At 48.5% G+C, this 113,338-nt stretch overlaps 6 protein-coding genes and 1 long non-coding RNA gene across 11 annotated transcripts; 3 read left to right on the forward strand and 4 right to left on the reverse strand.

Moving 5' to 3' along the window:
* Positions 1-6,379: 6,379 nt before the first annotated feature.
* On the reverse strand, positions 6,380-16,883 carry LOC122367280 (ammonium transporter Rh type A-like). The gene is made up of 10 exons (XM_043340245.1): positions 16,267-16,883; positions 14,040-14,223; positions 13,020-13,122; positions 12,679-12,726; positions 11,729-11,870; positions 11,202-11,365; positions 10,594-10,731; positions 8,014-8,147; positions 7,517-7,695; positions 6,380-7,071 (listed from the first exon to the last, which is right to left on the reverse strand). Exons 1-10 carry the CDS (start codon positions 16,478-16,480, stop codon positions 6,929-6,931), a joined length of 1,449 nt encoding a protein of 482 aa, XP_043196180.1. The 5' UTR covers positions 16,481-16,883; the 3' UTR covers positions 6,380-6,928.
* A 12,732-nt stretch (positions 16,884-29,615) lies between these two features.
* On the forward strand, positions 29,616-60,572 carry LOC122367281. The gene is made up of 8 exons (XM_043340246.1): positions 29,616-30,252; positions 40,979-41,139; positions 41,567-41,768; positions 53,438-53,567; positions 54,553-54,725; positions 55,324-55,383; positions 57,405-57,428; positions 59,279-60,572. Exons 1-8 carry the CDS (start codon positions 30,180-30,182, stop codon positions 59,377-59,379), a joined length of 924 nt encoding a protein of 307 aa, XP_043196181.1. The 5' UTR covers positions 29,616-30,179; the 3' UTR covers positions 59,380-60,572.
* On the forward strand, positions 44,522-50,739 carry LOC122367282. Its single transcript, XR_006254032.1, has 2 exons — positions 44,522-44,645; positions 49,479-50,739. It is a non-coding gene; the product is annotated as an uncharacterized LOC122367282 (long non-coding RNA).
* Positions 60,573-68,470: 7,898 nt separating the features above from the next.
* LOC122367283 (4-coumarate--CoA ligase 5-like) lies at positions 68,471-93,821 on the reverse strand. 4 transcript variants are annotated; one of them, XM_043340249.1, is made up of 10 exons: positions 93,590-93,749; positions 92,756-92,916; positions 86,209-86,403; positions 84,284-84,491; positions 72,485-72,829; positions 72,132-72,280; positions 71,732-71,903; positions 71,428-71,603; positions 70,975-71,130; positions 68,471-70,775 (listed from the first exon to the last, which is right to left on the reverse strand). In XM_043340249.1, the coding sequence occupies exons 3-10, from the start codon at positions 86,359-86,361 to the stop codon at positions 70,461-70,463; spliced, it is 1,674 nt and encodes a 557-aa protein (XP_043196184.1). In that variant the 5' UTR covers positions 86,362-86,403; positions 92,756-92,916; positions 93,590-93,749; the 3' UTR covers positions 68,471-70,460. The 4 variants fall into 4 exon arrangements, with proteins under 4 accessions (XP_043196184.1, XP_043196186.1, XP_043196182.1 ...); XM_043340251.1 differs by lacking the exon at positions 92,756-92,916 and having other exon boundaries at positions 93,669-93,821; XM_043340247.1 differs by lacking the exon at positions 92,756-92,916 and having other exon boundaries at positions 93,590-93,779.
* A 3,080-nt stretch (positions 93,822-96,901) lies between these two features.
* LOC122367284 (sec1 family domain-containing protein 1-like) lies at positions 96,902-104,212 on the reverse strand. Of its 2 annotated transcripts, none has more exons than XM_043340253.1 (13): positions 103,800-104,212; positions 103,057-103,216; positions 102,723-102,936; positions 102,294-102,381; positions 102,113-102,202; positions 101,587-101,807; positions 101,122-101,264; positions 99,652-99,878; positions 98,956-99,220; positions 98,470-98,608; positions 98,013-98,225; positions 97,629-97,706; positions 96,902-97,397 (listed from the first exon to the last, which is right to left on the reverse strand). In XM_043340253.1, exons 1-13 carry the CDS (start codon positions 103,828-103,830, stop codon positions 97,368-97,370), a joined length of 1,899 nt encoding a protein of 632 aa, XP_043196188.1. In that variant the 5' UTR covers positions 103,831-104,212; the 3' UTR covers positions 96,902-97,367. The 2 variants fall into 2 exon arrangements, with proteins under 2 accessions (XP_043196188.1, XP_043196187.1); XM_043340252.1 differs by having other exon boundaries at positions 104,079-104,180.
* On the forward strand, positions 104,154-106,447 carry LOC122367286 (ubiquitin-fold modifier-conjugating enzyme 1). Its single transcript, XM_043340255.1, has 5 exons — positions 104,154-104,210; positions 104,813-104,954; positions 105,247-105,378; positions 105,655-105,822; positions 106,252-106,447. The coding sequence occupies exons 2-5, from the start codon at positions 104,832-104,834 to the stop codon at positions 106,342-106,344; spliced, it is 516 nt and encodes a 171-aa protein (XP_043196190.1). The 5' UTR covers positions 104,154-104,210; positions 104,813-104,831; the 3' UTR covers positions 106,345-106,447.
* Positions 106,448-106,609: 162 nt separating this feature from the next.
* On the reverse strand, positions 106,610-110,244 carry LOC122367285 (transmembrane protein 147-like). The gene is made up of 5 exons (XM_043340254.1): positions 110,080-110,244; positions 109,394-109,532; positions 108,784-108,870; positions 108,265-108,399; positions 106,610-107,863 (listed from the first exon to the last, which is right to left on the reverse strand). Exons 1-5 carry the CDS (start codon positions 110,154-110,156, stop codon positions 107,621-107,623), a joined length of 681 nt encoding a protein of 226 aa, XP_043196189.1. The 5' UTR covers positions 110,157-110,244; the 3' UTR covers positions 106,610-107,620.
* Between the last annotated feature and the right edge of the window lie 3,094 nt (positions 110,245-113,338).

Genomic DNA, 113,338 nt, shown 5'->3' on the forward strand with positions numbered 1-113,338 from the left:
AATATCTCTGATTTTCCCGAGCTCTGGTTTCATAAATAGGAGTTCAACCATTCATTTAAAGGTATAAGTGTAAACTTTTTACGCAATTTTTCTTATTCTGAAGCAGAATTGTACTGTTTTTAATTTTGTGACTGGTGATTTTCAAATAGGTCAAAGTTGATTATTATACCTAAGATATTATGGCAAAAAAAAAATTACAGCGACTGACATTTCACATATTGCCTAGTGAGCGATATTCCTATCTTTATTATTCATTTCATGCTTGTATTGAGGAAATATGCCACCCAGTCTAAAATTAAATCCTATAGGTATCATGCTTAGCGTAGTGATTAATCCTAAATGCAAATATGTTCAGGTTTAAAAGCTGCGTGTAAATGACAAAGTGCATACTTCGTCAGGACATTTGAGCGAGTGCAGAAATATTCTGCAGTGCTTTATGAAGAGCAGATGCAGGGCTATTTACTGTCGTCATAACAAAGCGCAAAAGTATAATGTACTGACGACCCCGAGGCTACTTCGCTGCCAGTGTGACAGGTCACGCACCTCAGCTGAGCCGGTCGGGTCACGTGAGCGTTGTTTGTGATACATTTCGTGATCATAGGATGGTGGCTGCTTGTGTGTGTGTTTTTTTTTTTGCGGGCAGCACTGATTATTAATTAACTTGAGAAACAAACTATACATGCATTGCATGCCCTAAAATGTCTTGTGTAGTGATTACCCAGTATGGGGGTCGTATATAATTGTTATCACCGAGTATATCACTGATCACTGATGATATTATATACGAGTGCGACACATCTATGCTTATCAAGTATCAACACCACAACAGTGTCTGAAACATTACCCTTTTGAAAAGATACCGTATAACTCTGCCCTGAACGGTTTTGGTAACGCAGCCGGTGCAACGATTATGTGTGAATACCTATTACATACCTAATCATTTCTTGAATGTTTCAGCTTTTTTATTTGCGTTGACTTTAATTGTGGAAGATGAGGAGGACTGCTGGTTCCTAATACCTAAGTGTGAACAGTAAACTCGGTCTGCCATGCCTCTGAAGTTAGTGCAAGCATAGGCATTGAAACGGGCATGCACTATAGTGCATGCACGTTTCAATGCACTATGCAGCTTATACGCCTGCATATAACTACGCCTACGTAAGTGCAGAGGCATGACAGGCTGTGGTGCTTCGGGACGTGTGGAATAGGCAAAAACATCAGTACCGAAGCTACTAAGGGAAAATTTGCTAATGAAGCGAATTTTGATGTTTATTCAAACCTAATTTTATTTGTAAGAGGTATGTGTGACGACGGCACAAATCAGGAGTTATTGCTTTGACGTATTGAAAGCAATATCTAGAAGCAATCCCAACAGAACTCGAGCACTTCCCTAGTATTGCGATCTACATTGAAAGATTGCTCAACTTTGCCTCTGAGAAGTAAAGATGAAGAATGCCTGCTCCCATGTTCTTTATTGCGTTCTTCTCAGTGTTCGGTACATACGTCATACATAGTACAATACCTATATACCTGCGGAGAGGCAAGCGACCGGTTCTTCGATTGCTTCGCTCTTTTTCATCATTGCAACACGTATGTAGATAAGGAGCAGAGGCTACCCGGAAACCAGCAAATTTCATCACCTGGCCTATATCACATACTTTCCTCTTTTTAGGGCCGTATTAAAAGCTAGGGAAGTTAGGAGCATGGCAGTTCATTACACTGAGTTCAATGTTTTTAACTAACAGTTAAAAATGTGGCGCCTCACGCCATGTACATCGATACAGTGATTCGACTCATCCAAACTCAGGAGGAAATTTTCACGCCCCCTCTATCTCGTACCCTAGGTCAATTAGCGACAAGCACTAAATGGCGTTTGGAGGGTCATTAAAATCGTGAAAAGAGTAGCACTTTGGTTAGTGGTTTACATAGGTCAGGCCAAATGTCAGGCCACCACATGTAATTGATGTTCTATTCTTTCATTGTGCACGCATAGAAATTAAAGGGACCCTCCCACCTTCAAAAAAGTTTATGAATTGGCATGAAAGTGATGTCGCTCGGTTCAGAAAGAGCGAAAACGAATTTCTACCAAATTTCACCGAAAAATATTCACCGGTTTTCAAGATATTAGACTTTTACTTTTGTTTACTTTTGGGATCTCCGCTGTTCCTAGCGACTTTATTTGGAAGTAATAGTTTGGCAGCTGAAAGTGCGGCACTTGTTGCGCGCAAAGCAGCAATATACCACCGCGTGCTACAAAACGTTTTAGTCAAACTTTTAAAAATCGTTAGATATCTGCGCTGACGTCACACATTCAGAGGGGTATTCCTATGCATTAGCCCCTCTGAATCAAAATGCTGCAATTTTGAAATTCAATATTTCCGATTTAAGGCATTTCTCGATGTTGTGAGTGCCGAAACCGGTAATTGTGAGCCAGGGACCCCATTTTGGCTATCTCAACTCAAATCTAATGTTAAGGTGGGAGGGTCCCTTTAATTCGGTTTTAAAACTCACAGCGCTACAACATGGGAGAAAGTTGATCGATAATTTTTCCTGCCATTCTTAGCCATCAATATTTACAACATTGAAAACAAAATCGTTCAGTCCGTGCGTATAGCAAGGGTTAATGTGTATTTTCTCGTTATTTGGCGTGGTCATAACATGAGGCTAAAACCTGCGGAAAACCCTGTTTTGCAAAGTCATACAAAAACAATCGCCCACCATGGCACGGACAAAGTTAATTTTTTAGCGCAAATTGCGTGATAACTCAAATGTGTGAAACAACAAGGTAGGATGCCTTGGTTAGGTATATGCCTACGAAGAAAGATGACATTATGCAACCAAGACTGCATCGCAATGCTTTCAGATAAAGGTCATATGGGTAACAGTGTGTCATAGCGAAGGCTGATGTAATGCCGTTCCAAAGGTGTTGGCGTCGAGGAATGGAGGTTCGCAGCAGGGCTGTGGAGTCGATGGATTTTCGGCGACTCCGACTCCGACTCCGACTCCGACTTTCAAAAACCAGCTCCGACTCCGACTCCGACTCCGGGCAGAATTGTCGACTCCGACCGACTCCAACTCCCGACTCCGACTCCGCAGACCTAGCAGGGCTGCGGAGTCGCCAGATTTTCGGTGACTCCGACTCCGACTCCGGCTCAGGTTTCTAAAATCGACTCCGACTCCAACTCCGACTCCGGTCACAACTGTCGACTCCGACCGACTCCGACTCCGACTCCGACTCCGACTCCGCAGCCCTGGTTCGCAGTAACTCATTACTCGATGCACTCGATGGAACTTTACTTCTCGTAACACTCGTTTTAAGAATGGTTATCCCTCGGGATTATATAAAGTGTACGTTACCAATTAGCGGCGAATTTTCCTTAGGCGCTGCCACCCAATTCCCAGCCCAGAGTGGATGGATGTGTAGCTCTCGATATCGCACGATGCTCATGCTGGCTAAGCACCTCCACGAAGTGGTCTGTTCATTATCCGATTCTGAGTCTGATCAGCGGGGTGAGAAACCCAGTGGTGACGCTCAGCCCTGGATCAGCTGGTGACTGGAGACTGGAGACTGGAGACTGTCTGGAGACTGGAGACTTCTCTCGATCCTGCTGTAGACGCTCCTGGACACTGAGCTACGAGTGACACCCAGAAAATCTACAGCAGTCTACTAGACCATGGTGTCCGTCTCACACATTAATTGAATGGCCACGAATTACACGCACAAACACGGCACGTTTAGATATTTTCAGTTGAATTTAGAATATTTTATTCCACAGGCTCTCAGAGTTGAGATAGCTATTTGAATCAATGAAAATCGTCTCATGAATTGCCTAGTTTAAATGCCGGACACGTCTCCTTGACGGGATCTGTTCGTTCTACAGCGACTGTAGATACAGTTTCATCAGTCCGAGCTGCACATGAATATTCGAAGCGGCGATTCGCGAGAGGGACTAGTTTAAAAATGCATGGTTCTCTAATAGGGCCATGCTGTTCACAATTAGCGAGGCTGAGGAAAAGATAAATGCAATAAAGGAGCCGAGCTGACGACACATATGTAGATAACATGCTATACCTAGTTGTTTCAGGTCGTTATAGCAAAGCCAAAGGTAGCACCTACCTACTAAAATATGCGTGCTACATTTGATTACAGTCGACAGTCGCCCTTTCGCGTCCGGAACCAGAGTAGAAGGTTGTGGGTTTAAATGTCTATTGGCTATAATGTAACACAATATTGCAAATGCCCGACGACAAATGTAATGCTCAGCCCCGGTCTCTCACCCCTGACCTTTCAACACACTATTAAATCGGTGTTACGTTTTACATCGCCCAGCCCACCGCTGTGCTGTAAAGCCCTCTGAGAGCGCCACTCTCCAGGCTCGGCCGTTCTCGCTGTAAACCCCTCGGAGAGCGCCACTCTCCAGTCTCGGCCGTTCTCGGCTCGAGTCGGGGCTGTCTGGGTCCGTGTCACAGCCGTTTGCCGGACCGTCACCGAGCCCCTGGGCGGCACACCGACCGGGATAAAGTAGCTCCGCTTTGGGGCGCCGCCCGTCAGCGGGCAGATCAATACTGAACCGGCAGCCACCTCAGCTGCGACGTCGGAATCGCCGCGGCACGTAGTCGCATGTGACGGCTTTGCTTACGACTTCGCCACAGTTCATTACCATTCCATACTATATACTATACACCGCAGCTACCATAGATAGCTGCGGTGGAGCCGTCGGCGCCGGAAGCGCATTGTTTCCTGTAGAGAACGTCGGCTGTTCGTCTCCGCCTTCCGCCTGAGAGGAGAGGAGGCTGACAAGAGAGAAGAGAGGAGGAGAGAGGAGCGGAGGAAGATAGAGGAGCGGAGGGACAGAGAGGAGAGTGGTCGCTTTGCCGCCCGTCGGTGCACCTGCGGCCCGGTGACCGAGTGCCGCCGCTGCGGCCTGACAATTGAGCCGACTGTATTCTGACCCGGAGCGTTCGGAGCCGGGATCAGCAATGAACAGTTGGTCCAAGGAGCATGGTTTACAGCCAGGTGAGCGCGCAATGTAGCGCACATCTCACTAGCTGCTGTTGGGAAATGTAAAAGTCATTAGCAGGTAATGAACACTACGTGAAGCACCCGACAGAGTTGAACGTATACGGCTGAAGTCGCCATCGCTTGTCTAACTGCTCCAGTACTTACACATAGTTGAAACAATGTCTCGACGAAAATGATGAAAGAGCTAATGCCATGCCTTGCCTTGCCTGAAAGGGACCCTCCCACCTTAACATAAGTTTTGAGTTGAGATAGCCAAAATGGGGTCCCTGGCTCACAATTACCGGTTTCGGCACTCACAACATCGAGAAATGCCTTAAATCGGAAATATTGAATTTCAAAATTGCAGCGTTTTGATTCAGAGGGGCTAATGCATAGGAATACCCCTCTGAATGTGTGACGTCAGCGCAGATATCTAGCGATTTTTAAATGTTTGACTAAAACGTTTTGTAGCACGCGGTGGTATACGCTGCTTTCCGCGCAACAAGTGCCGCACTTTCAAATAAAGTCGCTAGAAAGAGCGGAGATCCCAAAAAGTAAACAAAAGTAAAAGTCTAATATCTTGAAAACCGGTGCATATTTTTCGGTGAAGTTTGGTAGATATTCGTTTTCGCTCTTTCTGAACCGAGCGACATCACTTTCATGCCAATTCATAAACTTTTTTGAAGGTGGGAGGGTCCCTTGAAGGAATATTTTGTTCAGTGCTCGGTATGGCTCCTACGAGCATTGCTAGAGATGTCGTCGGCAAAGGTTGACTTTCGAAATCTGCAATTAGTGTAATTATTTTCGTTCTGTGGTATTTGCAGGAAGATTAACATGTTCTATTTTCTCTCAGAAATATTCAAAAGGACAGCAGCGTGATTCGTGAAGTGAATTTGCTAGTCGCATCCCTCTGAAGTCACGTTGGAGACACAATCTCAAATGAATCCGGCCCAGAGGTGCCGTACCGCTCATTTCTAATTTGGCAGTTCCAGGAATTATGCTCTATTTTAGTGTAAATGTGACAATTACTGCGGGGATGACGCTCGCCATTTCCGACTGACCTTACGTTGATTGCATTAACGTCTCGGAAATATACCAAACTCAGGGATGATGTGCAGAGGTACAACGACAGGAGAACTAGAGGGTAATTATATAGACGGGAGGAGACGGGGAGAGGTAGAAATATTGGAGCTCTTGCAATAACGACAATTGACATATCATCAATGCCCCGCAAACGCGGTCTACCGAAGCCATACGCACATATTTATCGGATGTAGTGATGTTGAATTACGAACACGCAAGAGAAGCGGTTTAATCGTTTTAATAAAGATATGCGCTGCAGTGTGCTTACAATAATTAATCATTATAGGTAAACAGCATGTTTTATGAAGGTTACCAATGTATTCAATGGATACATGCACAAACACAATATTTGCATGCTACCAATATGCATGTGCATCTAGAGGACACTTTGATGTGCATCTTGTTACCCTGCCGACACCGATCGCTATTTTGTAACAACTTACTACTTATTCAATGGAGCCTGAGCTCAGCGCTTGCACCTAAACTCTGTCGCTGCCAGCAGAAACTCGCGAAAACATGTCAACGTCAGTGCAACTAAGCATGCCGATACCTCATCGTCAATCTGAATAACTCACTTTGCCAGTCGTGCCCACTTCTCTCTCTCTCTCTCTCTCTCTCTCTCTCTCTCTCTCTCTCTCTCTCTCTCTCTCTCTCTCTCTCTCTCTCTCTCTCTCTCTCTCTCTCTCTCTCTCTCTCTCTCTCTCTCTCTCTCTCTCTCTCGCCCTCCCTCAATCCACTAGCCAAAGTAGTCTCCTGAGACTCCATCATTTCTCCATACATCCGTCGCCGGTCGTTTGCTGTCAGCGGGGCAGAGTACCTAACCGTCCACCGCCGACCATCAGTTTCTCACAGCCTCGTATCGGGCTCCTCGGTGTGACCTGAGCGGGGGACCTCCGGTTCGTCCTCACAGTGCACCACGAAGAAGCGGCGGTCACTGAAGAGATCCTCAGTCTGCAGCTGGTCCCAACACTTCAGCCGCATTATCAGTCCTGTTGAAAGAGGGAGGGAGGGAGAGAGAGAGAGAGAGAGAGAGAGAGAGAGAGAGAGAGAGAGAGAGAGAGAGAGAGAGAGAGAGAGAGAGAGAGAGAGAGAGAGAGAGAGAGAGAGAGAGAGAGAGAGAGAGACGGTTGTCAGCCTCATGATTAGATTACAAAGTCAAGAGCAACAAACACTGAATCTGAATAGCAATACCTATACCGCAGCTTCAGATTGCGTTTCTAATGAGGGTCAAAATTAGATTAAGGATGCTAATTAATCAGTCTAAGGTCGGCCACCGAACCCTTTCCCGACCCTCAGGGAAGTCCACATACATGGCACCGCCGACTCGAGCTTCAGGGGCTTTGCTAGCCTGGAGGCGGGGATTTGACCAGCGGTAGGGATCTGGCCGGTGGAAGTTCCACTGATCTGTCAGCGACAGATGACAGTTCCACTGACCTGTCAGCGCGCCGCCCAGAACGCCGATGATGAGTGAGATGACCAGGGCGAGCATCTGCATACCGCCCTGGGCCGCAGCCGACCGACCGGAGCCGGCAGCCACGCCCCACTCCGGCGGCAACTGCTCCCAGCTGGAGCTGTTGGAGGCAGGAGCCATCGCCGGAAACAGCACGTACAAACTGCCGAACAGCGGGTCAGGGTCAGGTCAGGGTCAGGTCAGGGTCAGGTCAGGTGGGGACCGGGTCAGGGTCACGTCAGGGTCAAGTCAAGGTCACACCATGACCAGGTCTTTTCGGGATCAAAGTACCTAATCACATCTATGTATACCATACATTTACCAATTTCGCGGTGTATCAAAGCAAATGAAAAACAAACAAAAAACAAACACAGAAGACAGAGTGGTCGGGAGACGGATCACTCCTCCTGTCATTCGGTGAATCCAATTACGGCCGGGACAGAGCGCGTATTGATCACAGGTGATCCGGACTTTCGCTGACCTGGAGTGGTACTGCTCCTCAGTGGCCAGCGCCGCCAGCACGGCGCCCACCACGCCGGCCAGCACGCCCGGCAGGCCGTGCAGGTTGTGCACGCCGCACGTGTCGTGCACGCGGCAGTGCTTGGCCAGCGCCGGCTGTGTGCACAGGCACAGGGTCAGTATACGGGAACGGCTGTGTGGGCTGGATCAGTATACGGGAACGGCTGTGTGGGCAGGGTCAGTATACAGAAACGGCTTTGTGCATGGTGTCAGTATACAGAAACGGCTTTCTGCACGGTGTCACTGAAGTGACAGCAGTGTGCCGTTGTTAAAGGTAGTGTGCCACCTTTGAAAGATTTCCCATTTTATTTTTCCTAGGATAAGAAGCTTCTGTTTTTACCTAATATCGCAAAAAAAAATCAAAAATGGGCCTGGAATAGTGCCTTTTTCGCCTAAAAGTTTTTCGGTTTTTAGATATGTACAACAACTGTAGTGGGCTCACCTGCAAACAGGCGTCGGGCAACAATCGCGAATGCGGCGCACTTGTGACAATAAGCAAAGGTCATTATAGTGTTACGACCATACGACGTACGGGAATGAGTTATCAGCTGTCTAATCGTAGACAACACAATGTCGAGCCTTAAACTGTAAGCCCGTATTGGTATTGTTTCTTTTATTTGGCTGTCGAACATTATTTATGGTTTGAAATATGATTTTATGTAAAATAATTGATATGAAAAAGCCGTCTTATAAGTTATGACCCCATTTCACCACAAGCAAGTGGCAGAAATGACAATGATCAGCTGACGCATTTTTCTTGGCCGAAGTCAGAGCGCGCGGCCCGACGCACCACGCGTATTTGGAAATTCCGACCTCGACGAGCATCAGAAGCCACCTAACAGGCGTGTTCGAAACCGCAGGAGCTGATGATGAACGGGTTTATCGAAACTTGATTGGATGAGCATATCGGTAATAGCGATTTCAGTGTGTGCATTTATTGTTCATAGTGGTGTGAAATGTGGTTGGGGTACGACCGACAACCCGTCGGGGCGAATTTCGCACTGGGGTACTCAAAATTTGAAGAATTTAAGACGTTTCCATGAGTTTTAAAGGTATGGATAAGTTCTAAAAATCCGGTTCTCCTTATCTGGGCCATTAACCCGCGCCCCGCTGGGGGGGGGGGGGCAGAATCTGCCCCCCTCCCGTTTTTTGCCAATAACTTCCAAACGCGTTACGCCAGCGACGTCAAACTTTCAGTACCTTATCATACATCAATTTGACACGTTCCCTGAAAATTTGAGCGAAATCCGTCGGAAACTTTTGAGAAATTGACGTTTTAGTGACGTCATGTTCGCCATTTTCGCCTCAAAAACGGCAAAATTTCAAACGCCGCTAACATCTTCATTTTTGAACGAATCAAGACGTAACAAAAAAGGTTATACGTGATTCTACTTTGTCTATCAAATGGCTATCTCGGTTTTTTGAAAATTTTGGATTTTGACCCAAATTTTTTCAAAAAACGGGCTTTTTTTGGAAAATAATCATAAAATCAAAAATTTTGAGTGTATCGAAAAAACCGGAATATATGTCAGAGACGTGGTCTATGTGCACCTACATACCAATTTTTAGAAGAATCGGTTCAAAAATGTGGGAGTTATTCAAAATTTTATGACGTCATGACAAACAAAAATTTTGAAAAATGATTTTTTTTTTGGAAGTTCTAGACCTCGTACGGAAATAAAAATAGCACCATTCGATTCGCCGTGAAAGACTGCATCAGATAGACACCTTTTTAGGCCTTAAAAACCAACTTCAAAATTTGACCTCACTTGACCTGACCTTGACCTGACCTCGACCTGAAATTCATCCAGAGGTGGTCCATATCACCTATTGAGTGTGCCTATTGAATTCTATGAGTAAAATGACCCATAAAACATGTGTCGCATATGCCCTTTTCTATATTTTGGTTTTGGTGACCTGACCTGACCTGACCTGACCTTGACCTTGACCTTTGAATGACATTGTATGTAACGAATATTGTCTTGGTAGTCTAAGAACACGTTTTGGGCAATCAGTCGCAGTCCATTCTTCGGCAACTACGGTGCAAGGCCGATACTGTAGAAACTTGCATTTTGTACCCTTGACCTGACCTTGACCTGACCTCTGACCTACTTAAGCAAAAAAACTTGGGTTCTTTAGATCCGCCTCGTTGAGAGCTTTCGATTGCCGTTTTCCCCGTCTTTCTACGACCATCGGTTCGGAAGTTAGACAGGGGGGGCAGAATCTGCCCCCCCCCCCAGCAGGGCGCGTATGGCTGAATAGCCCAGCGGGGCGCGGGTTAACTCCATACGGTCCAAGAAAGCTGGCACACTACCTTTAACCGTGTGGCTGGTCATCAGATGAACAAAGAAACAGGAGCTTTTCTCATTAGTTTTCCCAGCCGCTATCTCCTGCTGTTGCTAAGTGCTTAGCAGCACTGCCTTATACTGACTTCCAACATTATCTTAGAGAAACATTACATCTTTTGTCTGTTAATTCTGTCTGAAACATTCATATCAAGGCCTTTATCCTACTGATGTCCATTCACTGCGCTTTTTCTGACCGTGATTTTTTCGAAGCCGACGACTGAGATGGCTCCGGCTATGGTGCCGACGATCAGAGCCCCGACCGGCTGGACTGCCATGTCTGCCGCTGTGCCGATCGCCACTCCGCCAGCCAGCGTGGCGTTCTGCACGTGCTCCTAAGTGGAGAGGGGTGAACGGTTTGGGGTGTCAGTGATACCTTTTGCCACAGTCGTGTTCTGGACGTGCTCTGGCTTTTGCCTTTTTTCTTTTCACCAGTACAGTCTCACTATTGTACCTAAGCCAAAGAGGTGCACTTTGGAATGGGCTTGGAAGCTATTCCCTTCCTTTAGCTGTTGCGATCGAAGCCTCAAAGGCCATAGCAGCATGCACGAATGGTGGTCCGTTATGGTGTCTAGACACATTATTCAGCGGCGGAAAAGCACATTCGCGCTAGCACGGTCCATCGGTAGTGACACACAGGCGGCTCCAGTTTTGATGGAAGCAAGACACGCGGATAGGTCGTGCATATTTGGTGATAATATCGACGGCTTTTGCCCGCCGTCAGTCAACACAAAGCGTCATCAGCAGGTCCGCTGTATCAAGTAGTCTAATTAAATCGCAATATCCCAATTTTAACCTCACTAACCATTGTGAACTTCCCCTGCCTGTGGAAGAGCGCCGACACGGCGAAGGTGGTGACACAGCTGGCCGCCAGCGACAGGTAGGTGTTGATGACAGCTCGGTGCTGGTCATCCCCGACCGCCAGCGCGGAGTTAAAGCTCGGCCAGAAACACCACAGGAACAGCGTGCCTGACGATAGGAGATTTTGTGTTCGTGCTTTATTTGCTATAAGCCACCTACAAATATGCACGAATTACAGGTTTCGAGTATTGCATTTCATATTCACTGCAACAGCCAACACAAAAAGAGCAAGCGTTCCGTCTAGGGTCTGTTTGGCTCTAGCCATCCTTTGGTGCTGTATTGATCGCATTACGGTTTCACCGAAGGTCCGATGCGATGGATTGCACTGACGAAAATGCTCGACGCTATTGATCTCATTGGTCATTGCCAATGTCACTGGGTATACCTAGCAACATGTACTCAGGACGACCCGTTACATCGGGTACTAACATCGTTTGATATGGCCGATCAAGGCTCGACCCGAATACCCACCGATCATTGAGAACAGGTCCGAGTTACTGCTGGAGCCGGCGTTGTCGCTATCGCTGTCCTTTCTGTACAGCACGAAGCTGACAGCCAGGCCGAAATAGGCGCCGAACGCGTGCACAAACATGGAGTCCCCCATGTCGGTGACCTGGAGGTGGGGAGGTCAGGGTCGGGAGGTCAGGGTCGGGAGGTCAGGGCACCGCCAGCTCACCGGCCGGCCGGCCGATGCAGCAGGTATTGATGTGAGTCGCAGCCAGTCCCGGCAGACCGGCCGGTGCCAGCACAAATCAATGACCGCCTGGGTGACTCGGATCCGATGGCCACCAGTAATGAAACAAGTTGTCAGCGGTCCTTCCCACAACATCCGCCCGGAGATATGATGCATGTCGTCATTAGCTATATAACCCCATGGGGACCCCGCCATAGGTGGGCTGACAACATTGCTCATTAGGAGCCATTTCTCCTGCTGGGAGAAACATATACCTGACATTTCTTTCATCGCTAGCAAATGTTTGGGATAGCCGCTCAAATACATCGCACACAGCGAAATAAAAACCAAGAAGTTATTTTTTCCGCCAATCTACAATTTTACTTCAACTTACTTACTTCTCTGTACGGTAGGCAGTCCATTGATCGGCAATAACGTATTTAATTAATATATTAACTTATTAGATGCCTAATTATTAATTAAACAAAAGTAGACAACTACTTTACGACACTAATTGTAACATGAAAGCGTTCGCTTTCATTCAATCACCGCAAAAAAATGAATGATCATGATACTTGTAGGTATTATGCATATGATAACAGGAAATATTTACTCATGTCCAGTTTCCGACAAAAATAAACTGTCATGCAATGCAAGATACCAATGCTACTCTTTTCAATTTACCGGTAACACTCCGCTCATTTTGACGTATCGAAAATCGTCAAAGCATGTTCTCATAAGCACTTACCATCAGGTATTTTCGTCCAATCACTTCGTTGATGACGAAAATCGGAACCTGCAAGAAAGTTGAATTAGTTGAAGAACTGATAGAAAGTTGAAAACTGATAGCTTCATCGCCATCAGTACATCAAATTTTGTTTTATATATGGAATAACACAATGCTTGGCTTCTTTATTTTCCGTCAAGATTCATGAGATAAAACTATGATCGACATAATCGGCAGACAATGCATTACGAGTTATAACATTAATTCTCAGCACATCCAGGGGAACGTAGGACGCCCAAGTACCGCCCATGTAGGATTCATCTGGACGGGAACTGTGTCACCGTCTCCAATTGATATGTTACCTCGAGAAGGGCCATGACGATCAGCTGAGAAGGGGAGGTCTTGCCGAGGACGACTCCAAACGAAATCAGAACCGCTGCCGCCGTGAAGTCCGCCCCAAGAAGACTGAAAGATAAAAAGACGACATGCATATGCACGGAATGAGCACAAAAACTATGCAACGAAATACCTACTTGACGTCTTGTATACATATTTTGCCAGTTCATATGCACAGAATAATGGATCGAAATCAGCATTGCGAAACGGTCACCACCAGCGCACTAAATGAAGCTGAAAAGGAATATCATAGTGAATATTATGAAAAGAATGTCATAAATCATAATATCATATCGTAAAATACCATATAAAAGGAATATCACCGTGTAAACATAAAATATATTGATATAGGATAAACATGCCGTACATAAGACTAAAAGACAGGCTTTCGCTGACGAGTATAATACGCAGTGCGTATTATACTCGTCAGCGAAAGCCTGTCTTTTAGTCTTAACTCTTATGTACGGCATGTTTATCCTATATCAATATATTTTATGTTTACATTACGCAGGATGAACCGAGGTGCCGGAGCCGAGGTGAACGGACGGCAGCTCGAACGGCTGTTATCTAGCACCGTGGCCTGATTGCCAGAGGCTGCGTGAGCGCAATATAGATCGCAGCAGCCGTTCGCAAAGTGGGTATATGGCTGGCCTGAGGCTCAGGTCAACGGCTATAGGCGTCCAGAGGTAATAAAAGACGAGAAGGAGAGGCTATTACCGGTTTATTTGCCATATAAGGTCAGAGAACGGGCTTGAACCTAAAATACCAGGGTACACATACCTATATCAATTATTAATTTTTAAGACAGAATAGAAAGAACATAATTTCGAGGAAAAAACAAGCAAATAAAGCACGGCGGTGCCTTTCATGGCGTAACGTGGCCTCAGGTGCAAGAGCCATGTATCACTCATTTGTGTATCTTTCATTTATTATTGTTTTAGCAATAACTCATCTTCAACCCTACCTTCACCCTACCCATACCTCACCTGTTGGCATCCACCTGGATTTTGCCGTGGTGCAGGTGGAAGAGCCCGTTGACGAGGATGGCCCACTCCAGCACCAGGCCGGCCACCAGGAAGTTGACGCTGACCGAGCTCAGACCGTAGCGCTTCAGAAACGTCATCAGAAAACCGAAACCGATGAAAATCATCACGTGGACGTCTTGGAACACTGTAACGGAGCAAAAAGCTGGACTCAGCCAACGCCAGAGCCGAATGCTCTTACTAAAGTCGAGAAACTTTTTTTGATTGAGCCACACACAGAAAAATATTAACACCGTTAGCGGTGTAATTGCACAGTACATATCTGAGCACTTGAGGAAAGTTATTTTAGTCCCTTCCCCGCTTAAATTACTCGCGCTTCCAAATGAACACCAGGAAGAAGGTAATAGAACACTGTTAGGAGGGTTGGGTGTTTTGCTACATGTAGTAAAACACCCAACCCTCCTAACAGTGTTCTATTACCTTCTTCCTGGTGTTCATTTGGAAGCGCGAGTAATTTAAGCGGGGAAGGGACTAAATTAACTTTCCTCAAGTGCTCAGATATGTACTGTGCAATTACACCGCTAACGGTGTCAATATTTTTCTGTGTGCATTAGCATCTCAAAATAATTCCCCCATAAAAAATCAAATACTTACTGAACATCTTTGAGTCGAGATGCTGATTCATAATGCATAAGTGCGAGAGCATACTTTTAGTTGCGATATAACACAGATTAGTGTTTTGTGTGCACTGTTTTCTCAGTACAGCCCACCGCTGAAGTAATGTTCGATTTTACCAATCTCAACGGACTGACGATTTTTAAATACGGAGTGATCCAGGAGTAGATACATGATAAACTTGCAGCTGCAAGGATGACGATACATGCAAGCTACATTCCAAGTGTCATTTTAGTCTGGCAAGTCGTTCCTAAGATACAGAAGGAAAGCATAACCACGACTGAAACCGCACATTACTTCTGCGGTGGACTGTACCTACTTCAGGGTGCGGGCTGTTATATTGTGAAAGTTAAAATGAATCAGAGTGTCCTACATATATGTATTATGTAAGGCATAGTTTGGGCATTGGCATTGGTTTGGTATTTCAAAGTTACGATGTCTCTGTGTTACCACTCCAGCCACAAACAAGTGATCATCTGCCTTCGCATTCATGCATGCACGCACACACACAGCTCCCTACGCGTGCAAAGGTATATGTTAATAAATCAGCTTGACGTTGACGTGATTTAATTAATTATGGGACATCCGGTTGAAGAAATAAGTGTATCCGTAGCTGCGATAAACTCCAAGACAGCCCCCTAATTAATTAGTACGAACGAAAGATCCGTGTGCGAAGAGCAATCCCCGTCAGCGTCGGTTGTTCCCAGTATTTTTCCGGTTCAATAGGGAGATGCTCATGCTGTCGTCAGAATTTAATTGCCTTTAATGCGCATCCAGCGGGCATCTCTACAAAAAAATCTCTTAGGATAATGAATTGAGCGTGTTCGCATTAACCGGCCCATATTTAATGCATACCAATTACATATGCAGGATATAGGTATATCGCCATTGAGTTGTTTCCAGCGGGAAGCTTTATGCTAAACTTTATGCTAAACTTTATGGGTGTCAACCGCATAAGTGTGAATTGCAAATGTTAACAATCTTGTATGATATGTGCGAACGGTGCGAGGCTGTGTTATCTGTGCTTTTGCCAGTTCCCGTTGTAATGCCCACTTGTTTGTGGTTGTTGGGTGAACCGAAAAATAAAATAATAAATAAATAAATAAATAAACCTTTGAGTCAAATATGCCATGAGACACAAACCTTCGCTCCAGCAAAATGTTACAGGCCGTAAAAACGTAAAACCGTCCACCGAGAAATGCCAGAGTCGTAAGCATCGCAAGAACTCGTATGAATGTTGTACTGTAGTTCTATACACTGCTCATTTATCTGATGAATGGACTGTCATTTATCCTTGTTTATAGGTAACGATCCCCGAAAAGCAATGGGTAGGGTGTTTGTTGCAAGCATTGTGATAACACCAAAAGTTCAAAACATTCTGTAATAATTGTAACTTTTCATGACTCCATATCAGGAAAAGCAGCAATGTAGTTAATTAAAAATCCCATTCGAATCGTAGTTCCTATCTCGACCAGTCCGAATGTGTTCTCGATTTACGTGCCCTCTGATGACGCTCCACCCAGTTTCCCCGCGCGTTCCATTCCTCTCCACTCACTGGGGTAGATCCTCGAGTGGGCCGCGCCGTCCGACGTGGTCTCATGGTCTCCGTGACCTGTCCGAGTCTCATCAGCGTCCGGGTGGTAGACGGTCCGAGTCTCATCGGCGTCCGGGTGGTAGACGGCCAGAGCCGCGAACAGCCCGATAAACACCAACTGCAGCAGGCAGAGCAGCAGGCCGTGCCGCGACCGCAGCGCCACCGACGCCCCCATCACAACCGGGACGGAGATGGGACAGGATGGGATGAGATAGGAAGAAGGAAACGGTGTAGAGAAACGGGATGGAGACGGGACGGAGACGGAACGGAGAGAAACGGAGACGGGACGGAGACGGGACAGAGACGTTTAGGAATGTGGTTGAGACGGCAGACTGGTAGCCGAAACGAATTAAGTTTGCGAAAAGGACTGCGGTAGGCGGTTAGCTCACTGGAGATGCGAACAGAAAATGACACAGAGACTAGCTCCTTGGCATCACAACTGAGCGGACGCGTCTCGGGAGCCAGAAGGAGGCGTCGCCGTCAGTGCCAGCGGGCATCAGGGGCGGAGGCACGGCGCCAGTGCGGAGGCTCGTCTTGACCCGCCCACCGTCTGCTGCCGCTGACTTCGGGTCTGCCCACCGAGCCACCAAATAGATCGGTCCTACCCCACCCGGCCTCTCCCGGTGCTGCGGTCATCTTCAAGGGCATCTGGGAGGCTCGACCCGTGGGCTTGTCCCGTCTCAAGGTCAGCTTTTTACGTTTTGGTTCCATGTCTCTCATTTATCTTGTTCTTGTTCGTTCGCTCCACATGAGCTCCTCGCGTGAACTGAAAAGGTCGCCATGGAATATGTTGGCGGCGCGCCTGAAGGCTGAATAAACCTTGATTTGATGAGACTGTTTTATTTTGTCTGTAGTTTATTTATTTATTTTCTGTCATTTTGCGGTGAGGTTAGTTTATCTACAGATTCAGGGTTCAAGGCTTACATATTTAGAGAAGTGCTGGAAACGGTACTAATATTTTCCGATAAACGGTAACCATGTAATAACAGTGTATCCAGTAGCATCCTGTATAGGTATTATTGGTGCCGCATTATGAAGTGACCAGAATGTCGGTGATCGTCCCATATCGTCGCGGCTGCTCCGCGCCGGTATCATCCAGCGGCGGCGCCCGCCGCCCGGAGCGACAAAAACAAATAACTCCACACCTGCCAGAGCTAGCCTATAACGCATTCCTGCGCGTGACTGGAAAATGCAATCAACGCGCGACTTTGTGCTTATTGGCATTGTTGACGTCTGACGACACATTTTTGGAATAAGGAACGAAACTAGTTGAATGCAATTATTTGTGAAGACTCTACGGGGGTCCTGGTATATATGACATAGGTTCCTATAATAACCTGTTATGCTCAGAAAGGTAAACCCGCGCCCTGGTGGGGTCTAATTATAATGTGACCGGTGGGGGAGGCTATCCCCCCTCGTATCTCCGACAGTTCGATACTGACCGGATTTACAAAACTCACATGACGATCGATAGCTTTGTAAAACCATCCAGGGAAAATTAACTTCATCGACCACTGGGCCACCGATGACGTCACAGGTCAGGTCAAAGCTTGCATTTTTAACCGTTTACGACTTTCTTGGGAATGCGTTATGACATCGAGTAAAAGGCATGTTGTCGAAAATCATCGATAAAGCGTCGTTTGCTTATAGATATGCTGCTTGAAGAAGTCACTGCTACTAGGTCAGGTTACAGAGGTCAGGTCACTAAGGGTCACTAAAGATTACGTGACAAAAGATCGTAAGACAAAAGATCTTATGGAAAAAGATCGTCGGAAAATGATCGTAAGATAAATATCATATGTTGTAAAAGATCGTAAGACAAAAGCTCGTAAACATAAGATCGTAAAGAAAATGGACTTATGTAAGGAGATCGTAGGAAAATGATCGTAAGATAAAGATCGTATGTTGCAAAGAGTTGCAGAGATGCTTATATACCTCATTTTCTCAAACGATCAGATACCTATTATTTTGGACTAAATCACTGAAAGAAATTCATGATATGAAGATCTTTGTTGTGAAAGAGATTTGGTGCAGACTTGATCAAATTTATAGGTGCATTCGCCGGATAGCCCGTCGTGAAAACGGCTGATAATGACGGGCATGTGAGCTGTTATAGACCCAAGCCCAACGACTGATACCCGCTGCTAAGGTTTCAGGGCAACAACAGACCTCTGAGGTCTTTAAGTGTCTCACGATAACTAGGTGTTCGTTTTTCTTTATAAACACCTTCGGCAAAAGTGTTAGCATACAAGCGATTTTGGCGCCATCGTGTTTATCATGCTTACATGCGCTAGATAATGTACCTTTTATTTTGGGACGATCAGCATTTGTGTTGCTTAGGCCATTGGAGTCCAACGAGACCATTCAAGGGCCGCGGGATCTAAAGAATTAGAGGGTGACATTGGTCTGGACTAGGTACTCTGGACGGCTAACATGGTGCGCCGCCGGGGCTGAGGTCGCCTCAGACAGCCGCCCTTACATCCCCGTCACCACACCCTCTAAGCCTGCTCCCGAGGAGTTGCTCAATGCTCATGTCGGATTTGACCGTCTTGGCTTGAACAGGGTTTTCGGGGTTCCAGGAGAGGGACAGGTGCTTCCTGAGGATATGTGAAAAAGATCGGAACCTTAGGCTGGAGCGTCTGCTCCCTGTCTGTCTGCAGTACCTTGGCTCCTGCCGCGCTGCGTTTTCGTCGGCTTCCTGCGAGCTCTGGCGTCCTCTATCCACTGGCCGTGGTGCCTCCGACCACCCGAGGGCGAGCTTGCCTGCCAGATGGCGCCTCTGTCGTCGTAAATGCATCACAATAGGGAGTCTGAGAGGGGTTACGGACAAAAGTACGTATCGCTAAAGTACGTAGGACAAAAGTACGTAAGCAAAAGTACGTAGGATTAAAGTACGTATCGCAGAAGTACGTACAGCATAAAGTACGTATGGACAAAAGTACGTCAGGGACAAAAGTACGTATCGCAGAAGTACGTACAATATAAAGTACGTATGGACAAAAGTACGTCAAGGACAAAAGTACGTATCGCAGAAGTACGTACAGTATAAAGTACGTATGGACAAAAGTGCGTCAGGGACAAAAGTACGTATCGCAGAAGTACGTACTGTATAAAGTACGTATGGACAAAAGTACGTCAGGGACAAAAGTACGTATCGCAGAAGTACGTAGGGTATAAAGTAAGTATGGACAAAAGTACGTCACGGACAAAAGTACGTATAGCTAATGTACGTAGGGTAAAAAGTACGTATGGACAAAAGTACGTCACGGACAAAAGTACGTATCGCAGAAGTACGTAGGGTATAAAGTACGTATGGACAAAAGTACGTCACGTACAAAAGCCTACGTATAGCAAATGTACGTAGGGTATAAAGTAGGGTAGCCTTGGGCAAAACGCCCCAGATAATTTATTTCGCTACATAGGTACCTACTTTTGTCTCACATCACCTGGAAGGCCAAATTTGTGCCCAATGTGTTCTTTGGACATTTTACTTTAAATTCCATCCCTCAAATTCATTCACTTATGATCGAACTCCCAGCTAGGAAGTGCTTTGTGAAGCAACTGCAAATGGGGCAATTTGCCCCAACCCCAGGGCAAAACGCCCCACGGCCTGAGGCAAGAAGCCCCATACACTAGATTAACCCTCGCGGGCCCGGGGGGGGCGTTTTTCGCCCCCCTCCTGGCGAATATTTCCGATAGCTCCCGAACGCTTAGGGATAGGAAAGCGAAATTTTCAGTACCTTTTCTTCCATCAATTTGGCATCTTCTGAAATAAAAAAAATTGGACCTAGCCCCATTGATGACGTCACAGAGTCGATTTTTCTAGACCCCTGCACGGCAAACTTCGGTGTCACAGACGCGAACTTCAAATAGCTGCTAAAAATAGAGTTTTAAAGATAAAGACAAATTACGAGCACGGTTGTGTAGCATTTGACCTAGACAAAAATACAAAAATAGTTTTAGTGACCTGCGATCAGAGGTCAGGTCAACGACCCCGAGCTGTGGTTTTAGTTTTTCGCAAATAACTTCGACAAAAATGGTCCTAGAGCTACGGCAGTGGTACCATCGCATTTGTCTTGTCAAGCCGCGTCGAATGATATATATTTTGTTTGGAAAAGGGCAAGTTTTATGTTGACCTCATGTGACCTCAAATGACCTTTGGTTGACCTTGACACATCAAAAGTCGTTTATGATGGATTCGTACCCGCTGATCACGAATCTGGCATCTATTTTCCTCTAAGCCTTTATTTAGAGCCTCCGGATGGCAAAATTGTCTTATTTATTATTACTAACTTGAATCAGTGAAATAGTCTCTAGCAAGGACTCTCTTCGATGACCTTGACCTTTGAGCAGCCTTGTATCGTAAGATGAACCACAAATAGGGACCTGATAAGTGATAAGCCTCAAAACATTTCAAAACATCTTGGAAGTTGACACACAAGATGTACGAAAAAGTGTAAGTTTGAGGTCAATTTTGAGCATGACCTTGACCTTGACGTTTGATGTTGAGCACATTTTCGGAATTCTCAGATTCTCTTCTTTTGTTTGACACCCAATTTTACCGGTTTTATGCATCCTGCCGTCCTCTAGAACGCTCACTTTGAGATCACTACACATGTGCCGGTTTTTGCCTTTGACCTTGACCTCGAAAATTGACCCGAGGTCAACAATTTTGGGTGCTTTAGAAGCGTCTCGTAAGGACCTTTCGTTTGGTATTGCTTTTGTTTGCGTAGCTCTCTTAATCTACGGAGTTAGACAGGGGGGCGAAAAACATCCCTCCCCGGGCTGCGGTGGTTGGAATTACCCCCGGGCCCGGCCGGGTTAACAGAAGAGAGGATCTTTCCCCAGAACCCTGCCAGTTCCGAGAAACATCGGTGAGGCGTTTTACCTCGGCGGGGAGACTTGCCCCGGTCTACCCTACGTGTGGACAAAAGTACGTCACGGACAAAAGTACGTATAGCAAATGCACGTAGGGTATTAAGTACGTACCCCACCCTTGGGTTAAGTTGATCAATGTGTAATACCTTTCTTATTCTTTATTTAATGAGCATTTGTTACAAAGCATGGCAAAATTTCTCGATGAGTAAATGGGCGAAATGGACAAAGCTATATTATTTGGTATATGAATTTATCATGAGTTCCCTGTAGTATGGCAACAGAGCAGCAATAAAGAAAAAGTGGCTCAACTTACACTACTATACCCTACTTCTAGCATACGTTCTTTATACACTACGTACTTTGGCATACGAACCGTACGCACTTTTGGCATACGTACTTTTTACACTACGTACTTTTGCATACGAACTTTTGCGTACGAACATTTGCGTACGTACTTTTGGTATACGTACTTTATACACTACGTACTTTTGCAAACGTACTTTTGCGTACGAACATTTGCGTACGTACTTTTGGCATACGTACTTTATACACTATGTACTTTTGCATACGAACTTTTTCGTACGAACATTTGCGTACGTACTTTTTTCATACGTACATTTTACACTACGTACTTTTGCATACGTACTTTTGCGTACGAACATTTGCGTACGTACTTTTAGCATACGTACTTTATGCACTACGTACTTTTTCATACGTACTTTTGCGTACGAATATTTGCGTACGTACTTTTGACATACGTACTTTATGCACTACGTACTTTTGCATACGTACTTTTGCGTACGAACATTTGCGTACGTACTTTTGGCATACGAACTTTATCGCCTACGTATATTTGCGTACGAACATTTGCATACGTACTTTTGTCCTACGTACTTTAGCGATACGTACTTTAGTCCTAAAATCGTCTGAGAGAGCTTCTTACTGATCAATTTAACTGAACTTATCTACCCATTCGATTGTTTTGTGAAAGCTTATGCTATCGTCAATGTAAGGTGCTGACTTGAATGGGGCGGCTTTTTTTAGTTTGTTGTTAAGCTTGTTGTTTTTTATATGAGGCTTTATGAGTTATGAAGAAAGTGTACCTACTTACATTCAGGAAAATGGTCAATTATGTACATAAATAAAAACACTTTCATCAAACGCTTAAACCGATGTTATACCTATAAATTTACAGAGACCCGGCCGGCGGCCATGCCAAAGACCGGCCTCTGTCGTTCGAACCGAAAAATTCGGTAAACGAGATAGTGTTCAGCCAGTTAACAAGATTGCGGGACAAGTTAGCGATCAGGTTCAACATGCCCACATAGATAGACGCCTAATTGCAGATCCCGCCTCTCTTTATACCAGCCTGGCCTTTTCATGAGGTTCAATGCACTGTGCCTACTATCATTGACCACTGAAATGAAACAGTGGCCATTCCATGCTAACTCCGTTTTCAGTTCCTTCAGTTCATTTCTCCAGAGGTAAGCAAGCACATAACGGACACTCAAACGGCTTTATCCGTATTGCTGCCATCGCTTATGATTTTGTAAGAAACAAATAATAATCTTCACCGATCAGCGTTGGCGTGAAATTGGGCTAAATCATATGTATTTTATACCAACTATGTTTTTTCCAAAACTGGGAGATCATTTAAAACGAGCTGAGCTTATGTGTCCAGCCTTTTCACTTTCACACAAAGGCGGATGACATCCGCGTACCGGGGCCCCGGGGCTGCTTTCGTCTGTATAATGACGTGCTCCCGGGCTCTGAAAAGCAGTTATTCAGCGGGATTTCTTTGATCGCAGTTGTTGCGAGCTAAAAACGCGGCGGCTGGGCTGCGTTTTCGTCACGTTCGATTTGTCGTCGGTCTGAAGTTGGCGGCGGTTCGTGACCGCGGCGCAAACCCCCACCTCAGTCGAGAATTAGCGTCCCGCGCCAGCCCGGCGGAGCGACCTGGTGCCACCTCTCAATACGGCTACGGGGCTAGTCGAAGTGAATAGCAGCTGTTTAGATTTTGCCTACGAAACAAGAAAATTTTGGCCTCGTTCGGTATGGTAACATGGGTAATAACTCTGGACATGAATGCAACGCTGTTTCATTATCTCATTTCATTCAGTATTATTTCACCCTAACAATAGGTATGGTTTTTTCATGCACAACGCTAGACAAAAAAAAAATATTTTTCTAACCAATATGTGATTCGGTGACCGCCTTTGACTGAGACAGTGATTCGCAGTGTCGCTAAATGTCTCTCTCTCTCTCTCTCTCTCTCTCTCTCTCTCTCTCTCTCTCTCTCTCTCTCTCTCTCTCTCTCTCTCTCTCTCTCTCTCTCTCTCTCTCTCTCTCTCTCTCTCTCTCTCTCTCTCTCTCTCTCTCTCTCTCTCTCTCTCTCTCTCTCTCTCTCTCTCTCTCTCTCTCTCTCTCTCTCTCTCTCTCTCTCTCTCTCTCTTCTCTCTCTCTCTCTCTCTCTCTCTCTCTTTCTCTCTCTCTCTCTCTTTCTCTCTTTCTCTCTCTTTCTTTTTCCTGTTTGTTTGTCTGTCTGTCTGTCTGTCTGTCTGTCTGTCTGTCTGTCTGTCTGTCTGTCTGTCTGTCTGTCTGTCTGTCTGGTCTGTCTGTCTGTCTGGTCTGTTTGTCTGTATGTCTGTCTGTCTGTCTGTCTGTCTGTCTGTCTGTCTGTCTCTCTCTCTCTCTCTCGCTCTCTTTCTTTCTTTCTTTCTTTCTTTCTTTCTTTCTTTCTTTCTTCTTCCGAGCTCTATCACGAAAGACATTATGTGTCATGAAAAATGCTACAATAAACGCCACCTTGAACACCGTACTTAAAATTCCTAATACCTTAATGCCTCCACTATCTTCACAGCAGCTTGCATACAAATGCCTCCTTGGGGATTAGGTTACACATACATATACACCATCGCTGCGAACTGGTACGGGTATTGTGATTAGTAATGGGCATCCCTCCCCCTCCCATCGCATGCGAGTCCCCCATACGTCTGTTCTGTGTGTCCGCGGGTGCAGCACGGTGGATCGGTGGGGGGTTCGGCCGGTGGCCATTTCATCAGTCCTGTCGACTGGCCGGGGCAGCGCGGCTGACATCGGCGACCGCTCCCCGGGGACCGGGGCAGGGCGGGGGAGACTGGACAGCCAGTCTCGGCCGGCACCGAGAACGCCTGATTGATTGAGGTGATTAAAGTGAGGGCAGGGGTGGAGCCACTCGGTCAGCGTGGTGATGTAGATGGACCGTTCTGGTGTCGTAAAAAGGGATGTACCGACACTTACCGACACTATACGATGTAGCCAAGCGAAAGTTCAGTGAAAGTTCACCTGCTTGCTACTTTTACCGTAGCAAATGTTGCATGCATTATTAAATGCCTACATTATTGTACTACATGCATAATGAGTGCATGAAAACATTATATAGCACTCTTCATGATTGTTGTTCCATTGCATGGAAGATGTTTATAAAGATTTGTTGATAAAACTAGGCCAGCCTAAACAAAACATTTTTTACAAGATGATAAAAAGGCGTGACAGCAAGTGTAAAAATCATTCAGTGCATCATTACCCCGGACCATCTGTTCATAGTGGCTCAACCCCTGCATAACATCAAATCAAATGGGCGATATGTCTTACTATCTGAGACCGGCGCCTAGTAATTCGTCCCCGGAGTATACTGTCCAGGGGTATGGAGATAAATGGCAAGACAAACACGTTTGGTAAGCCTGATCCATCAGTTCAGGTGGTGTGAGGGGCCGGCGCGGTCTCGGCCTGCTGTGTTTCAATGAGGCGCCCGGGCGCACCGCAGAGGCGGCGGTGTACCGATAACACTGCAGCCGACCGGCCCGGGAGTCGACACAGGAGCTGTGCCCACTCACCGGTGAAGAGAAGCCGTCAGATATGAGCTGCTGGACTGGATATAAACCAACTGTATCCATCGATAAACTTTGTATGTGCATAACTTAAGTATATTTAAGTACCTAAGTGCAGTACATGCATAAAATGCCTATACTTTTGGGCACTTCCGAAAAAAAATGTGTTGCCCTTATGCGGTACAGCCAGTCAGAACCGTGAAAGAAAAACTCACAACTAACTACAAAAAAGACGTTCGTTATAATTAACGAACGTTGATGCTTATAATCTAGTCAGGGAAACTCGTATGATATGCATCAAGTTTTACTGGGACGAGTCTTTATTTCGAAATTTGGCACCAGCGTGCATTTGGCGCATCTGCATTGACCGCTAGTCCGGCGCACTGGTCGACACCGGCGACCAAAATAGCGTTATGGGTGCAGCGGGACACTAAAGTGGCCCCAAGCTTCAACGTGTTCTTGGCAAGTACTGGCTCAACTTTGATATATAAGAGTCTTACGACCCAACGCTACAAGATTGTCTAGAAAAGATTTTAGCGACGTTTTTGTAGAATCAGCATGAAATTTAGCCATAGGTAATGTAAATTCAACTCATAATGAAAATGGAAACATAGTGAGGTAATGAAATTTAAAATAGGAATGGAAACATAGCGAGGTAATAAAATATAAAATTAGGAATAATCTTATCGTGTTTTGAAAAAAAAATATGCAAATTACAATGGTGTAATTGATATGAAAATTCGAGTAGTACTCACAAAACACAACACACCAAAAGCTCACAAGCAGGTGCATCGAGGTTGGTCGTGTGTTTGTCGGGTTCTGCTGGCTCTGGCATACTGCCTTTAATGCTGCCATTATAGGAGGTGGCTTATAAGTTTTTAATGACTCTGAAAGACTTAGGACCGTGTGCTATTTTCTAACATAAAAGGTCAGCTAATATAGACGTCAACCCGTCAACGACATCTAAAAAAGAAGGAAGATAGGCGAGAAATTTACAGTTTGACTATCGAAATTCGAATAGGGCGTAGTCGGTATGTAAAAATGTGTCCTTATCAAATCCACGTTTCATTGCTGAGCTTCGACATGCTCTAAAATCGATCAAACCGAGCCAAATCAATAATGTAATTGGATGTGTCAGAATTACGTTTTTCACAACGAGACGAGCACATGCTACACGCAAAAGCACATCTTGAGACGGATTACAATACTATTCCCCGTTTTCCCATCGACTAGATCTCGTTGTCAGGAAGCGAGGCTACGAGATGCGGCTTGAGCTGCACTGATTTGGTACTCGGAAGGCATTTCTCTTCTGCGCGGCCTGCGTCGGGGCGGCTGTCGGACTGAGCAGCTCCACCGATCCGCCGTTAGGAGCCGCTGATTGCACGCGCTCCGTACCAGGTCCGACTGGGGCGCCGCGCCGACGGCTCCCGGCTCACATTTAAGGCTGCCAATTCCGGCATCATTCTGTTTTCCCGTCGGATTTTTCCTCTCAGGAATTCTTGACAATGGCTCTTGTTGCGTCGTCAGTTGTAAATTATTCGCCGGCGGCAGCGGGGCCTCACTGAAGCGGCCCCATAGTGAAGCCATTCTGTCAACGGGGAATGGGAAGAGACGGGGCCGCCAGGAGACGAGGAAGGTGAGCCCGGAGGGCGCCGCTTGCGGTTTTTGAGATGCTCAATAGAAAAATCCAGCACATGAGAACACTGCTGATGATGATGCACGTTTAGGTCACACACTTCCACATACCTCAATAACATGTCTTTTTGTGTGCATTTAAACTAGGCTTGGCTTTAAATTTCCGACGTAACATCACGCATATCAACAGCAGATGTTTTCTTTGGTTTTCTTGTCCCATCACGCCTGTTTTGAGCGCCAGATTGACGTCATTCGGAGGTCAGTCGTGCATAAAATAGAATGCAGAGTGCTGGTGGCTGACGCGGTGGTGACTTTAATATGGGTGGCACGGCATGCAGCGGTGGGCGTTGAGCGGTGGGTGGTGAGTGGTGGGCGGTGGGCGGTGGGTGGTGGGCGGTAGGCGGTGGGAGGCAGGCGGTGAGCGGTGGGCGGTGGGCGGTGGGAGGCAGGTGGATGCCTCTGCAGACGCCGGGCGCGGCGCCGGACGGCGGTGGGGGCGGTGTCGGCGCCGGCGGTGGTGCCGGGCGCGGCGCGTGTCGGTCCCAGACCACTGGCGACACGCTAATGGAGACGGATGGCGGTGCGGCCGTGTCGGGGATTAGCGGCGCCGCCGGGACCGGCGCCGGGTCCACTGTCGCCGCCGGCGGCCCGTGAGGCTCCTCTGTCGCGGCTGATACCCGCGGGAGGCCGCCCTTCATCGGGCGCGTAATGGCGCCGACGGGTGACACGACACCGCCGCCGGAGACGGCCGTCGTCCCTCCCACCGAGCAGAGCCGCCACTTAGGGACAGAGTGAGTTTTTATCAGAGAGTAGAACTGGCAGCACAAGGAAAGGAAGGCTGAGGAATAAAGATTTCAAGACTTGCGAATACTTTTAAGTAGGCTTAATTGTCCACAGTGGATCCCTTAAAAAAGGTGTGCAAAGCAAGAAGAAAGGTAAGGTAGGCCTAGATAGATGTGATCCTTGGTTTGTCCAAAAAGGTGGTATCGGACGCTGCAGAGTGCGTACTGCATATACTTTGTAAAAAGTTCTCCAAATTCCATAAAAAATACTCGACGGATTTTGCTTCCTGTGGATCGCTGCGCACGTAATAAAAAACAACTGTTTTCTAACAAAAGTTGCTTAATTTTCTATCTACGCCGGCAATGACAAACTTTCATCAACTTTGGGCGCTGCGGGAGGGACATGCCTATGTCACGAATGCCTCCTCCCCGCTGGATCCCTCAGAGCTGCTGATCCGACGAAAGTGTAATCAATTGGGAAAGCCCGTTGTTCTACCGCTCCCTGTTGGCAATAACTCTACCAATGCCGAGTTCTGATCCATTTGTGTCCGCATTCCGACAGACACTAATGATGCTTAAATGACCAGTTGAGCTCCCAGCGGTCAGCTATGTCTGACAGCGTGCATGTTGCTAGAGTGTTTCCATATTGCAACATGTCACTTTCATGACGTCTATAAAATATGGCGATTGAACGGCCTATGGCGCTGGGGGCGATTTCGAACGATTTACATGTGATGAGATCGGGTGTTCCAGTTATGATGGACGATAATGTGTTAGTTCGGCGGATGGGCGCGCCCTATGCAGCCGCGACCCAACGTCTATGGTCCGTGTTGGCGGGGGAAAATATTTCACAGCAAAGTAATAGAAACGCACTGTAAAGGTCTTCGCCAGCCTCTGCGAAGGACATCTACTTCCAAAACAGATACGCCGCAAATCACATTTCGGAAGAGTGCAAAAACGAGTACATAGATATTAGTGTTCATGCATCTTTATGCAATTGTTTATTTTCCGAAATTCAATCGTAAATATGTATATCAGTTAACATTGATGTCGGACCTTTACATTATTCGCATTGTATGTATCACCAGTATCCCTAATAAATTGGATGTAACTGCAACAATATAACCTCGTTCAGACGGTATTAGTGTGCACTGTACTGCATAACGTATATGGATTATGCAGGTTTTTATGAAACATTTTGAATGAACAAAGATGATAATTGTTGATGACTTCTTGTCATTGCATTGCTAATTAAAACAATGTTTCTATCAATTCGAACGGCCGGCCGGCGTGCGTTCAACGCTACCAATGCATAGGTGCCATGCGGGTTGCCTACGCTGCAGGGGACTACGGCTGGTGCATTGCGGGCTAGCATGCCTCTCAGGCAGCCGCTGCTGTTGGCTCGGTGCCTGTCTGCTAGTGGTCGCAGCCGTGGGGCTGAGCAGTCAACAATGAACAAGAAGCCCGTCTAACATAAAAGTAAAAACATTGGAAACTTTTTAACCTAATCCAACCTTTTGACCAATAAGTTTGGCCTCAACCGACTTTCATCCTGACTAATTACATTTGTCGAGCTTAACGCTTTGATCAGATGATTCTCTAGCCGTCATGAGGTGTCGACAACCAGCTTATCTTGTAATGACCGATCGACATGGGATGAAAGAGATTTGTGAAAGAAATAAACTTTCCCTGACAGTGCACTACATCACGGATGGCCGTCCCACGCAATATCGCTTGTAAGACCACACTGGTTCAGTCTCAGCCCGGCTCACCTTCTCCAAACTATAACGGCCCCTGTTTCTACTTGGGAAATATCGTGAAATTCTACCACACTACAGCACACACTAAAAATACGAACATAAAACCCTTGTTGTTGTTGGAAATCTTTGGTCGCTGCAATCCTTCCGTAAATTAATGCCTCAATCGCAGTGGTCTGCAGTTTAAACTATCGCTGACGCTCGGTATCGGCGACGGTGACGGGTTTCCAATAGGGTGGACAGGTCGGCGCAGTGGTCGGCGACGGCGAGCATTTCATTGCATTAGCCGCCCCCCTCTCCCCGCCCCGCCCCTAGTTTCGTCGGCACCGTCGCGCCGTCTGGCCCCGGTGCGGCCCGCGGCCGTCAGTCGGTCCGTGGTGGACGAGGGGGGCGCGTCGCAGGAGCTCACTCCGTGGTCGCTGCGCGCCGGAGGACCGCGGCGGGACTGGGGCGTGTGCAGTGAGGACTGAGACGCAGTGGAACATACGGGACAAGAGTGCGTAGTGAGGGTCGTGCATTCAGATTGCAGAAGTGGCTGAATGCTTGAGAGAAAACAAGCGAGGAACAACTTCCCTGTGTTCTGAATGTTCTATCGTCTTGATATGCGCTAAGTGGCAGCCTGATAATGCACTTTCCAAACTAGTCACATTATGTTGCAACGCTGAAATTCAGGCTTAATTGCCAAGTCATAAAGATCAAGTTTCGCTACTGATACCAAATTTATTTAACGGTGCTATTGTTATTACAAGATCATCTCTTCTGTGGGCCAGACATTGTCAGACGCTGCAAAGTAGACCAGACTTTGTCAGTCTACCTCGAATTTCCGTATTGCACTGCGTGCTCCACGACCCTCTGGCCGCGGGCGCCGACGGCGGTCCTTCATGCGGCGTGCCGCCTGTCTGGTGGTCTGCCCCCGCGTCTGGTGACCGGGCTGGGTCTCTGCCGGTGTCGCCATGGCAGTGCTGCGGAGACGCTGCACCTGGCCACAGCTGGCTCTGCTGGCCGTCCGAGTCATATCCTTAGTGGGTAAGTGAGTCCACTCCCCGTAATGAGAGTGCGTGATTAGAGGCCCTTTACGTGTCCGACCGAAAACCTCCATCGTGGCACATCGTGCTCAGTTTCGACGTTAATAACCATCAGCGTTACTGACACATTGCATTTATCATTCCGGTGAGCCTCGGGGCAGGAACAAGAGTTTGATATCTACATTATTGGTTCCGTGCCGCTTTCATCCTTTCAGCGGGACAGTGTAAGGCGGGCCCGCGCGCGGACAACCGTGGACAGTGGACACCAGATTTATATTGCAGCTTTTCAATTTACAGATGGGCACGTTTGAGCCACGTTTTTACCTTCAATATGATATTTTCTTGCGTACAAGCTGCATTGAAATTCCAGTCTTCTGTTGACTACATGCGTTGGGTAAACGTTGTTGCTGTATTTTTGCTCTCATCCAGTCGCGACATTTCGTTTTATTTACTTTCATTCCCTTTTGCTGCCTCTGCAACTCGTTCTGTGCAGTCCCGAGAGGAAGAGAGGCATTCACTGAGTGTCATTCAACGTGAGCGTAAATACGAAGCGATAAAGCTCCGGATGCTCGCTAATTTAGACGGGAGCTGACGTAGAAGCATTCGCTGTGCCACCACATTGACACGTTGGTATAAATCCAAGGGCAGCGGCACACATATCGCCGCCGCCGAGGATGCCGTGCGCTCTGGCCATAGACATTGCTGTCACGGCGGCCAGAAACGGCAGCGGATGGCTCGGAAAGGCCCCTCGGCAGCCATCCGGACATCCCGGCAGTGCGCGTGTTTAGCGCCAGCCAACTCTGCTCGTTCATTTCAGCGGTAGACTGCCGCATTAGCAGGCGGCGCACTCACAGGAGGCAGACAGACACAAACACAAACACAAACACACAGCCTAAACTGGGAAACGTGTCTTATAATCGGAGTATATAATGCACCGAAAGATAATGCTGCGATAACACTGGCTTTTAGATTCCGTTGATGTATTGTGAAGTAAGCACAATTTCAGCTTCCCTCTCTACAGGATAAAAAGGTCAGCCACTCCAGAGTCGCATTCAGTACTCGCCGGTAGCTATAAAATCCGTCCCGATACAGGTGGCATTTGCATTTGCTCTGTTCCGGATGGGGTCAGCCGGGCCGATTGAATCTGCAGAGCCAGCCGAAGTAAAGCAGCACAGGTCGCTCGGTAGAATGCATGGCAGGATGCAGCGGGGTGTGGAAGGGTGCAGTGGGTGCGGCGGGGATACCTCGATGTAGCTGACCGGTGCACGGGCTAAAGGTCGGTAATATTGCAGGGCGCTGCAGTAAGCGCTATTATGGCTGCAGGTAAAGGTGAGGTGCGCCGCTCCGCCGTCCACCGCCCACCGCCCACCGCCCACCGCCCACCGTCCACCGTCCACTGTCCACCGTCCACCGTCCACCATCCACCGTCCACCGTCCACCGTCCACTGTCCACCGTCCACTGTCCACTGTCCACCGCCCACCGTCCACCGCTCGCCGCCCACCGTCCACCGTCCGCCGTCCACCGCTTACCGCCCACCGTCCACCGTCCATTGTCCACCGTCCACCGTCCACCATCCACCGTCCACCGTCTGCCGTCCGCCGTCTGCCGCCCGGGGCTAGTCTGGCTGCCAGCGCCAGCCGCTTCCCGCCGGCCGCTCCGCCGCTGAAGCTGGCGTGTCCCCGCGTGTACGTACTTACCTATCCCGGGCGCGGTGCGGGGGCGCAGCCCGATTGGTGGCACCATTCAGCCGTGCCGAGGTTGTGCCGCTGCCCCGGGCCGGATATTGGCGGCCGGGGCGCCGCTCACCCGTGATCGAGCGCCCGTGCCGCCTCCACTCACCAGTACCCGGTGACCCTCAATCCATTGCCCTGTGACCCCGAAGAAAATCTCAGAATCCAGTATCCAGTACCCAGTAAGGTGCTCCCCCCTAATGAGTATCCGGTGGCGGTGACCATTAACTCATTACCCAGTGACCCTTAGAACAAATCCCAAAATCAGTACCCAGTATCTAATGCCATGTTCCTTACAAATCAGTGCCCGGTGCCACCCAGCCCAATACCCAGTGACCCCCCCCCCCCTAGAAAAACTCCCGAATCAAGTGTCCACTGCTCAGTACCGTGTTTCCACTAAAACCAGTGCCTGATGACCCTCATTTCATTACCCCTGGACCCTAGATCAAGCACCAGAACCTGGTCCGTGCAAAGTGTCCCACCAACCATTGCCCAGTGAACCCCACACCATTATCCCAGAGACCGGTATATGGTGCGAACCTGCAGAACCCAGTGCAGTGATCCTAGAAACCAGAACTCCATGCACGGAGTTTTCCTCATCCTAGAGCCTTCTGGAAGATAGCATGGTACTCGTGCACTCCATATTTCGTGCACTCGCTCCTTTGCAATCCCACTAATGATTAACTCACGCTCGTGCAGCTCCACTCCTTAGAAAGCCGCACGCCGCAGCCCACTCTCTCCACTAATTCACATCCCGCTGCGACCCCGCAACTCGTTTCTTGTCACCTGCACCCCCGCGATGTCGAGCAGCTCGACCCTGCTGGGGAACCCGCTCCCCGCCGCGCCGTACCGCGCACCATTGTTCCAAGCCAGTCGCCTTCTGACTTAACGGCCACCAAACATAACACGCTCATAATTCTGCTCGACCGGCACGTCAGCGAAGATAGTGGGCTAGATCGATCATCGCTTTAATGTTTTCATGACGTCATATGCGTCATAACTCAGCGCGCCCCTATGTACGGGTAATGCAACATATTGATAGATCGACAACAGAAATGAAAACATAAATCTCGCGAATCGCTTGCATTGCGCTCAAAGCTTGTGCAAAGTATGTAATTACGGCCATATCAATTTTAAGTTGCATGTCAAAGACAAGACGTTAAAGGCATGGTGGGAAAGGAACTGAAATGAAAGTGCTGGGTGTGTGTTTACAAAATGCCAAGCAATAATCTGAGACAAGTCATTCGAACGCATATAGCAAAGAAAGTTCCTTGCACCTGTTCCGATCCACTTGCTAATAATGGCTTAGGTTATGGCATGTTAGCTACTTACTATCTTAGCTGTAGGTAGGTAAATAAATACGAGCACTACGCTGTATTTTGAAATAGGTAGGCATATGACTTTATCAACTTTGACTCCATGTTCCGTTGCAGTAGGTAGTGTTTATATATAAAATTATAATATTGGAAAATAAAGAATGAAGTGGTATGCTCCTTGACAAGCATGCATGATTGGACTATTACATTCGACATCATGATCCATAAACCGAATATGAATACGCCAGAAGTCTTACATGCAAACATGTGTGCGTGTACCAACCAACTAAACTAAACGTTGCCACCTTTGCAATTACCATCTAATAAAAGGTAAAATGATTGACATTGCTAACAACCCAAGCCCATTCTTAGCGCAGTCATATATAACAAGTCTTATTCTATTTTCAATCAGCAACAAGTTTGTCAAAATATGTAAGCAATCACTTTAAGCATTCTCTGCTTCAAAAAAGTATGGTTTTTCAACCGAACGTCTGTTACTATGTTGTGAAAAGAGTAGCCCAAAAATGACTTCGGCGGTCCATCTATTAACCCTAGAACGCCTAGGGGGGGGGGGTTGTATCAACCCCCCCCCCCCCTGAGGTTTTTTCGAAGTGCACGCTAAACGACTTGTCGTAGCGGGCTGAAATTTTCCATACCCTCTGGGGCAACCTTTGCGCATCTTTTGCCGAAAAAAAATTGATCGGGTCATGTCAGGTCACGGAGTTATGACGTCATAAGAGGTACAGCCTCCGGCCGGATTTTCACAAACTGAGTGCCAACGCCCGAGGTTTCCTGCCGGTGGTACGGACATCGGTTGATGGATCGTGATGAAACTTCCCATGCATGTTGGGGCAAGTATTGGCTATCATATGGTATAAGAAATTTGACCGGGTCAGGTCAGGTCACGGAGCTATGACGTCACAAGAGGAACAGCGTCCGGTACTATTTTTGAAAAGCGCCCGAACCACTATTTTGCTAATTCTTGTCACCTCAATGGGAATATGCAGCAATATTAGCTTCTACAGGGAGCAAATGGACCTCCCAAATCCAAAAATACAATCAGATTTCAAAAATTTAAATTTTGATTTTTCGAATTTCTGCCGCCGACTGTGACCTGCCGACTTCCGGCGCTCCCAACGCGCCATTTTTAGAGCTAGGGAAACGAAATACATACCAAACGATAGAGAATTGATCAAGGAACACGATAGTGAAGGTTTCAAGTCGATATTTCCCACTGTTTTGCCGCAATCGTCGCTGAAAGTTGAAAAAAGTCTATTTTTCCGAAAATTTGACCTTTGACCAGTCAAAAGTAGGTCAAATGTTGACCTAGGACCAAAAAATATACCACCAATCGCGAGATCTCGTTGAGAGCAATCCGTTGGTTTTTTCCGCTAAGCTCTACGACCTTCCGTTTCGAAACGCCAAGGGGGGGGTCGTAACAACCCCCCCCCCCTGGTCGTTCGTGTTATGAGAAATGGCCTGGTCGTGCGAGGGTTAATTCCAATAAAGTCTAATCACTTCTAAGGTTTTATTTAAGACGTGTTATGCTAATGTGAGTTCTAATGACAGTTCTAGTCTTCTATAATTACAGTTATATATCCCGAAAAAGTGTTCTAATGACAAATTCTCTGTCGTGATGCTTAATAAATTTGGCCACAATTGGCCTCGATAAGGAGGTAACATGCATGCAGAGGAAACCAATTAAGTCACGCACTTTGTTAGGCTGTTTGTTTCCCAATTCCTCGTGTCGGTTGCGGCGTGAAAGATAAGCATCAACTGTTTTTGTGACGAATTGGGTCCTATGGCTGGCGGTGAAGTAAGTGACTAAGTAGCCAGTACCTTTAAATATTTTATATGTGGTTCTGGTGTAACGATCTTTTTCAGCGTAGTTTTTTTTTCCTATAGTCGCGGACAACAAGGCTGATTAAGTTGTCTACAGATTATACCCCTTTACCAACGAAATTCGTGTTTAGGGCTATTGACGTCTAACGACCGGTATGTCCCGCGTACCTCAGCTTGCTTTTTCGAACACCGACGATGGATAACTACGAGGCACATTGCTGGTTCTTCTAGACCACAAACATCGGATCACCGATTGCATGATTGTCCACCTCCGGTGCCCTGGAATGTGATTGCACTGCGAGAAATCGAACCATCATTTTCCAGCTGTCACCCAGTCTAATAACGCTCCGGCGGAGGCCGCTACCGGACGGCGTTATACTGTCCGGTACCAGTTGCATGGACGCGAACATACCACATTGTGCCTGCGGTTACAGCCCATGAACGGTCGAAAGGTCGTTCTGTCAGCTGAATCACCCTTTAGCGAAACGATGCATGTTCAAGAGCGGCTGACATGACATATGATGCGTGCGCGCTGCGACTTACAGTTCTGGGTAAATTCATGTCGATGACAGCACGACAGACCGTCGATTTATGGAACCATGGTGCTACAAAGAAGACAAAGCTGCGGCATTAGCCCAGGGTTTGCGCCTTCGCGTTTCCTGTGTGGCGTCACGCGAGCGGCGGATTTGTCACTAACTCCAGTTTCGGCGAAACAGCGCCACCAGCGTCAATCGCGGCGTGACTTTAACATCCGCCTAACGGCTGAGCGAGCTCGTTGGCCGTCTGTGAGGGCGCCGCGGAGCCGCTGACCCGGCGGCGGCCTGGCCGCGACGGCAGCGCGCCGGCATCCCGGCGGCGGTCTATCATCATTCCGGAGTGGATTGGGCTCGTCTTGTTGAGTTTGAGTAGCGCCACAGCCGGCAGTAAAGGTGCGCGCGGCTCCTAAAGCGGGGCGAGGCTGGCCGGCGCGCCCCGCTGACCTGTCGTCATCGCCCGCGGCACGGTCACAGGACGGTGCCGGCGGCCGTCCCTCATGACCGGCCCTCTCCCGGCCGCCGCGCCGCCGGGAGAGGGCGGCGGTCCGCACATGGCGCCGCACAGTAGGGCGTCGTGTCCGGCTTATAGGAAAGGTTCCCTAGGGTTGAAGGGGGGGAGCAAGGATGACGAGGAAGGTTCGAAAGGGTTATGATAGAACAGGATTGACGGGAGCACTCTCGCTTTCTCAGAACGACCACTGGCAAAGAACGAAGAGGACAAGCATCTGTTACGGTTACACGACTCCAGGAGCCATTTCAGGCACACATGCTCGAAGCTGTCACGTATAAAGCACGTACTTACATTCACAAAAGACCAGTATGTTCCTCAAAGCCAGCGGTCCAGCGGCTGTCCAGGGCCTAAGGAAGGCATGGCTCAATAGAGACCTCAGATATAGCAAACGGGCAGCTGTCCCATGAGAGCCATCAGTCCGGCGGCTGTCCTGGAACCAGTGCAGCAGTCCGGCAGCAGGCTTTGACTCTATGTAACCTCTAACGCAGACGCGCCCCCGTGCCGGTTTCTTGCGATTGATTATTCGAGCCCAGTGAGATATTGGGTCCGATTTAGACAGAGCTGGCTCATCCCGGTTTTCTTCGAATCAGAGCAGCTGGCGCGGCCGGCGACGCTGCGGCCCGATCCCTGGGGTCGCCATTGATTGAGACTGGGCTGGCCTGCGTGAATGATGAAAGGGCTCGCCGCTCCACGTATAAAAGGAAACACTTTCGGACCGTTTTATTTTTAACTTGAGCTCTTAGGTCTAGTGGAGATATGTCCAAATATTTGTTGAGGAGAGAAAACTGGAGCTTCCGCTGATAAGCAATGCATGGGAAATGCAAGGATATTGCATATGAAATTGCACAGCTATCTCATATCTGTCACCTAAAGGCAAGAAAACAACATTTAAGGGCCCCCAAACGATTCCATCAAGTATACTCAAGTTTCAAAAATGCTATCGAAGGTAAAGAGTTTTTTAGTTTGCTCGTCTTCGAAAGCAAGTTGTACCGCCGGCCGCGCCAGCTGCTCTGGTAACTAACATCCTTTTCGAAGAAATGCTGCTGTTTGGCTGGTTCCTTTTCTACGTTAGACAGATGTCGGTATTTTACCGTAAAAGGAAAACCATGACTGTTCAAAAAAGAGACATATGAACGCTGGACAGCCCACATTAAATTGGATGACACCACCTCTCGGAGCGTAGCGGAGCCCATTAGACTGTTTTACTTCCTTGAGTCAATAACATTAGCCGGGGCGGCGCACCGCCGGGCCCGGCTGTTTGCCCTTCGGCCGAGTGATACAGGCCGAGTCGACGACCTATGCATATCCAACCGGGCGTTCATAACCGAGCCACCAATGCAGGCCACATTAGCTTGAGCGGGCTGACGCCGCGTCGGCCGGCCGCTCGGCCCGTCACGCCGGCCCGTCGGGGCGCCAAACACAGCCGTGAAATATTCACACCCAAACCGCCGCGGTCACTCATCACGACACCGCAGCACGGGCGGGGACGGGGGCGGCGGCGGCGGCGGGGGCGGCGCCGGCCGTTTGGCGCAGTGCCGGTCGGAAATGGCTCCGCACGGACCGCCGGCTGGTGGCCAGTCCTGAGTGGCCACATTACTCAGGTCGCCGCGCCACGCTGCTAACAGCTGCACAGGCTGTGTGCGGAAACTACACACCGTACCTTGCTCATATAGCAGCGGCGAACATCATTAGAGGTAAGGTATGCCGTGAAACAGGTGTGGACTAATAACACCAGGTAATTTGTCAAGTAAGTTCCTCAAGATGAAGTGGCGCTGGGTTCGTATGTAGGGGCTGGTTAACCGGGTATATGAAGACGCGCCCTCACATGGATACACCAGCCAGTTAGGCGCCGGCAGCTTACACTCTCCTACCCCCGCTACGGACTCGGACTGGCAGGGCGCGCAGCTCCGCCCCCCCCCCCTCCCCCGCCCTACTGCAGCCGTACGCACTCCATCGCAGCGGGCCGAGCCGACGTGTCTGCGTTAAGCAGCCGGAACGGCGTCGGAGCCGCCGCAGTCGTCTGTACCGCGCCGTAACAGTCACCGATATGTGCGTCGCACGTCGCAACGGTCGGCGTCGGCCCAGGGCTGCGCCGTCGCTCCGATGAATAATAGGTTGGGCGTAATACCCGGGGGCAGTCTCCGGCAGCGGTGCCGTGTGCCTCGGCGGCTGGCATTTAGGGCGCAGGCCCCGGGGGCCACAGGCGAGATATCCGTCCACCGGCCCCGCAGTGGACGGCGGCGAGCGGGCCGAGGGTGGCGGAGCGAGGACACAGCGAGGACAGAGGGAGGACAGAGGAGGACAGAGTGAGGACAGAGGGAGACAGAGGAGGACAGAGGCCGGAGAGCAAGGACAAAGGTGGGACGAACTGGTGAACAGCGGTAGTAAATGATGACATGGAACGGTGTACCGGAACAAAGGCCTGGACAGGCAGGAGACAGATTGAGAACAAATTGAAAACAGCGTGACCAAGGAGAGGGAAAGAGGGACAGAGGGAGTGAAGGGAGAGAGTCAGAGCGGGGGAGGACAAAGGACGGCCCGCCATGACCACGTTGCGTGTTACCGGCGGGGGCGGGGGCGGCGGCCGGCGCCGCGCGCCCGCCACCAATTACACCATGCTGTGAATAAACAAGGTGTGACGGAGCGCGGGGCCGGCTGGTGCACGGCCGAGGAGGGCAGCTCGGACAGCCGCCGGACGCGCCAGGTCACCGGGGCAGTCACCATCAGCTAATGGACGCCGGCCGGACTCCGGATAGGCGCGTAGCCAGCAGGATTGGCGGGGAGGGGACGGGAGGTGCCTGGGGACTGGGGTCGGCGGGACAGACCTCTGGGACGGACCGGCTCTGAAGATTGGCGGCGGCGGGGGACAGACCTTTGGGGCAGACCGGCTCTGAAGATTGGTGTCGGTAGGGGCTGACCTCTGGGCCATACGAGCACTGAAGACTGGTCTCGGCTGAGACAGACTGTTGGGGCAGACGAGGTCGGGGCCGTTAAGGGTTTATGCCGTGCTATTTGTGGGCTTGTGATGGGCCGTCACGTAGCCTCATAGTGACTGTGTTGAAAGACAAGAGTGTTATCTCATGATTTATTGCAGGCATATGTTTTCTATGGCTTTCCACAATAAGCTTTCATGGCGGAATTATCTGCCCAGAATATCTGCATATTTGGCTAATGCATATGCCTCCACTCACATTTACGTTTCCAGCTTCTTTGTGACAGTTTTATTCACGATGCGCTGAGCGTGTGCTTATCACACGCTCATACACTCAAATGTGTGGGGGTCAAAGCCCAGACTTACGTCCTGCATTAGTGTCATGTGTATCCTACTGGTAACGTCTGATAATTGTGGCCATCTTGTGGTATAGCTCAGTTGTGTAACTTATATTGAAACACGTATACACAAAATGTCTGCATGGCAGGATATATGTGGCGATGGTTTACCATTCCCTGAACAAAGTGATAAGCCGTTATTAGGATAGTGTGACATGTTAACAAGTCTTGCCGATAATGGGGTTTGAATAACTCATCCGGAAAACAGAGAGCTGCAATCCATAGAACTCCACCCGACCTTGTAATGACTCCTGAGACATCGCTGCCCGGGGGATAGGAGAATGTGACACGTCTAGCTTGAAGTATAACAGGGCCTCATCATGGTTAACATGCTAAGATCTGCCAGGTCATCAGTTGTAACTGTCTGTTCAATACTTTGTTATATAGAGCACTGTATACATTCTCAGTATCTTGAAGCAAAGGCATATACAAAGTCAATTCATGAGCTGACCTAGAACATCCTACCTGCCAGTCGCCTGCAGGTTGTCCATATACACTCGATCGACACATGCTTACGCTCGCCACGATACGGGGGATCCGCCGCCGGCGAGATCGGCGTGCTGATGAGGCCAATATGGCCCAGTGTCGCGGCCAGCTGCGACCCGTGACCGCGCCAGCGCCGCGCCGCGCCGACCGCCTGCCGCCGACGGGCCGTAGGCCGTGCTCTCAGAGCGGTATACGGCGCCGCCACGGCACAACGACGGCACACGACCGAGCTCGTTATAAATTCCGACTCTGTCGCAGACAGCGTCATCCGCCCGATGACGTTTTGAATTAATCATCGAGAGAGCGGCAGGGGGAGCGTGTTTAGGCATAAATTGACTGGCTCGGCCCGTATTGGCTTAATGCCGTGACATTGCGGTCTGCGACAGCCTGTCACGCGCTACAATAGATCCGCGACAGTGTGCGAAATTGAAACTGTTTCTGGGAGATATCTGAAAAGAGTCAAGGGCTTTATTATTCTTTCTTTTTTTTCTTCAGCGTTATCGTTACCGCCGGAATATGGCGAGCAGAAAAGCCAGGATGTCTTGCGGCACAGTCTACCGCTCCAGTATTCTGGACTACGCTACCTTGCGGTACAGTCTAACATTCCAGTGTTCTGTAAAGGCGCGCTACCTCACCGGCATTGGTGGTGGGGCCCAATGCATCACAAATACATGGCTTATTTGCTGTGTTGGAACGGGATCATAACACGAAATGTTATATATTCATTGATGTGTACTGTGAACATATGTACACTGTACATTCGTTGTCTAGAGTTTCATTTTACACCTGGCCTGTAAACAATAGAAAGAGTTCGCTATTTTATGGTGTAAAGTAGCGCTGTTCAAAGCGTTTTATCAGCCCGTTTGACACTGAATTGCTGTTTTTACCCATACACTAGCTAAACCATCAACACTAGAACCAAGCTCTGTCACACACCCCAGCGTGCAGTGACACCCATCCCCTTTCTGTACGCAGGCGGCAGCGAGCACCCGTCACTGCTGGACCCGCCGATTGTGGTGCGAAACGGCACCAACGCGTCGGTGGTGCTCGACTGCGCCTACACACTTCCGCCCGACGACACGCTACTGCACGTCAAGTGGTTTCACATCCGCAGTGCCTACACCCTCGTCTTCCAGGTAAGACGAGGAGCCACACATCAGTCTTACCTCGTCTTCCAGGTAAGACTGATTGGTCTGTCGGTCTGTGAAGGACGCCTTACAGCTGCAGTGGTTAAGTTGGATGTTGAAGTGGTGTGCTGAAGTGCTGCGCATTAACGTTGAAATAAGAGATAGCAGTGATACTTTGGTTGAAACAGCGAATGTCTGTTTTTCAAGCGACTTTTTGTATCGCCACTTCTTGGATAATTGAAAATCCGAAGTAGCTCAGACTCCACGAGTTCGATCAATTTCACTTTGGTCCTCTAGTCATCAAGCAATCTCACTTGTGCATGGATGCCATAAACTGCATCAGCCAATCACTACATACAGCGCTTACATACACTACATACAGCGCTCAGTAAGGAGCAGATTATGTTATCGTTCATGTTTCACTTTCCGTTCACAGTGGATCCACGGCCAGCGACCGCAGGCGCTGGGTCCTCTCCGTCACAGGGTTAACCTCAGTTTCACGGCCTCGGAGACGGCCAACGAGCGGTACCGGGCGATGCAGATCCTCCGGCCGACCGTGGAGCTGAGTGGTCGCTACATGTGCAAGGTGACGTCCACTCGGCACGACTTCACCCGCCACAAGCGACTGGTGGTCTACAGTGAGTATTGGTGACGGTGGAAAGCTGATTCAGTGCATGAGGACTTTATTTATTGCATTGGGTCTTGATTCGTTGCATGTTGAGATTAAAATGCAAAGAAAATGAGGACATATGAGTGGTAGAACGTTGACGGATGCTTGAATGACAGAAGAATGCTTCATCAATAATAGATATAGAGAGGGTTGCGAGAGGAAAATTCGATTCTCAAACTAACTTTGCTCATTAGTGGCGTACAGTTTCCAAATCAGTCTGCAATTAGGACAGAAATCATTTATCTAACTTTTGAGTTGACTGCAAGTCGCGTGATTAATTATTGAGCAATAGTGAAATGAATTGTGATAGTATACTAATATGCATAGACACTGATGCGCCCGGACTTATTACTTGATTTTTTTGTATGAATTTTGTGAGAAATTTGCAAGACTTTGTTTGTTAGAAACCCAATCAATCGTGTTTTAAACGTGATTTTTCGGCAGGTACGTAGCTACAACCGATTGATACCCGTTCGTTCCCAAATTTGGCGGTAAAGCCAATTTGCTAGTGAGATTTGGCAGAGCCCAGTCGTTACGGAGCGAGCGAAGCGAGCGTAGTCTTTCCTTAGATTAACGGAAATTTCTGAGTATGAGCGGCCGGCCGGCCGGCCGGCCGTGGTCACGCTTTTGCGAGGCTTATATCTCAGCAACCACTTGACCGATTTACACGCGGTAATTTTTGTAGGGTAGCTTCATTCCTTCTACCAAGTATTGGACTATTCCCGATGCATGTGGGTGACCCCTTATGCACGTGCCACGTGCAAAACGAAGAGGTGTCAGTTTTGTAATTGTTGCAATATCTCGGTAACTACTTGGCCGATTGCGCTGAAAGTTGGCATGTAGGTAGGCACCCACTAGGCACTGCATATACATGTGCCAGAGTTGGGGTGCTGCTGCACGTGCGCACGTGCAGGGGTCGTTTCCAGATCTCGGGAACGGCTGGACCGATTGCGCTCAAATTTGGTACACGGTTAGGGACCGGTTAGTAGGGTGCCGTGCACAAGTCAGTTGGGACCCATTTTGCACGTGCGCACGTGCAGGGTGCCGCTTCCAGATCTCGAGAACGGCTGGGCCGATTGTGCCCAAATTTGGCACATTGCTAGAGACCAGTTAGTAGGGTGTCATGCACAAGTCAGTTGGAGGTACCCCCTCGCAATTTCGCACGTGCAAGGCCCACCCTCTCGCTCGCTCCGTTAGTCGCCCCAAAAGGCGTTATACTGGTAGTATTTCGTGTCGTTCACTGATTTTTACCGAGGCCCGGGATCCTGTAGAGATTGCCTCTGCTGAGACGGGGCTGGTGATTGATGCCTTTGATCAGCAGTTCCAGTTAAACCACCTTGGATGGCGTTTTATATCGTCAGCTTATTAGAATCTTGAAAGGCCCAGATGGGATTTTTGTGCCTGATCAACCCTGGTTGATTTAATGTGACTGGCACTGAAAGGAATGACACGTATGGTTTTGGATGGCCGAACATGGCTGTAAATCCCTAGGAGATTTTGCCCATTTAGATTGTTTCATTGCATAATATCGAAATGTCTGGCGTTGATTGTAACTTATAGCTTTTCTTTATGTGAAATTTAACTGTTGATGCAGGTTTAACCCTCGCCGGCCGAGGGGGGGGGGGGCGGGTGCCGCCCCCCCATAGGGTTTTTTCGCGATAGCTCCGAACACGCTGGCGATAGAAAGCTGAAACTTGGCATACCTGACCTTTGATCCAAGCCGCATCTTTTGACACCAACCGCATTTTTGGGTCAGGTCAGGTCACTGACCTATGACGTCATAAGTGAACCTCTGCACGGTCTTCAGATGTCGCAACTTCGCAACGCCCTCACTGCCAGAGGAGATGTCACAGGGAAATGAAACTTGCAGGATCTAGTATCCATCATGAGTCCCACAACTTGTATATCTCGGATTTTTCCTAAAGGTCATATGAGGTCAGGTCATTTTCGTGACCTCACCATTATAAGTCAATCGGGAAAAATGAAAACTGCTATTCTGGCGCCGGGAACGATCTCCAACTATCTCAAGCACACAGAATCGTGATTTTATGCACTCCTTGCAAGGTTAGATGCGTCACTTTGCAATGTTGACCTTGCGTGACGTCATTTATGACGTCATCAAGGTCATTTTAGTTTTTCGTCAATAACTCTTGATCAAATTGAGCTAGCGAGTCGGAAAAGCCACCAATGGACTCAGGAAGACCTGCCGAATCGAATGATATGCGACATGACCCCTTTCGACCAACTTCGTGACCTGGGGGTGCTGACCTGACCTTGACCTGAGGTCAACACCCCAAGTTGACCTGACCCGGACAAAAAGTATATCATTCGACGCGCCTGAGCGAGACGAACACGATGCTGCCAAAATCGGCGCTCTGCGGCCGTTTTTTGCGAAGTTATTCACCAAAAATCTTGGAATCATCAAGGATCTTGATCCTTGATCCTTGATCTGGGTTGGGTCGCTGTGTGGAGCTCCTGCTTTCCGTGCCTATTTCCTCCCTTTCCCAGGGTAAGTGATTATCGAATGGCCACTTGTTGTCTTTATTAGGCGTTGCTGATTTATATTAATCAAAAGCTCACCATATATTGTTCTAATTGCCTCTCTACAGGCGGTAAGATATCCTATACTCAAATCTGGCGCGCCTCCAAGGACGTTTGTTTACGTTTGCGCTGCGTCTCCGTGAGCGATCAGCTGGAACTACGAATCAGCTGACTGAATGCGACTAGTCTCGTAAACTCTCGCGGTCTAACGCCAATTCGCGAAACTTGGCCGGCCGCCGGCCGCGCCGGCCGCGCCTTCGCCCAGCACAAAGGCGCTGGATAGATACAGTTGCAATTTTTGCAGGTGAGACCATAATATGATTTCCTGGTGAGCACTCTCCAGGCTGGTTATGTGCATCCTGATTAAGTTGAATTTATAAAACGAGATAGCCACTAGATAGGCTGCTGAGTCAATTGTGACGCACTCCTAGAAGATCTTTTCCAATATTTTCCACCTTGGTCTATTCCTGACCCAATTCGATCAGTGTACAGGCAATTACTAGCGGGCTTTCAGGTTTGCTTAAAAACAACCCTAAAATGGGGCCTACCCAGAAGGAGCAGATTGAGCGACTTTCTGCTGAAAACGCTGACCTCAAAGAGAAAGTGAGTAGTTTGACTGAGACAGTGGGCCAACTCAAGGCTGCACTTGACCTACTTAGTGTTGAGCATGGGGAAACTGCTGTCAGGGTAGAAGCAGTTGAGGACAATCTTTGCCAGGTTAGAACTGAACAGAGGGAGTTGGAGCGAGATCTGACGTCCACTATGCTGCGCCTGGAAGGTCAACAGATGTATAGTAGGAAGCAGACTCTGTTACTCACAGGTGCTGCAGTTGAGATGCCTACCAGGGGTGAGGATACAAGGGATGTGGTGCTGAAGTTGCTCTCAACTTACCTTGGGATTGCTGACATCAATAAGTCTGACATCAGTGCATGTCACAGGCTGAAAAATCCCAAGGTAATCTTGGTGCGATTCATCCATCTTGACAACACTGATCGAGTCTATAGGGCTAGGACCAAGCCCAAGAGACGGGGCCTCCTGGTCTTCGAGTCGTTGACCACTGAACGTCTGTCTGTCATTGAGATGATCAAGGCTCTCAAAGATGACCCAAGGTCATCTGTACTTTCATATTTTACCCAGGCGGGAAAAATATTTGTTAGGACATCAGAGAGCAGGGATATCAAACCAATTGAGATCCCCTTTGGATGTGGACTTGAGCAGATCCGTGAGCTTTGTGAGGGCAAAAAAGTTGCTCCCTCTGACTCAGTCATACGAGACCAATTTCGAGCCATCCATGCTCGCACACCAGTTGCCGATCGTGTCCGTGCCCAGACTGGATCTGGCTCCGGGACTGGCCAGTGGGTTGATGTTCAGCGCAATCGCAAGAAAAACAGAAACCAGAGGATGCCTCCTGTGTCTGAGAGGACCCCTCAACCTCAGGGGCAGGTGGCAAGTGGGCTGCCTGGTGGCTCTGGTGCTGAACAGAGGCCCACTGGTCAGTCTGAACATGGGGCCCATGCTGGGACTGCTCAGAATGGTGCACAAGCTGACTCACAGCCTGGGCCTGGAGTGGGTGGGGGGCCTGGAGAAAGTGGAGGGCCATCTGTCCCATTACCCTCTGATGCATAGAATGCCAATTTGATCTGACAGCTCTGATATGAGTACCATGGATGTACTGACCGGCTATTCCTAGTGTTACTTGTCTTTTGATTTTTTTTTTCTTTCATCTGTTGTTTTTCTTCTTTTGTTTTTTTCCCAACATAAGTATTACTGCTACTGGAGCTTACTTTGTTAAGGATGAGGGTGAACTGCTTCGGTTTCTTCCCAATGATACCCCAATCGTTGGTCATGTTCAATTAGATGTTCCCAACCTTCTGGCTGTTGCAAACAATTGTTCAACTTTCCTTCCATCGCAGTCAGCCAGCTTGTTTGAACAAGGCAATATCACTTTCCTTCACATTAATGCTAGGTCATTGCACCAAAGCCACAATGAGGTTGTTACTTTGGTGCATGGAGCAAAACAAAATGCCGATTTCATCCTCATTTCAGAAACCTGGCTTGACCCGAGCCTAATCATTCATTATGGAATACCCGGATATGAACTGTTTCACTCCATACCTGATGCTTGCATCACTGGCAAAGGTTGTGCAATATATGTAAAAAGAGAGTTATTTCCCTTTTGCAAAATCCAAGATAGCCTGTGTGCTCAAGAGATTGAGTTCCAATCCATATTCTTGCTGGTCTCAGTGCCACACAAACCATCGTTCCTTGTTGCCACAGTGTACAGGTCTCCTTCGTACCCTGTGAAGCTATTCATGGAGTATGTTGAAGATACCCTGACTAAAGTCATTCACTTTAACAGACCTTGTTTCTGGGGAGGCGATTGGAACATAAATTTATTCAATTACAATGAGGAGACTGATTCCAAGTTATTCCTGGACTGCCTTAATTCATTTGGATTTTATCCCACTATCACTGTTCCAACTCGCATTGCAACTGTGCCACCTTATAAGGCCTCATTGATTGACAATATTTTTACCAACGCTCTTGGTACCATTACAAACAGTGGTACATTATGTTGTGGTATAGCAGACCATCAAGCTATTCTTTGCTCCTCGAATTTGATATCAAACAAAAGGTTAGAAACAATTCGTCCTTCTACCCAGCCTAAGTTTAATTACGATAGGATAGATGACTTGAGGGCCGCCATTACGGAACGCCTGGTTGGATACTACGCTATTGATGACCCAGAGATAGCTGCAGAGAGGCTGGTCTCAATTGTAACTATAGAGACAGACAAGTTTACTTTGCCTTGCTCTTCAAGGCGTTTTTCTCCTATCCAACCATGGATGACTCCTGGTCTCTTGAGGTCTATCGAGGTGAGAAACAGGCTTCTAAAGCAATTTCTTAGAGAGCGTTCATCTGAAAATAAAAACAAGTTCACAAAATATCGAAATACCCTTAGGCTGGCTATTCGGCATGCAAAGAAGTCATACTTTAGGGCTCAGTTTCACAAGAATCAGCAGAATCCTAAACGTTTGTGGGCAGACCTGTTGGAAGCCCTAGGGACCAAACAAAGACACCCTGACCTACCAGACAGATTTCAAATTGGGGAGACGGAAGTCGAAAACCCCAGTTTAATAGCTGATTCATTTAACCAATACTATGGCCAAGTTGCGCCCTCTCTTGACTCGGCCCTTGGCCCCAGTGACAGGGACCCTATGTCTTACCTTATCCATTTTGATGTACCCCATGTGTTGACTTTCTGCCCTGTTACCCAAAACCATGTTCTCACTACTGTTCAATTGTTAAAGGATGCAAGTGCTGGGCTTGATGGCATTAGCACAAAACTTGTCAAAGCCATCCTTCCAACTATCTTACCAGCTTTAACCCATATGCTCAATTTATGCCTATCCAAAAGCATCTTTCCCAATGTTTTTAAAACTGCTCTTATCACACCTGTCTATAAGGCAGGATCTCGAATGCAATTTGGTAATTATAGACCAATTTCAGTCTTGCCAGTGTTCTCAAAGATTCTTGAGACAATCATTCATCATCAGATTGCAGCGTTCATTTCGGAGAATAACCTTATCTACGATCTCCAATTTGGGTTTCGAGCAAAACACTCTACTTACATGCCCATTGCACTGTTACACAACTATGTCACCTCAAAACTTGCTGAGGGACATGTCTCAGCCTGTATCTATCTTGATTTGGCCCGAGCTTTTGATACTGTAAACATAACTATTCTGTTGAAAAAACTCTCTAAATATGGTATTACCGGCGAAGCATTGAATCTACTTACATCTTATCTTTCAAACAGAAAGCATCAGCTAAAATATAAAGGCATCATTTCGGATGCACATGATGTCACATGCGGGGTCCCACAAGGATCCGTGCTCGGTCCTTTGCGGCTACTATCTCTGAGTCATTCCCAAAAGTAACAGCATGGCTACATGCAAATAGGCTGTCACTTTCAGTATCTAAAACGTTCTACCAAATCTACTCTCCTCAAAGTATTTCTGTTATAGCAACAGAATAGCAATGACCTTGCTATAACAGTCAATGGTGTCAAGCTGAAACGGACTTTTACTGTCAAATATCTTGGAATTTTAATTGACGAGGACCTTAGATTTAAGTCACACATTAGGAAGGTTTCAGGAATTGTGAGTAGAAATCTAGGGATTATAAGCAGGGCCAGATACATGTTTGACAGAGAGCTCCTACTTCTCCTGTATAATGCCCTCATATTGCCATATCTCACCTATTGCCTTGTCATCTGGGGATCAAACTATGAGTCGGCTATACATCCCATCGTTATCGTACAAAAACGGGCTATTCGAATTATTTCTGGAACGGGACGTATTTCGCATACTTCTCCTTGGTTTAGACAACTAAAAGTTCTTAAGATCGCTGACCTACTGTCTTATCAGTTGCTGCTTATATTGCACGACTTTTTGTTTGGTCAACTTCCCCGCCCCATTGCTGATAAGTTTAAGATCCACCACTCAAGCAGAAATACGAGGGTAAACCAACACTTTTGCGAGCTGGTCCGGTCCAGTGATAGTGAGGTGCTGCCAAATTACCGTCACTTCAACTATCTCTTATTTAGTTTATTTTACCAAGCTCCCAGGGTTTGGAATAAAATCTTGGTACAACGTATACCAAACATGAATGATATCCCTGCTAGTAAATGCCTGTTTAAAAAGTGTCTTAAGCTAATCTTTACAGAATCCTATTAACAAGACTTCATTGCTTCGTTCCCCTCACCTCCATTTGTCATAACTCCTCTACGTATGTGCGTTTTCTTTTCTTTTAGGATAAGCTATTCCGCAGTCGACCCGCTGCTTAGTTATTGCAACACCTGATTTTTGCACAGCACGGTAGGCCTCAGGAAACTCTGCGCCCTTTACCCTGCCGTGTTGTTGCCCCTAATTAAATTGTGCATATCTATTTTCTACACTGCACTTGCTCTCAGACGTCATTAATTGGCAATCAGCGAGCTTATTATGATTTCCAAATTCTTTTATAGCTTACTATCGGTGGCCATTTGATTCTCGCGCCCAAAACCTATCTTCCCGACCTATGTTGTGACTGACCATCAGCCTAACGTCCTCTCGCCATTTGTCCCGATCCACAGCCGGGCTGCTGCGCTTCTGACCGCGGTTCGGTCGGGCGTTGCGGCCGCCTGCTGGGGGCCACCCGACTGCTGGGGGCGACCCGAGCGATGAGCACTCGCCAACCGAGGACTGGCGACCTACAACGGGGCCTGTGGCTGCCCTCGGACGTGGGCCGTGGGAGGCGGCGTGGAGGAGCCGAGGAGGTGCGGCTGCCGGCGCTCGGGGGCCGCTGCGGCTCACAGATGCGATGCGGCTCCCCCTGGATGGCGTCCTACTCCTGGGGGCCGCTCGGCTGTTGGCGGCGGCGGGCCTCTACTCGCTGACTGTCAGTAGCGATGGGCGCCCACCTGCTGAGGACTGACGACCTTCAACGGGGCCTGTGGCTGCCCTCGGACGTGGGCCGTGGGAGGCGGCGTGGAGGAGGTGCGGCTGCCGGCGCTCGGGGGCCGCTGCGGCTGGCAGATGCGATGCGGCTCCCCCTGGATGGCGTCCTACTCTTGGGGGCCGCTCGGCTGTCGGCGGCGGCATCCTGACCCCGGCTGCTCGACTGCCAGCGGCGGCGGGCCTCTGCCTGCTGGGGAGTGCGGCGGCCTAGGACACACTACCCGTGGCCTGGATGGTATGCGACTACCGGCCCCCTGGTGCCGCTACGAGGAACAATGACGTTGCGCCTCTCAAACTAGGATTGGCCTGGGCCGGGCGTGACGGCCGGTCGAGTTCGGTGTCCGGTCGGCTGCGCCCGACCGGACCATTTGACTGTCGACGACGGGCCTACGCCGTCAGGGATAACATCGGGACTGGGCTATTGCGCCTGGACGTTGAACCGCTGGCCGCGGCCAGGATGGCGTGTGGTTGCGGGCGCTCATGGGCCACAATGATGGAATTTGTGTTGCGGCTGTCTCTGGTCCTGGACACGGGCCGATAACGGGTGTGATATCTGGTGCGTTCGGCTGTCTGAGGTGGTGGGCCTCGGCCTGTTGGGGGCTGAGATAGCCTTGTGGCGGGCCGAGCGATGGCGCCCAGATGTGGACCACTGACTGCGCTGGATGTCATATTGATTGATTGATTGGCACCGTCAAGCATTCCCTCACAAACCTTTAACACTAACTGTCCTCACTCTAACAATACTAACTTGCGAATCCTTTTCCAGCCATTCCTGCTTGGCGGTGCCACCGATCGGTGTATACCTACACGTGTGTTTGTATATGCACTATCAGTTATCCGATGATTACCTAATACAATACCGGTGACTCCGGACATGCAAAAAAAAAAAAAACTAAACCGTACCTTGGGGCACTTGACCTGACCTCAGAGGTCACCGGTTGACCTAGGACCTTAAAATCGGGTACCAATCTCTGCGTCTCGTAACGGCGCACACGCTCGTTTTTTCCGCGACGCGCTAGCTCCACCAGGGGCGAAACGGCGAGGGGGGGGGGTGTCGTACCCGCCCCCCCCTCGGCCGGCGTGTATGTAGAAAACCAATAGGTCCGGCGAGGGTTAAGGTGAATCCTAGATCAAGAAGTGACCAGTTGCAATAGTTATATTGGGGGCATGGCGGCAATTTACGGTGCACTTTATTTCATTGATGAAACCCAGAAGCATTGTCGAAGGACGTGATTGTGACCTCTGTGACAGCTTTGTGTGTGCTTGCATTTTTGCATCACGAACAAGATTTGGACCTTTCTACACTTGGTCAGCCCGGTGGTGTAAATACATACGTATTTACAAAAGGTCTATGGTCAGTGTAAACTGTAGGTATCAATATGCCTAGTTGCCTAAAAATGATATGTTTATCTTCAATCATGTGACTGACATGTGAGACTCCATGAAATTATAACTGTGGTAGCACTGTATGTAGATTGTAGAACGAAACTGGCTTTAAACCTGCTGAAACTGCGTGACTTAACTTACTGGCTAGAGTCATTCACCTATCGATCAGTGGAACACAAAGACTGACCGACACTCCAGAACCTATAACGCAGTGACGTAGGTCGTTGATCCCGCCTCCCGGCAGTTGCTGAATGAAACTCACAGTCCGTCACTTCTCAAAAGGAGGCACAGCTAGCCATGTCAGAGCTAAAGCGAGCGAACTGAGATGGCGATCAGCTGTCGCCATGAAAACGAATGGATTGGTTCGGAGCTAGTGGCAGTGATGCCTTCCGTCGCTAGATGGCACTGGTAGTCGACGCCTGGACGCTATGCTGTGCCGCAGTTGTCGGAGTTATTCCTTCAGTCGCTAGATGGCACTAGTGATAGACGCCTGGAAGTTAGGCTGTGCCGCACGACCGATGGAACGAGGCGGGATGGACCGAGCGGCTCCGGCGCTGCGGAAAACCCGAATAAAGCGGCCTTAGAAGATAGCTAATCCTTCTAATTCATGTGAACCGGCACTAACAAGAACTTGTTTGAAGTTTGCGTTCCTCTGGTTTAAAAGTGACTTTCTGTCCGAGCTTCAGAGGGATTTTGCGGTAATATGGTTGCTTAGATATGGTTCGTGTTTCAGGAGTGAGGGATTGTTAGGGGATGTTCTGCACCTCTTGGCTATCAGTACCTAAGTCGGGGATCAGACGTTCTACACTAAGACTTACTACACAGTACCTTCACATTGAGTCGTCTGCAATATCAAGTGCAATCAGCACAAGTCACTTCGACAGCTATGTGTGAGCATTTGCATAGCTATGAGGTATGCAAACGCACAAGAATTCACTGATTTAGGTAAAGCTCTCAGGGCCTTACTACGCTCTTCTATGGAAGGCACGGATAACTCTATGCATCAGGTCCGTGCACCGTCAAACTCGAAAACATTTTTTTTACTGAATCATATTCTTGATGACGAACAAATAGCAACACTTTCCCGACAAAATAAACATTTTTGTGGGTCCCTCAGGCGTAGCGTACTATATTTAGGGGAGAGCGGGGAGAGTTGTATCATGTCCAAGTTGTATCAGGGCTAATTGTGTCAAACTTATCCAATGGATGGCGCTCGTGATACGACCAGCCGACGAGGTTTTCCGGGCGCCATCTTTCCCTGTTCTGTCGTGTGGCTGGGTGGACGCGTCTCGAGGTGAGAGCCGATTTTATGTTTTTTTAATGTCATTCTAAAAAAATAAGTTGTAAGAAAATGTGTGTTTTGGGCATTTAGATGTGCACGAATTTGAAAGATCTCCGTAGCGGTGGTGAGGGTAGGTTCTAAGGCTGCGTGAGTGAAAATGGATTTCTCCAGCTGTCCGCTGTTTTTGAGCACGAGGATGTTTTTCCAAGATGGCGGCGAGGTACATGTTGTATCAGAGCCGGGTGGGGTATGTTGTAACATGTATGTATGTATGTATGCATGGGTATGTTGCTTTTGATCGCAAAAGCTAAGCCCTGGCTCGCGTTTGTAGGTAGCTAGTCAATACTCGTTCCATTTCGGCACAATGTGTTGGCTTCTTTGCTCTTAACGGGCCACTTTTGCGTCTAGTCTGTTGATGTTTCGTTCGTTTCGATGTTTCGTTCGGATTGACCTAAGTTTGGTCTAATAAAAGTGAAGCCTTTGAGCATATACATTGTATTAGCCCCATTTAATGTTGTTGTTATGTTCAAAACCAGTAGCAAGCACACTCCCTGAAACGTGAAATAGTGATACAAATTACCCCACCATGTGATACAACTCACCCAAGCCATGGGGCAGGTTGTATCAAAAACATTGTTCTATTCGGCAGACCGTAAAAGAAAAACTGGTTGAGGTAGCGGAAAAGTTACTTCGCACAAAAAAGCAGAAGAATCAAGGAAGGAGATAGTATGGAAATAATGAGTTAATCACGGATAGTTACGAGGTTATGGGTCTCGGAGTAAAAACTGATACAACCCACCCCACTCTCCCCTATTTAAAATTCCCAGACTTGAGACCACTGCAAATGCACTAGAGCAAATATCCCTCAACACCGTAAACGAGAAAGTATTACAGATATCACTTCTAAACACCTTTATTTGTCGGCAGCCTCGCCGCGTGAGATGTCGATATCGGAGGTCCAGCCGGGTGACAATCTGGTCAACATCACTTGCCACGTGTCGGGCATGTATCCGGAGCCTCGCGTGGAGCTGTACCGTGGCGCCAACAGCAGAACCATGTGAGCGGGGGGAGGGGGTACCGGGACGGGACGGGAAGGGACGGGACGGGACAGGACGGGACTTGGCGGGATGGTGCAGGACGGCACGGGCTGGATGGAGCGGACGGGATAGGAGAGGAAGACGGGACGGGATGAGACAGACGCTAGACGCCATTAGACGTGACAGACGGGAAGAGAAAAATATGACGAGGCAACATGGAACGAGGGAGATGAGTCAGGTTTTGGGGCAGAACCTGACTGGGCGGACCAGGGCCGAGTCGGCGGACGGGGAAGGACGGATAAGACGGGACCCGACAGGACGTTGCGTGACGGGACAGGCCGGGACTGGGTGGGACGCGGCGGGTCGGGGTGTGTCTGTTGACGCTCACGGCAGACGCCCGGCCGCGTAACTTGGCACACCACCCGGCTGCCGTGACAGCCCGCCAGGGATCCGCAACTTTGGATCGGGCTGTTGCGTGTCGTGAGAAATCGAAAACAAGGCGGCTCTCTCAGACGGCAGCTGTCTTTCCGGTGTTCTAGTTTCTTATGAGGCCAGGAGGTGATCTAGCTAAAATTGAAATCACCTCGGTGTGCTGACCTATGTAATTTTAGGTCTCGATTTACATGCCCCATGCTGGCTTCATTTGTAAATGTTCAATAATGTTGGATGGCTTCTGTTGGCGCGCGAATCCAATTTGGTGTTGTGGGCTCACCCGCAGCCGTCTGATTGGTCCTGACATTCGCAGTTCAATATTAAGTTCGCTGCATAATGTAAAATATCGCCCTACCGATAACCCATTTATAAAGTTTGAATGAAATTCGGCCGGCTACATTGATGAAGTTGTACTATTCCTGCTTGTGAACCATAAACCAGGATAGCAGGTGTTCAGGCTATACTTATCACCTATTTCTGCCATCGAAGGTGAAAAACTTTTGAAATAAATCATACCTAACAAGCACATAAATTACACAACCAAACCACGTCACTCACTTTCCGTTTGTGCAGGGTTCCGATCGAGGGTCTCAACAAGTACGTCTCGTGGCGTGACGGTCTATATGACGTCACGGCCTTCTGGGTGACGCGTCACGAGCTGCTACAAGACCACACCCTCTTCGAGTGCATCATGCGAATATCAGATACCAACTATATGGAGCGAAGAGAGATCTCCTACTCGTCAGGTGAGCGATGTGACTCTGCAAAAATTGAGCGAGCGAGCGAGAGAGAGAGAGAGAGAGAGAGAGAGAGAGAGAGAGAGAGAGAGAGAGAGAGAGAGAGAGAGAGAGAGAGAGAGAGAGAGAGAGAGAGAGAGAGAGAGAGAGAGAGAGAGAGAGAGAGAGAGAGAGAGAGAGAGAGAGAGAGAGAGAGAGAGAGAGAGAGAGAGAGAGAGAGAGAGAGAGAGAGAGAGACAGACAGACAGACAGAGAGACAGAGAGAGTGAGGAGAGTGTGAGTGAGTGAGAGTGAGATGGGATGAACTACTTTCAGTCTCTGGGCCGGGCCACTTAGAGCCGGCTCAATGCGGGTGCAGCTTGCAACTCTCCCAGACAACACATTTCCATTAGCCGAATCCACCGGTATAAATGTTTCAATGTGTTTTGGCCGGTCGCACGTTTGAACTAGAGTTTCCAGAAACATTTCAGCAGCTGCGCCGCCGGTGGAGTTAAACCTAGTTTCCCGCAGGGACTGGTATACTAAAGTCCCGACATTCCATTTAAGTTGCCCTCTGCGTGAAATCCTCTTAGTCGCCAGTCTGACAAATTTAATTAAATTTCCACAGAGTACGCACTGTCTCCGGACCCACCTACAATCGTGATCTCGGGACCGTCCATCGCCAGAGGTAGGTGTGCTTGTGCTAGCCGCAGGCCGTCAGTCGGCCCGGTTCTTTATCGGTATTAGCTTGGCCCGTTCCCTCCACTGGCGGCCACAATGCCGGTGTTTGTATTCGGCGGCGGCGCCGGCGTTGCGCCGGCGGAGCGGCGGGGGTGCTGTTGCCTGTGGGCTGCCCTGATAGCATCGGAGCCCGCGCGGTGGGGCCGGCCGCGGTCGAGACGCGAGCGACGGCGAGGAGCCGGCTGGCCGCCCCGCGCCCAGCGCTCCCCTCTTGGTCGCGGCGGCGTTTGCGCTGAGAGTGCGATTCGACTTCATTTGAATATCGGATAACGCTTTGGCCGGAGGAAAGAGGAAACGAGCGGTGAACACAGTTGTGCGTTGAAAGCTGGGCAAATGAGGACGACTAGCAGTTTATGGGCGCAAATATAGCACGCCTGCCAAGCGAGTGGCCGTTAGGGCCTGCGTCACTCAGCACGGCGATCCAATTCCAGATTTGCCGGTGCGCTTATCATTACACAAACCATTCTCGACAATAATCCTTGGCTATGATCAATACGCGGTGGCACTGTCGGGTGATGCAGTGAAGTCGTTACTGGGTATCACCGAGCGGAGCGCGGCCGAGTGCTCCCCTCGGCCATCATAAAGCGTCCGTTATAGCCTGCCACAGTTAGCCGACGGCGGATTAGCATTGGCCGCCACCACTCCCCTTCTGTGTCCGACTGGGGACGAGCGCGGCGGCCGGCGGCGCACGCGCCGCGCCGCGCCGCGCCGCCATGTGACGCCGACAGGGGACTCCTATTCTGTCGGCGGCAGGTTTAATCAGAGCTCGGGCCAGAGGTCACCGCCCCAGCCATGTGCTCCGCAACTGGCTCTGAAGGCGGCTGAAACGGGAACAAAGCCAGGGGTAGCGGACTAGAAGGAGAGGAAGGTGTCTCAAAAGGTGACTTTGTTCCATGGTAATGATCTCGAATATTAACAGAAGTGAGGTCATAGTTTGGAAGTCCAATTAGAAAACCATAAATTACGTCTCAGGGTAACACCAACCATAGATACCCGTATGTATTGAAACATTCATTTCAGGGAGCCAAACGGCAGCAAAAAGAGACCGGAGTTGCCTTGACATTTTCGCCTTGAATTAAGGATGGGTAGTGATTGCTGCGAACAACTGCCCTTTGTCCAGTGCAGGCCTCTCCTATTCAAGAGGTATTGACGGATATTGAATGCCCTGACAGGCTTTTAAACTGCCCGTGTTTTAGCCCAACAGCTCACCAACTCGGCCAGACGAGGCCAATAGCACAGTGGTGCTCCCTTTCTTTGAAAATTGATTTCACGACCACGACCACAACTATCTAACAATGTGCATACCCTGCGGGCGCGCGTGCCGTTGGCGGGGCCAGTTCCGCCGGTCCCGCAGTGCCGTGCCCGTGACCAGCGCAGGTCGATGGCCGTTCGTGACCAGGACAGAGGCGTGCTGCCTCAGGCCGTATCGGCCCGCTGCAATGGTGTTGCTACTGGTCATGGCCGGGTGATTTTCCGCCCAGCTGCGGTGGTGTATTGGTTACAGCGGTCAGGGAATTACATTAGAGGTTAGGCTATGGCCAATTAAGCTGATGTGGGGGTCCAGGTCCGTGGCCAAGTTTGTGTACAATGAATACGCGGCTCATCAGCTAGCCGAGATAAAGTTGACCGAGCAGTAGAAAATATATTGATACCAAATGTAAATAACTACGTGTTCCCCACTTCAATCAACGTAGGTATTGGCTTTAAGATTAGGTTTAAACCAAGCATCCCACCAAATCATATTTAATCGGTTCATTTTTAGGTGACAGTAAAATGTCAGGTAACTCGCTTTTGTAGCGTTCATGTCATCGTAGAATACAAAGAAAAATGCTTTAAAAATTGTCATTTTTATGTGTTCATCAGCTTAGCGGTGATTTTATTTAGCATATGCCCAATACGTTCAACGTGAAGACTGCACTTAGTATGAGGTGCAAATGTCCATTTTATCAGCGACGTTTTCTGTTTCAGGTGGACTGCGTGCGTCGAACGCTGGTAAGCGTGGGCTGAACCATCCCCCATGGCCATCGCCCTGTATATAGCACTAATCGATGCAGCACAGCGTCTCAATGGCCTGGGTTCCCGCAGTATATCTTCAATGATTACCCCACTCCTCGTTCGCCTTTGTTGTCGAAAGCGAGAATGGCAAAACTGTCCCCCATAATTCTATATAGACCAGATATCTGCCACGATCTGTAACGGCACTGCAACGGTACCAAAACGATTTCAAAGCGGCGAAAACGGTGTTCGTCTTCCCATCATCTCGCGTGTGTCTGTCTGAGCACTTTTGCAGCCTATGCTGAAACATCATTGGCGTTTCGTAACAGTGCAGAAAGGTGACACAGAGAGCTGCAGTTGGGTTGTTGTCTCGGCTTATGGTGTATATTTGCTCGGATTTATTTACGCATTCTACCACAATTAAAAGGAGACCAAGCTATTATTTGAGATACCAATCATAAACAACACAAAATTAATTAACCTTTGTTAGCCCATCTATCAATTTAACCAATCTTCTTCCTGGTATTTCAAGCCACACTAAGGGAGAGTGCATCGCTTAACATTTACTTTCAATGACCGACTTAAGAAGTTCTCTGCGTCATGGATCCTAGCCTACTTGAATTTCAATGTCAATATTGCTTCCTCCAGTATTTTAGACTGGAGCTGATGGATCCCATTCGGCCATTCTTCATCAGCATGGCATGCATACAAACCGACGCCCAAGAGTAGTTTACCGCGGACGCTTCTCAACAGACAGTAGGTACCTAGTGCATAGACCGTCTGCATCATGTTATGCAGATGTGTGCAACAGGCTTACGATAATCTTTCTCTCGGGTAAAATGCAGTTATTTCAATTTATTTAGGAGCAGTTTTCGAAATGGGTTCTTAAAATTAGTTTGTTTAAAATTGTTGGATCAAGTGAGATTTAGCTGTATGAAGGCAATAACTGTAACTTAGCTTACCCTTGGTCGTGGCAGGAAAAGTTCAGGGAACGCGCTTACGGCTGATCACATTCGTCAGTTTTCAATCATAATTCAAAGCCCATGCTACCTTCTTGTTTGTTCCGTCGTAAACGAATGATGTGTGCAAGTTGATGTGACGTAAAGCCGTATTCAGCAGTTCCAAGCTGAGGCCTCTTGCACCAAAATCCTCTTGCACCAATGCTTGGATTATTTTGCATCGTATACCCAGTCCAAGTCTCAAATGTAACAATTTGCATGCAAAATTTTGCAAGCACATGTAGGATTATGTATTGGGCTATTGCAAACAAATTTACCACCGTTAGATTAGCTTATTCTGAAACCGGTTTTTCGATTTTACCTAGCTAGGTAGTTTGGTGCAAGAGGCCTCTGATGTCTATTTAAACGTGCCTGTTTGATAGTCTTCCTGACAGTCGATATTATATGAGCATTTTCACACAAATAGCGAACGCATCGAGTGAGAGCGGATTGGGGAGATACCTAGATGGCGGAATATAAAAATAAATGTTGGTAATATAGCAAATGAATTGAGGAGACACTATTATTGGGAAGTCATTTCCTATGTCCCGGTAGCTCCCAGGGCATTACCATACCATGACATTCTTTATCGATGCATCCGTTCGGCTATTATTCGTGCAGCTCATAGTCTAGGTTGCTTCGATACTGAACCACCCGCAAATGGCAAATATCAGATCTATTGTTGTCTTCTGCGCTTATGCTTACTATTATATGCTTACTATAATGCTTTATGCTTTATGATAGGGCTTTATGATAATGTGTGCTTTGTTGTGATTAGACATTTCGAAGCTGGCAAGCCTCGTTTGATATTCTATCCTTTCTGACCTTTCGCCGTTCTGTGCTCCCCAGGTTGCCAGCGTTCAGCCCTGCTGGCCTTGCTGGCTCTTTGTCTGTGTATGGTCCCACTCGCCAATCAACGACTCCGGGCGGACCTGCACCGGTACCACTGATGACGTCACTGATGACCGCCAGTACCCCTGACTACGTCACTGGTGTACGCTGCTGGCTCACTGCATACAGCCGGCTACCGAAACCTCATGCACCTAGCGATAGCGCTCGAGTCAAATGAGCGCTATCGTTATACCGATGGTGAAAATCATCCGTAAGTGCTACCTGTTGTGGCGCTTACAAACGACAAGGACTCGTCTTATGACGTCAGCAGTCACGGCGCTGGCTAATGCCAACTAATGACGTCAACCTAACGCCCGGTTTCACCCTATCATGACAATCCCTCGGGAGTTCACTAAGTGTGTAAAGTGCTGAACAAGATGGCGGAAAGATCGATACAGCTTCATGTCAGAACAATCGTAATCGCTGTGTGACAGTGCGACAAGATACTTTGGGGATCTGCTCTGTGGTCTGCAGCGATAATTGCGAGAAATGCGAGCCATCCGAGCGAGTCGACAGCCGCCGAGGTCACCTGTCGTCGCGATGTGCCGCCGAGAGAGCGTGAACCGATACGGGGGAAACGCATGAGCGGTTCGCAAGACGGTAAGTTGGTCTGTCAACTTTAATTAGTTGGCCAGAGTGTTTAATGTCATTTGTTAACTGGGACAGATTGCAATGAATTGCCAACGATGGTTGCTGGTCGCTGGTGAATTTCAAGACGGTGAACTTACGCAACGAACACGTTTGCGCATATTATGTGCACGTCTCCGCATTATGAACATTGGAGTTGCGGGAGCTGCAAATGAGATGCGGAACGTGGGCCCATCTTGCTTATTTCCATGTGATTGCATGGCATGAGCCAGTTCTATGTGCAAATGCAATGGCATTTAGGAAAACTTTGGCGAACACTGCACTCGTGGCGCATATGCCTTGCTGTACTTATGTGTAATTTGTAATGTGTATGTATGGTATATGGATTATGAGAAGACTTTACCTTTTTGTGCTGGTGTATGCGACATATGGGTGTTTTCTACGCATCTCTACATATCGAATTGCGTAATTTGCTTATTTAATGTGGTCATTGATCGATTGCGCTTTAAGTTCATCTACGTGACTGCCTGGACTCCTTTATAGGTGACCCAACAGCCGTTGTAAGTAGCTTCATCATTGTTCGGTACTGTCTACTGACTCGAGAAGTGTAAACTGGATGCATGGACATAATTATCATTATTATAATACAAAAAATCAGCGCATCGAAGCTTGTTTGATATTCCGTTTTTGATATTATACTCCTTGTTAGATATGAGGTAATCGGTTTGAAGGAGTGTGGTACTCACATGCCTATATTAGTTGTCCTTCGTCATTTGATTCATTTGAGGCTTGGGCCAATCAGAATGTGCTGAAATCCATCCGGAATTAGGTACCGCTCATTCACAACGCTTTATGTAGGATTGTGAAATAATAAATCTCGTTATGTGTCAAACATACAACCGAACCTAAGTAGTTACTTTTCAAACGTCTTTTACTTTGTTTCCATAACTTTCACTCGTTTACATGTTTACCAAATGTCATTTAACCCTCGCCGGACCTATTGGTTTTCTACATACGCGCCGGCCGAGGGGGGGGGGGGGCGGGTACGACCCCCCCCTCGCCGTTTCGCCCCTGGTGGAGCTAGCGCGTCGCGGAAAAAACGAGCGTGTGCGCCGTTACGAGACGCAGAGATTGGTACCCGATTTTAAGGTCCTAGGTCAACCGGTGACCTCTGAGGTCAGGTCAAGTGCCCCAAGGTACGGTTCAGTTTTTGGTGAATAACTTCGCAAAAAACGACCGCAGAGCGCCGATTTTGGCAGCATCGTGTTCGTCTCGCTCAGGCGCGTCGAATGATATACTTTTTGTCCGGGTCAGGTCAACTTGGGGTGTTGACCTCAGGTCAAGGTCAGGTCAGCACCCCCAGGTCACGAAGTTGGTCGAAAGAGGTCATGTCGCATATCATTCGATTCGGCAGGTCTTCCTGAGTCCATTGGTGGCTTTCCCGACTCGCTAGCTCAATTTGATCAAGAGTTATTGACGAAAAACTAATATGACCTTGATGACGTCATAAATGACGTCACGCAAGGTCAACATTGCAAAAGTGACGCATCTAACCTTGCAAGGAGTGCATAAAATCACGATTCTGTGTGCTTGAGATAGTTGGAGATCGTTCCCGGCGCCAGAATAGCAGTTTTCATTTTTCCCCATTGACTTATAATGGTGAGGTCACGAAAATGACCTGACCTCATATGACCTTTAGGAAAAATCCGAGATATACAAGTTGTGGGACTCATAATGGATACTAGATCCTGCAAGTTTCATTTCCCTGTGACATCTCCTCTGGCAGTGAGGGCGTTGTGAAGTTGCGACATCTGAAGACCGTGCAGAGGTTCACTTATGACGTCATAGGTCAGTGACCTGACCTGACCCAAAAATGCGGTTGGTATCAAAAGATGCGGCTTGGATCAAAGGTCAGGTATGCCAAGTTTCAGCTCTCTATCGCCAGCGTGTTCGGAGCTATCGCGAAAAAACCCTATGGGGGGGGGGGGCGGCACCCGCCCCCCCCCCCCCCTCGGCCGGCGAGGGTTAATATTGCAGCTGGCACGCCTATTTATTCAGCTATCTGAACAGTTCGTAAAAGGCGAAGGACAATAACCCTCGTCGGCACAGGATATTTTGCGTCCTTTGTTTGACGGCACAAGGGGGGTCGGTACGACCCCCCCCCCGCTTAGGGGGTTGCATCAAGCCCCCCCCCCCCTGTCCTGACGAGGGTTAAGCAACACCTCGGGATTAAGCCTCTGGTAAGCGGCACACTGTATAGGATATTTAGCAATAAGCAATATGCATATCGCATGATATGCATCTGTGCCACCAAGCAACGGCCTGCATGATAACACTTAAAACGCGATTAATTGCATCTAAAACCTGGACGATTACTTTAATTGTGCTCTAAATCGGTCATTAAGTAGTCAAGGTTTAATGTGTTGTTAATCATGCTCTTACTTTGCGGCCATTTGTATTTTCCATCACTTGTAAAGCTATTGTTTTAAATAAAATGGCATTCGAAGTAAAATATCATGCTTCATAGCATGCATTGCTACTTTAACGGAGGTTAGCAACACTAGACGAACATAAAGCAAATCATCTCAGATAAAAAATATTGGCTAATGACTTCCAAATGGTTTGTGCTTATTTTCAAATAAGCGATAATTTTTCCCGACGGCAACCACAAAGCTAGGACCTTTGAAGGTGACCATTATGTAAAAGTTTCATGAGATTCCAGCAGAAACTATACAGCGACCTATATGTGTAAGAATTTTTCAGAGCATGCAAATGGATCGTACTGAATCCTAATGTAAAAACTATTAATTTTCCCTTCAAACGGTGATATTCCTTCCCCGCACAGTTCCCGACTGGTGGTCAGTGCAGGTGCTTCTTCGCGATGGTCAATGGTCATGACCGATGGTCAGTGGTCAGTGCTCCCCGCGGGCGGTCTGACTGGTGGTCTGCAGTGTTCCGCAGCGCACGGTCGCGTCGGTCGGCAGCGGCGGACCGGATGTCAGTCAGCCCTCCCGCACTAGGTGTGCCTCCATAAAATATGCACGGACCCACTGTCGGCGTTCTCCTTGAGGCGTGAGACTGCCAATAGCGAGCCTTTGTCTTTGGTAATTGGCTGCATGTCTGCCGCCGGAATGTATCCAGCGAACCCGGCAAGGGCCGCTATGTAGCCGATCGGGTGGCAAGAAAGCGTGAGTACGAGGAATAGCATGGAAGGATGTTCAATATTGCATTTTGCAAGTGACAGAAATTGTTTCTTGTATCGAAGCTCATGAATATTGAGTAAGTAATAAATGCGTACATGCGAGTACGAGTTCCTCCAGCATTATAATTTGAATCATGAACACATATCGCAATAGCATCTATAGATCACCATTCATTAATCTGTCAGCTATTACTTGGCTTTTCATAAATATTCAAGTTTTCGGAAAATTCAGTTTATTCATGAGTTAAGTCACAGACTATTAAGTGTATGATAAAAAGAGAAGTGTTGAATATTTGCCTTCTTCGTCTGGTTCGGTCGCAATATAGTTTGGGATGCTGGACCGTTTTCAACCGGGCGCACTGACGTCGTCATGGCCAACCTGCTGGATGTTTTTATTGGTGTACAGAAAACATGCAGCGTTGAGAAGGTACCCACTCAATTTGACCGACCCAGGCCAAGGCCCTAAAACAGTGGTCGGCAGGTCATTCGGGGTCGTGCCCCCTTTTTGGGCGCCAGGCAGGGCCATTACCCCCACCTACCAGACCCCATTGCTGACACAACCAAGTTTACTGAAATTCCATACCGTCCTGGAACTCTTTGGGTATTTGTGCATTTCCAATGCATCAAATTTAAAACATGACACTTCCTCCACAAAACATTTAATGCCTATATCCCAGTAGCGGCGGAACACCTTCAATTAAGGGGGAGGGGGGTGCACTGCCGACTTTTGGTCCCATTCTTTCCATGCAACGCCCATAGGGCTAATGTTAAAATGCAAAAATCAAAGGTTGCACGGTGCCCCGGTGCCCTCCCCGTTCCGCCGCCTATGCTATATCCCATTTAATCCTTGTACGTATAGGGGCGGCGGGTGGTTTTTCGATAACCGCCTGCCGGAATTTTTGCCTCAAGACCGCTTCACATACGCGATGGGCTCGTAAGCGGATAGGGCTTTACCGTTTACGCTCGGCGCTCCATATGTGAAACGATCTTTAGGCAAAAATTCCGGCAGGCGGCTATTTTTCTGTTGGTAAAACTGGCCTCTGGACCCATAATGACCGTTGGCTTATGAGCTTTTTCTGGAGATCATCTTGAACCATAAAATCTCACTTCAAGAAGTTATAGCGGGTCCCGATTTTCTCGACACTTATCATTGCCCTCTTGAATGAGACGGAATGACCAAGGACCTTAAAAATGGGCAGCAGAGGCTTCCTATGGTCACGGGTAGCACGCTCGTCTTTTTTATGCACAGCTCCACATCAGAGTCCGAGAGGCCGCGGGGGTCCGATCGACTCCTCCCCCTTACGTTAGCGGCTGTTGAAACGCCAACAGACGGGCGACGGTTAAAAGTTGCAGCTGCTTTTGAATGACTGTACGGAGGGGTGAGATGGTGAGGCGAGCAGGTAAGTGAAAATTGGTATCTAATCAATGTGTGCTGTGCCTTTGGCCTGGGCTAATCTTTGAACCCTGGGATGCAACAGTCACGATGGCTCCATCACTGGAGCTACTAACTCTAAAAAGATAGGCTTTCTCAGAATTCCTCATTACCCCCACCGAAAGGGCTCCATTACCCCCAAAGGGGGCATGCCCCACCATTTGCCGACCCCTGCCCTAAAACAACCCAGGCCACCGTGTCATTTTTCCATTGACGACGTATCAATCGCACCTCTAAGAGCTATAAGTGGCGCGCCGATTGCTCTGCCCGTAAGGGATGGCGTCCGTTCGTCGCGTCCCAGCCGCGTCGGCGGCGTGTTTTCGGCGCTGCCTCAGCGCCGTTTGTCACGTTCAATTACGGGTCGGCTAACTGGTCGCCGATTTCACTGGGTACGGTCTGCGCCCGGCGGCGGTCCGCAGAGCGCGGCGGCAGGGCGGAGGCGGCCGGCTAAACCCCTGCGGCGGCAGACTCGGCGAAAACCCCCAGCGGACTCGCAGCAGCAGCGCAAAGAAGGCGGCCGCGACCGGTCGCGCCGCCCCCGGGGAGCGCCGGACGGCCGCCGCCAAGTGGTGCGACGTGTTGCTGTTTTTGGAGAGCGGTGACAGCGCGCCCGGTAATGGTTCTGTTGTCGGTGAGGATGGCACTAATGCCGACCACGTGCGCGTCCTGCCCACTCACAAAACCACTGTCAAAACAGTCATTCCACTAGGCACACCATGCTGTTGCAAATTAGGGACACCGAGACGATACACATACTTATGTCCGGTCGAAAGTCTTTATCGTAATTTGACTAGATTAAATGTTTGGAGCATGGCTAACTGTGACTATAGAGTTATACCTAAGGCGAATCTGCAATAATTAGCCATATTATAGTGCAATAAAATGTTTTCCTGATGTGTTATGACAAGGTATTTTTGACTATAAAGTGAAAGATTTCAAGTAAAGAGAGGTATATATTAGCGTTCTGCGTTTCCACGACGCGGACTAACTGGCGAATGCACCTAATTCTCACCAAATCGGCACCTATTCACTTTGATAACGAATATCTTCATATAGTGAATTTATATCACGGTTTTAATCGATGACAATGTCTGATGATATGACAAGGCAAGTATATAAGCGATTAGTGGAACCCTAGCTACTTGCTACTAAGAAATACACTGAACCTTATTTGAGCCAAATCCTCACCAAATGTGCACCCAATCTACACCAAATGTGTACTAAATAGCCGACGTGAAAACTGCTATTACTAAGAGCTTAGCAAGATCCGGATAAACGGTCGACTCTCAAGATGATGTGCGATTTTTTATTCCCATGCGCACTTTTTTCTTCATGGGCATTCACCTGCTCACTTCTTTTTCATCTTCTTCGCCATACATCATAGACTGTCCATTGAGCCGAGTGCCTAAAGTTTACATGACCTTAGTCCTTAGCGTCTACGATGTTCAGTCTTCTGCTCATCATGAATAAATTTTCCGACTAATATTTTTTCCGGAAATATACGAAAACAAAACACATTTTATTTTATTTGCAATCGTTCAACGGACTGAAATTGACCGGGCAGCAAAAGATGTCTCTTAACTCAATTATCAACACTACCAACATGTAAAATAAATGACTGCCGATATTGTCATCGATTTTCTGTAAAACAGACTATGAAACATAATATATTGGCTCTAAACAACGCTTCAGGTGAAAACGTGAAATGTCAACGCCTTATGAATCAACATCGAAGCCTATTGTGAACGCTGGAAACGCACCGGCCGAGTTCACTCATCAAACTGTAATAAATCTTCATTCGCCTTGGTTCAGGCCGAAGCCGTAAAACAATGGAGAAGCTTGGTTGATATGCAGAGTGCGTGCTTAATATATTCAGGTCCCCTGCTCTGATATGAGAGAAGGTTCTCATCAGCTGAAAGTGGCATCCGTACCCGGGGAAAACGAGCGACCCGTCAAGACTGTCGAGTCCCTGGGAAAGTCGCTGTCACGGACAGAGGCGGCAAAAACAGCCGGTAGTACCCAATTAGGGCCCATACTGTCATTTGCATAAATCCTGATTTTATGTCTATCCAGGCTCCCGATCGTCTCGTACATTGATATAGTGGGTTGATGAAAACGTGAATGTCTTATTCGGATGCCCAAATGCAGTGGGCATTTCTCGAGTTGATACACTTAGATAATCGTCACCTGGCTGGACCTCTTTTTCACAACGTGTGCGCTTGGGTTAAAGCGGTTGCCAAGCGATTTCCTCCTATAATATGACAATTTGATTTGAAGGGACAATCTCACTCTCGGCTATATTATGATTTGGCTATGTTATGATTATGATTTGGCAAATTATGTGGCTCTACTAAATACTATTCAATATTAGCCGTTTTCACGACGGTCTATCCGGCGAGTGCATCTGATTCGACCAAATCTGCACCTAACCTCTTTTACAGCAAATATCTTTACCTTATGAATTTATTTGTCCTCTTTTACCTCTTTTACAGCAAATATCTTAACCTTTTGAATTTATTTCAGTGTTTTAATCGATGATTTTCTCTGATAGTATGATAAAGCAGGCCTACACCTAAGCAATTTGTGCAACCCTAGCTGATAGCTACTAAGAGACACACTGAACCTAATTTGACCAAATCTGTACCTAATCTGCACCAGATGTGCACCACTAATGTGTACCAGATGGCCGTCGTGAAAACGGCTATTAAAAACCTTCCCCAGGTCCAGCTTGATGCGGGTTGATTTACTTCCGAACGATTGTTCAAACGGTTCGACTTTTCTTGTATGTAACTTCCGAACGGTCGTTCGGTGCGTGGACAAACTGGAAAAGGCCGATGAAAGCCATTGGCAACAGTAGCGGCGGAACACCTTCAATTAACGGGGGGGGGGGGGGGGGGGGCACTGCTGACTTTTTGTCTCATTCTTTCCATGCAACGCCCATAGGGCTAATGTTAAAATGCCAAAATCAAAGGGGGAGCACGGTGCCCCGGTGCCCTCCCCGTTCCGCCGCCTATGATTGGCAAGACAAATATTAAGAATACCTACTACTAATTCACTTACCTATAACAGATCAGAATCATTTCAGGTAGGATTTCAATTTTATAGTATTCATGATTCAAAGTCGGGCCGTGGCCCGACTTGGTAAAATCAGGTAACCGTGGCCTAGATCAGGTAAAAGGACGGAAGTTAACCTTTTAATGTAAAATTTCAAATAACGTAATGATGGGCACTTGAAAACTTTTATCATGCCTATGTACAAAACTAATATTGAAAATTAAACATGAGCTGTTCTCGCAGCCGTCAGATAGATATTGCTACCATTACCCTCCATTACCTGTAAGCCTGCTGCGCCTCCCCTATCAGCGTCACGTCGGACCATTCCCCGCCCGACTGCCGTGTCCACAGCAGCGTGAAACCCGAGACGCCGCCGCTTCAAAACAAGCCGTCCACGTCCACGCTACACCCCGGGGGCCGCGAGTGGACAGCGCTCGTTCCACATGGCCGCGCCGTCCGACCGCTACGGCGACCATTAGTCAAAACGGCGCCGGACCGGAGCGTTACCAGCGCCGAGCGGGGAGGGGCGGCACTGGTGGCACGCGGGCCAATTGAGACGGTCAGTGCCTCAAATTAGCATTGTTCAACTGACGTGGTTTGAATTATGAACATATTTAAAGGTTATGGCTCCGATAAAGGTACAAAGCTACCACAAACTCAATGTCTTCCACGCTGGGCAGTGGGCACTACTCGAACCTACACAGAGTTTCCTTCATGTGCCATATTAAAAAATCATATATGGGTAACATTTAAAATATGCACGTGTTTTTATGAGGATTAGAGGATCAGTGTGTGAACAGAAGCCTCAGGTCTCCTTCAGCGAACTGAGCGAAGTGACGGTGCGATACCCCAGCGACCGACGAGTCACGACACACGTGTTTTGAAAAGCTTTATTGAAACTATGTGGAGCCTTCAATGCGGCACATATGTAGCAGCACTACCCTACACACATGATATCTGCTCATCTCAGTACACAATTATACACAACGTTACCACAGAACTGTTTAACACCCAAATGATCTAAGGGAAGAACATGATAAACCAGAAAACGGGGTCAAATAGAGTGCAGAAAATGCCACCCAACCAAGGAAAGTATATGATCCGCAAATACTTTGCCGAGAAGCAATAAGTTCCACCATTTTCTCGCAGCCTTCTTAACCATTCGATGGATTTTGAACTGAGATATCATGACTTGATTGACAAGAACACACTGTGCCAGTTGTGGCCATCAGATGATTTACGAATCGATGTTCTCGTAATACAACTTCGTAAGAAAAGTAGGAGCTAAAAAGTAAAGTGGTTACTCCGACATTTGACAATAAATCCCGCTCGAACGCACTGTGTACAAAATATACAAGATATTAACAAAAACCGGCACCCGAAGTCCAGCCTTCGAACCATCTTGCCACAAACCCAGCACACACGAGACAGACATACAGCGTAAACGGCATCCATAGCTGAGCCAGCACACACAAAACTCGCTGACCATGGCACATTTCGAAGCCACGCGGCTCATCCAACCTTGCATTGAAACCTGCATTGCGCTGGTGGTCGCCCGGCCGCGTCAGCCGGCGATCGCACCAAATACATACCACCCCTCCTCTCGCACCGGACTGTAAAGCCCGTCCTTTGTTCGCGAGACGCCACCCATGGCTAGCTAAATAAGAACGAACACTGCCGGAATATTGCTACAAAATTGGATGGATTATGCGTCCTGCAATGATTATCTTCCCATGATTCATGCATGAAACAACGATATTAAGCCTAGAGCCCTCGGTAGCTAGTTACAAAACCTGATTCGTAATGAAAATAAGAAAGGAACGTACCCAAATACAACAAGATTGCATGCATGCAAACGTTTCCTAATTGCACAAATCCATTTGACCGCTAAGCTCTGTACACAAATGAAGCTACTCCAGGGAATAGTGAATACGACACATCTTCGAATGAGTTGCCATTGGTCAGCAAAATGTAGGTCACTCAGTTCAAGATGCATTCGCTGGCTCAGTCGGGATGAAACCCACACACAAACCGGCACCTTCACACACACACACAATGTTAAGCCAAAAGAAAGGGCTCCGTTCAGCCAACCTTTCCCGCCAATCCTACGAACTACACGCTCGCTCAGTCAGTGGAGCAGCGGCGATCATCTAGGCCGATACGAAAATCACAGCTCTGCGCCTATCTCCATCAGTTGTGGCAAGATTTAGTCAGTGAGCACCGAGCAATGAGCGCCCCGAATGAATTTATTTACTAGCTAGCGATCACCAAAAGGCGGCATCCTGATCGGTTAGTAATCCAGTCTCAATGTGAGATGAGACCGTAGCACTACCTTACCACCACCAGCTAACGTTCTCACTACTGTGCAGTGCCCTAACGTTCTCTCTACAGTGCAGTGTCTCTGAACTAGACGGTGATTTCTCCATCACACATATTGCCACCACGGAAGTGGTCTATCCCCTTTTAGGTCTGTAAGGACCCGCAGGTGGCTGGTATGTGAATACCCTGTCTCCTTTACACAGCTGGCATAAAGGACCCGCTTTTCTCTATTGCCAGCCCGAATCAGATCATGTCCTGGCCGACTTCTCCAGGTGATAGGAGGAAAGTGTGAGCGCCATCTACGACTGCCTTCCCAGCTGGCTGGTAGGGGGCACTGCGCCAGGTAGCGCTAGCAGCGATCCACTCGGGTCCTCATATTGCCATCAGTGGCTTCTCAAACTACGAGCTACGTGCAGCAGTGCGGGTCAGCTGGCCCTCGGCTCCAGTTCATGTTGTGTTTCGCCTCTCCCTGCGGACATCCCTCCTGTCCACACTGAAGTACGTTCCGGCTCTCCTGCCTCCCCACCCGTCTTCTCCGACCTCCCTCAGGCGGTGGTCTGGGCAGCGCTGGCCTCCTCCAGCTCCCGGATCGCCCGCTCGCGCAGGTCGCGGCGCATCGTCTTGCCGGAGGCGTTCTTGGGAATGGCGTCGATGATGTGCACGCCGCCGCGCAGCTGGTAGTAGGTGTTGACCTTGGCGTTGACGAAGTCGGCCAGCTCCTGCTCGGTGATGGCCGGGTCCGAGGTGACCACGTAGGCGCGCGGCAACTCGCCGGCCTCCTCGTCCGGCACGCCGATCACGGCAGCGTCCGCGACACCCGCGTGCTTCCGCAGCATGTCCTCCAGCATGGCCGGCGCCACCTGCAGAAGAACCGGGGCAGGGTCAGGTCACGTCAGGTCAACTCAGCAACGATAAAGTTTATGATTTAAATCGTTTTTTTTTTTACCGCAAGCTCTATGCAAACCGTACTAACGAGTCAAAAGGAAAGTCATCATTTGACGAATGCAGCAACACCTACGCATCTGAGCCCTAAAGATCACTTCTGGCTGACATTCTGACCTGGAATCCCTTGTACTTGATGAGTTCCTTGACGCGGTCTACGATGAAGAGGAAGCCGTCCTTGTCGCAATAGCCGACGTCGCCAGTGTGCAGCCAGCCATCCTGATCGATGGTAGCCGCCGTCGCCTCGGGGTTCTTGTAGTAGCCGGGCATCACCTAAAGAGGATGCGGGTGATAGTTAAGCATGGTATCGTGCAGGATAAGCAGTTTGAATTGCGTTAGCTAAGAAAGTTACTGACCTTACTCGAAGATCTCGGAACGCAGACTTCTCTACTGCCCCTTTCCCCCGAGGCCTTCGAACCTGCCACGCTCTTTTCATCTGATGCTCGTCAAGACGGGTCAAGAACACAGTAAGGCACTCCTCTAAGCAGAAATAATTCCCTTCATCTTCCCTCGAAGGGCCATCTCTCGCCCATACATAGTTAGAGCACACCATTCCTATTCCCTCCATACCTGAGGTCCGCGGACGCAGATCTCGCCGCTCTCGCCCAGGTCGAGGACCCGGCCGTCGTCCACGGCGATCACCTTTAGCTCGGTGTTGGGCAGCAGCACGCCACACGAGCCGTACCGAGAGCCCTTGGAGATCGAGCTGAAGCTCACCACTGGCGAGGACTCGGTCATCCCGTAACCTGGCAACAACGCGGCAACAGTGAGTGCGAGCAACCTTTGGAACGCTATTACAGCCAATGTCACGAGCTATACCAACAGTTTGCAATATCATTCCGAACGAGTAGGACACTGTGCGCTATTCTCTCACCTTCAATGAAGGTGGCTGTGTCGATTTTCTGCAGCACGCGCTGGATGAGCGCCGGACCGAGCGGCGCCGCGCCGCAGAAGATCACTTTGAGCGAGGAGAGCGTCTCGGCGGTGACGGTCGGGCTGTTGGCCAGGAAGGTGACCAGTGGAGGCACCAGGTGCAGCGCCGTCGGCTGTCGGACAGATGAGGTGGCGGGCCAGATAGGTCAGCGGATTAGAAAAAATCATGTCACCTAAATATACGCAACGGCAAAGGCCATAGGTCTAGGCGAAAGCAGAAACGATCGACACAACTCCATCGTGAAACCATTCTCATACGCGCGAAACTAAAGGGCAGCTTAAAATCGCAATACCTCTTTCATTGGTAAAGCGGCATCAGACATTATTTTCCGTTATCTCACCCTGTACTTGGTCAGGGCGTTGACAAACATCTCTGGCTCGAAGCGGGGCAGCAGTGTGGTCGAAGCGCCGGTTAGTAGCGACTTGAACACGTACAAGAACATGCCGAACGTGTGGAAGGTGGGCAGCACGCCCAGGAACCGCTCCTCGCCTGCGAATGAAAGTGAAAGAGAACGAGTCAGTGCGTGTAAAGCGACGGTAGCATGTATCCAAGCATGACCAGCATTGCTACACTTCACCACTCTAAATTTGGCATCAACATCGTACCCTGAAGGGCCCTGATAGACGAATGGTCACTGCATTGCGATGTATAAAAGTTAAAGCCTAGCAAACCACAACCGACCAGTGACCGCACCTGGCACCTCCCAGGCGAAGTCCTCAGACGTGGCCTGCAGCAGGTTCGATCCCAGACAGTAGTTGGTCTGGATGACGCCCTTCGGCAGGCCCGTGGTGCCGCTGGAGAACAGGAGCAGCACCGGGTCCTTCTCCATGTCGATGTCGACGGTGGGTGTGTGCTCGCGGCCCTGTCGCAGCAGCTCCTCGAAGCTGGAGACGCCCTCCGGAGCGCTGTCCTGGCCGGTGACGATCACCTCGCGCACGGTCGGCACCCTGGCGGCGGCGGCGCGAACCGTGGGGAGGAGCAGAGGGTGCGCCACCACTGCCTGAGCGTCCGAGATCTCCAGCTGGCGCACGATGTCGTCTGTGGGCAGAGACGGACGGAGAGAGAGTCAGTGAACGAGCTCAGAGACGGACCGAGAACAGGGGTCTGTGAGCGAGCTCTGAGTGGACGGGAACGAGAGGTCAGTAAAGGAACTTTGAAACGGTCGGGGGGAGGGGGAGGTCAACATGAACGAGACGGACGGGGATAGCATTGAACGGGACGGGCGCAAGACGTAGACGACGCTGTCGGGAAGACGGACGAAGGAGAAAAGGAACAGTAAATGAGATTCTCAGTTAGCTCAGAACGATACCGTTCACAGGCAGAGACGGACGGAGGATGGGGGTCAGCTAATTACTGCTAAAAGGTCTGGTATCGGGTTAAGTAAACGAGCAATCCGGTTGGCTCGTAATTTCGTCTACAGGGACGTGTGGGAGAGGTCACCACGTATGTAGTTGAAGTGGTCGGATGTGATCGGTATTCGGCCTAAACGGTCATGTCGCTCAATCATGTCTGGGAGTCCGAAACACAGTTTATTTACTGCTTTTTAAATCTGAATATGATCTGCAATAGAAGACAGGTACCTATATTGTTTTGCCATCCCTATTTTTATTTCATACAGTTTAGGCTGTGGATTTGATAAATATAGAAATATAGTACGCGGGTGCTTAAGCGGATTGCTAATCCATTCTTGAAATTAAATTGCATTGCTAATTATACATATAGTTAGAAGCCAACATGCAGGTAGATATTAGTTAGTCAGTAGCCCGGATTACCGTGGATACTAATCTGCCTCCCCTTCATAGTGTCGGTAAGTGGTGACCTCAAGTCCCAATTAGCATGCTTGGAGAAGTTGATTGCGCTAACAATGCGGCATCGCTTGCCTTTCAGCTCCTTTTCTAATGAGCGGGTCACCCGTCACACCACTAATTGCAGGCGTAGTGTCGTCCCGTCAACAAATATTGACACATCGCTCGAGCAGAGCACTAAAAAGTAGGTCAGTTCCTAATGTAATGGCTTGTAGGCTTTATCATGAGAGTGCTGGGTGGGTGAATTAATCAGGTTGTTTGTTTATCAGGGGTATAGGTCGAATAAAACAGCTAGGTATATCAATATATATTTCAGTGCGCAGTTCCTCAGCTAGGGTAATCGGTATCGGGATTGTTGTGATAAGTATACTCAATAAGGCGAGGGCTGCACAGTTAGTTATCTTTATTGCAACGATCATGAGCAAGATCGTTGATGATCATTGATGAGATCATCTGATTAGCACAGCCACCCCTCGAATTTAAGACACGTGTCAAGCTCATAATAGGCATGCAGAAACCACCAGGCTTATGGTCTACCTTTAATGTCCCGCTGCCTGCACGATATTAAAGTCGGGAGACTGGACCATATAGTTCGGTTGTTCACGCCGGAGTAGGCTCTACAAAAGCAGTTCCTAGGAAGGCGAGCAGGTTCAATCGTTCTATGCTCCTGACGCGTCATTCAGTACGTCCAGTCGGTACGTGCAGAGTCACTCATGTCACGGACAAAACAAAGTAATGATTTGCTGGAACGCACGTTAACCCTCGCCCGCACATGGGGGGGGGGGTGGTTGCCACCCCCCCCAGGTAGTCTTTCTGCTCTGCACTCAACATTTTTAGAGCTATAAGGCTGATTTTTCGTATAGCTGCTCCTCTATCCTTTCTTGATGTCCACTGAAAATTTGAAGTTTCTGTGATTTTTTGTTTCGGAGATATGACCTTGTTTTTCAGGTCATGTCATGACCCAAATGGCCAATTCTCAACATCTTGCGTTTGTCATGGGCCTTGTGAGCTTTTGACACCCTGATTTCGGCATTTTTTGCCAGTCTTACCTCCCACCTATCATGGAACATGTTGTTCGACGATGTACAGGGGTCAAGGTCAGGGTCAAGGTCAACCTAGGTCATCTAAGATAATTGCGTTTTAGGCAAGCTGAATTTACTTTTTGTGAAGTTTTTTGACTGCATTTTTGGTAAAAGCTTCTCAGATCATGATTTCATGTAATATGGACCCAAAAACAATCGGTGCACACATCAGTATACACACAGACACACACAGACACACAAACACATATAATTGACCTTGACCTAACTTGACCTGAAATGACCTCAGCAGCAAAATTCTGGTCGGGTAGTGTGACAAAGAGGCTCTAGCTGGCTTGGCCCCAGAAAACAGCATCGTCATCGGTATTTGATAAGCAGCGCACTTGATATCCAACGGTGACCCAAAACAGCAACATTTTTTAGTTTGACCTGACCTGGAATGTCAATGACTGACCGGAGAAGGTAAAACTGGGTATCATTGGATTCGTCTCTTCCCAAAGAATCTTTTTGGTCTTTACCGCTAAGCTCTATCTCCAACAGGAACGAAATGGCGCGGGGGGGTGGCAACCCCCCCCCCCCCCATGTGCGTTCTAGGATGGGAAAATGGCATGTGCGGGCGAGGGTTAAAGCCATAAACCGTATACGGTGTGTCCAATGATTTATTCGGTTATTGAAAACAAATTGAATAATAAAATGACTCGAAATATTCAAACAAACAACACTTGAAATGAGTGCTATAATAAATGTAAAAAGACATGGCCTATGTACCGTAAAAAGTTGCGACGTACCGTTTATCATGCTGCTCGCTGCACGACGCACGTCCTATCTTATCAATAGCTCATTGTCATGTCGTGCGGTGCCTGACGTCACAAAGTTCAGTTCCCCGTGTGACGTCATGTATCTTCACCCTCCCTCCTTTTCAGCGCAGATTTGGCGCGGGTTCGGTCCGCCAAAACTGACCGCGTGTGGCACCACGCTCAATCAAAGTCCTCGCGATGAGTTGACCGCAGCAGCCGATAGCAGCGGCGCCACAACCATCGAGTGCAGGCGCTCCGGATGGCAGATAAAGGTCGATCAACTCAGCGGGGGATCTTCGAGAGTGCAGTCATTGATGGAGCACTGAGGAAACGAGGCTTGCTTGTGCGGAAATTTCCTATCTTTTTGTACTTTTCTGGTCCCTATCGCCGTTCCCCCGAGCGCCATACGAGAGAGGTGCTTACCCGACAAAAAGAGAACGGGCTTATATTCAACCAATAATCGTGGAAAATAAATTTAAAAGTTTTGATGCGTTAAATAGCTTCAAACGCTTTACTCCAACTGTAAAGCTTGTAAAGCAGGAGCTTGGGAAGGGGCGTTCATTCAAACGAATGATTCGGTGTGTATCTCATATGGCAAGCAAATGTGAGCCAGTGGTGAGGGCGCGTTATAAGTGGACCAGATGCAAAGAGCACGTCCCCGTGATTGTGTATCACCCATTGGCAAACGATGCACCGAGCGAAGTATAGCCGTCTACGCAACAAAAGCACCCTTTCAAGCAGACGTGGACTGATAGTGGCGATATCAGCGTGGCACTGTTCATGACTACTTGTAACGATAGAGTGGACACACCTCCGGGCTACTAAGTACTAAACGTCAAACGATAGCTTAGAAAGACAAATGATAACTTCGAAACCTCTTCTTAAACATTTTAACCCGCGCCCTGCTGGGGGTCCTGGATTTCCACGCCCTGCTGGGGGGGGGGTGTTTGAACACCCCCCCCCCTTCTAACTCGGCTCCTGGGCCACGTAGCGATACGCGGAAGGCGGCGTTCGAAAGAGCGTAAAAAATAATGACGAAATCACTTCGGTCAATTTTTTGGTCAGGTCAAAGGTCAGGTCACCAGAGGTCATTAAAGGCAAAATTTCGCCGATTTCCAGGTCGAATGTCGAAAATTTCCAAGAAGCCAACGCATAACTCGGGAACCAAAAGAGCTACAGCGCCGCGGAAAAGTGCATTCGATAGCCCTACTAACGCCCTTTCTGAATAATTATCTCAGATTTGACCTAACGTCAGCGGTTTTGCCTGCAGGGGGCAAAAACTGCAAAAATAGCCGATTTTTTTCGGAAAGTTTTTCTGCAATAACTTTTGACCCAAGCCTTGTACGAGCTTACTTTCACCGGCATCGTGTTCCTCTCGTCAAGACGCATCGAATGAAGCATAACTTGACCTTGAAAGGTCAACTTGAAAATTTGACCTCAGGTCAAGGTCATGACCTGACCGGAAAGGGTCATGTTGCATATCATTCGATCCGTATCGTCGAGCTGAACACATATAAGGCATTTTCATCGCTCTAGCATGCCTCTATCAAAAGTTATTTGCGAAGAACTGTTAGATATTATTCGTGACCTAAGATGACCTCAGGGCATAAACAAGGGTCACGGACACCATTTTCATGTTCAGTGTGTCTAAACCACTTGTAATTCGGTGTTTGGGAGTGTTTATAATGTCTTTCGTCCAAAACAGACGCATTTCATTTTTCTCCCATTGACTTAGGTATAATGGGGAGGTCGCATAATTGACCTGACCTTAGGTCATCGATATCAAAATTCTGAGATAAACATTTTGTACATGCTATTGCTCTTAGCAATCGCTGAAAGTTTCAAAGCGATCGGTCACTCGGTGTAGCTATGACAGACATTGAAACTTTTTATGAGGTGAGGTCACTTCAAGTGACCTGGTGACCTGACCTTGAATGACCTTGGTCTGAAATTTTCACAACATGTGTAGAATTGATGTATGATAAGGTGTACTAAAAACGGCGGCGCTCCGCGCCGCCGTTTTTGAGATATTCGCGAAAAACCACAAGGGGGGGTGTTCAAACACCCCCCCCCCAGCAGGGCGCGGGTTAACCCTCGCCCGCACATGCCATTTTCCCATCCTAGAACGCACATGGGGGGGGGGGGGTGGTTGCCACCCCCCCCCCCCCCGCGCCATTTCGTTCCTGTTGGAGATAGAGCTTAGCAGTAAAGACCAAAAAGATTCTTTGGGAAGAGACGAATCCAATGATACCCAGTTTTACCTTCTCAGGTCAGTCATTGACCTTCCAGGTCAGGTCAAACTAAAAAATGTTGCTGTTTTGGGTCACCGTTGGATATCAAGTGTGCTGCTTATCAAATACCGATGACGATGCTGTTTTCTGGTGCCAAGCCAGCTAGAACCTCTTTGTCACACTACCCGACCAGAATTTTGCTGCTGAGGTCATTTCAGGTCAAGTTAGGTCAAGGTCAATTATATGTGTTTGTATGTCTGTGTGTGTCTGTGTGTATACTGATGTGTGCACCGATTGTTTTTGGGTCCATATTACATGAAATCATGATCTGAGAAGCTTTTACCAAAAATGCAGTCAAAAAACTTCAAAAAAAGTAAATTCAGCTTGCCTAAAACGCAATTATCTTAGGAGACCTAGGTTGACCTTGACCCTGACCTTGACCCCTGTACATCGTCGAACAACATGTTCCATGATAGGTAGGAGGTAAGACTGGCAAAAAAGGCCGAAATCAGGGTGTCAAAAGCTCATAAGGCCCATGGCAAACGCAAGATGTTGAGAATTGGCCATTTGGGTCATGACATGACCTGAAAAACAAGGTCATATCTCCGAAACCAAAAATCACAGAAACTTGAAATTTTCAGTGTACATAAAAAAAGGATAGAGGAGCAGCTATACGAAAAATCAGCCTTCTAGCTCTAAAAATGTTTAGTGCAGAGCAGAAAGACTACCTGGGGGGGTGGCAACCATCCCCCCCATGTGCGGGCGAGGGTTAACCCTCGCCGGCCGAGGGGGGGGGGGCGGGTGCCGCCCCCCCCCCATAGGGTTTTTTCGCGATAGCTCCGAACACGCTGGCGATAGAGAGCTGAAACTTAGCATACCTGACCTTTGATCTAAGCCGCATCTTTTGACACCAACCGCATTTTTGGGTCAGGTCAGGTCACTGACCTATGACGTCATAAGTGAACCTCTGCACGGTCTTCAGATGTCGCAACTTCGCAACGCCCTCACTGCCAGAGGAGATGTCACAGGGAAATGAAACTTGCAGGATCTAGTATCCATTATGAGTCTCACAACTTGTATATCTCGGATTTTTCCTAAAGGTCATATGAGGTCAGGTCATTTTCGTGACCTCACCGTTATAAGTCAATGGGGAAAAATGAAAACTGCTATTCTGGCGCCGGGAACGATCTCCAACTATCTCAAGCACACAGAATCGTGATTTGATGCACTCCTTGCAAGGTCAGATGCGTCACTTTTGCAATGTTGACCTTCCGTGACGTCATTTATGACGTCATCAAGGTCATATTAGTTTTTCGTCAATAACTCCCGATCAAATTGAGCTAGCGAGTCGAGAAAGCCACCAATGGACTCAGGAAGACCTGCCGAATCGAATGATATGCGACATGACCTCTTTCGACCAACTTCGTGACCTGGGGGTGCTGACCTGACCTTGACCTGAGGTCAACACCCCAAGTTGACCTGACCCGAACAAAAAGTATATCATTCGACGCGCCTGAGCGAGGCGAGCACGATGCTGCCAAAATCGCGGCTCTGCGGCCGTTTTTTGCGAAGTTATTCGCCAAAAACTGAACCGTACCCAGGGGCACTTGACCTGACCTCAGAGGTCACCGGTTGACCTAGGACCTTAAAATCGGGTACCAATCTCTGCGTCTCGTAACGGCGCACACGCTCGTTTTTTCCGCGACGCGCTAGCTCCACCAGGGGCGAAACGGCGAGGGGGGGTCGTACCCGCCCCCCCCCCCCCCCCCTCGGCCGGCGCGTATGTAGAAAACCAATAGGTCCGGCGAGGGTTAAAGGAAACCACGCAATAGCACGGCACACACCTCTGGCGTATGCCTTGTATTGTCAAAAGTATCTAAAAGAAAATATAATGATAAGTGTTATAGGCTATAAATTATGCGCCGCCTGCTGCTCTCCATTCCTAAGTGATGAAGTGCCAACTCAAACAAACTTGTCATTTGACATGTATAAGACATTATATAGGTAAGTTAGCTTTTACAAAATCGCATGAGTGTCAGCGACCTGCTCTATCGGCAAAACCGTGACCTTGTGGTGACCTATCTTACGGGGTTTATCACAACATTGCCCTATCTAGGGCCACTAACTGCGCAATAGCATCGCTCTCATAACCCAAACATTGCAATTGGTATACTTCAACCCCGTTCTCATCGCATCTCTGTCATAAGTACACACAAGTTCCACGAAAACTGAGGCAAGAGCACGTGTTGGGGCCTCATGCCCTGGTGGACTTTGACCCTGCCCGGCTGGCCGCCACGCCAGCGATGCTTCACTTGTCACCCAGGGTACGGGGCGCCGCCCTCTGGGGTCGGAGCAGCCGGGAGCCGCCGCCCGGTCCGCAGTCTCCCACAGCCAGTAAACCAGGTCAGTCCGCGACGGCGTATTGATAAGACTTCGGGACGGGCTGCGGTGCCCGGCCCTGGGTCGCGTCACGCGGGCCCGCACGCGACAGTCGCCTTTGGTCGGATTGGAGCGCGCCGAGAAAAACACGCTTCCTATCCGAGCGATCGCGGAGAGAGGGAGGGAGGGAGGGAGGGAGAGAGAGAGAGAGAGAGAGAGAGAGAGAGAGAGAGAGAGGGGGGAGCCGACCGGGCTCACGGCCGGCACAGCTCGGCGGAGAAAGCCGGACCGGAGCTAGCTCGGTGAGCCGGCAAACGCGGCCTACGAGGGCGGCCTGCCAACGTCCACAGCGGCCGCACGAGCCGTGGACACACGCTGCGTCAGCTATCGGCGGAGGCCGCCAGGGACTGCCAGCGCGAGCTCGAGCTCCCCGCGACCCGAGCTTCCTCTCCTCTCATCTCCCCGTCCACCTCTCTCCAAATCGCCCAGAACTGCGTCACAGACCTACGGAAATAACTCACCGAGTCCGAGTCATCCGCAGCCAAACGACTCCGCTACACAAGCAAAAAACGTTGATAGTCGGAGGCCGGCGACGAAAGAAGGAACCAAATTAAAACGTGCGCTACGTGAGGCTCGTGGCTGAGTTTTTTGTTAAGCCGCAAAAAGTATTCCCGACACCACCGGGCTGCGGACAGGTGTCCCCACTCGAGGGGAGGGAGAGGAGGGAAGGAATTCCGAGAATTCGAGTCGAGGTCATCCCAGCGCTCTTCGCGCATCCTATGACATTCATTCAAAGGTCGAGAGAGCTACTATGAGACATTGTATGCTAGCTGTAAGAAGATTGTGATATTTTCTTTCCGGTAGCTCATAGTTCATACCTTATCGCAGTGATAGGTCAGGTGACGACTTTATTGACACGGTTTTTAGGGTAGGTTTGTGATATCGGGTTAGGTGACATCTCGAGAGCCGTATATTACATATATGTGCTGAAGCCTGAAAAAAGCGGGCATGACTTGAACCTTCCATTATTCTGCTGTAATTATTACTATAGAATGATGGTTATACCAAAAAGATACCTAACAGACTACAATAATGATTGAATATTGAAAATCTCCTTCAATTTGCTTAGCGCAACAGAACAAGAACAATTTTATTTTTAGACGGCATCTTCAGGTTACGAAAGACAAGCAAGAAACGTCCAGCGTAACTTAATTGCTTAAGCTTATTTATGAGCCCATCATTGTTCCTGTGACGCCGTACAGACTGAATTGATGTCTCACATCAATCACCATCGCCCTGTGCATCCACAGCCATCGACTCACGGCATGGTGGCCTGTAACTGCGACATACCCAAACGACGCCCGCCAGCGCTCCACTGCAGGCGATCCGTTTACAACCCTTCGGCCGGTCACCAAACATATCGTCCAGCCAGGGCACGCCCCTCGCTCCCATCCGGTCCCCGTCTGCCTGTCACGTGTGCCGCCGCCCGGCCCGAGCGTCATCGAGCCGTCCCCCCCGGACCAGAGCGGGCTAATCGGGCTGTGCAGCCGTCTGGAACCCGTCCGCTGACACGCCCTGACCCAGCAATGTCGCGGCGCCGCCGACTGGGGCAAGGTCCACAGTACAAAGTCCAAAGTTCAAAGTCCTGGGGCCCCAGAGAGGGTACCGTCGTTTCCGTGTTGTCAGGCGGGAACAGTTGATTTCTTCCTAATGGGTGAAGTGATTGCTTATTGAAGTCGTTTTAGAAAGTGTGCAGGTTATAAGCGGCAAATTTGAAGAAATGAAGTGCGACCGCGTCTTTTTTTAGGGGGGGGGGGGCGTCAGCCACGTAATAAGAATGATTGGCGTGCTAGGTTATGGACCGTAATTGCGTTTTACGTGGAAATAAGCGCGGACATTTTATACGGGAGGGTGATAAGATTAGAGATAGCAATCCCTTTCCACTCCGTCGACACTCAGCACCAGAATTCACTCAAGCTCATTAGAGACCGCATTCCAAGGCAATCACAGCCGCCAGTTTAGGGAAATTTCCGCGGCTCATGATCAGACCAGAATACACATTACACCCCTCTCCGTATACATAACGAGCTTCTGCTGACGAACTAAAAGGTCACTGGATTTGTGTTTAACTTAGCCTGCCTGCAACGTAACGTACATACCGCGTGATTTCACGCAAAATTCATAGGAGCAAAAGGCATGTTTATTGTTTAAATCAAACATTGTTATCGATTTCGATAAAATGTGCAAGTTATAGGTAGGTATTTTGATGGATCGAAGCTGTGATTACATTGGTATAACTGCTAAAAAAAACGGACAGCCCATTGGGTAACGGGAAATTACGGTAACAGCAGTACAACCTTGATAGTGTTTTCCATAGCTATTTTATAAATATATTCCTTAACCCGCGACCTGGTGGGGGGGGCTATTTTTTGCCCCCCCCCCCTCCAGACTTTTCGATATATCTCCAGAACCGCTGCGCTGATCGTCACCAAACTTTCAGTACCCTCCCGGACATCAATTTTACACATTGTGACCAAAAAATTTTCCAAAAGCTATGATAGGTTGGCCGGAAATGACGTCAGAGTGACGTCATGTTCTGCCGTTTTCGACCCAAAAAAGGGTTTCGCGGGAAGAGCTGTCAGGCCTATAGCTTTGCAAATACAGAAAAATGTTTAGGACATAAAAGCTGTAGAATTGACAGGGCTACAAAACTGCCATCTCGGATTTTTGATTTTTTTTATTTTGACCCCCAAAAATCAAAAAATAGATTTTTGGGATATAATAGTCAAAAAATCCAAAAAAGTTTTTTGAATTTCGCAAAAACCGGAACATATGTGATAGTCCTTACCGCCTTCCATCCACATACCAAATTTTAGATTGATACCTCTTTTTTTGGCGAAGTTATAGCGAAAAAACTGTTCAAAATTGATGACGTCAAATTTTCAAACTCAATTTTTAGCAATTCTAGACCTCGTAGTGCAAAACAAAGACCACCATTAGACTCCCCGTGACGAGCTGCATCGAATCGATACCCTTTTCATGCAAAAATATCAACTTTGAAATTTGACCTTTTTTGACCTGACCTTGACCTGACCTCCAACAGAAAGTGACCTAAACCGTACCTGATGGTCTTATAACCAACATCATTGGGTTGGAAATGAAAAACTGGCCATAAAACATGCATCGCACAACCTTAGTAAAGTTGGGTTCATGTGGTGACCCTTGGTGACCTTTGGTGACCTGACCTGTGACCTGACCTGGTATGACCAGTGACCTCTAATAGCAACATATGTACTAGACAACTGACGTCTTATCGCTGATTTTCGACAAAATGCGTTTTACTCGGTGTTATAGCGCTTTCCCTAGAAGCCCCGTGAACGGCGAAACATTTTATCTTTGACCTGACCTGTGACGTCATCGGTGACCCCGAGGTCAATAAAATTTGGTTTCCCTCAACAAATTTGACAGGGCTATCGAACGCCGTTTGAATTTTGCGGATCCGTCCAGTAGTTTCGGAGATACGAGGGGGGGCAAAAAATAGCCCCCCCCCCACCAGCTCGCGTTATAAACAGACCCCACCAGGGCGCGGGTTAATCATTTTTGGGACAGTAAAAACACATCGTTGCTAATGTGGAAAAGCAATTAACACAAAAAACATCTAAACTGCATGATAGAACAACCTTTTGCTGAATCACGGACGTTATCATTATATCTCAGCTCACTACAGTCACGAGCACAAGGTGCACCACATGGAGGCGCGGCCCGGTTGACCCCTCTCGTGTGATTGTTGTCCGTGCATCAACGGACGATTTGTGACGTCGCGGGTCGAGCCCCCGGCACGGCCTCTATAGGTGCACGCCGAGGACAAGCAAACCGTGCAGCCACTACGGGACGCGGGGCGGAAGGTTTTGTTTGCAAACCGATCCGCGACCTTGTTTGGGATGTGGTGTGGTGTGCAGCGGCAGACGCGGAAAAACGGCACAGAAAGGCGCCGATAATAACATAGGAAGTTGCTGCAGTTGCATATGTTAGGACAGCAGGGTATTTTTGAAACAGAGGAGAATACACTGAATAACGGAAAACATTGTAGAACAGCAAATGTGGATATTCATTATTCACTCTACTATTTCATCAATAAGTTGACAAGTCGAACTGCTTCTTCCCGATCAATATTTGAGTGACTCATCGTCAAACATGATTCAAGTATATATGGAGCTAATATATAGTGCAGCGGCCTCACCTTCCGTGTAGAGCGGGTTCAGAGTGGTGGTCGTGATGCCCCTGGCGGCGCACCCGTGCACCGTGACGGGCATCTCGACACAGTTGGGCAGACAGGCGGCCACCACGTCGCCGTGTTTGTAGCCGCGCTTGTCCAGCGCGTCAGAGAACCGCAGCACGTTACGGTACGTCTCGTTATAGGTGAGGGATTTCTCGGTCACTCCGCACACCTGGGAACGATGGTAAATATTTCGTGTTATTGAAGTAGACAAAAGACGACGGATAAAAATCTCAAGACGCTGCTGTTGTTCGATTCCCCATTTCTTTTGATAGTGTAATAGAAAATGGCAATTGAACCGAGTGATAAATAATGAGAACTAGACAGATTGTACGAATACGAGAGATCTGGTTTATTGGATGCAGGAGGTAGCACTGGGTCATGTAAGTGTAAAGGTCAGCACACCCAGTGCCGTGGTCCGGCTGCCCAGAAATCCGATACCGCCCGAGCCGTCACATTCCCAGAGCTCAGAGGGCGGGTCTGGGACAGCTCGACCAAAGTCCGGCCGGAGAACGCCTCGACAAGTGACGATGACTGGTCAGAAGCCAGATCTACGACTGTCGGTACACACCGAGACGACACCGGTGCACACTTGAACCTCAAACAGACTGGCGGCACCTCGGGCAGAGCACTCGATGGGTGCGAAACCGACCCGAGATGACACTACAAAACGGGTGGCTATTCTTGGAATGTGCCGCACTGACCATTGAACAAGCGACCACACCGTGGGTGGTAAAAGCATGATAATGTGTTTTGTGTAATGTGTATTGTGTATCCTATGTTTGATGTGTTAAACTGTGTTGTCAAACAAAAGTCAAATAAGTTTACTTCGAATCGATGGTTTTATCATTCATCGGAACGGTTGCCGGTCGGACAATTCCGAGCCGTAAAAAAATGAAGACATTTGAATCAAGGTAAGTCGTACTTGATGCTAAGCTAAGCGTAAGCGATTTTAAATTAATTATTGGCCAATATTTACCGTGCGTGTTTCACCGTTGACTTGACTGTATGATAGTACGTGTACATTGGTATTTGGTACAATAGAGGGTTATATTATGGTCGTTCCCCTCTCCACGGAAATTTCCGCCTTGCTATATTGTAATACATACTTCATGTCAGCTCAATCTATAAGGACAACATGCATCCTGAGTCAATTGAGTTTTGGCCAGGCAGAATCCAGGCAAAATTTTGGCTGAGTCTTGGCAAAATCATACTAAGCTCAGTCAGAATAATATCTATATCTACTCATAGTATCTTTCCATCTCTGTAAATTTCCAATACGTTTCGGTAAAATGCTGCGTCACTCTCTATCGTCACTTTGGTTTATGCTGTCAGGTTTAACGTTTGTGTACATAAAGGAAATATAAATGGTCGAGAGACAGATCGAAGGGCAGGCTCTGGTAAATCCACGTCATATCTGCCGACCTCTGCAGCTTAACACCATGTCGCAGCAGCCTAAAAAGTTGTGTTGTCGTGGTCAGATCTACGGCTGCATTTCAAGAATACGATGTTACTGTAAGGCTTCTTTGACCGTTGTAAGCTGCCAATCCGAAGCAAAGCTTTTTTGTGTGTTGATGACGCTTATCCTTTTTACATTTAGTATGACGATATCGTTTTGTTTCATAAACATGGACAAGATAGCATAATCACGCAGGTTTGTCCTATAGAACAGCAGGGGACAGCATAGCAAAATACCCTGCTCGTATTTGGCAACTATTCATCTCTGTTCTTTTTATCGCATAACTTGCACGGATTGCATGTTTTGCCATTTTGTATTGACTGTATGATTAGCCAGTGAGAGCAAGGGGTTGATGATTATTTACCAAACATGACAATAATACACGGAGGCGGAGCTCATTTCTCCCACCGCGCGTGCAGTGTGTACTCACATAGGCGGTGCGATTCTCCCAGCGGTGGCGGCGGCCCCAGATCATCTCGAAGATGGGCCGATCAGCCAGCGGGATGTCCTCGGCGTGGGAGCGGAACACGCCCTGGCGGACACTGGCCGTGCTCAAACGGCGGCACAGCGAGAGAGACCGCATCGTGATAGTTCGTGCAGGGGTCTCACTGCAGGACGTCACTCACTGAAACAGGGCAGAAGAGCAGGCTAGAACTGGGGATGAAGCCAGAGTGACGCATTCGGAGCGTTTCGTTGAAATAAAGCATGGTGGCAACTATGTGAATAATCAATAAAGCAGTCGAAAACAAGCGTCATTTTTCCTGAGATTATCAATGGGATTTTCATTGAAAGACGAAGTCTACACAAAATCATAGCGTACGGAATGTTGTGATGAAACTAACGCACACACTACACAGTATGCGCTCATTTCAAACGTGCGTATCAAAGAAAATACAAAAGCATTTTGACACCCGCAAACGAAACGAACAGCTACGGTAAAAAAACGTTGAAAGCCGTAAGGCTCTCCTCGCCCAGTGGCCGCGGAATCAAATAAACGGGAGGGTAGACTGTGCCGCAATGCTTGGAGAGCGAACGGGAGGGTAGACTGTGCCGCAATGCTTAGAGAGCGCCTGATGGGTATGGTGTGCCGCAATGCATTGACGGTTAGGTAGGCTGTGCCGCAATGCACAGGGAAGAGGTTGTGTGTTACGACATTTCCACATGTAGCTTGCTTGGATCGAATGCATGACCGATAGCACACCGGAATGCTATGCGTGCTGTTATGAAGAAAGGTAAGCAAACCCCTAAATAATGAATGTTTATCATACATTTGTTCATTTTCTAGGGTAGATATTGCTATGATAATTCATGGGCTGAATAGCATTGTTCAGTCTCGTCGAATCGTTTCTGAAGTGGGTTGTGAAACAAGTGCGCTAATGATATTATTGATAACACGTAGCTGATTAGGTATTATGCTAACGTCATTTTAGCTATTCGTTGGCATAAGTAAACACGACCATGGAACTCGTTTCGCAACACTACTTTCCATAATAGTTAAACGACATAACAGTTCGCCTTGAGCTCGACACTTTGACATTAACCAGCTGAATGTGTGTGCTACCGCAGGAAGGCAGTAATTGAGGCCACAGGCAGGGGAGTCTGCATGTCATCGATCACCACAGCTGTGGCGAGGGACGAGGCCCGACCTGAACTAGCAGACGGCTCCCGGAACTCGGCCACGTGACATGTTTATCTACGCGGAGGTAGATAAATAAAATTTCGTTGTTCAGGTTTGATCCAAGTCCTTTAATTAGGTAGGTACACCTGTAGCAAGTAATGCCATAAACGAAATGCAAATATTGTTTATTTATATGAAATGTAAGTGAAAGAGCATGTGAAATTTATTTTTAGCTTTGTATTCGATAGAATAAAATGTTAAATTTTCCCACCGGATGGCGGCATGGCCTCAAATGGCTTGGTTCTTAGCAGTATCGCGAATCACAACACGGAACGAAAACAGCGTCCCACGTGGGTTCAGATTTGGTTAGTCGCCCGTCCTTGTGGAAATTCCCAGCCGGTCTGGCGGCGCGGGTTCGTCGGTCGTTTCGGTTGACCTTTGTATGAATGACGCCAACGGGCTACGATGCCAGTGTGAGGCGCGAGGGGAGTGGGAGAGGGAAGAGAGAAGCCGGGTTTTAAATAGGACACCCGAGCCACGGCGTCGGCTAGACTAGTGGCGTAGTTTCTGATCAGTAGGATCACAAGAGGTTAAAAATAGCGACCGCTTACGGAACGATGTTGCTAAGACGCTTGTGTCTTGATTTCTTGTTCAAGCTTGATACTTTGATCAAGAATGATTGTGATTGATTGATTGATGCTTACCAATACCTATCATGCCTACCTAAGGCAAATTTTACCAACGCAAAAATCGCCTGCAAGAATTATTTGTACTTTGTAGCCTATTTTCACCAACGAGTTTCGCCAGCTACCCAAAAATTAACCGCTGATTTGAAAAAAAAAATTAAGCCAGCCAAACTGATTTTTTTTCTAATCAGCTACTTTATCATCGCGTGGCTGGTGAAACTCATGAACGACTTTCAGGGATAAAAATACATAGGTGCATGCACAGCCGGCGTTTTTCGTTGCGGTAACACTGGTCTATAAGTTCTAACCTACAATACGATAATATAGCTTTGAAATGAAGTTAAGTATAGGTACCTTTTGATAGAAATGCATGGAGAAGGAACAGGCGACCCTGAATTCGTTCGTCCGTAATAATGGTGCATTGGTGCGGTAGGACGGGGAAGTGCGACTGTGCAGAAAATCCATCAAATCGGATCAGAAGGCTTCCAAGGACAAATCTATAAAAGCTCTATGATTGGTGGGATGTTATCCATAGTCATGGCTTCCTTGAGTGGTTGAGCATTGGACACACCGTACCTAAGCGAGGATTTACATATATGGCATAAGGGACACACATATGACATAACTCACTCGCAGCGTTGGTAAGCGACCTCAATTTATGCACTTTTTAAGCACCTATTCATACGCTGGTAAAGACAAATTTCAATTCACTTGATGAAATTAGTCATACCGTTTCGGGGTTCCACTTATTTCCCTTGACCACTTTGCTTATTGCTTGCACGATTCCTATAGATAACACCGTCATTGGTAATGGCTAAGTATCACCAATGACTCACAATTTTTACTAAAATCAAAACAACATCATTGGAGCCGAAATGTCGCACAACTTGCAGCCAACTCAACTAAATCAATTGCGTCGAATGCCGAATGCTTATTACTAATGCAGTACCTTCGCCACACGTTGGCGGCTTACCTTCTCACCCTAACCGGTTGAATATCGATTAGTCTGCCGCCGTTTGCAACTGTGTCGGGGCCCTGAGCGGCAGCGACAGTCGGCTCCACGTGGCACGTCCACTGCCGGTCGCGCACTGCGCCCCGCCGCTGCGCCGGCGCCCGCGAGCGCCCGCAAGCGCCGCGTGCTGTCACTAGGCGAGACGCCCGGGCGCCGCCTCACGCGCTCCGGGGCACAGATAATCCCCCGTCTGACATGCGTGTTTTCGACGGAACCGGACGCCGAGCAGCGGGGTTCCAGCCCGGGGACGGCCCGGGGTGACCCTTTGTGGGTGTCACAATCGAGGAGCCGTTGAGCTCGGCGTGGTGAGGGAGGGAGAGTCGAGAGACCACAGGGTGAAACAGCTGACAGGTCAGCGCGCAAACAACCCCAAACCACGGGACGATCCTAAATCAGGCTAGCTCGAACGCACGGAATGAAACTTTTTTTTGTTGGGTTCAATTTTAACCTACAGATATGTATTACAGGGTAGTGTGAGTGTGACCAAACTATTCTATCAGTCTTGTTCTCCGCAGCCGCCCCGCGTGAGCGCCGTTCAAGCCCAGCTGTCTGCACGGTTGGGCTCGCCAACCTAAACGACGCCGAGTAGACGGTTCAAGGCCACACGATGCTTAGCTATGCATGCAGACGCTGTCTGCGGGCCTATTCGCATTCGTACCGGCCCTTACCCGCGATTGGGGTTTCCAGGAAAGGCAATCATCTCACCACGACAGGCCTCGGCGAATGTAGTTATCCCGACGCTATCCCGTTATGGTCATCCCTTCACTGTCACTTCATCCACCTCACATCACACCCACCGCAATCGTCGGTCTCCGTCGGCACCGACGCGGTGACGTCACTCTCCCGTCGTCCCTGATCTGGCACACTGGCGCACGGTGGCCTTGGCAACCGGAGGTGCGTAGGGTGCGCGGCGCAGCCGAGCGAGCGCGTGCTATTGGCGGCCGCCCGCCCGGTCCGCGGAGTGCGGATCAATGCATGGTCGGACCGCGGGCCCGTCTTCTGCGACGAAATGCGTACAAGGACAGCGGGAAGGAGAGGGAGGAAAGGAGGAAAAACGGCAAGGGGGCGAAAAAGAAAGACAGAAGGGACAGGGAAGGAAACAAAAACAAGGGGAACTACGCAATAGAGTGGAGTAACGTTTCAGCCTTTTGGGCTTGAAAGAGAAGACAGATTAAAGGTAGCAGGGCATATTTTAACAAATTTTTACTGCGTCCCAAAGTTGAGCAGAGGGCACGTGCTACGACTAAGGGCACAGGGCAAGGAACAGAGTAGGGCACTGAGGAGGGCAGAAAGTAGGGCACGGCAGGTTACAGGGCATGGCACAGGACATTTTAGAGGGAAGGGTACAGGTCAGGGTAGACAGGAGGGCACGGGTCAGGGAACCGGACAGGGCACAGGGCAGGGACGCAGTGGGTCAAATCAGCAGGGGCTACGTCCCAAGGCGAGGGGGCTGCGTCCCAAAATGGGACGCAGTAAGTGCCTTAAAATATGCCCTGAAAGGTAGTGTGCCAGCTTTCTTGGACCGTATGGAGTTAATGGCCCAGATAAGGAGAACCGGATTTTTAGAACTTATCCATACCTTCAAAACTCATGGAAACGTCTTAAATTCTTCAAATTTTGAGTATCCCAGTGCGAAATTCGCCCCGACGGGTTGTCGGTCGTACCCCAACCACATTTCACACCACTATGAACAATAAATGCACACACTGAAATCGCTATTACCGATATGCTCATCCAATCAAGTTTCGATAAACCCGTTCATCATCATCTCTTGCAGTTTCGAACACGCCTGTTAGGTGGCTTCTGATGCTCGTCGAGGTCGGAATTTCCAAATACGCGTGGTGCGTCGGGCCGCGCGCTCTGACTTTGGCCAAGAAAAATGCGTCAGCTGATCATTGTCATTTCTGCCACTTGCGTGTGGTGAAATGGGGTCATAACTTATAAGACGGCTTTTTCATATCAATTATTTTACATAAAATCATATTTCAAACCATAAATAATGTTCGACAGCCAAATAAAAGAAACAATACCAATACGGGCTTACAGTTTAAGGCTCGACATTGTGTTGTCTACGATTAGACAGCTGATAACTCATTCCCGTACGTCGTATGGTCGTAACACTATAATGACCTTTGCTTATTGTCACAAGTGCGCCGCATTCGCGATTGTTGCCCGACGCCTGTTTGCAGGTGAGCCCACTACAGTTGTTATACATATCTAAAAACCGAAAAACTTTTAGGCGAAAAAGGCACTATTCCAGGCCCATTTTTGATTTTTTTTTTTTTGCGATATTAGGTAAAAACAGAAGCTTCTTATCCTAGGAAAAATAAAATGGGAAATCTTTCAAAGGTGGCACACTACCTTTAAGACACCCGCTTTTATTATCTGAAAGTTGAAACCATACCTATAGCCTAAGTGTTGATAGACAAGTCTTTGCGCAGAAACAACTCAATCATTCGCTAATAATTGTATTCGGCCGAATTAATTGTCCCCTGTCATTCACGGGAGTTAAAAACAAGGTTAAAAAGTTAAAAGCAAGTTAGGATTCCACGAAAATTTATTTTAGGATGGAAAGGAAAACTAATGTTGTTGTTACCAATATTTTGATACGTCGTCAGTATGCAAGGTAAGTAAAGTAAAACAGCTAAGGCGTGAATCAAATCACCAGCACGTCTGGGCCTGGTTTAACGGTCACCTTGTCCTTGGATGTAGTAAAATGCACACGTCAGCTAATTCCTGGATAATGCGTGGTGCACTGCACCCATGTAACATAAAAATCTCCCTGTCTGTGGCCATGGTCCCACGTGACTAACGCACACTGCCCCCCCCCCCCTCCCCGTTACCGCTGCAGTGGGCTGACGAAACCGGCCCCCGCAGAGCGGCCTTTGCAGACACGCAGACGCACATGCGGCCTGCAGACTGCCCGCTGCACAGTGGCGGATAGCGACAGAAACTTCCAGATCGGCTATTGGAAGCGTACTCATTGTACTATTTTTCATTTATGTTATGCCTAATAATTTGGTTGCCGGTACTTGAAAACAAAATATATTAAACACCTCAATTTCACAACTGGTGATCTGTGAAGATAAAACTGAGTTATGAGACAATTTTAATCGTCACCGCGCCGCTCCCTCGATACGCCTATGAAAGAGTGCACGTGAACAGTACGTGCGTGCACGCACATCCGCCTGGCAACACTGTCCGATCCACGTGATCGATGCGAGTCCTCGCCGAATTGGCGCCTGCAAAAATGGTCCACCCGCGTCCACACGAGTGGAAAGATTCGGTGCAGTCGCCGGGAACGACGAGAGGTTGCGCCGGCAGGGGCGAAATGCCAGATGAAATGACATTTCAAGATGTTGATAGCAGCACGGCCTCAAAACGGGACAGCTCACTTTCGAGTGGATGCTCATCGCACAACGTGAGCTAGGCCGCTACGGAGCATTGAAGTTGGAACATCGGTCATTAGCAATAATATAGGTACCCGAGACCCAACGTCGTTGGGTCAACGAGTGCAGAGAAAACAAGAACAAACAACAACATGTGCCTGCCCACTAGTGCGCCCACGACTAGATTAAACTAGAAACGTTTTGCATGTAATATGCCTAATGCTAATTAAAATGGCGCACATGACTGGAATGTACATACTTGTTAAGTTCACCTTTCCGTTGGCAATGGAAGACTCATTATACCATATATGTGGCATCTCTATATACAGAGATCGTATTGAGGCATCCTGTTCGGATCAAAGGTCGAAGTTCATCCCCGCACGAGGCGCCGGGCAGCCGGCAACCCAGCCGCGCCGTAACTGCGCATTATTCCCTGTAATGCGCAAAGATACATTTGTAAGTGACTGCATGGTCTGTTGCCCCCCGGAACGAAGTCGCATCCGGCTGTTGCACCAACAATACAACATTTTCCAAGTGATTTATGATTGAACAGTGCATGCAGTTTTGATAAAATCCAAAGGCCATGGGAAAGTAAAGATACAAATGAAAACACTTCATGGTTTTAATGGGTTTCTTGAGTGGTGTCTTATGTCTACATGTATGCCATTTATGTACCTGTATACAGATCCCGAGATGATCCGTGTCAAGATCAATTACAGGCAAGTCGCAGCAAAAGCGATACCCCAACACCGTAAAGGGTCAATCAACTCATGTACGAATAACAGGCTAATAAAGGCAACGCTTTGGTTTCTAGATTACAAAAGTTTTACAAGCACAGACACATGATGCCGTCTCATTACAAAATAGACGGACACTGGACACGTAAAAAGTTAAGTGTTTAACCAATTTCGTCAAGTGATTCGCCACACATCTCTAGTCATTACCAAGCATTATTTGCAATCAGCAATCAAAAGGGTTTGCATGTTGAAATCACGTCGTGAGGTACGCATTTTACTTTGTGTTCCTAACTGATAACAATTTTATATGTATTCACACCGTGTCTGCGGCACAAGACCGGGTCGGCCGTGCCCCGGCGTCTGACATACCTGTCTGTGTGGCGGAGCCGGGGGACGGTCGGGGAGCGGCCGGTTTTCCAGGCTCGGAGCGGAGCGCGTTGAGGCTCACCTCCCGGTCCGGACAGCGGTCGGTTCCCGAGTGCGCCGGCCGGTGGAGCCCCGCCGCAGACCCGCGAGACGGACGATGTGCGCTGCGGTGGGCGGGTCGCAGTCGGCGAGAGGCGCCGAGACGCGGGGCGCGCGCGCACGCTTCTTGACCCCCCTCGGTGGTTAGGGGGCGTTTGACGTCACACCTCCGATTGGCGGCGGGTAGGGGGCCCGGCGCCGGCCGGACGAGGGGCTCGCCCCCCAAGGTCACTCGTGCCGGCCGACGATCGAGCGAGTTGCACCGCCGCCAACTGGAGGACGCGAAACAACAAACGCCACCTGACGCGGGATGTCCCGGTGTGCATTCCTGTCGGTGTGCGGCGTATTCGGCCCATCTGAGCATCAAAAGCCACGTAGGGCTGCAACCGAACTTGCAAGGAAAATAGCATAAGAAGATAAGACATCTCTTTGCTTTCAAAGATCTCCCTACTTCAGAATGTGACCTTGGCCGTCCCTTGGTTGACCTGATCTCGACCTAACAAACTTCATCCCGCTTTGGACGAGAGAGAACATGCATATGTTGATTTATAATGACTCATAAAATGTGTCACAAATATCCCATTTGATAGATCGCTAAGCGATTGTCTTTTGTGACCTGACCTGACCTTGACCTTCAACTTTGTATATGCTTCAAACTGCCCGGGGGGGGGGGACATTTTACCCTCGCCCATATATGGGGGGGGGGGGTCGAACGGACCCCTCCCCCGGTTTTTCGCGAATAACTCGCTTAAAAAGAAGCCGATCGCGACGAAACTTTCAGTACCCTCGCGTTAGTCAATTTTACATCTACCCTGAAAATTTCATGACCCTGACCCAAATGACCTTTGACCTGTGACCTACTTTTCGAGACCATGTTTGGCTGGAATCGCGATTCGTCGTACGTCGGCTCGCATTAGCCGCGCGTTTGCAGTCTTTTCGTGGTTTCAAACGTTTAAACATGTGATATGATGTTGCCCACATGCATTAGGGTGGGTGTCAAGGTCACCTGAAGGTCAGGTCAGGTCATTTACCTTTGATGACCGGTTCACCTTTTCGAGTTTTACATGTTTCTAGGCCAGTTTTTGGAGCTGAATTCGAATTTAGCAACCGTCTGAACATTTACGAAGTAGTTTTGGTGCCTTCGTAACATGTTACGAAGCTGTAAGAGGCGGTTAAGACACCTGGGTAATACGAATACCCGGCAGGACCTCTACTGATTGACCTGACCTGACCTGACCCGACCTGGCCTAAATGCATGAAGACATCATCTGTTATCAAAACTAACATGATATTCGTGATCAGCACCCCGAAACCCCCTTACCACTTATCAGCCACACTTTACGACGTTCTAACAGGCCCCGATTTTCCCGATTTTTGGGTCATTGACCTGACCTGGAAGGTCAACAAATGACCTAGGACCTTAAAATTGGGTATCATCGGCTTCCTCTCGTCAAGGGCAGCACGCTTGTTTTTTCCGCGAAGCTCTAGCTCAGTCCGGGGTGAAACGGCAAGGGGGTGGGGTCCAACGGACCCCCCCTCCCCTATACGTTCGCGGCTGGAAAAAAACACCAATATGGGCGAGGGTTAACGCCCTCTCTCCTTATCTGCGAATTTTAAACACGAGCATTTTATGCTACCTTGTGGTACATTGTTTCAGCGCAAATCAAACCCAGATCATGCAAGGACAGGTCACCATGTGGCATGTTATATGTATTATGTATAGTGTCTTCGCCTCAACAAAAAGCGAAAGCTCACCACAGTCACACCGACAGAACGATTTCTTCGGGAAATTTCAGTGATTAAGGGGGTAAAAAGATGTGTACCTAACATGTAGGTACCGCAATGCGTGCCAAAAACGGCGGCACTACGCTCCGTCGTTTTTTTTTAGATAGGTATTCGCGAAAAACCGCAAGGGGGAGAGGTGTTCAAACACCCTCAGCTGGCGGGACCTCGCCGGACCTAGCTCGGTTTTTGGCAAATAACTTTGCAAAAATGGTCGCAGAGCCGCGATTTTGTCACCATTGTGTTTGTCTAGGTCGGGCGCGTTGAATGGTAGGTATGCTTTTTGTTCGGGTGAGGTCAACTAAGGTGCTAACTGCTAACCTCGGGTCAAGGTCAGGTCAGAACCACTCAGATCACGAAATTGGTGGAAGGAGGTCATATCGCGTGCCTACCATTTGATTCGGCCGGTCTTCCTGGGTTCATTGGTGGCTTTCGCACCTCGCTAAGTTTTTGGCGAAAAACTCATATGACACGCAAGGTCAACAACGCTAAAGTGAAGCATCGGACCTTGCAAGGAGTGCATGAATCACGATTCCGTGAGCTTGTCGCTTGAGATAGTGTTAGATCATTCCCGGCACCAAAATAAGTTTCCATACTTCCCAATCGACTTATAATGGTGAGGTCACGTAACCGACCTGACCGCAGGTGACTCTCACGAAAAATCCGAGATACCTATACAAGCTGTGAGACCACTCGATAATGCTAGGTCCTGCAAGTTTCACCTCCCTGTCAAAGCTCCTCTGGTACTGAGGGCGTTGCGAAGTTGCGACTTTCTAGGACCGTGCAGAGGTTCACTTATGACGTCATAGGTCAATGACCTGGCCCGACCTGAAAATGCGGTTGGTATCGCAAGATCCGGCTTGAATGAAATGTCAAGTGCCTATGCCAGGTTTCAAGCTCTCTATCTCCCGTGTGTGCCAAGCTATCGCGAAAAACCCTACGGGGGAGGGGGAGGGCAGCGGCACCCTTCCCGCCTAAGCCGGCGAGGATTAGAATAGTTAGCTATCGAAATTCTCTTTCTTTGATGTTCCCTAGCTTCAGTGCTTTGAAACCTTTTCCCAAAAATGTCAAAGTCTGTAAAATATGAGTTGATCTTTGCTGACCTGATGTTTGACCTAAACTCAGAACGAATGAAGCTCTTACTAAAAATCATACAAAATTTCGAAGGACGGTTACCGATACATGTCGCTTATGTGCCCAGTCAATATCAGGGGGCAGAGCGTTTACCCCCCCCCCCCCCCAAACTCCCAACACACCTGGACGCACAACTACGATCGCACTACCGCCCCGGCGCAAAATCCACAATATGCATGAGTTCCGCCTTTACACACCACTTAATTGCATGTTTCTTCTACCCTCTTTTCTTTGGGACAGCTACCCCAAACAACCAAATATCAGCGCACCACCCCGCTTGGACCATACTCACAAGCCAACTAACAAGTCGGTCTCTGTATTCAGCGTAACAAATGCTCCGTCTCCCTCGGGTAGCGCGGGAGACGCACATCAGCCGCACGGTACGATCTCCCGTCCTCCCATCAGCCGCTGCTGCCGGGCGGCCCGCGATCCCAGGCACCACCGGAGACCGATACCATAGCCGGGCACAGCGCGGCCGCCCGGGCATCACAGAACGGGCCGCGCCGCTCGCACGCTGAACCAGCCATGCTTTTAAATAAAGAATGGCGGAGGGACACTCGGCCACCCATTGGGGCGATTTACACAGGAATTGCCGGGGGCAAATAAAATCAAATACACCTAAGGCTTTACCAATAGCACAAGGTTTTTCCTTTCCTAATAAATATATTTATTTGGAGAGCGGGCCCCCGCACCACCAGCCCTGTCACCTCACGCCCCGACCGGGATAATTGGTACACAGCACATGTCGCGGTCCACTCACGGTCAATCACTGCATTTCCGTCCCCAGCTGTCCGAGCTGAAACAAGAGAAACAAAGGCCGTCAGTTGTAGGACGGCGTTGAAACCGGTACGCGAAGACATTTCTCTGTTTAAAGAGCTTTCTCATGAAAAATTCATTTTCGCAAAGGAATAATGGCACATCTAAAAAGGTACTGGGGAGGCAGCAGTGAGAGGACATGGTGGCAAGCTCAATGCACAGTGGCGCTAATTACAGCAAATATTACGCTACCAATAACGCGACAACTCACCTGTTTGAGGAACTGCGAGGCATTCTGAAGGTCCGAACAGCCGTATATGACCCGCTTCGTCGCCGTGCCAGTTTTGCTCTGAAATAATTAATTATATACTATAAGTGTCGGCACAATAATAACAAGGTTATAGCCAAAAAGAGCAACAAATATTTACATCTTTACATCAAGCTCACGTCAATCAGGTAACGATCAAATAATAGCCATCAAACGAAGGCGAAAAATTAAAGAAGAAAAAATAGCCCCAAAAGTCGGCATTCACTTTCGTCATTGCTGAACGAGCTACATCAGGCATGTCGACAATTACTAAAACAAATGGTGGCGCAAAACTGATCATGTGCACCAAGAAGAGACCACGAAGAGAAAGATCGTCGTCGTACTGACCTTGGTGTAGTCCACCAGGTTCTGGTACTCGATGTAGTTCCCTCCGCCGACCACAAACACCACGGCCTCCTGGAATGTGTTCCTCGAGCGCGCGCCCTGCGCCTCGGAGCCGGGCGGCCGCAGCAGCTTGGGGTCCAGGTAGCGGAACTCCTCCACTTCTGGCAGACTCTTCTGCTCCATCAGCGCGTCCACGATCCGCGTCACCGGCAGGTTCTGCGCGGGGAGAGGGATTATGGCGTTAGCGGGTATCAGGTATTAGGAGACATAGCGTCACCGGCAAGTTCTACGCGAGGAGGCAACCGTAAGTTTGTCTATCAGGGCTTTCGGGTGCGCCGACTGCTAAGGCTGCTGTCGGCCGACAGCTACCTATGCTGATGGTATCGAAGAATCACTGAGGAGAAATCGGCTACTTTTCACTAAAACTTGACGAGCACAAATACTTTTATTAGAAACTCACATGTTTCTTGACGACCAGGTTTTTGACGCCCTCCATGACGAACTGGCTACCCTGCGACATGAGCTTGCTGAACATGTTGACGGTCTTGGTGCCACCGCCCAGGTACTGGTTGGCGCTGGTCGGCATCCGGTTATACATCCTGACGGAGGACGGAGACGCGGTCACACCTCGGCACGGTATGTCGGTGGAAGCGACAGAGGCTGCAGCAGGGAGCAGGTGTGGCTATGGGTCAACAGGAACCAAACATGATCATTTTACTGCAATTTAGGCGGCTGCAACAATACAACAAATGCAACAAGTTAAGGATAAAAGCTTCAGTAACAACGAAGTAGATTAACACCTCCCTACGAAAAACAAAACGATTAAGAACCGTTCTTTGTCCCAACCAACGCATTCTATTTCACGCGAGCCCGTCCACTGCAATACCGGGAGTCCGACCTATCTCACCATCACTACCCCTCCCCCCACACTTTCCTCCCGTCTCACCTCCACCGTTTGGCGAACTGGACGGCCGAGAGGTCGGCGCCGCGCTCCGACAGCGCCTGCACACACTGCTCCAGTTCAGTGCTGGACACCTCCTCGGCGCTCACATAGTGCATCAGGAAGAGCCGCAGCGCGTCGGCGGCCGAGCCCATCTCCGGGTCCCGGAGCAGCTCGACCAGCGGCCGCTCCGGCGCCGCGCGCGACAGCAGCTTCTCCTCCGTCTCAAAGTAGGCGTCCAGCTTGCGCCGCTTGATGTGCTCCAGAATAGCTGGTGTGAGGGGGATGGAATGAACAGGCTTTTGTCACGACCGAGGTAACAGGCAACATTTGATCTAAAATATCCAGCGAAAATATTTGTGCAAACGATAAATACTCGAACTCGCAGTCGCTGAACGAAAAAAAATAGTCGCTGATAACAAACAACAGACGTTCAAAATAATCCGGTACCTGCCGAAATACTCCTTCGTCGCCACGAGGTGATTGACAAAGGTGGCAAGCTCCCGAAGCATACTTCATTCAATTGCACATTACAGCTAAAAAAAAAACATCAACTTTCTACCGAGCAATTCGTCCATCATCGCCCCGAAACGGAACAGACACCTGCTCGCCCCGCCTTGCGCCTGTACACCCCTCTCTTTGTCGGCGGTGGCCCTGCGCCGGACGTTCATCCGTCCCCCAGGCCCCCTGTGTCATCCGTACCTGTGGCGATGGTGGTGTGCGCGTCGATGAGCCGTTTGCGCTCGAGCAGCTCGGGCAGCGAGCTGACGGCCGACGTCAGTTTGGCCGTGTTATCGGACAACAGGCTGATGGCCTCGTCCGACTCGCCGTCCAGGCCCATGGCGTGCTTCAGCTGCTTGACCTCGCCCTCGGAGGCGCGGTACTTGTCGAGCTCCTCCTGCACCGCCTCGGCCACCATCGGGAACGGACTGCCGACGCACCGGCGGGGACGGTGGTGAGTTGCAGTTGTATGGCGGGACCAGGTGGTGGGATACTGATTAATAAATTGAGGCTAACGCCAAGGTGGGCTTCTCACAACATTTCCAGGCTGTACCAAGGGCAGCTCACATGATATTGATTGGGTACATACTGCATATACACATAAGCATAAGATAGCGATTACAAACAGTCGACATTCGATAATAACCGTCTTCGTAAGACACAAGTACGAGAACCGATCCATGGAACTACGAAAAGCACAAAAAATGGACCTACAGGGTGATTTTTTTTTACTTGTTAAAAAGTAATGAGGTCTAGTGGGGTTAAAATGCAAATATATCTTGCAAAGTTATATGCCAGGATGACGAGCATTCTGGGACATTTTGATTTCATGCAGACACGATGCGAAGGAACGTCCATCGTGTATTTTACTTGTGCTTGAAGTTACCCCCTCTCTCACCGACACGACTCAGCCCGCCTGAGCACGTGTTAAACAGCACCATGGACTCCCATACTCATTAGGCGGACTGAAAAGGCTCCTATCGCCCATTTTCAGCTCTGCCAGATATTTCCACTGTTTTCTGGTTATATCTGCCATAGCTGGGTCCAAAAACTAGAAGTCTAGGGAGGGCAGGTCGAGGATTTTGATACTGGCGGCCCTGATGGTGTCTGATTCGCTGTTTTTCTTTCTCCCTGAAGACTGATTCTTCAAAAGCTGCTCATACGCCAGATGGATCGTTTGAAGGTTATTTATGATTACAAGCTTGTTCATGCGTTATTTAACGTCTTTCTGAGGTATCTCCTTGATCATCGTATGCTTCGAACTACCTCAATGCTTCAAAATCATCGTTTTGTGTCGTTCCTTACTGAACGGCGGTGGACCATGCGTGCCCGATTGGTGGGACATTTTCAGGCTCCATTGGGGCCGAGGCCGTCGGTCAAAAGGGACAAATGATGACACCATACAAAATGTCCCAGATTTATCTATCACGTGCAATGCTTTTTTGCACGCGATTTTTCGATTTAGGGACCACCATTGACGTTTACTTTTTAACAGTTAAAAAAAATCACCCTGTAGTGTGACAAAACAGGTAATCACTTATTTCCATTATTCATCCCATCTCTCAACCCATAATCATGCACCAACGGTTGATGATAGTTTCACGACACTTGTGAAGTTACATGAGATAAAGTGGGTTTTGCTACGGAGCGTCTGCGCCCACCGTCACTGACCTGCCCTTGTGCTGTTGCCAGAACTCGTCGGTGGGCGCCAGGTCGAACGTCTTGGTCTTGGTCTGTCGCCGCTCGTCCTCGCCGACCGTCTCCTCGACGGTGACACGGTTCAGCCGCAGGTCGAGCACGTCATGCGCCAGCGCCTGAGCGGCAAAAGCGGGGAAGACCGTCAGATTGTTGCTAGATGGGGTTGTTACACAGGGTATGACTGGAGGCTGGCAATATGAGGATCCGTGAAACATGCATACATAGGTTGCCTCGACAGTGAAACAGCCGATATCGCTGTGATTCTTCCAGAAGCCCGTTTACGACTAGTGAAGCCAACAAAAAGACGTGTTACAAATAATGTTCCCGCACTCGATATCGTAAGGATGGGGCATATATGAGAAAAACTGAAGCATCGCCTGCTATCTGGTTTCGAGTCCGACTATAAGCACCGCAATTACCACGCCCTCGCCTCCGCACCTGGTAGGTCCATGTGTGGTGCAGTGGCGTGGCCAGGTCCATGTTTCGGTCGAGCACCACTAGCAGCGGCCGCTGGAAGGCGTACTGTCCGCCGGCCAGCGTCTCGCCGCTGAACAGCGAGCTGCGCGCGTCACGCACGTTCTCCCGCAGCCGGCGGTCCAGCCGCTCGGCCACCATCTCGGCGGCGTTGTTGCGCGGACATCGGATAATTGGCACCGTGCCTGGGTCGGGGACACGGGGTCAGGGCCAACAAACGTGTTCAGAGTCATCACATGATCACCCCATATAAAGAGAATAAGTTCTTAAATGAGTGTAGCGTCAATGGATCACATGCATATGGTTCATATTTGCGGGACTTGGCCACAAGGAGCGCTGTCACAGGAGCGGCCTTGACCGCTCGCGTAACAGCGAAGGTCGTTCTCACTCTGGATCGTACGAATAATATTGATGAAAGCTGCAGTCGCAATGGCAATTGTTTATCATGTTGAACCGTGATTCGTTGGCGATCTAGTTTTGAGACGCTTACCTAGTGTGACGCAGACAGCAAACAAGCTGTCCACCATGCTGTTGATCATGACGTCCATCTCGGTATCTTTCACGTCACCTCGATTTAGCGCTGGAAAGGATACATGTGTTCACCAATATTCGAGGAAAATCAGTTGATAAAAGACAAGATATAGCGGTAGATGGTTCCTGTATCAGCTTACCGTAGTACGACGTCGTCTCATTGTCATGATGTCTGAGCACAAACATGTCCTTCTCCAGTGAGATAAAGTGGACGTACTGGTCGAACACCTGGGAACGGCAGTCATTACGTCAAGGAGAGCCATCGATGACGACCGGCTGTGCGTTCAGTTGGCGATCGGCAGATACCGTAACTACAACAGACATACCTAAATCTGCGAAATACAGTACCAGGCAAAAATGTGTTCAACTAAAACCCAGTGTATAAACCGGTATTCAAATGTATTCAGGGTCATCTGTTAAGTTGGAAAAATAACATTGATCCAGAAAATGATCACATACTCAATGGATTGTGTAGGTGGTTCAAATAGGTTGGTGCATTTATTTTATTTCGTGAAGTATTTTTGTTCGAATTCCTCATAAGAACGTCGTAGTTCGTTAATCGCCGTAACCTTTTTTATGGAGGCTGCGCAGTTTGCCTGCAGAGCGGCGGTGGCCAGCAGCTCCAGCTTCTGACGCGAGATCGGCGCCAGGAAGTTGAAGTAGTAGGAGTCGTACACATTGTCGGCCAGGTCCTGGCAGATGCGTCTCAGGTTGTCGTCGCTGGGCACACACAGGTAGATGGCCGGCGCGTCCGGCACGGTGTTACGGACGGCGTGCAGAGGCCTGTCAGAGGTGAGGGGGATCAGAGTGAGGGTGGGGAGGGGTGGGTGAGCCAGCCTGTACACTGGAGAGAACAGCTCAATGTGCTTCTCTGGTGACTTTGATGACAATTATGCCACTCACATGTGCAGTGTGACTCCCAGGTCCCGAAGCTCCTTGACAGCCAGAACAGGTGAGATGACATCTTGACCATATTTGTCATAGACCAGTACTTTCCAGACAGGCTCTGTTGTGGAGGAATTCACCAGAGGTGCATTCAGATTTAAAATCTTCTTGATGGCCACTGCAAGACAAGTTTTTCACTTCAGATGCATCAACAGTTAATGGTCAATGTAGGATCTGGGAAGTATACAGGGAACTAGTCAACATGTCCACACAGACTGAAGCTTCGCACAGTGAGTCATGAGTGAACTGGAAACACATTTTATAGGCATTGCAAAATATTCCTTCACCTATCAATATCAGGTGTTAGGGGTTTCACACCTTTCCGCAGTCAGGAAATCGTATGCAAGACTGCAAGAGCCTATAGTGATTTATAAATCACACTCATGTCAATGATATATGCAATTAGCCAATAAAATTGATGCAGCAGCAAGTAAATGCATTTGTATAGGCTCTCGCATGCAATTTCCTGATTGTGAAATGTTTCAGCCTATAGGCAGAGCCTGGGTACCTTCCTAGCGACTAGCACCTCGTGCTTAACTGGAAGATTACAAATTTGAATATCATGGAACCATCAACCCTATGAAAAGTATTTAGCTGTTTTAATTTTAATCAAAAGTTGCCTATTACACAAAAATCAGCTCTGAAGTCTCAAGCCTTAACATCAAGCAAGGGCATCAGCATTGGCATGAATTGTCACTTACCAACTTGCTTTTCCCTCAAACTGGCGGCCATTCTTTTCCTCAATGCAGCTGGAAAGTTTGGAAAAATATATTTCTCACATTATTCCACGAAAAAAGGTAAAATCAAATTAAATATCCTCCATCTTCTCTCGCGCCAGCCGAATACAAGATACAACACAACCACCGATTTTGTCTCTCAACATTCATTTATGAAACAGCCACGAATGCATCAACGACTGTTCAGAAAAGCATAAGCAGCTTTTAGATGATGTAATATTTTCAAAGCTCGCAGAAACTTACCAATCAACCACAAACAATCACTTTGACTACCAAATAAGAGAATGAAATCGAATACTCCCATGTGTTGATAGATATTCACGGTGGAGTTGACTTGAAAATCCTGACGCTGAACTTGGAGGGTGTCGTTTCAAGTCAGTGCTGCCAGACTTGGAGGATTTCCGCAAATCTGGAGGATTTTGAACTCTATTTGCGGACAAATTTCGCTTTTGGAGGATTTTTGATTCTGGAGGAAAATCTGGAGGATTTGTCGCCCGATTATTATATTCAATTTCATGGAAAAATATAACACATTCAAGACTAAAAAGGCATTTTCCTGCCCAGCGTCACCCTACCCGTTAGGATATATCACGTCCTTTATCACCGTGAGACTGCAAAATGTCTCAGTCTGTAGCTATATTTACGAGGGTACCAAACTACTGGCGGATCTAAGGGGGACATTTGGGGCAAATGCCCCCGGCCCCCCTGCAGCGCCTGAAATCGACGAAAATTTTCGTTTTTTTAAGATAAAACGAAAACTCAACAACTTTTATAAGAAAAAGTATCTATTAAACTGCACAGCAGTGCGAAAAGATTCGAAATCCGATGGGTTTTTAGTATTTGGTGAAACTTTTTTGGGGGTATAGCCCCCCGCAGCGTCCAAGACCGCCTTTCTATATCTACCAATAGGATTTGGAGGAATCTGGAGGATTTTTGTAACTGATATAGAGGATTACAGCCTTCCCCATCTGGCAGCACTGTTTCAAGTAAATAACGATGGTGGACGCAAATACCAAGAAAGAGCTAAGTGCGATTCCTCTCCTTAAAACAAAAGCAGGCCCAAGGGATAAAGACCTTTGGGTAACCCGTCTAAAGGAAGAGTATCAAGCACTTATCAAGGTAAGCCACGCTGGAATTTTGGAGAAAGTCATGTGACGTGAAGCCATATGCTAAGCTATATTTTGTTTTTAGGATAGTATGCATGATTGTGTAGATAGCATTAATTCAATAAAATGCTTGACTTGGTTTTTGACAATATGTTGAGGCACATAACTGCTGTTTTTATCCTTATATTTCAAATTACAGTAGGTAGGTACCGAGTCCGACACAATGCAATGCAAAGCAGGATTGATTGTTGCATGCAATGAATATTTCTGTGTGACCTTTGACCTTGTTGCAATCTATATTTCAGTATGTACAGAATAATAAGGAGCAAGATAATGACTGGTTTAGGCTAGAATCCAACAAAGAAGGAACCAGGTGGTTCGGGAAGTGCTGGTTCGTCCATGAGCTCTTGAAGTATGAATTTGAGGTCGAGTTTGATGTGAGTATCTCAGAAGCTAGGCAAATACAATGCATTATAAACTAATGATTAACTGCATGCGTCCCTTTCCGCCATTGATCACATTTGCATTGCTATGCTCTATATGATTTTCAGTTTAGGCAGTCATTTCCTGCCACTCAATTAATAATCTATAATTTGGTTAGCATTTCATTGATAACACACCACTGTCTGACAACTCAGTGCACAACGTACTGCCTGGTGTAAGTAGTAATGTTTCCACAGGTGCACTCATGATGTCCTGTCTGCCCTCCTCAGATACCTGTGACGTACCCGGCGACTTCGCCGGAGATCGCACTACCGGAGCTGGACGGAAAGACGGCCAAAATGTACCGAGGCGGGAAAATCTGCCTCAGCGATCACTTCAAGCCCCTGTGGGGCAGAAACGTGCCCAAGTTTGGCATCGCCCACGCCATGGCACTCGGAGTAAGTCACACTGGTCTCGGTCGTTCATCTCATAGCAGTTTCAACTGCTATGCAACTGCAACTGCAAACATAGATAATTGTCGTTGAAAAGTAGTTTCAAGTAATAGTTTCAACTGAAAACATTAAACAAGTATGCGGAAAAGTACGCAAATAATTTGTGTTCAATTGGTGTGGAAAACATTCCCGATTCAAACGACAGCATCCATGTCGTACGATCAAGCGTACGTTCACCCATGATCTTCACATATGCGACTTCCTTTCGATAGAAATGAATCTCGAAATGTGAACCGTACAATATCATAAGTTATACAACAAAATACCTATTCGTCAACCTTTGACGTCGATAACGATCGTTGCAGCACAATTATAATTGTTCTAGTTGTGATTGTTACTGGATAACGGGATTCAGTGACCGCCCTTTCTCCGCAGCTGGGGCCGTGGCTGGCGGTGGAGATTCCAGAGATGATCCAGAGGGGCGTGGTCAAGTACAAGGAGAAGACGGACGGAGCCGCCGCCTCGTGATCAGCCAGAGCCTTCCAACTCACCGGGACGGGACTATATTCTTGTGTTGACGGGCCAACCTGTGCATTTTGTTTTCCTTATTCAGAATATATTTTATGCCTAACGGGTATTTGTTAACTTATGGTTATTGCTTGATGTGATTCACAGCTATTGCAGGATGTGATTTGAATGACGCTCCGAATGGTTGTATATATACGCATGCGTAGATGCCCTGGACGGAACAGAGAGTAGCATCGTTCGCCTTATCGAGAATGATAGAGCCATAGCGCACAAAACGAACGTATATTGCTTTTATACCGCCCAACCAAACGACTCTGACGTTCACACTCGCGACGAAGGCCCACCAACTCCCATTCGTAACGCTCATGCGGACACTGAACCGTATGTACAGCCCACCGCTAAAGTAATGTAGGGTTTTACTAATCTCAACGGTTGGCTTTGACTGGCGATTGTTTAATGCGGAGTGATCGAAAAGAAGGTGTCAATAGCTTAAGTTGCAGCTGCAAGGGTGACGATACATACAAGCTACATTCAAAATTTCATTGCAGTCTGGTCAATCGTTCCTAAGCTTCAGAAGCAGAACCTACCCATGACTGAAACCCCACATTACTTCTGCTGTGGACTGTACATATACGCCTCACATCTTTACTAGTAAAATAAAATGTACAAACTAACTGATCGCAGAATTATCAAAACGCTGTGTGGAAGTACCAACTTGGTACCAACTGTAATTCTCGTTCATGGTCATCGCCAGGATTACGATTTACGTGGATGCTTGCTTTGGCAAGTTTTTGTCTGAATGTGAGCGGAAACGGTAGGTGAACAAAAACTCTTACACATAACAATGAATACATTTTCGGATATACGGGATTCTACGGGAACACACACCTATACAGTTACGGTGACTTCGACTTTCCTGGGTTTCTTGCGTGAGCAACAGAGCCATCGCTGGACGGTAGACATGCCCGGTGTTAAATAGCAATGCCATGGAAATATTGATTGAAGTACCTACCGTCTCAGCGATGTTCCCTGTCGCATACCGCTGAGGTTGACGGCACGTCCCGACTGCTCAGACGGCCATTTCCGAGACTGCCGCTTTCTCTTTCTCAGCAACAACGGCAACATCACATCGCGCACTGGGAGATCTCGCTTCGAAGGTGTGCCGAGACCGCGATTGACCGCCGTCACGTACTCAGCAGCAGTTGGCAGGAGGCGGCCATTCCCGCGTGTCTCCTGCGTAGGAGTCTCACAGGAGCGGGCCGCTGTCGTGTACCCCTCAGTAGGATTCACGCAGGAGGCCGGAGAAGAGCTGCAGGGTGACGGCGGCCACCACGGTGTCCATGGCGGCGCGCGCCAGCAGCCGCAGCGAGGCGGCCAGTCCGGCGGCGGCGGCCAGGTGCAGCAGCACCGGCTGCAGCACCGACACCACCAGCAGCGACACAACCAGCGGCAGGAACGAGCGGGCCAGGTCGTGCCGCGACCACAGCCACACCAGCGCCGACACGGACAGGTAGTGCACCTGGCAACGCGGAGAGGGGCGCGCTCAACTAGGGACAGTCGTGCAGAGGGACCGGGTCAACTGGGGATAGTCACGCACAGGGACTGGGGTCAACTGACAAGGAGAGAGGTCAGCTGGGATCACTCATACCATGAAACACCACGAGCGGGTACAGGAAACGTAACGAAGTGATTATACACGAAAATACGGGCGGTGCAAGACAAGGCCAAGTAATAAAACTGTACGAGTGTGACTCGATCGTTGGAACTTGGACGTAACATTCACATGGAATGTGAGAGTTGAATGGGGCAAATACGCTGTAAAAGTCCGAATAAAAGGCATTGTAGCTACGGGCTATGCATTTAATCAGCAGCCACCACCTGTAACGAGAAAACCACTGATCGGCTACCGCTATTTCTCACCAGACTGATGTTGGCGTCCAGGCTCATCTGGAGGTAGCGCCAGCTGAACTCGATGCCACGCGCGCCGACCCAGAGGGGCAGCACGCGCGTCAGGATGAGCTCGGCCGTGGACCAGCCGACGCCAGCCACCAGCACCTGGTCGCCGCGGGAGGTCATCAGCGGACAGTGAGGGGATGGTTGGATCGAGTAGCGCACTGCAGAGTGCAGGGTACACGGCGCATCACCACGGCGATGATACCCCGTCAGCAATCAGTTTGACCATGTTCACAAGTCACAACCAGATCGCTGTGTTCTACACCTTATATTTTGAGTGAAATGTATCGCATATCCAACTGAATACTACACTTCCCTTGCAAATGACATCCGTCACATAGGGTACTACAAAAAAAGAACGGTTCGATGTAAAACGATTGTAAATTTTGTACAATAATGTGACTACCCTTCCCAGTTGGCAGTTACCAAACGAGAATCTAAGCCTCGAGAAAGTGGTGGCTATAACCTTGACATTTGAGTTCTTACCTTGACATCTCCACGAGCTGCTACCCGTGACATCACCAGATGGATGCCCAGCAAATCGCCGATGTCGACGGACGTTTTCAGCAGCTCCTGCAGCAAAATAGAACACAGTGCTCCAGCTCATTGCTCATATCGATAGGTAGCTGACATAAAATTTCTTGCTCACTTACAATTTCCCCTACACTTCTTCTGGCACCTTTGCAATATCAGAAGGCAGAAGCACTTGGGTTCATCCACAGACAGATCCAACTCGGAGTTTTGGGAGGGGCAAACAATAACAATTTAATGGTTCTTTCCATGCACTGTATATAGTTGTAATGTTAGAATGTTGCTGTTTGGGAGGGCCAATTGCCCTTTTTGCACTCCCATGGATCCACCACTGGGTTCATCAAGAGCATCTTGACTTTCATAAACAATGAAAAGGTGACTTATACAATTTGCTAGTCCTGAAGTTCACCCAGGCTACAATATGCACAGAAAAGGTATGTTTGCAAATCATTTACAGCAAATTCAACCAAGTGCACTAGTTGTGCCTTCATTTTCCTACTCCAACTCACCTGTCACAAAGCATAGAATATCTCAAGGCACAAGAGTGAACATTGTCCCTACTCACTGCCAGCAGGTCCACCCCTTGGTCTGGGGTGCTCTCGGCAGCCGGGAAGAAGGTCGCCAGCAGGACCATCTTGCACAGCTGGACAAACACATAGGTGAACCCGGCCTGGACACACTTCCAGAAAGCGCCATACTCGGACCTGACAGGCAAAATGATAACACAGGAATGAGCATCATCATATGATTCAACACTGCTAAGCAACACAAATATGACATGCTCAAGATACAGATTCAACAGTAGAACAAGGTCAGACTGCAAAATGTGACTATTCCAATGAGGTCTTGTCACTTGTCAGTGCCAGGGTACTAAGCTGGTGCAATGCAAGGCACCCTAATGATTCACCATCATGTGGTAGGTACATATTTAGTACAACATAATCTGCATGGGCCAGAAGTTGGCATTAGTAGAGCAGATGTCACCTGGTGCCACAAAAACTGGCGGAGCAATGTATAAAATCATTCTAATACTCATTTTTTTGTAGTTTAAGGGGTTCTGCCTCTATTTTAATCTGTTTTAGCATTGGGGATTTGACACCAAAATGCACACCCTCAAACATACAAAAACTAATTAACTGGAGGCAGTAGGTACCAAAGTAGGTAGGCACCCGCGGCCCCACGGTGGCGGAACGCCCGGGTCACGGTGTAATGGTTCGGCACACCCAAGGCACAATACTTTATTCCACTCACAGTTTTGAGTATTTGTACGTGAAGAAATGTGGCACATATGCCAAAGCAAAACAGTTAACAAAATGATAAAAAGTCATTTTGCAATATTTAACACAGCCAATCGAAAATTCGGCTTTTCTTTCTCTTCCGCCACGACGCTCGCAGCCAACTCGGGCTCTCTCTATCGTCTGGAGGTTTCGAAAGATGCTCTCCAGAGATGGCGCTAGTAAGTTTGGCTGACATGACGTCATGCTTAAAAGTGATGGGTTTTGTGAGAGCAAATGTAATAATAGTTGAAAATTTTGGTTTTTTGCTTAATTGAGAAAAAATAAACATACAATTGTTCAAAACAGCGTTTTTCTCATTCATCCTTCATTGTTTTAAGAGGAATATAGACAGTTTAAATCTTTTTTCCTGACCGCAATTCGCACACGCACTAAATTAAAAGCTGGAGTTTTGTGCGTTCGTAAATAGTGATTTGAGAGAATAAATTGACAACAATCGTTTGCACTTTTGCTTTACAATCATTTTTCAATGCAGATAAATGCATAAACTATTCGAAAATAGGCATATCTTTGAAATATTATGATTTTCCACAAGCAACTTTTTCCAAAAACTTGAACTACTTACAACTGACGAACGCATCCAATAATCTGGATGTCTTAGGATGAGTTCGTCATTTTTTCTCAAGGAAATACGATACAGTTTAAGCTACTTTACCGATTTATTAGGGTACTTTTGCCAATGAATTAATAAATAAATGACAACAATTAATCTCATTATCAACCATACTCGGAAGAATTTTCTTCGCATAAGCGCGAACACATCCACGCTTTCATGAAAAGTAACGCCTGTAGATGTCAGGACTGCTGCTTTATGTTTCGCAAGGTGGCGCAGCGCGCAGGGTACCGACTACCGAGGCTGAGGTCTCCAGACTCTCCACCACGATTTAGCTTGGAAATGGCCAATGGGGAAGGTCTCACCCAAGAAAAAAGCGACGCCCTTTTACACAGCTGCATAACGAGAATGAATTATCCCCAGCTCAATTGGAAATATCGCCTTGACTAATTTCTCACTCTTCCCAGTAAACCTTAACATGCATGATGCAGATGTCCACTGCGTAAGTCGTGTGCTTGCGTAAGCGTGCCAACTATATAGTGCTGCCTACACTCTACAGTGCCTACTGCTTCCACCATTGTCGTTATAATTGGTGATTCTCAGGTCAAAAGTTACACAGTGGTCTCAGAGAACAATCGTTTCAACAAATTAACGATTCAAACCGTTGCATTCTACTTATATTCCGGTCAGTTCTGCTACTAAACAATTCCGGCAAAACACTCTTTAGGTTATGTATTAGCGAACCACCACACAAAATTCGCCCAATCAATGGTCAGTTATTACTGCTGGGCTGAACCGTCATACGCTATATAGCCTATTGCAGTCAATATTTTCAGAACGATACCGACTGACGAAACACAACGTATTCGCGGATTCGCACATACGTTGGCACCCAGGTGGCTTGTCAGCAGCCGCACAAATTGAGATGGTACACCGTAAAGCATGCCTTTCCACACAGGCACAAGCACAGGGACACAAATTCTCAAAATCCAAACTTATTCCAATACTGGTCAAATACTAATAGGCATAAAGTTTTGAGGTTTTCTCGTGTTCATTCTTCTTTCAACACACGCGGCAGACTGCAGCAGAACATCGCACAGAGCTGCGCTGGATGCAGTCATGAGCTGGGACACGGTTTGTGACCAATGACCGATCGGGGGTGCCAGCCTCCTCCCGGCACGCGATGCACTGGCCGCCGCGCAGTCGATGTCGGGGCACCGCCGGCATTCGCCGACAGGGTTCCATCCGATTCGGTGTATTGGTGGCAGCCCGAACAGTGACCCACGCGAAGCTGGTGAACGTCGATGGCCGATGAGCGATGCCCTTCCGCGACCGGCGGTGGCAGTCGGTCCCACATCAAGAACAGATACCAGTCATGCGGTCAGTCGGCGACGGCGCGGTCGCGAGCCGATCTGATGGTCGCGCGGTGGGCGTTGCCGACGTCCACCGGGACCGTCGACTGGGGGAGCGCGGCCGCCTCTTGGCCGCCGCCTCTGGTCGGCGCGCTCGTTGCGCTGTGGGACGGCATCCACTGCAAGTCGTTCACTGTGAAGCGGTCGTTTGACCGGACCTGGCAGGCGGGGAAAGGGGGCCTCAGATGAAGTAAAACCATCCCTCAGGCCAGCTTGAGCTGGCTCTCCACCTCACCATGTTAGATAAGCGGACACCCTCGTGATCATCGCAGCGATGATTGCCAATTGGTGTGTCATTATGGGAGAGGATGCCAGCCTCTTTTGCAAGGTAGTCTGCCTTTAATATAGTGCAGCCCGATCCATTGCCTGTGGCAGCAGACTGGGCTTGATAATGCAGTGCAGGACACACCAAACGTAAGCGGCCATCTGTACCCCCAGCGCAGTAGGGCTGACTCAACCAGAGTTGCCCTCCCCCCACCATTCTATGCACGTGATAACTGGATGGGACATGCCATGGTCAGCATCTGTTCAAAAGCTGCCCTAAGCATGTAAAGCTCCACTGGCATGCTCGAGCATGGTCACAGTCACTTCTCACTTCTCAGTTGAACTTCCAATGGAAACCCATCACAAAGTAGAGATCAGGGCGCCTCTCACACTGCAGCACACTCAACGACTGAGGCACCATCTCATCACTTGCAGGTGGTTCTTGCCAGGAGCAATGCCAGCCACACACATCACGTGATAACAGCAGTGTACAACTGCAATCTACAAGCATCCATGTTCTTTCTGGTTTTCTGCTGTTGAGATCCACTGCCATGCATGAACTTGATGGGCTTTTGTTGCGCTCCTCCCATGTGCAGACAGGTTTCTGCTGAAACAAAGCAAAGCAAATGTGATTAATAATGGCCCTGTTTCACCATCCAGACACTGTGTGCACTGGTAGCTACGGCATACCATAGCATCACTCAAATGACGTTGCATGTGATCTCTTAGTTTATGATGAATCGCGTTTGGAACAGAGTGAGATGTTCTGAAAAACCGTACCAAGAACAGAGGTTTGAGTTCAAATACTGCTAGCATGCTGCTGGTGCTGGTACCGCAGCGTGCTAGCGTTCTGGGATGCTGTCATATAGCTTAGCGTCACAGTGAACTTTGTTGACACTGCCATGGCAACCCAATGCTCTGACACACGCAGCGCACTGCAGTGCTCTGCCGTGAAACACCACCCATGAACGTTGGTTGCATGACCA

Source organism: Amphibalanus amphitrite, unplaced genomic scaffold, assembly GCF_019059575.1.
Source record: "Amphibalanus amphitrite isolate SeventyFive unplaced genomic scaffold, NRLGWU_Aamphi_draft 000861F_arrow, whole genome shotgun sequence".
Lineage (NCBI taxonomy): Eukaryota > Metazoa > Arthropoda > Thecostraca > Balanomorpha > Balanidae > Amphibalanus > Amphibalanus amphitrite.

Excerpts from the sequence above, each read along its gene's own strand:
- LOC122367280 (XM_043340245.1), bottom strand. The coding sequence starts at position 16,480 with ATGGGGGCGTCGGTGGCGCTGCGGTCGCGGCACGGCCTGCTGCTCTGC. Across the intron at positions 11,871-12,678 it reads TTGGACGAAAATACCTGATG|GTCACCGACATGGGGGACTC; the intron begins GTAAGTGCTTAT and ends CCCCACCTCCAG. Across the intron at positions 7,696-8,013 it reads GAGGAGCAGTACCACTCCAG|TTTGTACGTGCTGTTTCCGG; the intron begins GTCAGCGAAAGT and ends GCTGTTCGGCAG.
- LOC122367281 (XM_043340246.1), top strand. The coding sequence starts at position 30,180 with ATGGCAGTGCTGCGGAGACGCTGCACCTGGCCACAGCTGGCTCTGCTG. Across the intron at positions 30,253-40,978 it reads CCGAGTCATATCCTTAGTGG|GCGGCAGCGAGCACCCGTCA; the intron begins GTAAGTGAGTCC and ends TTCTGTACGCAG. Across the intron at positions 54,726-55,323 it reads AGAGATCTCCTACTCGTCAG|AGTACGCACTGTCTCCGGAC; the intron begins GTGAGCGATGTG and ends AAATTTCCACAG.
- LOC122367283 (XM_043340251.1), bottom strand. The coding sequence starts at position 86,361 with ATGCGGTCTCTCTCGCTGTGCCGCCGTTTGAGCACGGCCAGTGTCCGC. Across the intron at positions 84,492-86,208 it reads GGGAGAATCGCACCGCCTAT|GTGTGCGGAGTGACCGAGAA; the intron begins GTGAGTACACAC and ends CATCGTTCCCAG. Across the intron at positions 71,604-71,731 it reads CACAGCCACCTTCATTGAAG|GTTACGGGATGACCGAGTCC; the intron begins GTGAGAGAATAG and ends CGTTGTTGCCAG.
- LOC122367284 (XM_043340252.1), bottom strand. The coding sequence starts at position 104,139 with ATGGGAGTATTCGATTTCATTCTCTTATTTGGTAGTCAAAGTGATTGT. Across the intron at positions 102,937-103,056 it reads CTGGGAGTCACACTGCACAT|GCCTCTGCACGCCGTCCGTA; the intron begins GTGAGTGGCATA and ends CACCTCTGACAG. Across the intron at positions 99,879-101,121 it reads TGGCAACAGCACAAGGGCAG|TCCGTTCCCGATGGTGGCCG; the intron begins GTCAGTGACGGT and ends GTGCGTCGGCAG.
- LOC122367286 (XM_043340255.1), top strand. The coding sequence starts at position 104,832 with ATGGTGGACGCAAATACCAAGAAAGAGCTAAGTGCGATTCCTCTCCTT. Across the intron at positions 104,955-105,246 it reads AGTATCAAGCACTTATCAAG|TATGTACAGAATAATAAGGA; the intron begins GTAAGCCACGCT and ends TCTATATTTCAG. Across the intron at positions 105,823-106,251 it reads CCCACGCCATGGCACTCGGA|CTGGGGCCGTGGCTGGCGGT; the intron begins GTAAGTCACACT and ends CTTTCTCCGCAG.
- LOC122367285 (XM_043340254.1), bottom strand. The coding sequence starts at position 110,156 with ATGACTTTTTATCATTTTGTTAACTGTTTTGCTTTGGCATATGTGCCA. Across the intron at positions 108,871-109,393 it reads AAGGGGTGGACCTGCTGGCA|GAGCTGCTGAAAACGTCCGT; the intron begins GTGAGTAGGGAC and ends ATTTTGCTGCAG. Across the intron at positions 107,864-108,264 it reads TGGACGCCAACATCAGTCTG|GTGCACTACCTGTCCGTGTC; the intron begins GTGAGAAATAGC and ends CCGCGTTGCCAG.